Source organism: Ciconia boyciana, chromosome 18, assembly GCF_034638445.1.
Source record: "Ciconia boyciana chromosome 18, ASM3463844v1, whole genome shotgun sequence".
NCBI classification, from domain to species: domain Eukaryota; kingdom Metazoa; phylum Chordata; class Aves; order Ciconiiformes; family Ciconiidae; genus Ciconia; species Ciconia boyciana.
Window position 1 is genome coordinate 5,963,656 of NC_132951.1, and position 133,603 is coordinate 6,097,258.

Genomic DNA, 133,603 nt, shown 5'->3' on the forward strand with positions numbered 1-133,603 from the left:
GCTCCAGGCACAATCCAGCCTCGGCTCGTGGTCTAGCACTGCTTTGGGACCTGCTGCTGCTGATGACTTGGACCGAAGGCCGTCTGGAAAAGCTCAGCTCCTCTCCCATGCATGGGCACAGAACAGCAGTTCCCTCCAGTCAGGTTTCCTTGGGTCATCTCTGAGGGCAAACTGGGGAGGTGGGAGACCCACCTCTGCACATACCCCCCCCCCCCAGTCCTGGTGACAGGGAACCACCCTGCTGTGGCTCACAGGAGGAAGATGGTCAGCCAAGGGTCTTGGTCTAACCCTGTCCCCCATGAGTGTCCACCAAGGGCGAGGGAAAAAAACATCACATCTAACTTCAGTTTGCAGGAGAAGGGGCAGGAGTAGCCCCAAATAATCCCCTTTTCCTGAGAACAAGATGCTAGACACATCTCTCCTGCACCATGATGCCTACCAGGTTTGGACAGTGGCTTCTCACAGTGAGACCTTCACACACAGATGCATCACTTTGCCATGGGTGAGCTTCACCCTTGGACGGGATGAAGAGCTAACGCTGGTTATGTCTTGTCTTCCAGGGACATGCACATGCTTGAAGAAGGGTGTCCATAAGAGCGATCAGAGCTGGGATTTGCCTCCAGCCCCACTGATACAGCAGGGCCCAACCTCAGCTGAAGTCCTCTGTACCTGGAGAGACTTCACCCAGTGCCCCAGGACTTTGGTCCGAGCGTGGTGAAGACATGGTGACCAAGGCTTTGGTGTCCATGTGCTTCCCCAACCTGCTGTCACAGCCCAGGAGCCTTCTCCTGCCCCGGCACAGACCTGGCACCCCGCAAGGGTTAAAAGCTGTGGAGGCGGTGAGGAGAAAACGTTCTTCTGATTTGCTTAATGAACGTTAATTAAGAAGACAGAAGATAGCAGATTCCTTCAGGGTAGAGATGAAAGGCCCGTTAATTAAATCTGGAGAGAGAGCGCAGGGCCGACTGATCCTCCTTCTGATCAGACCTGACAAGGCAGGCATGGGGCAGGAGCGAGGTGTGCCAGAACCCACAGCCCCCGTCTCCCGCAGCACAGCCGGGTTTCGACAGGGTGCTTGGGCCACCACCACCCACTTACCTGGCTCCACCGCCCACGGGGCTGGGGTGGGAGCTGGGTCTGTGCCCCTGGCTCTGGCTGCACCCTGGGCTGGCACTGTGAGACAAGCACATGCTTGGTTTCCAGCGGATCTCTCCCCAGAAGGGATGAGCTGCCCTTGCTGTAGCGCCGGGTGAGATGAGGTCTCCCTTGGCCAGCTCCTTCCTGAGGAAGAGGAGGAGGAGGAGGTTTGGTCACCCAGCTCAGCGGTTTGCCCCAGGTCTCACCACCAAAGCCTGGACACGGGTTGAACGGCAGCGGGTCAGAGAGGCACTGGGTACCACTTTGTGCCAGGGCGTCTCCGTGCCAGGAGGGGCAGGTCTCCGGGGCCAGCTGCGCCCCGCCGGGATGGACCTCTCCTCCCCGCTCCCTGTCCCTGGGTTTCAGCACGCAGGCTGCCTCGCCCTCCCGGAGCAGGCAGCTCCTGCCACCAGTGATTTGCCAAAAGGGGCTTTTCTGCCTGTAGCCAAGACCCTGGGAGGCTGTCGCACGCTAACAGGATTCTGCTAGCAGCCTGCTGCCTCCGCACCCGCACTCCCCACCAGCTTTTAACCCAGGTTTATTTTTAAAAGCACAGCAGCTGAGCATCCCAAATTACCCCCCACAACCGCCCCACCTTTCTGCCCTGCCTGGCCCCTCCAAGGCAGTGGCCGTACCCACTCCCTCTCCCCGCTCCTACCCATCCCTCGCCCCGGGACTGGAGCAGGGATTAGAGGCAGGTTCAGCCTCACGACACCACGAGCATTTCAATCGGCACAGCCACAGCGCTCTGCCGCTCTCCCGGCACACAGAGGCGTGCGAGGAGCAGGGATCTCCAGCACTGAGGGCTTTGTGGCTGGGTAATGGGGGGTGGTCCTCATCAAAAGCAGTGGCCCCTTGGGCAAAGAGGACCAGCCCAGGAGAGGGCAGCTGCAGCCCCCCCCTCAGTTCTGCTCACCATGGGGTGAAGACCCTATCGAGTGGGAAATGGCATGTGCAGTGTAAATAATGTCTGGAGCATCTCTTCTGTGCGCTGGCTTATTTTGTAAACCTGAACTTTGCAAAATGTCATGAAACAGAGAAATGGGAGGCCTGGGATGAGTAAATCTCTATTAGAAATTCCCCAGGATGGTGGCAGTCATGTTCTCGCTCAGTGATGGCACATTACAGCCCAACCCCGGCTCAGGGAGCGAGGTCATGTGCGGCACTGATTGCAGAAAGTATTTAATTAACACTGCCGTAAATACAGCGCTAGCGATGCCAACCAGACCACGACGGGGCAGGATGCTGCCGAGCTGTGTGAAGTTTTGCCAAGGCAGACAGGAGAAGATGAGCGAGGGCAGGGAAAATCCGGCAGATTTTGCTCCCTGCCTTGCCCCAGCCCTTGGGGGCCTCAGGGGTGCAAGAGGAGGATGGGACAGGGACATTGCCCCTCAAGAGGATGTCCCCTGAGCAAGAAGGCTTCACCATCAGCACCCGGACAAGTGGGGAAATCCCATAACTGGGAAAGATGCTCCCTGGGGGCACGATGCTCCCAAAGCAATTGCCAGGACAGGCATCACCATCCTCTCCCCTGAAGAGCCTGGAAGCCTCCTCTTCAGAGCTAATCATCCCCAGATTTTCTCAATACCTGGCAGGCAGTGAAAATAGGGACATGCCAGCATCACCCATGCACGACCACAAGCTCATCATCTCACAGATGAGCTGAAGGACACCAGATCCGACCCAGCCCAAGGGCACAGGGCAACAGATGAGCTGTCATTGTCCCCAGGACACACACTTCACCCATCTCATCAGGGCTCGGGAGATCGGGGACCACAATAGGAGGAAGAGCCAGGTCAGCACAGGACCAGCCGGTTTCAGGCACAGCCAAAAAGGCCCCTTCCCTGCCTGAGCTCATCAGTAGCTTAATGATACCTGCTAAAAAGCTTCAGAGTCCCTAATCACTCATCATATTACTGCTGCTCACAAGTGAGGCCAACCAGTACAAACCTCCTCGAAGCCTTTCTAATTAACGAGCAGGAGCTTAGGCTCTCCCAGCCCAAAAGCAGCATCTCAGATAAAACCAGCAGCCTTCCTGCCAGCCCTCGGCCTCCCTTGATAAACCCCTCTAATGGGCTTGTTAGCATCACCTGAGGCCACCTCATTGGCTAACGAGGCACATCTGTCTGTCTGTCCTCCCCTGCCTCCCTGCTGTGGGTGGGGAGAAGTCCATCCGTCCATCCATCTGTCCCCCCCACAGCAAGAGCCACGGAATGTGCCTGGCATGGCTGCCCTTAACCCTGTGCTGGCTCCCTGGGCATGTCCCTTGGCTACCCCATCCACGAGGTGCCCTGAGCATCCCCTTCACCAGGAGGGTGGCTGACAGCTGAGCAGCAGCAGATGCCACCAGATGGTCACCCCAAGCGGAGACCCAGCTCAACTGATAATCGGGAGGGTGCTGAAGCCCCCTCATTTGCTAAGTGACTCCCTGTACCGGTCCTGCAGAGAGATGGGAGCGAGCTCAGGATGGTGGCACTGAGCTCCTGCCTGCAAAGCCCCCGGAACCTTTGCAACGCCGGGGCACCGGCATCGGTGTTGCCACAACAGTCTGCGGTTGCAATCACTCTCTGGGCTCTTTCCTGAGAGGAGCTGAGCACTCGCAGCTCATCACAGCGATGGGCTCTCAGGGGGCTTTGGAAAAGCAGGCTCAGAAAGTGCTTAAGCTTAAAGACTTTCCGAGCCTGCTTTTCCAAAGCCCCCTGAGAGCCCATCGCTGTGATGAGCTGCGAGTGCTCAGCTCCTCTGCTGGGGGCTGCCCCGCCGCAGCGACAGCCTCCCCGCTTCCTCTCCCTCCCACCTATAAGAGATGGCCCAATAGACTCTGTGACAAATAAGAAGTTGTTGTGATACCTTTGACTGTGAAGCAGGAGAAATAACCCCCCCCCATGTGATCTACCGTGTCTTTATATTCCCAAGCGTGTCGCCCGGGATTGGGGCTGGGACTCAGATTTAATATTCTCATGGAAACCAGTGCCCTCATCCAATTACCATGGGGATTTCGGTGCAGTCAGTAGCTGAGCTGCCGGCAGCCCCCAGCACGGGAGTGAGCCCCATGGGCGACCAGACCCACGCTGCTCTGGCCAGGGCCACCCTAAAAGTGCTGGGGGGTCCTGAGTTAATTTGCCACCCCCAGATAGGAGCTGTGCCATGGGCTGGGTTGGGCTGGGAAGCACTGGTGGGAACTGGGAGAGCAGCAAAGGCAAAGCATTGCTCCAGGCGGCGGCAGAGGGCTCTGTGGGTAACGTCCCTGGAGATTTCCACTTCCAGCGGGACTAAAATCCCTCTGTTTCGTACTCAAATGCCTGCTGCTCCGAATCCCCCTCCAGCCACGGAGGCTGGATGCTCGCTAGTAATCCTGCATCATTTATTTTCATTGGCTGACAGAAAAAAGTGCCGTCAGAAAACCAGTGTTAGCTATGCTGGCTGGCATATAAAATGTTGCTTTAATTGTATTTTATTTGGCAATAAGAAAATAGAAGCAGCAACGAACCCTCCAGATATTCCCCCCCATTTAAAATTTCGATTTGGTAATTTTATGACTACGTTTCAGATAAAGCCCAGCAAAGCACATTAAATTAAGGGAAGTGATTTATCCTTTTCAGTGGCACATGATCTTTGGACATATTTTCCAGCCTATAAATATTAAGACAGTTTTTTAAAAAAAAAAGACTGGGATTTTTTTTCATGTCAACTGTTATTTTTCAACCAACAAAGCACTATTTTTTCCAACCCTTGTTTCCAGCCTTCTGATCTCTAAAGGCAAACCAGGGAAGTATCGGGCATCCAAACCGAAATAACAACAATCATGGAGCAGCTTCACGCCCTCCAGCCCGGGCCCAGGCATCACACCGTGTCCTGCTGCAATTTTACACTTTCAAGGACACTTTCATTTGCAGGCAGGCTAGGAGCAAAGCGACTTCAGCACTCTTCATCCACTTCCCAAATAAAGGGTATAATTGATTTACTATTGAAATTGGAGGACGAGGCTGGGAGACTCGTGCTCTGCCGGTGCTGGGCGGGAGCTGACGCCGGTGCTGGGCGGGAGCTGCGCGGGCTGGCCATGATTTGGGGTTTCCCTGACCTTTTTGAGCGTCTCCGCAAGTCGGGAGGATGAAACCTTCCAGACTACCGCGACATTTAGAAACCAAAGCTCTGCCATCGATACATAAACCTGAGGATTTCTCTGTGCCACCCGGAACAAAAAACTCTGAGTCTTGACTAACCAGCCCAGCTCGGCTCACCTGTCCAGCCGAGCATCACGAGCATCCTTCAGGTATCACTGCAGATTTATTTGCTGCATAAAACCCTGCTCCCGCCCAGCATGGCAGCGACGCCTTCGAAGCACCGGGTGCTTGCACGCGGCGTGGGGGGCTCCGGGGAAGGGGTTAACGGGTGGGCAGAGGCAGCGCTGGGGAGTTGCTAGGAGACTTGGGGCTTTCGGATGCTGGATGTGATGCTCAGCCAATGGAGGAGTCCTCTGAGGAGTAAATCTGCTAATTTGGGTTTCATTGATTGCTTGGGGGTTAGGGGTGGATGTGGGTATGGCCTGAGCAGGGCTGACCCTCCTCCTTCCAGCCCGAACTTTCCCATCCTGCTCCTGCAGTTTCAATTAAACCACTGAATTAATCTCTTGCAGTAAGCTCGGCCGCTATTGCAGTTTGCGTTGGGATTCATAATCACTTTTCCTGAAAATATAACAATTAAACAGAGAGGTCTTGGTAGCTCAGGAGGGAAAGCCGGGGCTCCCCCAGGCTGCCGGCTGGGACTGGGGTGCCCGGCCCCCCACCAGGGTCAGTTTTTACCATCAAAACCCCTTTTGGGGGGCTGCTGATAGTGAGGGAGCTGGGGGAGGCACCGCCGCCTCCTGCTCACCTGCATATGCTCCTCCAGATGGCCCAGGCTGCTGCTCTTCATGCAGGAAAAGGTTTTAAATTAAAATCTTGCCTGTGTTTTTTGGAGGCATTTTGGCTGTTTTTTCCCCCCCTCCCTTTCCGGAGCTCCGGCCCATTTGCCCTCATTAAGTATAGATGGAGCGGCAGCGCGGTGGAGTGGGGTGGGGGGGTGTAGGGGGGGCTGCAGGCGCAGAGCGGGGCTCGGTGGGGGTCTCCGGCCGGGGCCCTGCCCCACAGAGGCAGCCATGCACCCCACAACAAGCCCTTTTCAGGCCGGGGTCAGCCCCAGCTCTCCACAGCCCTCCTTGGTCGCTGGGAAGCTGAATCGCTCCTCTCTGCAGAGCCCCCCACTGAGCCCCGCAGCCAGCCCCTCTCATCAGCGCCGATGTCCCCCTGTGCCACCGTCCCCTGCCTCGCTGGAGGGGCAGGAGGTCTTCCTCGGATGCCCGGTGCTCTGGACATCCATCCCAGCAGGATCTGATCTGGCTCTGCTCCAAACCAGAGCCTTTTCCCACCTAGCAGCTGCTCGCACCGTGCCCCCACCAAGCATTTAGCACCAGGCTTTGCAGTGGTGGGATGGGATGGGATGGGATGGGATGGGATGGGATGGGATGGGATGGGATGGGAGGGGATGGGAGGGATGCAACCTTCCAGCTGCGCCCCGAGCCTGGCAGCGGAGCAAGACCCACGTGGGGGCAGGATCTGGCCCCTCCAGGGACTCTGGGATGCCAACTTTTCACAGAAACAGCGGATTACAGTGCATCAGCTCCAATCGATACTCTGCCGTGCCAGAAAGCAAAGGGAAAAGAGGAACAAAAAGAGGTTTCTCAGTTGTGGAGGATTTGGGGGTTTTGTTGTGTTTGGAGGGAGAAAAAAAAGCCTGAGAAAGGGCTGGGCAGGAAGGGCGGGGGGGGCACAGCAGGCTCCCCCCACACTGGGACACTGCTGCAGGGTGGGACCCACCAAAACACGCCAGGGAGAGCACACGGGCACGGGGTGGGTGCAGAGTGGGCACGGGGTGGGTGCAGAGGAGTGGGCATGGGGTGCTCCACTTCCTCCCAGCACAGGGGGTTTGACTCCTTCCTCCCCGGATCGGGGCATCTGCAGCAAAACCCTCCCAGCTCTGGCCACCCGAGCGGGGCGAAAGGTGGAGGAGGGGGTTTGGCAGCGAGAAGAGAGGTGAAGAGATGCTCAGCCCCTGGTCTGGTCCTGCTGAGACCCTCGCAAAGAGCGACCAGGCTCAGGGATGCTCTGGACAAAAGGGGGGGTGTCAAAGACGGCTTTTTGGAAACCCAAAGGTCCTGCACAGGGATGAGCAGAAGAGATGCCCTGAGAGCTGCTGCCAGGGACCCACTTCTGGCTGCAGCCCAAGACCTCTTTGCAGGTAGTTTGTCTCATTGTCTGAGATATCGATTCCTCCCATGGAAAGAAAAGGCCCTGGCACAGCGAGCAGTGTCGCTAAATGATGGACAGAGCGCTCTGGCCTTGCGAGACAGGCTCTTTTCCTGGCAGCCAAAAAGGCCTTTTCCCATGGAATGGGGGGGACAGGGCAGCCTGCACAGGGCAGCGATGGGGACAGGAGCTGGGGGGCACCGTGGACTGCCCCGCTGCCGTGCAGAGACCCCCCAGCAACAAACTCACAGCAGGGAGAGAACCCAGGGGGGACCTGGCACATTTTTTGTCACCCAGATCAGTGGCCCGGCAGAGGACCGTCCGGGCATCGCAGCGCTCTCCCTGCGGCTGCTTGGGATGAGGCTCACGCAGCTCCTCTGCATTCTGCGCTCTCGCCGGCGCAGGGGCGAAGAGCTTTGAAGGAGCTGCCCTTTCATTATTGATATGATGATGATGTCTGACGCCGTGTGTGCGCAGCGATGGCTCTCTGCCTCCGGTGGCACCCTGCCAAGAAAAGCGCAGGCTGCTCCTCAGGGAGGGGTCAGTCGTCCCCCCCCCGTCAGCCTTTCCCCAGCACCACTCCGCATCTCAGATGGTAAATCACAGAGTGGTTCTGCCCTGCACAGCCCCTCGCTGGATTGGACCCATGGGACATCAGTCCCCTCACCGGCTCTGGCCCTGTGATATCCTGGGGACATAGAAAAAATGCTGTCTGAACACAGCGAGGGGGGCAAAGTGCCACCGAGCCCTGTCTTGTGGTGTCCTGCTCCCCAGAGGGTCCCATCCCCGCAGGGGGCATGGAGCCAACCCGAGCCTAGCCTCTGCCCGCCACCACGGCTGCAACTCTGCTCAGGGACTTGGACCACAAAATAGAAGATAGTGCCTGAAATTTTTTAAAAAAGACTCCTTTTTAGTGCATGGGTCTGATCCCACTTTGCTTCAGTGGTTTGCTGCCCCCAGGCCAAGCTGGGACCCCCGGGCAGCGTGGGCAGAGCCGGCTTGGGCAGAGGAAACACGGCCAGGAGCCACAGCTCCCGGCAGGACCTGCCGCCGCAGCGGCCTGCCGGCATCCTCACATCAAACCTCTCTCCCGTTTTTGCCCTCGGGCCACAGCCTGAGACATGAATCATCCTCTCTGCCTATCGATCTGGGCTGGGCTGCTGGCAGAAACCCCCTCCCCAGCCAGGCAAGCCGCTGGCAGCCCCTGGGGGGTCCCGTGCCCAACGGAGCCCGGCTGCAGTGGGTGCCCAAGTCCTTGGGTGCACAGTTGCGCCTTGAGCACCCGATTCCTCCCAGCACAGCCCCTGGGGCCTGATCCGGGGCCGTTGGGCCACTGGTGTTGGCAGGGCTGGAGCCATGGGGCTCGGCTGGCTGGGGATGCCCCTTCCTGGGTCCCCAGCACCACAGCTCCAGCGAGACCCCATGACGGATAACGCGAGGTGACACGGCTCAACGTGAGTCAGTGATGAGCCAGGCCAGCATCCCCGCCGGCCCCTGGCCCGTCTGAGCAGCGTGCATGGGCAGGGCTCACCCCGAGCATCACTCGGGCTCCCAGAAACACGTCCCCGTCCGCCAGGCAGTCACCCTCTGTCCCGCTCACCACCGCATTGCCATGGTTCGGAGACCCACGCACCAGCCTGGCCACCGGGAACAGCACTGGGACCCGCCGAGGCGGACCTTGCACCCACACCCTTGCAGGCACCCCAGTGTCAGGGTGCAGCAGGGGCATCCCAGCCCCACTTGCACACCCCTGCCCCACGGGCTCCCAAGCATCCCGTCCCACGCCAGCCTCCACGATTCGGTGCGGGTTATGTCAAGGTATGTTGGATTGCAAATTAGACGTCAGCCCGCTGCACGGTCCCGGCTCCATCTGCAGCAAATGAGTTGCTGGACTTGGAGAGTGTCCAGTTGTGCAGCTCGGCGTGCCTAACACCCAGGGCTGACAAGCCATTGAATCACTCCTCCCTGCGCTGCCAGGCCACATGAAGCCAAGATACATTTCTTTTTAATGATAAGTTTTTATTGTTTGGAGTTCAGCTAAAACAGCCCCCCGGGCGCCTGCAGCCTCCTGCTTCCAGAACAGCCAAGTGGTGCGGGGGCTGAGCCTGGCCGGCACGGGCACACCAAACACCCCACCGGTGGAACGAGTTGGATGGTCTCAGCTGTAAAGGGAAGTCCTTGAAAACTGTCCGTGGGGAAGGAGCTGGGCTGACGGCCATCAGCGTCGCCCGGTAAATCCACACAACATCGCCGAAGCCAAAGGCAGGATTTGCACCTGGCTGGGAGACAACACACACACACGCACACACGGGTACCGACTGCTCGAGCCGATGGCCGTGCTTCCCTCCCCACCCCAGAGAGCCCTTCGGCACTGTTTGCCGGCCCGGCGCACACCCATCTCTTCCCAAAACGGTCTGTGTGTCCTGGAGAGGAGCTGCTTGGACCCCTGGCCCTCCGTGCACAGAGCCTTCCGCCCCTGCCCCTCTGCTGCTGCTGCAGGGCGGCAGCCCCCCACCCCAGGGAAGCTGCATGGGAGCTGCTGGGGGGGTCCCAGCTGGGGCTGAGCCCCAGGGACAGAGACCCAGGGGGGTTCAGAGCAACCCCCAGCCCCGTTGCGCTGCCTGCCCGGGGGACAGCCCTGCGCCGCAGGAGGGGGAGTGTGCAGGGGGGCTGCAGGGCCCCCCAGGATGTTTCCCAGGGGCTTCTCAGCATCGAGAGAGAAACCAGCCTCCCTCCAAATGGATTAATGCAGGGCTGAGCCATCGCTGCTCTCACGATGCTCCTCTGAACCTCTTAGCAACGCTCCTGCCCGCAGGTCAGACAACTGGCAAATAAAAGATTTAAGGGAGGTGCCGCAAAGGTACGGTAAAGAAAACCACATCCATGCCCGGAGAGGTGGCGGTAAATCAGGCCAGGGAGGGATTCCTGAGTGGGAGCTGGCAGCACACAGGGCCAGCACCGCTGCTTTGGGCTGGAAATGCTGGGGTTTGGGCAAGACACCCCACTGGCTGCCAGTGATGCTCCTGTGGGCATCGGTGTGACCCTGTGTGCCGGGGGGTCTGGCTGCTGCCTCCCCACCGCCAGCACCAGCTTTCCACCATGCACTGGGTTTTGCTAAGAGGCCCCCAACACTTTGGCTACCCTTGGGCACACAGGTTTGGGGGGGCCGATGCCAGTGCCCCCCCCTCTGCCCAGCACCCTACCCATCCCTGCCCACTGGTGGGACTGAGCCCCTGCGGGGGGGGGTGGGGGGGGGGGGCTGCACTGGGGGCCGTGGCTTTGGAAAGGAGGTGAGCGGATCCCCGGAGCACCCGCCCCCCACCTGCCCCCGGCCTCCTGAAACACCCCTGGACCCGCTGGCACCAGCCCCTGCCTTACCTGCTGCCGCTCCTCCAGCTGTGCTGCCACATCTGGGCAGCTGCAGGGCTGCGGAGCCCCGGGGCAGGAGGGGGGGAGGGGGGCTCGGATCCGGAGTGACTCCGGAGCCGCTGGGGCAGCCGGGGGCGCAGGGCAGTGCTGGGGGGCCGGGGAGAGTCCCCGGGGCATCGCCGGGCGGTGTCCCCGGAGCGGGGCCGGGGGAGCCCCGGGGGGGGGGAGCGGGGCGGGCGGGGAGGGAAGATCCACCCCCGTGTCCGTGCCCGTGTCCTCCCTCCCTCCTCTTCCTCCCTCCCTCCTCCTCCTCCTCCTCCGCCGCCGCCGCCGCCGCCGCCCGTTCTCCCGCCGCGGCCAGCCGGGCAGCGCGGGCGGGCCGGGGCTGCGCCGCCGGGGCGGGGGTCTGGGGGGCTCTGGGCACTCGGGCTGGAAGTTGGCGGCGCGATGGGGAACGAGCGCTGGAAAACCATGGGAGGAGCCTCGCAACTTGAGGACGGGCAGCAGGAGAAATCGCAGGTACGGGGCGGGGGGCGGCGGGGCAGGGGTCCCACCGAAGCCTCCCCCGCGTTCTCCCAGCGAGCTTTTCTCCCGGTCCCCCGGTCCCCCGCCCTGCGGAGCCCCCGGGCTGCCTCCCCTCACCCACAACCCCCCAAATTACTGAGTTTATCTATTTGCAGCCAGTGTCCCCTCAGCCTCCAGCGCCGGGGCTGCCCCTCGGCCGGGCAGCGGGCGATGCTCCGGGGCTGCCCCACACGCCTCCGATGCACCGCCGCACGATTTAAACTGCTTAAATAACCCTTTAAAAGGGATTTGGCATCTCGGCTCCCTGCAGCAGCCCGTCATCGCTCTTGGTTCAGGGACTCCCGGCCGCCCGGTCCTCTCTTAACCTCCAGGAGCCCTCTTGGTTTTTGGGGGAGAGGCCGGTGTTGCGGTGGGGTGCGGTGAAGCGGTGGCAGAGCCTGTGGTGACGCGTGGGGGATCCGGCACGTGCCGGAGCCTGTTTGCACAACCCGCCGCACGTGTGCCAGCTCCTCCAGCCCAGCGTGCAGGTCGTGGCCAGCTGCCCAGCCTCCAGTTGCCCGGCCTCCAGTTGCCCGGCCTCCAGCTGCCAAGCGTGCCGGAGCAGGTAGGGAAGTGCAGGTATGGCTGCATGGCCGGGTCACACGGCTGCCCTGCCTGCACTCTGGGCGCAGGCAGGGCAGGAAGGGAAGGGGTGCGAGGTATGGGCAAGGGTGCCTAGGAAGAGCTGGGGGAAAACGAGTCTCTGATGGAGCCTGGGAGTCGAGGGAAGGAACCAAGAGCCAGCAGCGCCTGCCCTCCCTCTGCACCCCGGTGTTGGGCAAGGATGGCGGGGATCAGCCGGCCCCAGCTGTGAGACCCGCTCGCCCCCAGGTCTGCTGCTTCCCTGTCCCCCTTCCACCTGCAGCGATGCAGGAAAGGGACTTCTGCCTGACTTCTCCCTTTTGCACACCCTTCTCCGAGCCCTCTTCTCCCCAGTCAGCCCATCCATGCCGAACGGCTCCCTAGCCCTGGGGTAGAGGGGCTGCCCACCCTGAGAGGTGCGGGAGGCCCCAGACCCCCCCCGCGCCCGAGAGAGAAACCTCGCTCTGCTCTCCCCTTCCCGGCAGAGCTGCCTCCCTGGTGTGCAGCCCTTCCACGCGGGGGTCCGAGCGGTGCCATCCGGCTGGAGCTGCTGTCCCCCGGCTTTGTGCCCTGCCATGGCCCCAAGGATGAGCTGGGCAGGATGGATCCAGCCCCACCACCCGTACAGGGCTGGGCAACACAGCCCGGAGCCGGTGGTTCATGCAGGGGGTTGTAAGGGAGGCATGGCATGGAGTTTGCTCTGCAGCCGGTGCTGGGATCCCAGCTCCCGTAAGCTCCAGTGGAAATCGTCCCAGCCCATCTGCGTGCTCACCCACAGAGCTGGCTCCAGCGCGCTCACCAGCCCTCTCCTCTCCTCTCCTCTCCTCTCCTCTCCTCTCCTCTCCTCTCCTCTCCTCTCCTCTCCTCTCCTCTCCTCTCCTCTCCTCTCCTCTCCTCTCCTCTCCTCTCCTCTCCTCTCCTCTCCTCTCCTCTCCTCTCCTCTCCTCTCCTCTCCTCTCCTCTCCTCTCCTCTCCTCTCCTCTCCTCTCCTCTCCTCTCCTCTCCTCTCCTCTCCTCTCCTCCTCTCCCAGAGCCGCAAAGCGTGCCGTGCTGTAGGAGCGGTAGCAGGCAGGCTTTGGATGATGGAGAAGAGCAGGTAACGGGAGCGGGATTGAGTTCATCTGCCTCCATGCCTGCGGGGAGCGAGCCAAGTGCGGTGTTAGGCTCCGGGAACACACAGGGAGCAGCAGGGTGCGGGGGGGGGGCGGCTGGGGTACAGCCCCTGCCCCAGGGCGAGCAGGGACGGGGGTTGAAGCCCTGTGCAAAGCGGAGCAGCAGCAGAGCTGGACAGGCAGGGAGGGTGGAGAGGGACAGGGGCAGCGGAGCAGTGCAGGGCGAGCGGCTGGGATGCAAAATGAGCTGCTTGAGCTGCTCTGGAGCGAGCAATGGCTTGGGGGGGCAGGGGACTGGCCCTTGCTGCCCTGGGGCTCCTTTAGGGCTGGGTGGACCCTTGCAGTAAGGTGGGGGGCAGCTGGGCTAAAGTTTGTCTCAGCAGCTGAGCCTGAGCAATGCAAACCAGCGTCTACCTGCCTCAGAAGCACAACCGGGGTCCTGGGTTGTACCTGGCTGGGGACACAGCTCAGGGGGAGAGCGCCCAGGGCTGCCCACGATCGCTGCCCACCGTCCCACAGCGCAGAGGTTGCCTGGCGAGCCGGCAGGAGCAAAGGGCACCTCCTCCTCAAAGAGCATCTCCCACAGCAGGGCTCAGCCTCTCCTGCCACCACTCTCCGTCCGTGCTCCCTGGGGACCAGCCCACCTCCGGCTCTGCTCTGGCTGCCCCGGGGACAAGCCGGCTCGCATCCTTCCCTTCCCGCAGGCTGCGTGTGCTGGACCTGCTGTCTTCCACGCCCAGCACAGCCGCTTGCCTGTCCGGCTGGCTGAGGAGGCTGGGGGACGCTTGGGGGGTGGGATGATGGGCACAGGGGCTGCAGGGACCCACAGCCCCAGGGTGCAAGGCAGCTCATGGGCTGCTCATATGGCGTGGCTTGGCCGCCCGTGGGGCGTGGTGGCCAAGCATATATATACTGCCTGAGCCAACACAGGGCATGGAGAGCTCGGCTCAGCTTTGCACCGGGGAGGCAACAGTGCCTCGGTTCCTGCCTGAGGCTCCCTCCCAAGCTCCAGCCCCAGCTCCAGAGCAGGTTTGCAAGTGAAGCTCTGCTTGTCCTGAGCACGTCCCAGCCTTGCAGCTTCTGCTCTCCTTAGGAAGGAGTGATTTGGAGACATCGGGACCTCCAGCCCGATGGAGGTCCCCAGGGGGACATCAAGAACTGAGGCAGGGGGATGTCTTGCAGCTGGCTGAAAGCCTTGGCAAGAAGATCCAGGAGCCCGAGCCCATGCAATGGACAGGAGGAACCCCACAACCTTGAGGGCCGTGGCCATGGTGGGGCAGAGGCATGCAGCAGAGGTGTCTGTAGGGCCCTGTGCCAGGAGCTGGGCATGCAGCTAAAGGACTGCTGTGCTGCGGGGACTTGGGGGGACCCACACCCCAGTTTGGAGCGTTGCTGGTGCCGCTGGCTGAGCTTTTCCCTCCTCTCCCCACTGCAGGTTGCCAGGTAACACAACCTGCCAGCAAAATGCCGTGGGACTCGTAAAGCTGCCACCGCTCGGGATCTCGTGGTCACAAGCAGAGGTGGTTGAGTGCAAAGGGGATTGGTTCCTGCCCCAGTTCCTGGTGCCAGTGGGAGGGCAGTGATGCTGGGGCTCGAAGGCTGGAGAACAGCGGGATGCAGCCCCTAGGCAGAGCTGTGGGATTTTGGTGTGTTAAAGCCTGGTTGGGATTTGTGTGGCCATGCAGGGCTCTGCTCCTGAAGCCCTTAACATGGGTCCCTTGGCTATCGCAGGCCATCCACGTGTCCCGGTGGACGCGTTTTGGGCTGGGGATGTCAGCAAGGTGGGAAGCAGCAATGTGCAGGATGGGAGGGTGCAGAGCCGGGGAGCTGAAGGTGCTGCGACAGCCGGGACAGTGCAGGGACACGGTCCCTGCTCACCCCTTGGATCTCAAACCACCCCACGTTGGCCTCTGGTCAGCAGCCATCCTTCCTGTCACTTCTGTGCTCCCAGGGTGCCAAGAGGCTGGGTTGAGCCTAGGTCCTGAGTGTCCATGTGAGGGTGTCAGGGACGGGCATCTCCCACCGTCCTGCTGCTCCTGGGTGCCCCTCGTGCCCCCAAGCCAGGGCTCCGTGTCTACAAACACAGGGCAAACTCCTCGACCCTCTGCTTGCCGAAAGCTCCCCTTATTGCCTTTGACATCTCCTTTTAATGCACACTGAGGGGCTGAGCCTGGGGCTGCTGCAGTAAGGAGGTCCCCGCAGGGTGGCTTCCCATTCAGCCCAGCGCCGTTTGCATCTCCAGCCTCGCTCCATGTGCTGAGGAAGAAACCCGGAGCATCCCCCGGGGCTGGTGGGGCACCTGCGGCCCCCCAGACCCTGCCCGGCCAGCCCTGCTGCAGCCGGGGTCACCTTAATGCAAATGGTTGCGGGAACGTGAATGAAATGAAGGGTGCTTGAAGGAAGGTGTCACTCCAGATAGATGTGCACAGGAGGGGACAGGGCCTGGGAAATCTTTGCAGATGCAGCAATTTTCCCCTCGTTTCTGGGGAAAGTAGTCTTTGTCTCTACAAATCTGCAGCTTTCTGGCAGCCCTGCAATTCCTTGTGACAGCCATGGCCGGGGTCAGGGGAAAATCACAGCCTCTGCCCTGCAGGTGTAATGAGAAGGGGAGGCAGTGGGGGGGACGGGGGCTGATGCGGCCGGGTGGCAGCTCGCTCCATCCACGCTGACGGCGTTGGCACTTCACGCTTTGCAAGGAGAAAAGGCTCTCAGTGCGTGTGGAGCAGCTCCGGCGGGCTGAGCTGATGGGTCCCTGCAGCAGCGGAGCTGCCAGAGCGGATCGGTGGGGGGGTCAGAGACCTTTCCCACAGCGACTCCCCCTCGCTGGGAGGCCCCAGGACTGGTCCGAGGGCTTTGGGAGCAGCTCTGCTCCCCTCCGGCAGGCAGCGAGGGCACAAGGGGGACAGGGACACGTGGCCCCCCACAGCTGGGAGACGCCCCACGCAGAGCGGTCCCCACGATGCTGAGGGCGCTGTGGTCCCAACATCGACCCGCAGCCTCCCCTTGCTGCTGGGGAGAGCCCCTGCCTTCCCTCACCTCCTCACTTTCCCCACGGTCCCAGGGACACCAGGGGCCTTTTCCCTTTTTCTCCCCATATTTGTGCCCAGGGCAGCAGGGAGCCCCGCACGGACCTCCCGGGGAGCTGGGGCTGCTCCGGCTGAGTATCACCACCTTAAATAAAACATGCCAGCGGGAGCAGGCGGCTGCCACGGGTTCGCTCTCTTTATTATTTCATACCTCTGGCTCCCAGGTGGGTTTAGCTGCTTTGCTCGCTGAGCGCTCGCCTGTGGCCTCTGCCTCCCTGGCAGAACCGCAGGGCTCCCCAGGGTGCCGCGTCCCCTCCCCTGCCACCACCCCCGTGTCCAACATCGCCTCCCCCCATTGCTGGACCCCCCAGAGCCTATGAGGGTTTGAACCCACCTCTCGGATGAAAGGGAGCGGGACGAGTCATCCCCATGGGTCCTGATGGCATCCGTCTCTCTGTCCACAGAGGATGAGCTGTGGGTACATCCTGTGCACCGTCCTGCTCTCGGTGGCCGTCCTCCTGGCGGTGACGGTCACAGGGGCCATCCTCTTCATGAACCACTACCACACGCCTGTCACCGAGTCGCCCCCCGTCATCAGCACCAACCCCGAGGAAGCCAACGCGCTGGTCACCATCGAGAAAGCCGACAGCTCCCGCATCAACATCTTCATCGACCCCAACTGCCCCGACGCAGCAGGCACCTTCGGGCGCCTGGAGGGGCTGCAGACCTCCCTGCTGCGTGCCGTCACTGACCACGACGCCGAGGCCAAGGCCACCAAGAGCCAGCAGAAGGCCCTGCTGGTCACGGTGGCAGACGAGGTGGCCAAGCTGCTGACACACGCCGTGCAGCTGCGCGCCGACTGCGATGGCCTCAAGAAGGGACACAGTGCCATGGGGCAGGAGCTCAGCGCCCTGCAGGGCGAGCAGGGCAGGCTCATCCAGGTGATCCAGGGCTGGGGGTGCTGCACGGTGCTCCTTGGGGACAGATGCCCCCCCATCCCCATGTCCCCAGGGCATGGCTGCTTGCAGCCCTGGCCCACGGTGTCCAGGGGAGACCTCCGGCAGAAGAAGCTGAGGTTTAAGGCAGGCACTTGGGAACTGCAAGTTTGGAAGCACAACTTCAGCTCCAGCTCATCAGCCGCCTGCATCTTGCTGCCAAACCGCCCTGGTGCCGGCGAGCCAGATGTGCAGCCTCCCATGTGTGGGTCTCCCGGCTCTGGGTCCAGTTTGGGGGCTCCAAGCAGAGCCAGGCACAGCCCAGGACCACCCCAAGGGCAGTTCATGCAGCAATCAGCCTCCCCTTATTTACAGTCTCAAAAATTTCCCAGCCGATGAGCTGTGTTGAAATGCTTACCTGGGTATGCCAGGGGTCTGCTGGGCGTCGTAGCAAGACCCGGGGCACGGCTGGATGCTCGGCTCCATGCCCGTCCCTCCTGGTGCTCATCGCCCTCCGGCCAGAGCTGCTCAATCCCCGCTGCTTCGATTTGCTCCCGGTCCTGCTGCTCTGCCACAGCCACCCCACGTCACTCACCCGGCCCGGGTCACCTCGGGGTACGGTGGAGAGCCGGCAGCTGTCTCAGGACACGGCTATTCCTGCCACCTCCGCGATCCCGTCCCCTTGCCCAGAGATGATCTTTATCCCGGAGGGTGGCGGCACCGACGCACCCAGGTTTGGGGATTTCTCAGCCCCGGCAGCAATAGGCGCTGTCTGGACCCTGACCCTGGGCCTAAAAGCACCGGCGATTCTGTATGGGATCTGCTGTGGCTTTTATGTCCCCACCTGGTCCCCAGCAGCCTGTACCCTGGCAGGGAGCGTTGCTGCCTGCAGGCATTTGGGGAGCTGTGGGAGCAGGCAGAGCATCCTCACGGTAGAGCGGTGGTGGGGCTGGGGCGGTGCAAAGGGTTTAACCACATTTCACCGTGTCCCCCACCCGCAGCTGCTCTCGGAGAGCCAGACCAACATGGCTCGGCTGGTGAGCTCCGTCAGCGACGTCCTGGACATGCTGCAGAAGGAGCGTGGCGGTGCCCGGTCCCGGCTCAAGGCCGACCTGCAGCGAGCACCGGCAAGGGGAGCGCGGCCCCGGGGCTGCTCCAACGGTGAGACGGCATTCCCGTCGGTCCCCGGGGAGAGGGATGCGCCTGGGGCTGATCTTGGCAGGTCTCTGCCTAAGAAGTGGGGAGGGAGACAACCATCCTAGCGAAGGGATTTAATACAGTGCGGGGCTGGCAAGGAGATGGGGCAGGAGGGAGATGGAAAGTTGTGTCCTAGAAGGGGTGTTTCTCACCGTGCGGCCCCCAGTTGTCCACAAACCAGCCTGCAAAGCCAGCACAAAAGCCACTTCGCACCCCCGCAGACCCACCCGTTCCCCACACAGATGTAGCTGGGGCAAAAGCAGAGCAAGAAGCGACCATTCACGCGCAGATGGCAGCGCTGCATGGGACTCAGAATAAACAGTCACATTCATCATCATTTGGTTAAGAAGAAGCTGAGTAAGACTGTCCCGGGGCTGCGAGCACGTGCCCAAACTCTGCCTGCAGCTGCCTCCGGGCATCGGCTGCCTCCTCCCCAGCTGGGTCCCAGCCTGCCCTTGCTGTCACACAGGGCCATGGCGTTGGTCCCTGCCAGCTGCCGGGGGGGTCCCCGTGGTGGCTGCATCCGCCCGGGCACCGCTCGCCCAGAGCATCGGAGGAGAAAGGAGGGAAAGAGCAAGGCAGCACCGAGCCGCCAACCGGAGCTGGCAGCAAGGTTGAGAGCCTGAAAGAAAGAGCAAGACATTAAATTAGATCATTAATTAACCAGCTTTCCTCTCATCCCACCCCATCCCAATGCCACGCTGCAGGCTCCCGGCCCCGAGACTGCTTTGACATCTATGCGAGTGGACAGCAAGAGGATGGGATTTACTCCATCTTCCCCACGCACTACCCCTCCGGCTTCCAGGTCTACTGTGACATGACGACCGATGGGGGCGGCTGGACGGTGAGCTGCTGCCGTGCCGGGGCGTGCCGGGCGATGCCACCGCCGGCTGCGGGCTGTCGCCAGGCTGGGATGCCGGGGGTGGGAGACGTTACTCTTGGTGCTTGGATGTGTCATTGGGATGGGGGATAAATGCTAATGGGTTCTGGCTGTGCACAGGGTGCCCGATCCCATGGGGAAACAAGCAAACAGGCTCGTCCACGTTACCCGTGCCGGTGGCATCAGCAGAGCTGCTGGGCTGAGCCCTGTGCCAGAGCCCAGCGGCCCTGCCCCGGGCTTGGGGAGCTTGGCTGGAGCTGGAGGGTGGTTTCAGGCAGGGAGCTGGATGCCGCGGCTTGAGTTCATCTTTCTCGGCGGGGCTGGTGCCCGGCTGGGGCACGGTGTAGCTGCGGTTGTGCCGTGGGGTGAGCGGCTGTGCTTTGCCCCGTCCTGGTGAGCTGGTGCTGAGGCTCGGGACGGATCCCAAACCCAGCACGTTTTGCTTCATCCAACGCAGGGGTGCCCGGGGCACCTCTGGTGCCACGCTGATTCACTCGCTCCCCGGCTGCCCTGTCCGATTCGTTTTGCCATGGCGGCTGCAACGGCCCCGTAATCACAGTAATGGGGGCAGGGAGCAGGGGGGATGTGGGGAAGCGGCGCTGGCAGCCCCGAGCCTGGAGTCCCCCCTCGCCCCGGGGGCCCCTTGGGTGCGAGCAGCCCCTAGCCAGGGCATTGCTCGGGGTGCCGGCAGGGCAGCGAGGGGGAACCAGGGAGGTGGCGGAGGGCTCACCGGGAGGGGTGGGCAGGCAGCCTGTCCCCCGAGGACATGCTGGGTGAGCTGAGCCGGCCAGCGCCCCTCCAGCTGGGTGCTCTGGGAAACAAATCCCCACGATCTGATTCCCCTAAGCAGCTTTCAGCAGTGCCAGGAGGGAGCTCAGCCCCCCGAGGGCAGGGGGGCTAATGAGCCTTCGGCCTCGGTCTGCCCAGAGCCCACCCCAGGTGGGAGCGACTTGTTGTGCACAGGTTGGTACCAGCAGCTCTGGTGGGGAAACTGAGGCACGGCACAGCACAGCCCTGGGGGCCGCAGCTCCTGGGGGGTCACACAGAGAAAAGGGGGGATCCCACTGGCTCCCCAGGGTGGGGAGGGTCCTTGCAAACCCCATGCACAGTCTGCACAGCCTCTGCCAGCCCCAGCCACGCTTGAGCACTGCCTGAAGAGCAGCCCAAGGTGATTAGCGAGACACTCAGAGGCTTATTTAAAGCTGCTGCAGCTGGGAGGGCTCCAGCTGGGCTGGGGAGGGGGCGAAGCAAATGATTTTACACCCAGCAGCATCGTGGGCTCTGGCAGCAGGGCTGGCATGGTGCTGCCTGCAGCCCCGCAGCTCTGCCCTGCCTCAACCGGGGCAAGGAGCCAAACCAGGTGCCAAATCCCGGCGTGCCAGAGACGGGTGCATCCAGAGCAGGGCCGAGGGTGCTCACCCCAGGCTCACGTTTCTTGGGGCTGGTCTGCAGTGCAGGCTCCTAAACATACCTCCAGCCCCCAGGGTGGTGGTGGGGTATCTCAGCCATCTCCCATGGGGCTGGGGACACAGAGGGGGTCCCTGGGGCACTGACTCACCTGGGCTCCAGGTAAGCCATGGCACGGCTGAGCACCGTGGTGCAGAGCCTGGGAAATTTCCCTCCCTTCCTCCTCCTCTGGAGCGATTACTCCTGACATTTGGGCTTATTTGCATGTGGGTGGGTGGGTGGAAGCGATGGCAGCAGCTGAATCAATTTTGACTTGGGAGCTCGGGAGCTGCTGAGCTAAGCCTTAGCCTGCACGGACGGCTTAGAGACCACGGGGAGCGGGGCAGGGGGAAGAGCCGCCCCGATGCCCTGTCAGGGAGAAACCTGGCCGGGGTCACTCACCGGCTGCTGCTCAGCACGTCCCCGTCCCCATGGAGTGATCTGCAGTGTCACCCTGTCCCTTTGCCAGAAGCAGGGTCCCCGGTGGTTCCCCATCCCCTTCATCGGGAAGGCTGAGCAAGGCACAGCCCTCGCCGGACCAACGCCTCTCCTGCCCGCGCTGGCCGCATCCAGCCCAGGGCAGCCGAAGTCCGCTGCACCGTGCGAGCAATTGCAGCTCTGGGGCTGTTTGCTGCCTATTTTGCACGGTCAAAAAGCAGAAATCTGGCAGAGAGGGCAGCCAGCATCCGTGTCCGTGCAGGGCAGGGTGTCACGAAGGCGAAGCAATGTGGGAGGGAGGAGCCGGGGAGCCTGCGGCACAGCCCCCAGGCCATTTTGTGCCCCCCTTGGTTCCTGCCTGCCAGCAGCAGGGCCACGTTTGCAGCCAGCTGGGGTGTGAGTCCGGGTCGGTGCCCGCCGGTGCCAACGGGAGCATCCGCGTCCTGCGCTCAGCGCCGACTTTAATTGCAGCATCACCCCTGGGCTGACCCGAGCCTCGCGGCAGCGCCGGGCTGCAGCCGTGTAATTGCCCAGCCTGACCCTGACTCCCCCCTTTGACACTCACCTCTGGCACTTTAATACAGTAATAACGGGATGACGGAGGGCGGGGGAGGCTCAGCATCCTGGGAGGCCTGAAGAAGTTGCCTCTTCACATGCTGTTGTCTCGGGAAATCTTTGCAAATGCTCCGTGCTCCTCCCGGTGCCCCTGAGCCTCCATCGCTGCCCAGCCGGGGCAAAGCCCCCCGGGATCAGCATATCAGCCCTGTAAGCGACAGTGCCGTGATGGCTCCAGCCGCCTCGGCATCATTTCCCATGTACAGCGCGTATCGGGGAGTGGTGGGAAAGCCGAAGGATGCAGAAGAAAAGGCTGTGCTGGCAGGACGAGGGCCATGGTGATGTTAAGTGGCAGCTTCCAGCTTCACGGGCACCTGCTGTGCTGGGGACGCTCGCGGGGACAGCTTCGCCCAGGCTGCTCGTCACCCGCTGGCGGGGTCCCGGCACAGGCTGGGGGGTTTGAACAGACACTGATGCATTTACACATGGGCTGGGATAAGCCGAAGGCAGCGGGTGAGATGAGCCCAGGGAAATGCATGCTGTTTCTAAAAGATGTGATTTATGTGTTGCCACGAATGGGGATGAGACGCTTCTGCTGGCAGGGACAGGCAGGAGCAGCGGGGTCCCCAGGACGGGCAGCACTGCCAGCTGCGGTGGCCGCAGGTGATCACACGGGATTGGCACTTCCCGGAGACCGGCTCCTGCGATGCTCCGAGTTTGTCTTCTCCATGGCTGAACCTGAAGATGGTCTCCCCGCTGTGATGGGGGCTCAGAGGAACGCTGCGGGGCCGGGGCCGTGGGGGCCGTGCCGTGGCTGCCGAAAACCTGACCGGGAGCTCGAGTGCTGTGGTGGCAGAAAAGTGATGGCCGAGCGTCTCCCCAGGCTGTGGCTGTGGTGGGGTTTTGAGCCCGCGGGGGGTTTGGTGGGGGCTGGCATCAGGGGCCTGCGGGGAGAGGGAGCAGGGCCCTCCCTCCCCGCCAACACCACGGCAGGCACAGGCTGGCGCTCCCACTTTTCTCTGGTTTTAACCCATTTTTCTGGGTTGGTGCCTTTGCAGGAGCCTGTCCCTGCCCCGCGAGCTCAGCGTGACCAGGGGAGGCAGAGAGCGGGGGAGATAAATATTTCAGCCTTGCCTTTAAAGAAGGGAAGGAAATCCTTTTTGCTTAAGAGGGGGTGATGCATATTTGATGAGGAGGAAAAGAGCAGCAAGGCAGGGCTGGGAGCGTGGCAGCGAGCCTATGGGTCACCAGTGCACGCAGCATCCCAGTGCCTGCAGCATCCCAGTGCACGCAGCATCCCAGTGCACGCAGCATCCCAGCGCCTGCAGCATCCCAGTGCACGCAGCATCCCGGTGCACGCAGCATCCTGGTGCACGCAGCATCCTGGTGCCTGCAGCATCCGGTGCCTGCAGCATCCAGTGCCTGCAGCGTCCCAGTGCACGCAGCATCCTGGCACAGGGGCAAGGAGGAGGCTCCCACGTCCCCACCTGCACACGGGAGAGGTGGGTGCACAAGTGGAGCATGAGGAGGGACCATGCATGAGAGATGATGAGGATGGAGCAGGAGACCCAGGAGGACACAGGACCTCCAGCACTCACCAGCCCTTCCGACCTGGTTTTGAGCCCCTTGGGGCCGAGCCCGGTGGGCAGCGGGGCACCGAGGGCTCCTCCGGCGCCCGGAGTAATCGCTGAGCCGTGCTGAGGCTCAGCCAACGGAGACATGCCCCACACGCTTCCCTGGGCACCGCTCAGGCAATTGGCCTACTTACAACCACGGGTCAAAGCTGATTAAGAGGGAGCATCGGTGCTGCCTCTGCCGCCTTTCCCATGCGGCAGCGCCGGAGCCGACGTTGGCCGGGGAAAATCAGCTTCGGGCCCTCGTCCAGCCACGCCATCCCCCCTCTCCCGGCAAGCCTGAAGAAAGCCCCTTTAGACGGGCTTAACCGCAGCTTCTCAAGTGCTCAACGCAGGGATAAAAATTAAGGCTCTAATTCTAGAAGGTAAGTACAGCAGGATCAGAGCCGTGCCATGCCAAGGAGCGTGCCAGAGCCTGCACCGGGCACCCGTGGCCCCAAAAATGCTCATTTGGTGAAAGGCAAAACAGCATGAAGTTCAAGAGCTGGGTCTCCTCCGCATGCTGGGATGAAACCCTGCACATGCAGGAGGGCGGGAGCAGCCGGGGGGAGGCTGCGAAGGGGCGTCCCTGCAGCGGAGCAAAGCACGGCGGCTTCCTGGCTGATGTGGGAGCTCGGCGGCGTTGCCCGAGCCTGGGATGCTGGAAGTGGGGTGAACGGGCTCAGTGGCATTGCCTGAGCCTGGGGTGCTGGAAGCGGGGTGAACGGGCTCGGCGGCACAGCCCAGCCCCGACACAGGGTGCTCTGGCCCCTTGGCTGCCGGCACACGGGCGGCTGTTCCTAAATTGAGTGCCCCATCCCCTGCACCGTGGCCATGGGAGCGCAGTGCTTGGTGGCAGTCGGGCAGGCTTGCTCAGCCAAGTTTAATGCAATTAATCCTGGGCTGGAGGCTTAATTAAGTTCAAATGGTCGGACATGGAGTACCGTTTTCTGGATTATTGTCAATAAATCAAACCCAAAACTACGGATAAAAGGGGATGAAACACACAGGGCACGACATGCCGATGAGCAGATGGGAGAGGAAAAGGGAAAGGCTCCAAGGAGAAAAGCCACGCTGAGCCCCAGGGATCTGGCTGGGATCTGGGGGCTCTGCAGGAGTTGGGGTGGTCGGTGCCCCACAGTTAATTTCTCTGGGATGACTAACGAGGCCATTGCAGGAACGAGGCCTGATAACAAGGCAGCTGCCCAGGAGAGAGCGGGGACCCGGGAGTTTTACATGGGACTGAGCATCCCGCCATTTGCAGGATGGCTTGGACTGGCCTGGGCAGCACGTGCTGCAGGGACAGACCTCAAGTCATGCCCTCCGTCCATCCATCCGCCCATACCTCTGCCTCTGTGTGCAACGGCAGAGCCCAGGCTGCTTCCCGCACGCAGCCGGGTGCAGGGTGCCCACCCCTCCCAGGGGCACCGGCCACCTTCCCGGAGGAACCCACCGCGGGTTTCCCAAGCTCTGCTCCCATTTCCAGGCGGAGGATCCGCTGAAGTGTTTTATCTGAACCGACTCGCCCATCCCCGGGAGCCTGATCTGGCATTTCCCTGGGGACCTGCTCACCAGCATCCCTGTGTAATTACTCAGTTGAAAGGGTTTAATTTGTGCCTGTGCCTAATAAGACGGCGGCAGGGAGGGGTGGGCAGCACAGTGGGGATCGGGGGGGCTGCTCGGGGTGCGCAGGCTCGGAGCAGCCCCACGACTGACGCCCCATGTGTCTCCCTCCCCAGGTGTTTCAGCGGCGGGAGGACGGCTCCGTGAACTTTTTCCGCGGCTGGGAAGCCTACCGGGACGGCTTCGGGAAGCTGACGGGAGAGCACTGGTTAGGTGCGTGCGGCTGGCAGTGCCCGCTCCCGGGCAGGCTGGCAAAGCCTGGGGCCCCCCAGCCCCCCCGGGGGATCTGGGGTTTCCTTTGCAAAGGAAAGGACACCGAGACCCCCTTGGCCAGCACTCACGTCCTAGGAGTGACGGCCCGGGCAGGCGGGGAGGGGACCGGGTGGCTGCGCAGGGGCAGGGAAGCGATGGGGCTGTTTGTCCATGAGCTGAGCACGTGCCCTTGGCTGTGCAGCAATAACGGTGAGGGCTGGAGGCTGGGAACCGCTCCCCTTCCCACCCCGCACCCCCCCCCAGGCCACCTCGTCCCTGCCGGGGTCCCCGCACTCACCCCCTCCCTCCGCCGCAGGGCTGAAGCGGATCCACGTGCTGACGGTGCAGGGCAGCTACGAGCTCCGCATCGACCTGGAAGACTTCGACAACGGCACCGCCTTCGCTCACTACGGCAGCTTTGGCGTGGGGCTCTTCTCCGTCGACCCCGAGGAGGACGGGTACCCCGTCTCCATTGCCGACTACTCGGGGACGGCAGGTAGGGTGGTGGGGAGGGGGGGATGCGCGTGGTCCTTCGGGGCAGGGGGAGCCCACGGCCACCAGACCCCCTCGCTGGGCCAGCAGCTGTCTCCTCCAGCACTGGCAGCGGTGCCGGCCGCATCCCCGCAGCCACGGGGAGCTGGAGGCAGGAGACAGGCTGCGGCTCGGTGTTTGCAGGGTGGGTGACCCCGAGTGCCCTGTACATCACCGAAGGAGCCCCGCTGGGGTGCCCAGGGGAGCCCCCCCCAGGGCAGGAGACAGCCCGAGGGCAGGGTGAGGGGCAGGAAGGGCCCATCACGGCTCCTTTCCTCCCCGACGGCAGGAGACTCCTTCCTGAAGCACAACGGGATGAAGTTCACCACCAAGGACCTGGACAACGACCACTCGGAGAACAACTGTGCGGCTTTCTACCACGGCGCCTGGTGGTACCGCAACTGCCACACCTCCAACCTCAACGGGCAGTACCTCAAGGGCCACCACAGCTCCTACGCCGACGGCATCGAGTGGTCCTCCTGGACCGGCTGGCAGTACTCCCTCAAGTTCACCGAGATGAAGATCCGGCCCGTCCGGGAGGAGAATTAGCTGGATGGCATGAGCCCCCTGACCCCAACCCCGTGCCCAGCCCCCTGCCCTTCCCCACTGCCCCGCAGCCCTGTCCCCCCCAGTTGCCATCCTCCCCGAGGGCTGGCCCATCTTCGAGGGGCCCCTGGGGAGTGCCTGCCCCCGGGGAGGGCGGCTTTTGCTCCCGGGTGCCTGTGGACATCACCGGACCTTTGCTCCCAGCTGCTGTGGCTCCCCTGCAGCCGAAACGGGTCTCCTGGCCAGAGCGTGACCCACGGCCGGTGCTTATGGCTGCGGCAGAGAGGGCAGCGGGATGCGGGGATTTGGGGAGCGATGCCCAGCAGTGTCTGGCGAGGAGGGGAAGGGGCTGCCTGGAGGGATGGAGGAGGGAATGCGGCAGCCCGGGCAGGCTGGGCACCTCGGCTCATCCCCACTTTGGGCACAGACACCCAGCAGTAGCCTGGCCGAGCTGGCAAGGGACTGGGGGACGCTCACCGTGGGGAGCCCTGAGCCCTGCAGAGCCCCCGGGACTGGGACGAGGCTCCTGCTCCACAGCTCCGGCTCACCCCATGGTGCTACTGGGGATGGGGAGGGCTCGGCTGGGTTGCAGCCCGTGCAGACGCCTGACCGTGCCAGCGATTCCTTCTCTGGTCTGCAGAACGCTTGCCTCTCCCTCTGCAACAGCAATGCAGCTGGAAAGGGACAACCACAAACTCCTTTGTCCCCATTGTCCCTGTCCTGGCTCCTGGAGCCTCCCGGGAGGTCGGGACACCCCAAAGCAAGCTGGCATGGTGCTGCAAGGACACACACCCAGAACGGAGCATGGCACAGAGCTGTTTTGGTGGTACTGGGGAAATGGGGAGCACGGCGAGGAGGAGGAGGCGAGGAAGGCTCGGTTGCCGGCATGGCTCTGCCTGCATTTCACAGCTCCTCCCTCCCAACCAGACCCGGACTCACATTGGACTTTTGCCATCCAAAAGCTGTGACCTTTCCCGAAACCCTTGACTTCGGACAGCATGCCCATGTGCCCCCGTGCGAGCCCCCTCCGCTCGCTCCCGGCCCAGGGACCCGCATTCATTTTCACCCAGGATGAGCCACATTCTGGCTCGGCACCTGCGGATAATCAAAGCCTTTCATTTCTTCAAATCCCATTAAGGTTTTTTGCAAAAAGAAGCCCAGAGTGGGGCTTAGCATCTGCAGGGCCCTGATAACCGGGCAGCAGGTGATGCCTCGCACCGGCCGACCCGAGGAGGAGCTGCCATGGGGTGTGGGCCTGACTTCTCCCTCTGGCTCCCTGGAAGGACTCAATTGAGGGATTTTTTTGTCCAAAAAAAAAAACCAAAACAACCCAAGCCTAAGCGGGCTGTGTAGGAACCGGGAGGGGAGGGGGACAGCTGGGACCCTGCTACCCTTTACATGATTTTTTCAGCCTGTGCTACAGCAGCAATGGGGAGCAGAGCCCCCGCACTGGGCTCTGGCCGCAAAACCACTGTTGGATGGACAGACTGCCCGAGGAGGGGAGGAAAGCTCCTGCCATCCCCGTTTCCAGGGGGGCTTAAGGCATGGGGAGATCAAAGGCTCATCTTCCCGGCTGTGGCAGATTTGTACTTCCCTGCGTGCTTCTTTTTTTAAGCCTTCCCCACCTCGGACCCTGTGCTGGATGAGCCCTTTCACCTGCCAGGCAAGTCCCTGTCTGTCTGTCCTGCTGGGGAAGCAGGGATGAACAATGCACTGGGGATCACCGCAGCTTTCCTCTCCGCCAGAGACATTCCTCGGAGGCTTCGGGTGAGGACAAGCTCCAAGCGCAGGCACCAGCTCTACCCGCTCCGTCCCTGCCTGGAGCAGCCGGCCAGGCTGGGTTTCTCAAGCGATGGGATGTGGGGGAGCTCAGTGGTGGCACTTCCCAGCCAGCACAAGAGCAGGAGCCCCCAGCAGCTCCCGAGGGGCTTCCTGCGCCCCACCGGACCCCTCCGGGAAGGGTCCTGCGCAGGCGGGGAGCACAGTGCCCGTCTTTACTTTTTGTTTATTTATTTCAGTAGATTAGCTGTAGCTGGGTTTTCTAGCACTCGCCTTCAGGACAAGAAGGCACAAGGAGCCACGTGCCCCAGGCGGGAAGGCTCGTCCCCTCCCTGGACCCCTCCACCGGTGTTTTTCCGTGCCGGGAGGGGACATTGTACGTGCAGTTTGTTGGTAGCGTACCCTTGTGTAACTGCCCGTGTCACCCTGGACTCCCTAATGACTTTGGTTTGAATTGCACGAGAGGTATTTAATCCACACCGAGACACAGGATTTCCCAGGATTATTCCCAAGAGCGCACGCGTCGCTCCGTGGGCCCAGATTAGGCTAAACCCGCCCGCGGTGACGCCTCCCCAGAGAGGGGTGGGCAGGGGTGGCCAGGGGGTCTGGGACCCGGCCACGTACCTTCCCGGCGAAGCCCTGGGCCAGGTCGTGGTGTGTAGCAGTGCCGTGAAGTCTAGGTCATGTGTGAGTGGTGTCCAACGCTGTACATGTGGACTTTCTAAATTCCTTAATAAAAGGAACTCATCGTTAGCTGGTGCATCGGCGGCTGTGCCCACGGTGCGGTGTGGGGACATTACCGGAGGAACCTGCCGTGGTGACGGCAAAGGGAGCGACACCGGATTACTGCAGCTCGCACCGTGCTGCGGATGGCAGCTCCTTCCCCGCACTGGGCTCGCGGCACGGCATCCCCAGGAACCAGCCCATCGCGGGCTTGGCCCACCCAAACCGCTCTGCAAAACTGCCGGGGAGGGCTGGGGAGAGCTGGTGGGGCAGGGACGGGGCAGCGGAGGCTTCCCAGGGCTCCAGCCCAAACCCAGGCACTGCAGAACCTCGGGGTGGCCCTGGGTGGCAGGTCTCGGTGCCGAGGGGACCCACTCCCCCCTGCCTGCGCTGATGGGCAGAGCACCCAGCCCCTTCCCGCTGAGCAGCAGGGTGCTGCCCACCCCACGCCCCGCTCTGCCCCAGGCCAGGAGGGACCCGGGAGGGGACAGCAGAGCGCCAGGCGTTGGAGACCACGCTTTAGCACCAGTAGCTGCGTGCGCTGGCCAAGGATCGGGGAAGCACTCAGGCTTGGGCATGCAGGGCCAGTCCCTGAGCGGGTTTGGGAGTGCGGGGGTCTCTGCTGGTGTCTGCGCACCCACCACGCTTGCACACACATCTGGGACCCCCAACAGCCGCACACGAGCATGCACCAGCCAAGGGGTGCCTCCAGACGAGACCCTCCCTCCGGCCAGCATCCCTGCCAGCTGCCGGTGACACAAGGCCAGCTCCAGCACGGCGCGCACCCAGCCTCTCCTCCAAACGAGGCAGCAAACGAAGGAGGTGCGTTAATCAGCGGTGGAGCAGCGCTCCCATTGTGGTGGCTCGGCCAGCCCCCGTTCCCCCCCATCCCCCTCTTCAGCCCCCTCCCTGCCAGGATCCCAGCCTCTGCTCTGAGCAGCCACAGCCCTGCGAGCCGGCCACGTGCTTGAGGGGTGACACGGCAATTAGCGCCAGCGGGTATTTAATGGCAGGCAAGGCGGGCTGGCCAGCTCAGTCTGGGCACCGGGTGGCACAGAGCAGGATCAGGGCAGGCGACGCTGGGGCATCGCCCGAGGCGGAGAGGTGAGTCGCTGGCAGCCGTCTGTCTGCTTCTGCGTGCCTGCTTTGCACCCTGCCTCGATGGGCAGCACAGCCAGCGAGGAGGCAAAGGCTGGTGGAGGCAGCTGGGGGCAGCAGGCAGGGCTGGGCAGGGCTGGGCAGGGCTGGGCAGGGCTGGGCAGGGCACCCACCCGCACCCCCAGGAACGGGACTCAGCAGCACAGGTTGCTGGTGCTGGGAAGGTGCTCCCCGCTCTGGCTGCACCCAGCAATTTGGCTCCACAATGGGCAACCGGGTGCCAAAGGGGAGAGCACAGAACAGCGGGAAGGTGCGAATGAGGCAGGGAGCACCCCAAAGCAAAGCCCACGGGCAGGAGGGGTGCTGGGGAGGGCAGGCAGGGGCTTGGGCTCAGCTGGGTCTGGCACAGGAGCGAGGAGCACCCACAGCAGCCCCGCACCCTGCAAGCACAGGGCGGACACCCTGGCCCCCGTCACCAGCAGTGACTTTTAAGGCAACATCTGCAGCAAAAAAAAATAATAATAATAATAAAAAAATCCATTTCCCCTTTCTGAGCCTTTGTGGGAGGAGGAAAGGGAGGCAGAACAGCCCTGCCTGCACTCAAGGTCACCCCGGCTGCCTGCGGCATTGCCACACGCGGCCCAGGACCACGCTCCCTCCCGCTCTGCTCAGCAGACCCTGCTGGGCACCTCTGAGCCCCATAAAGCAGAGGGATGTCGAGCACCTTCCTCCGCACTGGCATTAGCCACGCACTGCAGGTAGGACCTGCGCGATGGAAAGATGAGGCCGGCTCAGGTGAATGCACTTAAGTCCTCCCCACAGTGCCTCTAAGAGGAACAGGCAGCTCCGGAGCCCATCAGCCTGCCTGGCTAATAGCCCACTCAGCCACCCCCGTCCAAGCAGAGCCCGGCTCTTGGCTGTGAACCAGGGGAGTAGCTGCAAGGCTGTAATTTGTGAGCACAGAGTGGCTAAAGATGAAGGGGAGCAGGTCTGAAGGAGGCAGGGGGAGAGGGAGAGCGAGCTCAGACCCCCCCAGCTGCAGCCGGGTGCTGGGGCGGAGGCTGCAGGAGGAGTGGTGGGTGCTGGAGGGGGTTTCTTGCAGGCTGTAGGGGTGGCAGGGCTGGTTCGTGGGTGCTGCAGCAGGGACGGGGAACGCGAGCTAGCCGAGGACAGCCCTTCTGCAGCCACACGTCTTTGCTGCTGCTTTAGCCGCTGCCCGAGGATGCTCTGCGGTTCACCGACGTGCCTTTCCCTTCCTCTGCTTCCCCCAGATGAGAGCACCCTACTCGCTGTCCTGCCTCTTCCTCCTGAGCCTGGGAGCCTGCCTCCCTCCCAGTGAGCGGCAGGAGCCAGGAGACCCCGGGGAAGGGACCCTGCTGAAGCCCAGCTGGCAAGGAGCAGCTGAGGACTCGGGTGCCTGCTGGAGGGCAGGAGCGAAGCGGAGACGCAGCGAGGAGCTGAGCGCGCTGCTGGGCATCGCCCAGGAGCTGCGGGGCTACGGCAAGGAGGGCAGCAGGCAGCGGCTGGGCAGGCAGGGGGGCTCCGAGCTGCTGCCGCTGGGAGGGGAGAAGCGCAGCGGCACGCTGGGGAACCTGGCCGAGGAGCTCAACGGCTACAACAGGAAAAAAGGGGGCTTCACCTTCCGCTTCGGGAGATGAGGGCCTGGACTCGACCCCTTACCTCCTGCAGGTCGCCCCGTCCCATCCTTCCTTTCCATCTCACCTAGGTTTGCTTGGACAAAAGGGTATTGGGGGGTTTTGCTGCTGGGATTGCCTTGAGGAGGGGGTACATTGTGTTTGCTCCACTTGCAGCCCTGCCACAGATCTCGCATCCCCGTTCCCAGCTGGTGCAATGGAAGAAGAGGAGGGTGCCTTAAAAAGAAGCCACCGCGTCCTTTCCCCAGTCACACGCGGCCTTTGCTGGGGCCCTGTGCCGGGTCTCCAACACTGTGGTGCAGGCAGAGAGCAGGGATTGTCTTTAGATTGGATATTAGGAAAAATTTCTTTACTGAAAGGGGGGTCAAGCATGGAACAGGCTGCCCAGAGAGGTGGTGGAGTCACCGTCCCCGGAGGAGTTAAAAAAACGTGTAGACGTGGCACTTCGGGACATGGTTTAGTAGGCATGGAGGTGTTGGCTTGACGGTTGGACTAGGTGATCTTAGAGGTCTTTTCCAACCTTAAAGATTCTATGATTCTCCGATGCCACCCCAGGACAGGCAGAGCTGGCAGGGCCAGGCATCAAGGCTGGAGGTAGGTGGGCTGCAGGGTTACAGGGGGATAGTCCTGGTGGTGACAGTCCCCTGGGGACTGCCTGTAGCTGCCGTCCAGGGCAGGGCTGTCAGGGAGGAGCAGGTCCCTCAGAGCTCTCCACGGAGCCACAGAGTTGCTGCTCTCCTGCCTATTACGGAAAAGTCCCTCCGGCAGCAAATTCTGCTTAGTGTCAAGATGCCGCTTACAAGAGCCGGCTCCTGCGTGAAAACCAGGCCAGAGCAGCGGGGTTCGAGAAAAACTTGTCCTTAGAAATCCCTGGCATGAGCACGGAAACCTGCCCTGGCATCACCAGTCCTGCTGCGGTCCCACCGCCCTGCTCGCGCCCCGACCCCGAGACCCGTCCTCAGGTGCCACCAGAGTCCTTGCGAGGGTGAGATGGTGATGACCGACCTTCTGTGTCCTAGTCACATCACCCCAGCACTTGCCTGAAAGCCTGGCCCTTCCTAACCCCCTCTGGCCTCATCGCCACCTATTCCCAGCTGTAGCCACTGCAGAAACTTGGGTGCAGAGGGGCTGAAACACGGACCCCTGTGCCTACCCGGGGCCAGCAACGGGCGCTCAGTGTCCTGCTCTCCAGTCCCCTCTGCTGCCAACGGTGCAGCTTGGGGAATCACTAGCCCCAAAAGCCAGCACAGCCGTGGCTGTGAAGGACAAGCCCCGCTCTTCAGCGACTGCCTTCTCCTCCTTTGGGCAGATTTAGCTCTGCCAATGCCAACGACGACGTTTGCTTTTGTGCCTGCCACTGCAGGCAGAGATATTAGTAATCAGAGGTCTAACTACCTGGCTTGCAGGCACTAACGGCAAGTTAGACACCTAACGACTGCTAATATTTCATTGCAGGCACAAAAATGAAGCAGGACAATTATTTGCAAGTGCTAAATTGCACCCTCAAAATCAAAGACCGTGGCAGGACTTGGTTGGGGGGTGGGGGGAGGAAGAAAAAAAAATCAAGCTCCAAGAGGTGCATTGTAATATCCATCAAGCAGACAGACCACTTAGTACAGTGCTGCCGGGACTGGCGCGAGCTGTTCTCGCAGCAGGAGCAGCGTGTAAGCGAGGGTTGAATGGAGGCGAGCTGGGACCGGCAGGCAAACACCAGCCGTGGGGCAGCCGGGTCTAGGGAGGAGCGATGGAGGTGCAAGAGCAGGCTCCTCCAGGGAGCTACGCGTGGGTCACAGCCCCATGGGTGCAGAACGGGAGGGACTCCGGATCTGCAGGGATACAGATGATGCCAGGATTTGGCCCTCGCACGAGGACGGTGCCAGCTACAAGGGCGAAGGAGAGGAAGGGCATTTTCCTTCCCCTGCGTCTCTCCTGCGGTAACCATCTCGCACCGCGGGGACCACAGCAGCGACCTACAAACCTGGTGGCACTCAGGGTGGCTGAGCCCACGCAGTCCCCCCACCCTGGGCACCCCAAACCCACCTCCGATCCCTCTCGATTCCCACCCCACCAAAGGCCGCCGGTTCGGGGGACACAGGCGCAGCGCTTGCATCACGCAGCGGAGACGGGAGCTTTATCGATGTTTCTATGGCAACGTCTCTTTTTTTTTTTTCCCCTTTCTTTTGAGTGTTCAAACCATCAATAAATATGCACTGATCAATTTTACCCTGCGCTGGAGTCAGGGGGAGGGATGGGAGGGAGGAAGGAAGGGGAAAGAGTTTTGGAGCAATGCTGGACTAGTGAGGGCTGGTAAATCTCTGGCTTTGCCGTGATGGATTGGTGCAGGGAAAAGTGGCACTGTCTGCTGCGGGAAGGGAAAGGAAACCTGCTGAGCAGTGCCGGGGTTGGGGGGGACGCCTGGGCTCCCACTCTCAGGTCCAGGAGAGGAACAGGGTCAGAGCAGCATGATAAAACCCCAAGTATAACGAGGCTTTGATTGAAGCGCAATAACCCTTCGTATAACTAATTTACAAGTACAAGCCAACGCTTCCCGCAGTGCTTACCTGGCGGGTGGGACAGAGCTGGGCTCAGCCCCTGTGCCTGGGGGCTCCTTGATGGGCGGCTCCGTGGCACAGGGGCGACGGGGGCTCTGGAGGAAAGGGGCTCCTGGCAGGCTGCGAAGGGGAGCGGCACCCCCAGAGCACCCCTTGGCATGCATTAGGATGGCTGATGAGCTTGGGAAAAAGGCAGCGCTTCAGGCTCTTCGTTATTGCTGGGTGGTGATTGAGGCTGGGGGGGGAGGAGGAGGTAAAAGTGAATGGAAAATAACTGTCTGGAGTCTGGGGGTGTTGGCTGGGAGGAAGGAGGGGGGAACACACCAGGAGCGACCCCCATGAGGCTGGAAAGCCCATCCCGGCATGCTGGACATGGTGTCTCCTGTCCAGCTCCCATGGGAACCTACACCCCCTCCCAATTCCCCCCCACCCGGGTCCCTTTGTGGGGCAGCTCTCAGGGGGACACCCAGACCCCCAACACCTTTGAGAGCCGGAGAGCTCGGAACCCACCCACACACCGAACTGCGAGGAACTGCTCATCGCGGCATGGCCACGCAGGTGGCAGAGCCGAGCGTAGACAAGGCAGGACAACTTGCCTGGAGCAGCGGCACCACTGCCTGCCGTGCAAGCCAGCCTGCAAAGGGACGGCATCAAACAGGCATTGGATTCTTCTACACGTGGCCAGTGGACCCAGCCAGCAAGGAGCGATGCAGACACTTGCTGCCAACATCACCGCTGCTGGGACCCTCTATAAAATGCCCCGTTATCCTTCCCTGACCAGGGAAGGACACAACCAGGTACAACCCTCATCCTTGCCCCGGCCCCATCTCTGCTCATCTGCTCCATTCCCGTAGGCTGCTTCTCATCTTTCCTCCGTCCCGAGCAGACCTGCAGCACTACACACGCACACAAGGGGAGCAGCAAATCTCAGAAACGCAAGTGGATCCTCTGTAGAGAAAGAGCCCGATTTAATCACGTCCAAGGGACTCATGAAGGGACTAATGCATCATAACTGGGTCATTCAGCACTGCGGCTTCGGGAGCACAGGTAGGACCTTAATCAGCAGAGTGGATGTTAGGACAAACACATAACCTTCAACAGGGGGGAGATTGCTGGGAAAACAGTTCAGCGTAGCCTGGTTGGCAGGTAAACTTTCTGCTGAGCTGGATCTACCATTGAAAAAACACCGAGCAGCACTCCGCTCCCAGGGAGGAGAGTTTTGAGCCTAGCCTAAAGAGTCCAGTGACTTGCAGGGCTGTCCCTAACCCACACTTTTAGGGGCACCAATGGCACTGCCAAGGCATCAGGACTGACTGGAAAAGCAGGCTGATCCAGGAGCATGTTCCCACCAACCCGCCCAGGCCAGGGCTCACCCTCGGACCAGGAGCCTGTCCCGCTCTGCTGCCAGCCGCTTTTAGATGCACGCGTGATGCCGGGAACGCTCTCTTCAGAGATGACACAGTGCTTAGGTATATTTTCCTCTCTTTTCAATCGTGAAAGGATTAATGTCAAACAAGGAAGAGGCTGTCAGGGGGCCCCGATCATCCCCGGGGGCAGGCAGCACACCTGAGAGTGCCACCGGTCCAGCAGCATCGCGACAAGACAGGCTGCCACACCAGCCTAATCTTTAATATATTTTTTTTTTTTTTTGAGAAAAGGAGTGAGTGCAAAACACTGACCACATTTTACATTTTGTGACAAGCAACTTCTCAACAAAAGGCAGGATGACATTAAAGGAAAACTTAAAAGAGTGAACATTGTAATTTCAAAGACACGAAAACCAAAACAAAAACACAAACACAGCTATTTTTCCCCCAGAGCACTCTCGCTTTCAAGCTCAATAGCCTTGAAAATTGGAGCAATCAAACTGTTAAATGCATCGATCTGTTAAATCAACTCCTACTGTACACAGCTAAATTTAGCCTTTAATGCCCTCTCTTTCACTCCCCACACTGCTGATCCCGGGGCTTTCCCCAGCTGGGTCAACCGGCCGCTGCCTTCCCACGACACCACGGACTGGTCCCTAAGCAAGCAGAGATGGAGATGACCAGCAGTGATTGTATTTAGGGGCAGGTTAAGCTTCCATTTATTTGCCTGCTGGGCAGGGGTGCGCACCCGCCCAGGCCATTGCTTGCTGGGCACGGGCACGCGCCGCCCGCCCACCACTATTCACCCTCTTCAAGTCTTTTTGCCAGAGATATACGTAAAGAGCAGTGTGGACATTGATCTTTGCCAGGGTCTTCGTCACAAACCAACCAGAAACCCCTTGGAGCTCTGCGTGTACATTCACCGGACACCACTACTTTGCTGAAAAGTATCCTGAGCCTTGCCAACGGCATTTATACTTGCCAACAGCATCCTCCTGCTCGTCTTTTCATCTTCAGGCTCATTTAGAAGTGGCCCAATGCAATCGCTGTCTCAGCGAGACAAGGCTTCCGATGAGCCTTGTTCCCATGGCCCACGAGCGAGCGGTTCCCGGCACCAGGACCGACAGATTTCACCAGGGACTTGTCGAGGGGATAAGAAATGGGGCGAGCTGGGTTATAACCCCAAAACGCCACTGAGCAACTGCGGGACCTCGGGCACACCGTTCACTGTCATCTGCCTTTGTTTCTTTCTCATCTTTTTTTAGTCTTTAGCATCTTCATTAATCAAGGCAGTATCTCATTTTAGAGGCTGCTTAGTACCTGGATACGTCCCTCCCTCAAGATTTGCTGGAAAGGCTGAAGGTAGTCTGAAAACAGAAAATAAGGATGGACAAGCAGAAATGAGGGAGGGAGCAGCCAGAACCGTCTGAGGAGAGAAATTCACAGGTCATTTCATAGCAAAGGAGGAGGAAAAAACCCAGCAGCTGAATTACAGAATACAAACAATTAACAGGAAGAAAAGCTTAAAGTCAAATCTCTGATTTACATCTCATTGAAGACAACAGCAAAGTCTTTGCTTCAAGAGAGGTGATGACAGAGTCTTTATTCTGTGCATCTTTTTTCTCTCCTGACTTCCCAGAGCCAGATCAAAAGGATGTGGAAGGTGCTGCTGCCTGGCTCTGACCAGCCCGCTGTGCTGAAGGGCCCCGGTAAACCACCCAAACAGGGAACCCCTCTTTTAGTACGCAGAGTCTAAAGGGGTAGATGAGTTTGAAAAGCCTTGCTAACAGACAAACACGGGTTTTCCTCAACATTGATTTATTTTTAAATATACTACACAAGAGAGACTGGAATAAAAAATAAATCAAAAAAATGAAAAATAGAGAAAGAGAAGAGGAAGAATTGAAAGTCGTGTACAGAAACAATCTGTACTGGACCAAATTAAAGGGGAAACAACCCCCTTAAGTATCACAGAGATGAAGGACAGAGCTATTTACACACTGTAAAAAAGACAAGTCTACAAAAGTGTGTAATAACGAGATACAAATGTATAATATAGTGGCACAATATGTTATCAAAGTAAAAACAGTACCTCCAGGAAAGAGACAGTCCAAGGGTTGGGGTGGTTTTTTTTTTTTTTCCTTACATTTTTAAAGGCAGCCTGTGGCAGAAGTGTGTATTTTCTTTTGAACATTTGTCATGTGTTAAGTCATGGCTGCTTGTGAGGGCGAGAAGTGGCGTGAACACACACGAGTGAACTACTAGAAATCATATACAAAACAAACAGTTCCAAAGAAAACAGCATAAAATACAAATGAAGGCAATTAGTGTTTAAGATACACAAGAGGGGTCACAAGAGTCACAGGGGAACAGGACATGGAAAATGCTTTTTTCTCATGTTTGGAACTGTTAAGAGGAGTTAAATTGCACTGTTAATAGCCCTAAACCTTGTTCTTTCACTACTGTCACAAGTCACAGTTAGTTCCCAGTTGTGTTGCATTAGTTGGGAAGGTCACAGGACCTTGGAAAGGAAGCCCAGGAGTCCTGCTGTCAGCGTTTGGTGGCACTCTCCTTGGGAGATGCACCCAAGAGAAGTGTCTGCAGTCTTCACAGATCCTTGTTTGATGCTGGATGAAACCACACTGGCATGAAGGTAGTGACAGTTTTAACCCCAAAGTACTGGCATTTGAGCTCTTCACAGGGAGTTAGCACTGGCACGGAAAAGGAGGCACCACAGCCCCTCAAAGCACAGGTCTCTAACGGAGCGCAGAAGCCAGGTCCCATCTCCGCTCACAGAACAAGAGAGTCTGGGAACTCAGCTAGAGAAATAGCAGTTCTCACCCATCTGCAATGTGCAAGCTCAGCTGAAACAACTGCTGGAGGCACAGTGGTATCTCTGAACCCATCCTAAGCTGCATCTCCCCCTGCTGCAACCCTGCTGTCTTTCAGGGAGCGATGCCTTGCTCAGCACCAGCACCTACTGCTCCCAGACCTGCTCGGCAACCCTCCACCCCAAACGTCAGCCCGATTAATGTTAGATATCACGAGAGTGCGACAGCAACGTCCTTCTTCAGACCTTCTCCAGTCCTTTTTCGCTACCAAGGGAGATCCGCAAACAGGCTCCTGTGCCACTACATTAGCGGGGGCTGTCTGCAACATTTTGAACCCAAGCAATTCATTTGGGCTCAACAACATGAAGAAATTGCTGAAAACACAGAAACAAAGGGCAGCAGGTGGAATCATAGGAAAAAATTGGGTAAACATCACTTGTAGCATTCTGTCATTAAAAAAAACTTACATGAACAATTTTCCCCCCTTCCCTCCCAAGCGCCAAATCTGTTGCATTAATGTCAGGTAAATGTCAGACTCGGGACAGGGATACGTGCTGCAACTCTCCCAAGAAAGGCAGTGGGTATATTGCTATTCAAACACTCATCCTTGTGTACAGTGGGGCAGACGGAGGGGACAAAAATGCAGTAGAAAGTCCTCCTGAGGAGGATGGCATCTCAGTGTCCATCAGTCTGGCTTCAGTCTTAATGGTCTGTCCAGAACAATAAAATATTAATAAAAAGGCATGGTGTGACATCAGCATTTAGACTTGTAGTCCACAAGGCAAGAACTCCACAGATAAGACGATTACGAGTATATGAAACACAGGGAATCTGAGTTAAGAGGGTGGAAAGTGCCTCTTGAACACAGCCCTGCCCTTTGGAGCTGGGGAATCCATTCACAGTCTGTGTCTTTTGCACAGCCCTAACCTGAACACCCCGGTCCTTTGTCAGTCCACACACGTTACTCTCTCCACAGTTGGCTTTGGCCCATTGTGATTTGTTTTATTTTTAAACCTGGCTTCTGCTACCTCTGAACAATGTCGCTGATTTCTTTCACCGAACTGAGAAGTTTGCTAAAGTCCTGGGTGGCTGCAGGACCACTGCCAGCTGTTGCTGGGCAGATCTGAAGCTCCCGTAGGTTATTCTCCAGCTTATTGATGGCCTCCCGAAAGGCAAATTTGTTCCTCATCTGCTGAATGGAGTCTACGTAGCTCACGCAGAAGGTGTAGAGGTTCTTGCCGGCTTCCAAGACAGCGCTGTGGCTTGCCATTTGTTCAGAGTTCTTGCTGATGGCGATCCGTAGAGCCTCAGTGCTTTCTAACACCACCCCTTTAGTGATGGTGCCACTGGCAATCCTCTCCGGGGGCTGCCGCGTCTTCCGCAGCGAGACCCTGGTGGATATGAGAGGGATGAAGGCCGTAGATGATGGCTGGTCCCCGCCTGGGGCAGAGGGTACAGATGAGGAAGAGGCAGCTGGGGTTGCTGTGCTCATCAGCAGCTTTGTAGAGGACTGTGGCTTTGGTACAGAGGGGATCCCCAGCTTTTTCACACCTTCCCCTGACTGGTTTGGCTTGACAGCATCGCTGCTCACAGCATCTGCAACCTGAGTCAACTGTTTGGATTTAGGCCCAGACACCACATCTGCTGCTGCTTCATGGCTGGGGCTGTGAGAAACCTTCCCAGGCTTGCCAATGGAGGATGAAGACAGCGGAAGCGGAGGGGCCGGTTTCAGCTTCGATAACTTCCCTTTGTCCTTCCCTGCCGACTCCGAGGTCTGCTTGAGCCTCCTCAGTCGTGGCTCCTCAGAGGAAGCCTTGCCGGCACCCACGAACCCAGCAGGGTTGAGTTTGGCAGCAGAACCTTGGTCCATCGTCACAGTGGTACCTAAGGCACTGGATTTGACTCCATCGTCCTTGTGGAGCACGCTGGAGGAAGGAGGGGCAGCAGGTTGCCTACGGCCAAGTTTTGGCGTCAGAGTGGGAGGGCTGGAGCCAGGGCTCGATTCTGCATCTTTGAATACATCATCAGTGGTCTCTTCATTTTTCTTAAGCAGCCGTGGAGGAGGGGTCACTGTTCCCCTGACAGCAATGTCAGTCTTGGCCTCGTTTGCCCGCTTCCGAGGCAGTGCTGGCTTTTCACTTTTGTGTCCCCCAAAAGTGGAGGAATCAAACTGGCGCCCCGTGGACTGCAAATCCCGAGGCAGAGTCACAGATTTCCACTCTGTGTCCTTTGCTCCATGGGGCACACAGGAGGCTGAGCAGGACCTTAAGAAACGCTTGCTGGAGTTGGAACTACTCTCCTCTTCACCAGCCACCCCTCGACTGCTGCTCATCGTGCTGGACTTCTTCCGTAAGTGGGGAGATAAGAATCCAGAGTTCCCAGCGACAACCCCGTTGGTGACACCAGCCCCGTTGCTTGGACTCTGAAACTTGGAGGGGTCAGCTGCATCTGCAGGGGATGCAATGAAAGCTCCATTGCCAGCATCCCTGCACTCCTCCTCCCCACCCGCCCTGCGGTCCGAGTGGCCATCCATCTCTCTGAAGGAACTGCTCCGTTTTGGAGGGGTAGGAGCAGTCTTCTTCTTCTTCTTGATAAGGGCGCTGAAGAGGTTATGCTTTTTGTCTTTCGGAAGCAGCCTCTCATCTTCATTCAAACTGCTCTCCAGGGCCACCCTCTCCTTCCGTGGGAGCAAAGGAGAAATAGCAGGTTCATGATCCAGAGGGTCTGCAAGGGAAAGAAGAGAGTCTACTGAGCACTGCTTCAACAGCCAGAATAATCTGTTTTCTCCCAGGATCAAACCACTGCAGCACCGCGAAAAGGTGCAGGTTCTGTAAAGAGAGCCAATGTCAGACCAGGAGTAAAGCAAGTACAGCCGCACTGAAGCCTGGACTGAACATGGTCCCTAATCCTGCATACATTCATTTCTGAGGTGCTTTCTACAGGACTCGGCTGCCAAACTACTTTCCCTGTAGGCTTCCAATTTAAACAGTGACATACAAACACAAAATGTTTATGTTCAGATTCCCACCCTCACATCTGGAGACTTGTCTAAACTTCACACTGTGAAGAAGATAAATATTAAGAGGCCTTTGCTTTAGTCCCTGTGCTGTTGCTGTCTTTTGAATAGCCGACCCTCTGAATTAATAAGACATCTCTGTAACCCACCTCCATCCCTAGTCTCCTTGTTCATTTAGATTCTGATACTCCTAACCTCCTTCCTGATGTCATCCTTTGTGGGGAATGGAAATAACTTTTTCACAAGCAGAAATCAAGATGCCCTTCGACAGCTGAACACTTCAGGTTGTACCACCGTGAAGATGGCCAGCTTCGTACAATAATAGAGGAAAGCGGTAGTAACAGTCTCCAGCAGCATCGCTCCAGAAGGAAATGATGGGGTGACCCTTTCTCCACTTACAAGAGATATTTAAAAATGAGTAGTGGTTTATAATAAATTTATACAGAGTCCTGAAGGTCTCTGTATTTGACTGACGAGGTCTCATTCCCAGGCCAGGCACTCAGATGGCATTCTAATTCAAAAGAGGAATGCCTTCAGGGCAGCATATACATTTACAGCTCAAGTAGGCAGTAACCAGGGAGATGAAGCAGAGTCATAGGGGAAAAGGAGGATGCTTCTTAGTCACGTATTGGTGACCATTATGCTATGGGTAGGATTTTGGTCGAGGAAGGGATTTTGGTTGAGGAGGGAGAATTTGCAGAAAAATAGTTGTGTACTTTGAGAAGACAGCATGCTTCCAGAGGACGACGTGCAGTTAAACCATTCCCACACAACAACTTATGGGGACCCAGACAACCAGAAGAGCTCTCACAGCACTTCGGGAGGCCATGGCCTTTACTGTGTCTAGACACAGTGGAGCTGCAGAGATCCAGAGAAAACTAGCAGCTTGCACTGAGGATCGGCTTCCAGCTGCTGGACTTGCTATGGAAACACTGACAATTGAAAGGGAAACTGCGATAAAACTTTAATGCGAAATATTTTCTTTCACAATAAAGAGTGAAATGATTCCCAGCATAATGTTAAAATCATATTATTCCTGCTGCACTTAAATCTCTCAAAGCCCTTAAGTATTTAAATGAAGTTATTTTACTTCAAAGCTTGTAATACTAGGCAATTATATTTCCTATATATGGTAAATAACCTTCCTTCCTAAGTCACTGATACTTTCTTTTTCCAACATTTTACATCCCCTCTTTTTCCTCCCCTTTTTGTCTAGATGTACGTACATCTGCTACTGAAACATGTACCACTAAGGGAATTTGACATTACACAAGAAAGGTCAGTCACATGAATGGTTAGAGAAGGCACCCTCAACAGGAGCTGGAAAGAAACACTGTATTTTGTTTTAACGTGTTATTTTTCAAATGAACTAGATACAAATCCACTGTATACATTCAGCATTTTGCCACTGCTTTTACTACCTCAGAATGCAAGGTAAGTTGTTGAAGACACTGAATGAAAGAGAGTTTAATTTCATGGAAGATTCTGTAAATACCTCTTTGTCCCTTGCTGAAATTATATTTGGTACCTGCCAAGAGTAATACTCTTCAGTGCTGCAAGCACAAACCTGGTAGGATGGAACAGTGAAGAAACCTCCCTTATGGGGCTTGCTAAACCTGAGCAATCGTCCTGCTTTAAATTATGCAGTGTGGTAGTGTAAAGTGGCTTCAACACAGCAGAGTGGGAGATCCCACTGATAGCTCCTACCAGGGAATGGGAAGAGGATATGATCAGAGAGCTCCATGCTCAGGCTCTGGTCTACAGGGAGCTGCAGCCAACAGCCATTAAGTTAAAAGAACTCCTAGGGCTTCTCTAAGCAACGGCAGGTATAGCGCCAATCCCTCAGCCAGTTAAGGATCCACACTCCCAGCTGCTCTGTGTGTATCTGGTCCCAAGATTAACCACCTACCTTTGCAAAAAATAATAAAAGGAGTTCTGAACCCAGGAAAGCAAACTCAGCAGCCTGTCACCCAGAAACACAATACTGGTACAGAATCTTTCTGTACCAGTACTGGTACAGTAATCTTTCTGGCACCTGTTATTAGATCCAGCTTTTCCTAGGTGAAGACCTGGAGCTGGACATGTATTTTGTTTTCCTCTGTATTTCCTGAAGGAATAATGACTTTAATTAAAACCTACCACATTCTCCCTGGCCTCGAGCATGTGTAGTCTCCAAGCCCTCGGTGGCATCTTTGCTTTCAGCAGCTCTCCTTGATGTTCGTGTTTTGGTTGGTAACTCTGGGGCCTGGAGGAAATTGCTGACTACACTCCTCATGCCCTTCTTTCCCAATTCCTTCTCCACCTCTGCAATGCACAGAAGAAAATCACTACAATCAACAGAAGATAAAAACTATTATGCCGTTCAGAGTTAACAGCGCAAAAGAAAAGCAAACAACACAAAGTAGAAGTTCCTTGAGGTTGTTCAGCCATTTGGCCCTTTAAAATCAGACGCATGCCCATACATAGAAAAAGCCCACACGTAAACACATCTCTGCTTTCTACGCCGTTTACACCAGGCTGTATAACCTAGGACTGAGTTTCACTACAAAACAGCCTATGAAAGACGTGCAGGGTTAAGGATGCAGTTGGCCCTTTCCCCATCCCTGGAACTGCCGCTCCAAGAGGGACGCAGACCTACCATCTGATATGCTGGATTCCTGAAACATCGTTTCAAAGGCCTGATGGATCTCAGCAAAGGAGGGTCTATCGGAAGGGCTCCACTGCCAGCCTGAAAAAACAACATCACTCAAAACTTCCCGACAGCATTAGACATTCAGTACGCTGCGCCAGGATGAGCTAGCTATCACAGTTCCTTTTTTACAAAATGAGTGAGATAATGACATGGAAACCTCATTTGAAGGGTACTGGTATCTGCAACCACCACTGAGCCAAAGTAATGCTCGAAAAAAACATATCACACCAAGTCACGTACCAAAAGGCCACAGTGGAAGAGTAACAGTCAGTCCCTTAAGAAGCCTATTGAAGCTCCTGCTTCATCCTTAGAGCACAAGCTTTTCTTTAAATTGTCAGGGAAAAGCAGACAAATAAAACATTGAGCTGAACAACAAATCTCTCCCCCAGGCCTATGGGCTCCCAGTAGAGAAGAACGGCTGGTTTCATAGCGTGTTCATCCTCTGGGGAAAGCAGTTTGAACCAAGCACTTCTACACAGCATTGCACCTTCGCTGGAACTGGCGGGGGCTTTCTTGTGCCTTGCTGTATGTGGCCAGATCCTGGCACTTTTACTGCACCTCTGCAGAGCTAAAAAGCAGCATTTGCAGGGCTGAGGAACACTTACATGCTCTCATGAGCTCATAAACTTTCTCAGGACAGCCTTCAGGGCGCTCCATACGGTAGTCTTTCTCCAACAGCTCATAAACTTGAGACAGGTCAATCCCAGGGTAAGGGGACATGCCGTAGGTTGCAATTTCCCACAGTAGAACACCAAAGGCTGCAGTGGAGAGGGGACACACACACACACACACACACACAAAAAATCAATAAGCTTTGTTTTCATCTTAAATTTGAGAGGATGCTTAGTGGGAGTGGTCACTAAACAGTGCTGCACACTTAAACCAGCTCTGGGTGGCTCAGATCCCATGCTCAAGCAGCAGCTTAAAGTTAAAGAAGCATAACAAGCCTCTTCGTCAGCACAGACAAGTCTCCTGCGATATGACAGGGTAGAATTAGACTAATTTTCAATGTATCAGTTGTCTCAAACCTGAGCGCCTTGAGATCCTTCAAGTCCTATTAAAGGCACAATTAAGAGACTTCACAGTGGATTAGCTGAAACCATTTCACTGCTGCACTGCAGTCTCTCCCTCAATTTGACAGCTCCTCTCATCTGCAACCTCTCCCTAGAGGACTCGCACATTTTAATAGCTCAGTGTTTTTGGGGTGCCCTTGTTTAGCTGCAGCATGGTCTAGAGGGGAAACCTGGGAGGCAGCGGTGAGAGGAAAGTTTCAGCAGTTGCTACCAACAAGACAGGGTGAGGGCAAGACATTTTGATTGCAGGGAAAGCTGAAGAGGAAAAGGGAGTGCACAAAAAAGGTCTTGAAACAGGCGAGGCATTCAAGTCCCAGAAGTCGGTGGTGATGCAGGTCAGCACCAGGGTCAGGCAGCTAACCCAGGAGTCGGGCATGCAGAATAGACTCAACACCAGTTCAACAACCTGCATGTAATTAGTTCAGTCACCCTATTCTGTTCTTAACCTGAAGAGAAAGCGATTACAATTCTGCATAAGTAAGGAAATCACATCACATTACATGGTAACACCACCGAGGGCAATTTACATTAGACATTTCTGTGCACAATTTTCTTTGATTGCTGTCTTGAGGCAGTGAGGTGAAAGTGTCTAAACTCTGGCGTGCCCAGCAGCAGCCGTGGCCTCCAGGGATGGCCGGCTTGCTCTAATCAGATCCCAAAGTCCACTGCCCTGACTCTCACTACACAACGTTATGCTGACCCTAATTAAAGATACCCAATACTCCTTTTGGATCGTTCCTCCCCAAGTACTCTACTCTTTAAAGGCAACAGGGATCCTGCAGTCACCACAGCAATACAGAAGCATCCTTGAGACTGTGGCAGATAGCCGGCAGCAGCCAACACCACCATGTGCAAGTCCAAAGCAGAAGAAACACCTCGGTCAGCAATCACATACTCCTTGGGAAGCTGTTTTGGGTTTTCCTCCCTGTCTATAAAACATTTTACATCTACCTAAAAGTTTCTTCAAAATAAAGCCTTTTGCTGCACAGTTTCCCCCAAAACTCCAGAAAACTTCGTCGCTGCTTCACTACTATCTGTTGTTTTATATATAGAAGATGCTCAGGATAACATTTTCCAAGGGCCTTCGGGACCACGTCCCACAAACTTCTATCTCATGTCACTGGGCACTTTTGAGAATTTGACCAACAGCTATGGCAGAGATATAAAAACCAAAGAAAGGCTGATAAAAAGTACAATGAGATTTTCTGCGGTCAGATTTGATAGAATGTAGCTCCATTTAGCTAAGCCTGCGCTTATCACCAGCACCTCAGGGCTCTTCAATAACCATTTGTCATCAAATTTTCCCTCTGTTTCTCCTCATCTCATTCCAAAGATTATTCTTTTAAAATGCAGAAAGACGAGCTTGGAGCTATCACTAGACAGATACGCACATAATTTTTTTTTTTTTTACATAAAATGAACCAGATTCTCACTTTCCTCCTCGAAGTAGTCAGAAAGTTCCTGGCTATATAACAATATATCACTTCTTAGTCCTGTGCCAGAACTCTATCAAGGCAGCAGTATCGGTGCCTTCCAGCCCCATTTCATACATTTCTAGAAACGCTACAGTATCCTTTATTTTCATACTTGCCAATGATTCAAACATGTAAAGTCAGGTCGGCATCCTCAGTGCTCCACTCAAAGACTGACTTAGCAGAGATTAGTTCCTGCGCTCTGACAAGCCCATAGAACAATATGGCTCAAACCAGGGAATGCGCTCCCTCCTGAAACGTTTCACAATGTCCTCATTTCACAGCCCTGGAAAAGAAGACTATAATCTGCATTAATTCATACATGCAAATTCTTACCCCAGACGTCAGATTTAATGGAGAACTTGTTGTAGGCCAGGCTTTCTGGTGCAGTCCACTTGATGGGGAATTTTGCTCCGGCGTGGGCAGTGTATGTGTCGCCTGTCATTAGCCTGCTCAGGCCAAAGTCTGCCACCTTCACCAAGTGGTTCTCCCCTACAAGGCAGTTCCTGGCAGCAAGGTCCCTAAAAACAAGAACAAAAATAGACAATGACAGGTCTTTACCATCTCACTTTTAGCGATAGCAAGGAAACCTGCTGTTCCCGAAGAAACCTGGGCCTGTGTGTGATTATTTTGATCAGAGTATTACACAGAAATTATGTAGTTATATGCATACATGTAAGAGGGAAAGTTATTTTCCATTCCGGCTTTGTAAGACTGTCTTCCAAACTTTTTTTTTTTTTTTAATTTGAAGTGAAAGCTTCAAGAAGCCCCCTCACTTTCAATAAAAGCTGCCACCCTCAGGATAAAAATAATTTAAAGAAATGTCAGTGCTCAAGTTATCAATAGCTGAGGATGAGCACTGAATAAATGAAGTCTCAATGCCTCGCTTCTTGCCCACCTCTCTAGCACTTCGGTCACCCCAGCCAACACCAGTCGCTCTCCAGAACTCCTTTTCCAGTCCTTGCTCAAGCACCAGGTTTAGCTCCCAGCTATGCTCTTCTTCCTCCCAAGTGTCCCACATTTTACAACACAACTTTTTCTTACCATGTTTTGGCCTTTTCAAACCTGTTGTAGCCTCTGCTATCAGTACTTACATTTTTAAAGGACTGGGCAATAAGCAAATTAAGCTTTTCCTCCACATTTTTTTACCTGCCTCCAACCCTGGCAGGTGAGAGATGTGCATGTTGCATTTGCCACTTCCCTGGCTCGTACATGCTGTTAGCACCCTCGGAAATGCTTCATGAGTATAAAAATGTAAAGCACAGAAGTACATTTCTCCTAATACTAGGTTTCATTAAAAACACTTTTCCAGATTATGTCATGTTGAACTAAAAATTGATTCTACCAGAAAGCTCCAGTGAGATCTTTAGATATGGGGCAGACACTGCTGTTTCTTTTGCTCGTTCTGCTCAATCAGAATAAATTTTTTTAAAAAGTACGTCTTACTAGATGCCCATTAAATTTTCACAGTGTTTTTGAATATACCTTCTTATCAATGCTGATTACTACAATGTGTGTCTAAATAAAAGCTCCTCTTCATAATCAAATTCCTCCTCCTTCCTGATTCATTAAATGAGGTCACAGCCCAGCATTTGAATCCACGGATGTGAATTGTGACAACACTCTTAAAATAATTGGGTAGGTGGGTATGGGGGTGGCTGATAAGGAAAAACGCTACTATTTATTTTAGATAAATGGGTCATCAGAAATAAGAGGAAATGAAATGAACAGGAGAGCAGACAAATGGGATTCACACAAAGCAGTTTTTAAAGTTCACTTCCTACAAGCTGAAGGGATGAAATACTTTCAACAGAGCAAATCAAAGGCTGGAAATTTTAATTTGCAGCATCACCGTTCACTTTATTGACTGACAGAAGCATTTAAACAGGCCTTTCAGGCAGCAAAGGCAATGCATGACTTAGAGGAGCACCTAGAACTTTACACACGATCTTCATATTTGTCTCTACGAAAAAACATGTGCTAATTTCATATTCCAGTTAATTGGGCAGGAAAGGTCACACTACGGCACAGAGAGCACCCTGTATAAAGCTCAGTGACTCTCAAACCTTCGCGCAGGATGTGTCATTATATTGCTAGGAGGCCATTTCTACAGATGAAGAATGCAAAGCTCTAGCCATAATTGCAGCACACTTAAAGGTCAGAGTCTCTGAGACTTTTAAGACTGCAGAGATGCTTATTAAAGTGAGTACGCAATCTGGACAATAGTGGGAAACAATCCCTACAGAGGACGGGGGAAAAAAAGTGAAACAAACAAGAAAGAACATGGGACAAGAAGGCACTAAAAGGGTGGCTGTGCTGTGAGCACCTGCACGCATCCAGCAACATCAACTGCAGCAGTTTTTAATGGCGGTTAGAATCAAGGAAGAGCAGTAGCTTATCTGGTCCATTAAAAGCCCATTACTTTGGGAAGCATTTACATTTAAGGCCCTTGTCCAAAATATAAAAGTACCAACACGTCTTTCACCTGCATCTACTTCAAAGATAAGAGAAAAACACTGAAAGAAAAACAATTAGAAGACCATCCTATAGACAGGTTAATGTACTGTATCAGAATACAATGCACTACTGTGTTAAATATAGGACACCAACTGCAGCTGAGTCAATGCTGTGATAATCTGAAAGGCAGGAAAACAAAACAAGGGGTGTTTTGTGCTTGAGATTCAGGGGTGCTCACTGTTCTTCCTACCTGTGAATGAAGTTTTTCTTCTCCAGGTACTCCATGGCTGAGGAGATCTGAGTTGCCATGTACAGTAGCACCACAGCATTCACCTCCTGCCGGTTACACTCGCGCAGATAATCCAACAGATTCCCATATGTCATGAACTCCGTAATGATGTAGAAAGGAGGTTCCCGTGTGCACACCCCTAGGGACCAACATAAAGTTTACAATGAATGTTTGAGAACATCAGTGAATCTTCAGGTTTTGTCCTCTAGGGCAATTTATACCTCTAGAAGGTAGAAATACGGGGCTCACAGAAAGAATGAGTTCTGCTTGGAATTGGTTAATAGAGAGTTTTAATTTCCTGCTTCAGGCTCTGGCAACTTAAACATTAGGGAGATGAGATCATTAAAAATCATGTATTAGTGGTACAAATTGTGAATTTTGCCAGACAATAAATGTCTGTATTTAAAGCCTTGGTATGGTAAGCAGCTTATCTGCTCCTTAACATCCATATCACTGCACAAGGGTTTAGTTCAAATCCCTCTGCCTGGTATTTATCACTTACCTAATAATTGCACCAAGTTCGGATGCTTGATCTCCTTCATTACTGCGGCTTCTTTCAAGAACTCTTCCACCTCCATGGTATCCTCCTGCAGAACAATGGCAAAGCTTTGGCAAGGACAGCATGCACAAAGGAGGAACAGATTTTTGTATGAGGACACAAAAAGAACTGCAAACTGACAACATAAGCCACAGTTCTTTCAAGGTAATTTTTCCCTGTAGCCACATCACAATGCCAGGGAGTTAGGAACGTTGTTTTTTTTGTAGGATTTAAAAAAAAATATATTTTTATAATTCTTATTCTAACGGAGCTTTTTGGGGCAAGAAAATCCATATCCCTTTTGTGAAGGGCCTCTCACAGGACCACTCAGGCGCTGAAAAGGAAAAATGTGCTTGTTCCTAACAGAAAAAAAAGATAACATGAAATAAAAAGTACAGAAAAGAAAAAAGAATGAACATAAAAGGAAGGATACGCCACAATCAAATGCTTGAGAAGCTGCTGAAATGCGGGCCCCCAGTTTCACTGGGTAGGAGCAACAAATCCCCCCTTTCAGACGGGGAGGCATGACCGATGGCAGCCACTCCGTAATTGCAAGCCTGAGGTTTCACAGATTTCATTTCTGGCATTTAGATCCTGACCCATGACGTAACCATTCTGGGCAGACGTGTCACTACCTATTCGTTGAACGCCATAAAGTTGCTTGGCACAACACAAAACTGAGGAAGATACAATCTTGCTCAAAAGACATATTTTCTGAAGCAAATACGCCCCAAATGGCCAGAAGGTCATTTCAAAGTGGTGCAAAAATACAGATCTATTCCTAAAGCAACGTTTCTTTCTATATCCATATTTTTTTTTCATTGGTGGATTAATGTTGACAGGCTACATGGGTGAAGTGTTTTAAGGAAGGATTGGAAAGGATTTACTGCTGCTGGTGAGAATGATAACAGTGGGCTGCTGCTGTAAGATCCAGCCAGCTCTCTGCTTTGCAGTTAGCAATGAGAACCTTTTTCAAACAGTTCCATTCAATCATTTACTATTCGTTGCCAATTAGCTTGATTGGCAGCTGTGATTTGCTGAACACACTCTGTCAAAACTAGTAGCCCAAAGGTCCTTGTGAGCAGAACCTTAAACTGTTTTCTTTGGCAAAGGAAACTGGGTTAATAATCCAGGTTGCAAAATTACCCTAAATACGCATTTATCTTATGCATGCTTACAAACTCTGAAAGGTTGCTCCTCTGCATAGCTGTTCCACTGTTTTAAATCTCTTACCTCACAGTGACCAAATTAATAGGAAGGACACACACAGAGAACTACTGTAACAATGATCTCTCTGAAAACCTGATCTCATGCAAAGAACCAAGCTTAACCAGCTTCCATCTTCCACTGTACAAAACCACGGAAGAAATAAAACAGTTCTGGCTATACTATATTTTCCTAGCAGAGCACGGAACCATGCCATGGCATTAAGGGACACCAGGGCTGCACATTGCCTAATTTAAAACACAGGCTTCTCTGCTGGGGAAAAAATAAAAAAAAAAAAAAAAGGGGGGGGGGGGAGAGGTAGTCCTAATGGCTGCAGACTCGAGGTGCGCAGTAAGAAACGTGCTGAGATGACCAGCTCACAACAGTTCAGCCATTAAATGGCCCCCACGGGGAACAAGCTCTGGCCACAGTCACAGCAGGCTGCATTTGGTCCAACGCTATGCAGGTCACAAAGCTCCACTCCCAGTTACCGCAGCCACTGCCTACCTCATGCCCCTTTCCATCAACATCAGGTGTAAAAACACAAATTCAGAGTGTGTCGTGTTAGGATAACAGACCCTCATAAATACTGATGTGTCCAGTGCAACTCACTGAGCTTCCAATGATATATTTTAATGGGAAACATCTAAGCACCAAAACATTGTCTAGCACTTCCCAGTTAAATGCAACGGCGGAACAGTGTGTGCTGCTTTGCCTTCTTGCGTGATTCTAGTGTTTTGCGCCAGCTATGAGCTACGTTTAGGCACTTGATAGAAAACTGAACAACAAATGGGTGTTTAAAAAGACGTCAGAATGATTTTAGGTTTGTTTTTTTTTTTTAGATCTCTCTTAGTTTTCCTTCCCCTTTATCTTTCTTATAGAGGTATCTGGAGTAGATGGGGAAGAAACAAGAAAAGCCATATAAAGTTTTGAAAAATATTCTCAGAGGAAAATAAAGTGAGTCATTTGAACGTTTGTGCAGAAGCTCCGGAGGGCTTGTTTTCCCCAGTAGAACTGGGATATAAATGTGATTTAAAAATGTTTCCCAAAACTTTGAAGAAAGCTATAATCCCACCTGTCAGGCAGTAGACTGATGGATTTAAGGAAGGTGGATTATAAATTTGCTTTTAAGGATGGTTTTAGTGTGCATAATTGCAGGTTGAAGTGTTTCTCAACTCTCTTCTTGGTTATTCTTACATTCCCCAGTGGAACAGGCTGCTCCATACCACATTATGAACCACTTTTAGTCATGTTTCATTAAATATTTATTTGATATATTTGAAACATCCACGGTCTGTTTTAAGGTTTCTCCTTATGCACAAACAGATTTTATGGGATAACACTCAGTTTGCCTTTGTTGATGGGTTTTCGAGAGAAGAGAATAAAAGCAACAACTACAGTTTGGAGCAAAACGAGAAATCTGAAGACGTTGGGTATCCTCACACTGCAACCAGAAGCAGGAAAGGAGATGTTACAGCAAACAATGCTGCAGGAAAGAACTGGTCTCTCTTTTTCACTATAAACAGGCATTTTGTTCAACCTGGTCACATCCCAGCCCCACCTGCATTGCAATGCTCCCGAGAAAGCCCTGCGGTCCCCAGCGCGTCGGATCCGAGCAGGGACAACACTAGGTGTCACTCGCTCCCTGCGCAAGCAGGCACTTGGACTCTCCTCCGCTGGGAAGCAGCAACAGGAATCTCCAGAGCACAAAAAAGGCCAAAATGAAAATACTTTCTGCAGCCATAGCAACCCAGAAATACTGAGGTAGCCGCTGCTCAGAGCGTAAGGAAGAAATATTTTCCCCAAATCAAGGAAACGTTCCTCCCCTGACACTAAGGCATCTACACAGTCCTCTCCACTTCAAAATTTCCATTGCAAAAAACAGAAAGAAACAAACAAAAACCCCTGTTCTGTTTGTTTCTGCAAGACCAAACCACACCCCCCATTCGAGGAGAGAGAACATGGTGTCAAGTTAGCATAAACTCTTATTAAGCAATCAAATGCAATGTGTGTGGATGCTGCCAGATCTCAAGACGTTTTTATAAACATAAATGAATTAAGCAATGACCTTATGAACTCACAGAGCAGTATTTGCATTTCAAGAGACAAGGAAACCAAGACAAAGAAATCAGGGAGCAGAGCCAGAAACAGAACTGATTATCGAGTTCCTCATTAAAGCCACTTACGAATTTTAATATATTTTAGCTTGGATACACTTTTTCCCCCTCTTGTATCTTTTGATAAGAAGCAGCTGTGAACAATTGCTTAAGACTTCCAGGTACACAGGGAGCTTGTATTTTGGGAAAGATGCCACATAAGACAGAAAATCAAAACATGTAAAGCCTCCCTGAAGCACAGCCTTCGAATTTTATGTTGCCTGACTCACAATCCACAATTTTCCTTAATACACCAGCTTGTGTTAAGTGTGTTCATCCACAAACAGTTCACCTTTGCCACACCCTGAATGCAAGACATCACAGCACTATTTACTTGTCTAAGGTTTCATCCGTTCTAAAGTAAAAATTACACTGTTACTGTCCTCCTTTGTTTAGTTACAAGCACTTCAGGTATCACATAAAACCATAACAGGATTAAGCTCTTTCAAAAACACTCTATTCCAAGCCTACAGCACAGAAAGGAAGGGCCATCACCAACTCAAACTGTCTTAAGTATAGCTGAGAGCAGGCAGCCTGAACTCGGTTCCTGCTGAAAAAGAGATGAATGGGAATGCTCAGAGACTTGAGTCCTACCTTTAGAGTCTTCACAGCCACTGTAAGGTTGTACTTCTTCCAGACTCCTTCATACACCTCTCCATACTGCCCTCCACCAAGCTTGTGCTTCATCGTGATGTCAGTTCGCTCTATCTCCCATTTGTCGTAGTTCGGAGACACGCCATAGATCGTGGGCTTATTGCGTTTGGGCGCCGGGTAGTGCAAAGTGGTGATGAGCCCATCTGCGACAGTTGAATGATGATGGACCAACTCTGCTAAGGTGTTGAAGCGGCTCTCTGAAGAGACATACAGCTAGGAAACAAAGAGAAAGAGAAAGCTCATTCACATAACACACATCGGAGCATTCATACGTAGAAACTACATTATAAAATTGTGAAAGCAAAGTGTTGCATTGCTTCTACTCCAGCTGCAGTACTATGAGCTCCACAAGCTCTGTAACTAGCTCTCAGAGCTGAAAACAATCAACGCTTACATGGGAAACGCATGGATTCAGGAGCAAATACATGCACTTCGCTGAAACAACACGGTAGGAATGACTGCAAATAGCATTACATTGGCATGCTGTTGCTTGAAATGTCTTTTTTCAAAAGGCTGGTCAGTAAAGATTGTGGGACATTTCCTGGGGGTTGTCAACCTCGGTGTCTTGATTCCATTATTACCATTTGGGTTATGACATTTTCTGCCTAAATTCCTGCCTAAATTCTCCTTGAAGTGTCACTAGCAAACCGGTGGCTTCCCTGCTTTTGGCCTAAGCTTCTGCATAGTATTTTGCATGAAGTTAGGCAGCTGGTCTGCTCCATTCTTGTGATGGGCACCAATCAATAACGCAGAAGTAAAATCATTACCACTGAATGAAAACCTGCTGTGAGGCATGATAACCCATATTTGTTACCTTTTTAACATTTTAAGAAGATCCATTTTAAGCTTAAAAGCCTACTAAAGATAAGGGACAAGTGACTCCCTACCACCAGAGCTTTGTATTTCCAGTTTCCATACTCAAGCCCAGTCTTCTGCTAGGCAAGGTGACAAAAGCTAGAAATTTAATTTTTAAAAAAGTGATGCTGATAACACCTGAAGGATAGGGAGAAATCTTTGCATCAAAGTGCAACAGCCTATGCTGGACGCAGCACACAGAAGATGGAAGAGCTCCATTTCTCACAAAGGACCAAGGTCTGGCAAGGGACAACCTTGCAGGAAGAGCAGCACCGTGTTAGCCACCTAGATTTCTGTCCAGTCCACGCACTGTGAAATGAGTGCCATGCACTGGTCCTACTGTGCACATTACGTGCCAATAGCTACGATCAAACTTCCCAAATGCTTCTGACTCGCTGGACATTCTCTCAACAGTTTGTGCATGTGTAGTGGCCATCTGTCTGGGATTTCGGGAGGCTGGGAAGTTGATGAGGCTGCCAGGCACCTAAAAATCCCAGACTTAGGGTTAAATTCTGCTTCTTCCACCTAGACAGAATTTTTGGATGGAAAAAGAAAATGCATCTGTGAACTCCAGTAATAAGTGAATACGTCTAACAGAAAAGGGAGATGCATTTGCAAGGGCGGGGGGGAGGGAAGTTTGCAGGGAGGGACAAAACCACCCTCAAACTTGAGTAAAGCCTTTGGACTGGAGGCTGGCAATTCCTGTATGGATGCTCCTCCTTTGTAGGCATCTGTTTACCATACAAACCCAAAATGAGAACGAGAGGCATTGGAGAAGACCAAATATTCTGAAGCATATGAGAGCACAGGCACTACATATAAGAAAAGGTGAGTGAAAAGAGCAGTTATATCATCCAAGGAAGTCAGAGCGATAGACGAAAGTGCCTCTCCCCCTCAGCATCCTGCTTGCCCAAATCCCTACTTAAGTTTCTGAAAATGAGCCGCGTGCTTATGCATGTATGGTAACTATTATGGTCAGAATTGGCAAAACCTGCCAATCTATGTATGTCATGGACTTCTTTGAAAGAGCTGCAGAAAGGTAAAATGCTCAGCTCAGGCACACAGCGTAACCTAAAAAGGGGAAAGCAAACACAGACGTGAATGACCCCACAGATCAGTCACAGACAGGTTAGACTACTACAGGGTGTCGGGTGGCCGTTGGCTTTCAAGCTATGGCCTTTGTAACAGAATGATGCCCCCTGTAAGGTTTCTGGGAAGTGAATATTATATAGCATTTGGCATCCAAAAAAGGCAACTATGCTGTAGAAACCTACCTTGGCAGTGTTGGGAAATCATAGCCCCTGGTTAAAACGGCATTTCCTCTGCAATAGCACCTGGGCTTGGGGGAGTGGGAGAAGATGCACAGTGACCAACCTGTCTGTAAACCACTTGAGCAAAACCCACGCCACTAACTACTCTGGTGACAACACATACACTTTTGGATGTGCATGGGCGTTCAGAGTGGAGGGTTTTACACACTGGGCTGGAGAAATCTACTTTCCCTTCACTCTTCTTTTCTTTTGCTACAGTTGCTGATGATAAAACTCCTATGGAAACTTTATCTCCAGAAAATAAAGGCATCCTCCTCTCAATGCTCTACCAAAATGAGCCAGATATTCTTTTGATAAAGTAACTGGATCAAATCTCATTTCAACATTATGATAAAAAAAAAAACCAAACCGCACTTTTCATGGTCAAAGAGGTGCAATCACCTTAAAAACAGATGTTCCGAGAACAGAAAAGTGATAACATAAGAGAGACTTTTATAGCTGCCTGGCTTGGACCACCAAGCATTAGGCAGTGCAACCACAATTTAAAAAAAGCCATACCTGTTTGGGAATGACTTGTAGTACTAGCAGTGGTACCAGCAGTTCACACATTACACTGAGGACTAAAATATAAAAGTATGGATGTAGAAAATTATGCTGAACTCCAGGATCACTTGGAAGTATGAGAGAAGTACAGTGAAGGAAGCTGCCCATGCTTTTATGATGGCTTATACATCATGATCTCAAAATCTCATGGGAATTAGAGATATCTGTATTTTTTGTGACAGATCACATGATCTTGTTACAGATAGAGAAAGAAGCTAAATAAATGGCCAAAGGTTTCACAGCAAACCCGAAGCAGGATGGGGAACAGAACTCAGGATCACCCTGCCCAGGCTACAGGACAACACTCCATGCCTTAACACGCATGAAGTTTTCCATTTACATTAAAAAAAAAAAAAAACAAACCACATCCACCCACTAAATGTGCTCATTCTGTATTTTTCTAACCTCTCAGTGATTACATCTCACCACTGACTCCTGAAGGCCTTACTTCCCATCAGCACTACTGGAAATCAGAGTTATGCTGTGTTTAAATCTTCATCTGGAATTTGAAGCATGTATCACAAGAAGATAAAGCAAGGAGCAGCTATGAACGGCATGCTGCCGATGCAGCCCAGCAAGTCGCGTACACACTCTGACTATTCACTGCAACCTCCCTTCTCCGCTGACCCTGATTACCAAGCCTTAGCTCAAGCTGCTTGCTGGATAATTTCCCCCAAGAAAACCGCCTGGTGCTGCTAACTGTACTCATACAGAGGTAACAAACTCAGCGTTTCTGCACCGCATGAGGTTTCGTAGGGACTCACACAGTTTGCTTCCTGGCTATGTTGTTGACACATTATTTGGGCAATTTTTGTATATCGTCAGTCAAACTGTAACACCGGTCCTGTTCCAAGGGGCTCTGCTTGTAGAAGTCAGCTGCTCATCTGCGACTTCTGTCACCAGACCACATCTCTTTTTCCTGGCTAGTATATTTTATAAGGGTGGTTAAACTGGCCCATACTAACCTCCAACGCATCCTTAACCTGATGGGATTCCCGCTCCCCAGTCAGCAGACAAAATTGAACATCCACACAAAAAATGCATCAAGATCCATGATAAAGGAGCAAGTCTGCATCCAGTTCAGCCCCTGGAGGCTCCAAGAGACTCAAGCAGGACACCCGTCCTGTGTCCTTAATGCTGAGGATAGCAGGATGTGAAGAACTGGCTGGACAACGCTGTTTATTCAGTTGGGTTACTCAATAGGAGGTTTTGCCTCAAGTACTATCAAGTCAGGAAAACTGAGTCCTCTGTACCACGGAAGTGGTTTACCAGATGACTAGCTGCACCGTGCCAGCCAAATCAAGAAAGGTCACTTTTAATGCCTTCCGTAAAAAAAAAAAGCAAATACCCCCACAGCCCCCCCTCCCCCCCAAAAAAACCCAAAACCCAACAAAACATTAAAAGGTGGTCCAGAAGAATATGATCCATTAAACTGTAAAATAAAGAATAAATTCCCTGAGGAATTTTTTTCTTTTTTTTAAGTTGTTGGAACCCCAATGCATTCAGTATGAACAGTGCTAAAATTAAAACCTCTGATCTTCTTCCTAGACCCTTCAATTTTCCCCAGAAAAAAGCCTGGGTAGGGCTGTGCAATGCACGGCACACCTCCGTGCTGAGCAGTTGTTCCGCACGTTCCTCTAATACCTCTTTCTCCCGATAGCGTGTTCTCTCGGTCACAGGATATGATCCCACCAAAGCCATTCATCCTTACTGCAGCACTTGCAGATATTAAATTCCCCAGACAGGCTGACTAATGATACAGCAGGCTGGGAAGGCCCCAGGTGCTCAGGGAGTTGAAGGTAAGAGCTTTCCTTCAACAGAGCCATGCTCTGCTGCGAAGCGGGTAATGGAGTGCGACACGAGCAGCTCAGAGCAGGGGACCGGCTCCAGCAGTCTCCATTTTGCAGAGGGAAAAGCAGGGATATTAGCTGTTTCTCTTCCTAGCTCCTCAGCTTTGACAGCCAGGGACAGGGTGCTGGAAGAGCATGACGTCCCCCAGCCCAGCAGCAGAAGCAGCAGAGCGGGCAACACGTCTGCCGCTAAGCTGTCGCAATTCACTGCCCAGCTCATTAACACAAATTGAAACCGATGTGGTTTAACACGCCAGGCTGCAAACTGCAGCGCCTGATGCATGGACATGGCAAGCGGCCCCTTCTGCAGGGATGCTGGCAATGGGGAGGACTGTGGCTACCTCTTCGCTTGCCCCTGCACAAACAGCCAAAGCCAGGGAGCTACAGCTCTCGGTCACTGCCGCTTCTCGATTTTGTATTTCCAACCACCATCAGCTGCGGATCTGCTTTAGTGAATTGTGCTGACCTGCACCTTTTCTTAAAAACACCAATTCAAGCAACTTTGTGGAAAATGAACAGTAAACCTGGCTAATACAGACCTCAATGGATTATTGTAGCTCTGCAGAACTGTTTTTTGGGATAAAAACAGCTCTGCTGGGGTGAAAGCCTTCATATGCCAAACCCTTTTACAGCTAAAATGCAGAACATGTGCTATCGCATCATGGACACATGCTTATTTACACCAACTGAAGGAGGCCCGGGTTCAAAATGTTCACATGTGAACATTGCTCATCTGCCAGCATCAATGTGAATAGAAAGAATATCAACTACAGAGACAGGAGGAGGAATAATATTTCCGATTGCCATGTAGTCCTTCAAGTATGCTGCATGTCAGCATTTCACAGTGCCCATTTTGACCACAGAGTGTGTCTACATGGGAGGAAAAAGGAAGAATCAAAGCGCCATAACTTGGAATATGTTGCCTTAAATAACATGGCCAGAATTGTCTCAATTACAATCTGTTTGCTAAAGCAGACAAAAAGTATTTCATTACCAAATAAAAGCTGTTTATGTTATTAAAGGTTTTAGAGTGATGAGTCTGATAAATAGGAAACACTATGTACTGGTTCCCTATGTTTTCATACTAAAGATTTTGCTGTCAACATTGCTGTAAGAAGAATAAAGCTCTCGCAGAACAAAGGAAAATTGGCCGCTACTATACTTGATTTTTTTAATTTTTTTCTTTTGAAGTACTTTAATGGCACAGAATCTGTCATCTACTAGATGCTGGCAAGAAGAGCCTCAGCAGCCATGCTCCAGACCCACACTTCAACTTCTGCACAGGATCTAAAGAGACACTGCTTAAATTAGATTCATTAAAAACCAAGATTTTCCGAAATCCAATGCCAGTAGAAATGTTTCCATGAAATTCAAACAAAAATCTGTGGAAAACTACACTTTTATGCTAACATTTCTCTGCAGCATCCACAAAGCACAGCATTGCAACACTGCTACAGCACACAACGATCTAGAAAAAAGAAAACATAAATGAAGAAACTAGAGATTGGGCCCATATAAAAGCGAAAGTGCCTACCCGTCTCCAATGATCATGCTGAAATACTGTAGAGAAATCAAAACAGTAGTTAAAAATACTGCAGAATAGCTCAAAAAGCATTCTGTCCCTAATATTTACAGGATTATTAGCAACAGGCGCTGACTTTTCTGATTTGGCAGTTGAAGAGATTATCTTTTGAACATATGGGACAAGAATTCATCCTCAGAATCTCTTACCAATGACATCTATTACATTCAGCTCTGATGTAACTCTAGTATCTCCCACCTTAAAGTGTTTCGCTACTGAGCTGTATTATACCTCACCAGAAGTCTGCTAAAGGAATAAAACTGTTTTGTGACAGCCATATCAGCATCTCACAGTTTATTGTAACTACAGATTGTGATCAGGGTTCAGAATTGCTCAGTTCCATCGCTACTACTTGACCTTATGCAGTCAGTGGACAAAGTACACTGGCAAGGTTTTCTTTCATGGTTTGGATAGCCTGCAGCCTACCTTTCCGTCAGATGCAGTGTTTATTCTGTAGTGGTACACCCTTCCTTCATATCGCAGTGAAATAGATCTCTGTCCTGGACTGCTCTCACTCTCTCGCACAAGAAAGCTGCCGTTGATACCGCTACTCAGAAGGTACTCAGCAGCATTACGTGACACTGGTCCGTGATACCAGGAATGCTTCTCCAAACTATTCACTGGGGTGATGTAGTTGCTGGGCACCCAGCCTTGTCCATTCTTCGTTTGGGCCTCGCACCATTCCCCATTGTGATTGTAGCCCAGGACACGGAGCTTTTCACCTTAGCGCAAGAAGAAAATATATTTAGATGTGGCAAACCTGGGAGCTGAGGACAAAGATAGGTTCTTGCTGGCTAACAGATCATTAAATAATCTCCTATGAGAATAGGTATCTGACTGAGCAGGGAGCATGTGTGTTTCTTTATTTGGCTTTGAGGGGTCCACTCAAGCTTAAAGTCACATGCATGCTTCAGGAGTTTGTCAGGCTCTCATGCAGTTCTGCACCAGCTCTGATACTGCTTGAGCTTACAAAATGAATCCAGCAAGTTTTATCTGAACTGAGTTGGCCTGATGGGGCTAAGAGAGAACAGGAGCGAATAAGCAATTAAAAAAAAATTTCAATTAGCAAGGTAAGCAGACGTGACTTGGAGTACACATAAGGAACAGAAGGACTGAGTAAGAAAACACTGTATCTGTACAGTCATTTTTCATACAGGAACTGTGTTTTGGAGAACTATGAAAATGATACAGGCCAGCCTCTAAAATCATCTTAGATTAATTCCTCAGTTCAAATTTGTGCTCCTAATGCAGACCTTAGTTTTGGCAAACAGTTTCTTGCCCAATGCAAAAACTTCAGACAGTTTTAACCTTTAAAAAGGTTATGACTTTGTGAAGTATTTGTATTTGTTTAAGAAGAATTCCCACAGTAAAAAAAATTCCATAGGGTTTAGCGTATAACTCAGTTATTCCACAGTGACTTTTCTTTCTATACCCTCTCACACACTCCCAGTACCGTTCTGCCCAGCTGCCTTACCTTTAGTTATGCTGAGAGTGTTGTCCCCACTCGCCACAAAATCATACAGTGCAACAAAGAGATGGGGGTCATTTTCACTAGGACAGGACAGAAGGTTTTCCTTGGAGTTCCAGCGAGCTGCTTCGCTCAGACCCTGGGGCTCAAAGTCTGACACTACCGGTCTCTGAAGGGCTTCTGGAGGAGGAAGAGAGAGAAAGAAAGAAAGAAGCAGGTTCATTTTTGCTGATAAAAGCCATCTGGTTAACCCACGCACTCTGATTTTCTGATTTGCATTGTTTCTTGACATGTGGGCTCCTCATGTGTCAGTGGACAGATATGGACAGTTCTTAAATACAGATCTCCTGCCACATAGGCAGGACACCCTCGCTCCAGAGCTGTCCCCCAGCCTGTCCCGTGCCCCCAGCTCCTGCCTCCCACGGCAGGCAGGAGAGGGAAAGCCCCTCTCCCTCCCTCCAGTAAATGCTGCTCACGTAGGCTGTTTGCTGCTTGTAAATCCTTTGGCTCATGCCTAACTGCTGGAATGGTTAGATTTTAAAACAAACCCAAGACCTTTAAAAGGTAAATCCCTGAATTATCCTCTAAATGAAATCGCCAGAATATGCAGCACAGAGAGCCAGGCAGGGCAAGATTTATAAGACACAGTATTTAAGAATGAGATACGTACTTCAATTCTTCACAGTATTTTTAATCATTTCTCTTCTTCTTTGACTACAAGGCTGTGCCTTTTTTGTTGCCCTGACTCCTGCCTGCCGCTCTCGAAACCAGAGCGCAGCGGCGAACTTACTTCGCACAATGAGCTTTCTACATTTTTAGGAACCCCGAGACACCTCCAGAAAAAGAGATTCCTAAAAACTGAGCTTCACAGGCAAGTAAAGACCAACGGCCAAAGTGTTCTGTGCACTGCAGCACATAAGGTGTGTAATATTCAGTAAGTATCAGGCAAGTCTCAGTACATGAGGGAAGTTTATTGCAGTTGCTCTGGCAAACCCTCCCCTCTGGACCACGATTCCAGAGTTTGGGGCAGGGATGCTCCAGGTGCCTGTGCCCCCTCACTCCAATGTGCCATCCCCAGCTGTGCTGGCAGCCCTGCGGGTGACTGTGCTGGCACGAACCCAGGACAATAAGCTGTGAAAATCTTGCTTTTTGAAGGGTTATTTTCCATCTGGATGAGTTCGTTGAGCAAGGTCACAGCACCGCACACAAACCATCACGTCAGTGCAGCTACGGGGACAGGAAACACGGCACTAGCACACCCAGCCCCTTGTGCCACGAAATTGCTCTTCATTAGTCAGCATCACCCCCGCCTGCTCCCCCCACTCACTGAATCCCTCTTCTGCCCAGGCGGACCAAAGCAGCAGGGCTTTGGAGGGAGAAATCCCAGGCCAAGTGTTTTCTACATTATCAGGTCACCTGGGAGCCCAGTTCTCTCTTTATACTTGTAATACTCACTAGCAAGGGGCTGCTATGTAGATGCAATCACACCAAAATACGCTTTTAACACTATTGCTTGTTTGCTCCGAAATCCAGTATAAGCTGCACCAGTAAACCAGTGAAGAACTGATAGGATCAACACCAGAAAATGTATGGAAGTCAAGTGTGGATTGGGACAGGTCCAAAATACATTTCCCAAAGGGAAAATGCTAAAAAAAAAAACAACCCCAAAACCCCAACCCTACAAACAATAACAAATCCCATTATTTTCTAAGCTTTGGCAGTGAAAGTGCTGCTGTTCACCCACAGACAATCTGGCGTCCTCAATGTGTTGGTCAGATCACCACTGGTAAAGGCTCTATGGGTGATTATTTATGCACACAAGTACTACTGTATTCTTTGGAAAAGGTAATGTAATATATATGTGGGCGGAGAGCAAAATAGCAAATATACACACTGTTGGACCTGTTTTCCTAGCCAAATCATATCTGCAGGGAGATATATTTTTATAGTGAATCAGAGAAGTAAAATAATTCTGCTTTCTAAACGATTCCGCAGTCAGAAAAGGTGGTGGTGTGTTGGGTGGTTTTTTAAAGCACCTTGACATCCTTGCTTCCCCCCCTTCCTGTTTCCTGCAGGAGAATACATTTTAATAGCCTGGGTTTGCTTCAAGAGGGTCAATGAAAAAAGAAACAGAAAATCCACTTTCAGAAAATTAAGCTATAATCATTTTACCATGAAAACGCTTTGATCCTGTCAAGCCCATTAAGCTCCCTTATCAAACACAGGGCGCTGCAGTGACTGGAGATACTCCGAGGAGTTACACCATCAGTAAACACCTGGAACAGACAGACAGCAGAGAGCTGCAAGTAGCAGATACACAACCTCAGCAAGAAGCGATGCCGTGATGCTCTCCCCCAAATATGGTACAAACCAGTACATGCTGCACGGTGGGATGGACTGTAACCTCCGTTAGGAAGGAAAATGCCTCCCCCACGGGGACTGATTCGACAGGAAGGCAGGAAATCCAAGGCAGGCTCCCCTCCAACTCCAGCACGATCGCAGCCCAGCGAAGGACGGCTCATGCAGGGCCACGGAAGGGGATGCGGGAGGAAAGCCAAGCGTTCCACAAGAATCCCTCCCTCATGCCCAGGCCACAGCGACGCTGGGACTGACTCATTGCACACGGATGCCAAGGTATGCGCTTCGATTCAGACCATGAGACAACACTATGTCAAACACCAAAAACACCCACAAGCTGCAGTGCGAAAGTCAAGGAAGGCTGGTTTTGCACGATGACATTCCTACAAACACTGACTCAGTGATAACTGTCTGCAAACCCAAGGACCGCCAAGAGCAAGGGCTGTTAAATAAATGTATGAGAATTTGCTAAGCTGGAAAACCACACAAGTTCCCCAGTGAATACATAGGATGCTGCACACAGGCAGGCTTGTATCCTCTGTACCCTCCAAGTCGACTCGCCCCTGCTCAGCCGCTGGCTCCCTGACGGAGATGCACGCTGCGTGTGAACGCTGCCGTGCAGGAGAGCACAACGGGGAGATGCAAGACCCAACTCTTGGGTTAGTTAGGGCTGGCATTTCCAGAAGGTCGGAAACCCGAGTTAAGAACTGGGGTGGGGAAGGCGGTGACTGAATGAAGCTTGAAGGGCAGCAAGAAAGGGAGGACGAGGCCCCGAGTCAACACGGAGAAGAGCGTAAAGGAAAGAGCAGAGTTGTGGTGACCCGAGTGTAGCAGAAGGTTGATAGACCGTGACAAAACACACTTTTAAAGGTCTGGGCCCCAAGAGGAGGCTGTCAGCAGACTCAGGACACAAAACCATGAAGCGAGAGAAGCAGACAGGACATGTTCATCTGGGAGCCATGTACAGCCAGCTGTCAGCAGTATTCATCCCTCTGAGTTATTCCCTGGTAAGTCTGCCCAGGCATTACAGTCCTTCAGAGCAGGAATTAGACATTGCTGTTCATACATACAGAGGGTCTTCTTCAACACACTACACCTTCTTCACCTCCTACTGCTGGTTTTAACTACAATTTTACAGCACTGCTGAGCTCTTCAACAGGCCAGATTCCTCCTAATAAATCAGCCCGGCTGCTATACCTACAGGAGGGTATCCTGGCACGGCGATGGGGCAGGAAGTGAGCGTAATTCAATCTGTTATCTCTGTGCTGTGATTCCTTCCACGCATCCACTTTGTCTTCTGCTGCGTCCCAGCAAGACTGTAATTTATTACTTTGATCACAGCGTGCTCTGGATGACACCTGGATTCCTGGGAGGAGTCCCGAGGCAATGCTGTAATTCAGCTCTCCACTAACACCAACTAAATGATGACTCTTAATTAAAGCGGAGCAGACTTCGAAATAAGACAACAGCAGCTTTTATTTTGAGGCATTAGTGATAAGAATGTCGTCATTTTCCCCTTAAAGTAATTTTTTACTAGGAGATATTTATGTTTGCACACTAAAAGGTTTCATAAGCGTAACTATCTCCTGCTAATTACTGTTTATACGAAGTAATGAATCATTGTTAGGGACTGTGTAAGAAGTTCTCCGATATGAACAATTCTGGTCTAGACCAACGCAAGCAAATTTCCTTGGTAATTTAAGGGAAGGGCTGGAAACCAGGCAGAAGCACAGAATTACACTCGGCTCCTCCACAGCTGACTGCAGGGCAGTCCCGAGGGAAGGAAGAGACCTCCTGTCTCCCTACAAAACAAACATCCTGTGGTCTTACAAACTGTGCTGGCAATTTTTCCACGAGGTTTCTAGAGCGAGGGAGCGTAGAACACATCTAGTAATCGCTTTGGAGGTACAGCACATGCTGTCTAAAGCTTCTCCTTTCCCTACATTCGCCCTACTCTCCTTCTCCCCTGGAAGAAATGACAATAAATGGCAGACTAGCTGTGCAGATTTAATACATCCGAATGTTCCCAACTCTGAGCACATACGATGGAGCAGCTGCCTCTCTGTCCAGTATTTCTTTAGTGGCCCTCACAGATGCCCTACGCCTGATGGAATATGGATTTTTTAAAAACAAAAATCTGTAAACCAAATCTTTCCAAAAAGAAGGAAGGTTTCATGTTTTATTTCAGACTCACCCCTTTAGTGAGATCATGCTCGGCCTCTCCTGTCACCCACTCCACAGCACAGGCCATATAACCTTCTGCAACAAAGGCTATCGCTGTCGCTTCTGGTCTTGGCTGATATTTGGAAAGTCCACATTCTTACAGCCAGCATGAGGACAAATGATCACTTTTTAAATATTGTGTATTTCTATACAGAGATGAAGAAGTGCAAAAATAGATCCAGCCTCTCTCAACCAGACCCACTCCCCCTGTGCTGGGCCAGTCTCCCCAGCTGTGCTACCCTATCTCCACCCCCAGCGAGGTGCCTTCGTCCCGCAGGCAGGCTGCACCCCTTCTTGCACGGCCACCAGCAACCTCTGGCACTCTAAATACTGAAAAGCAAGTCTGCTGAATGCAAACACAAGAGAACGAGGCCACCCGTGGCTCCTGCTTCATTGCCCATGCACAAACAGGCCCTCGCACCCAACTGCAGTGTTGTATCTTGTCTAACACTAAGCACCCCTGATGATGTGGCTTCTCCCACTCCTCCAAGAGATGATTCTGTCATCTTGGGGGTTTTGCTTTGTTCATTTGTGGTTTTGGTTGGGGTTTTTTTGGTTTGTTGGGTTTTTGGTTTTGGTTTCTTTTGGTTTTTTTTTGGGGGGGGGGGGTTGAAAGTTCCCTCTTATATTAGCCTGCAGGTTCCATTTGAGTTAATTCACTGAGTTTATTCCATTTATAACCCACTAGTGACATGGTAAATACCATCTTTCTCCAGCAGCTAATCACAGTTGTAGATGTATGGACTAGAATAGTGGGTATGGCAGAAATTTGGATTTTATTCCCAAATCTGCTACTAAACTGCTGCCTGACCCTAGATTATAACACCTCCGGGAGAGGAAGGGGAAAGTAACTAGATCCAAGTGAATTTCAATCACACTTGCATCTTTCTGAAAACTTTTACCTTTACAGTTTCTGGTTTGGTTTCCTTACTAAGGGAGCAGCAGGTTTGCCTGTTTCTGAGCCCTGGGGAGGGGAACCAAGCAAGAATCATGGAGATTTACTGTTATATTTCCCTATTTTACTAAGCATCCCCAGACTGCGCAGAGAAGGACGAACATGTCTGTGGATGATCAGTTTTAGGTCTGAAGATAGTTACAGCTCTTCCTATGAAATGATAATCCTTTCCTCACCGCAACCCATGGGAAATGGTAGCAAGCACCATGAGCCAGATTTTTTAATAAGGATGGGACAGGCGAGAACCACTGGAGCAAGCACATAACTAGCAAGCCATTACAAAGCCAGAAATGTATTTAAAGGCAAGAACTCTCCTGAGTGATGGTAGATGAGAGGCCAAGAGGTGAGAAGCAGAAAATAGCCAAGGAAGAGAGGAAACAAACAGAAGGCTCTTCCCTGGGAGGCAGCAACGCTGCCTTAATGCACTCGCTCTTCCCAACAGATTGACTGAAGACCTGCCTGCTGATCCCAGCAACACCGGGCAGGATGAGTTGCTGTCACTGCAGATTTGGGTCTGGCTCAACACATGCCCAAATGCATAAAAAAGAAATTCTCCAGGAACAGGGCAATAGCTACAGGCTGCTGCTCCTCCCCAGACTCCTCTACTCTAGCTGTAACAAAACACACTTTAAAAAAAAAAAAAAGAGAGAGAATCTGACAGCTGGCAGGACAGAAATCATTTCAGTTAGAAAACAGAGGACTTTACTAGAGTCCCCAAAACAGTTTTTAAACTTTACAGACAACACTGACAGGTTTTAAACAAGGCTTCTGCCTTTCAGTGGTAGAGCAAGCCCAAAAAGGCAGCAAGACTATTTCAGCCCCTATTTGGGACATGGACACGTTCTGTTTTCCAGATCAGATTGGCAGCAGTACTTGCTGTGCCTCTTCCCTTCTACTCTTTACCCTTTCTTGGTGTGAAGTGGGTGAGGAATTATTCAGTTTGGCAAAGGCAGAAAGGAGAAAGCAGATGACAGAAATTCAGATCTCTCACATTTTACAATAATATTTACTAGTGGGAATAGAAACAGGGGCAAAAAACAGCCAGCTCAAACATCAACATGAAATCTCAGTAATCGTTAGAACCAGTTTAAACTTATTTTTGATTAAGTTAAGAAAAGGTCTCAACTTTTTCAGCGAGCAGGCAAGCCTGCCTGCACACAGCAAAGCAGGCAGCAACGGGATGTAGCACCTGCCATCTCTCCACACCACGACAGAGGACCCTACAAACAATCCTCGTTCCTGCAAACTAACGGAGCATAAAAGCCTTTCAGAAGAGGACCACCATGAAAAAAAAACATTTCTGATTACTTGGTCAAAAGACATGAGCACCTACACATGTGCCTGACTAAATCAGCCTTATATCAAACCCAACCTCAATACAATATTTTCAAGAAGTGTGTTTAAAAATACAACAAACAGATTTGATTTTGTTACAGTCCCATGCCACTCATCAACCAAACACTGTCGTGTTTTTGTTCACACATGAAAACCAAAATGAGAAATTGAATTAGGTAAAATTTAACCTATCCTCCTGGCTGCAACTGGTTTTCCATGCAACTAATGGACCTTTCATCGTTTAAGTGGTTATGTTTGAGGTTTCATAGTCTATTACAGTAAAGAAACTTTCAGCTTTCCCCTCATGTTCTCAACAGCTTCCCATACAACTAAGATAACAAGAGCAGGGTTAAATCCTCCAGTGATATCACCATCATCTCCTTAATCCTTTCAGAAGCTCCAGCGAGGCCGTAGGACATGCATGGGAATGGACTGGCCATCACACGCTGCTCAGGGGGATCCAGGAGCAATGATCCCTAGTTTCTGACCCTTGACGCAAACCTCCTCATGGACTGCCAAGCTTAAGTGGTTTCTATCAAAATTAACAAATCCACATGTAAAAACTTGTTATCTTCTTAAGGGTAATGCAAGCACATGGTTTTCACTTGTGCCCTTGGAGTACAGAGGTTTGGGGCAAGCCACTACTCCTCTTTTGAAGAGTCCTCAACAGCACTTTCAACCTCACAGTCATTTTAATAAGAACGCTGACTAGGAATACCACGTGGGGACCTCAACTTTAGAAAGAAAGAACAGAAAATCCTACTTTTTCTGAACTTTTTTTTTCTCTCCAGATGAGTATAGATTCTCGCTTCTCGCCCTGCTCTCCAAGACATCCACAGTCAATTACGGTAGGTCCTGGGCTGCCTATGTCCTAACCGACTGTCACAGCATTAGAGATGCAGTTGCCACATTTGTTCACCTTTAACATGCGACTTGGATGCTGGCTTTGGTTTTGCCCCATGCTGAGCTGAGAAATGAGACTGAGCTACTTTGATAGAAGATCGTTTAAAAGTTGTTTCAATGCTCATTTCCCATCCCATCGTAAAAAATAAATATGCAACCACAGCCTCAGGGAAGCAGAAGGTGGAAATACTGCAATATTTATTGTGTCAATGATCATGTTCTTAACTCGATACTGCCTATATGGCGCAAGTCAAACTATGCTCTAATCCTATTATGCAACTGCATTGCAAATTGGGGGGGGGGGGGGGGGGAGTGGTTGTAACACACACAAAAGAGAAAACTTGCAAAAACAGTCAGGGTAACACCCTTGTAACATCATCCTTCAGCATTCATTCCTGTAGGGAAGAGAGGCCCCAGATGCTCTGCCTATTCTCCCAGGGCTGTGTTGAAAGATCCAACGGCACAGAAAGGAGGCCCAGCACGGCTCTGAGCTCCTCCTCAACAGGCAGCCTGGCCTTGCCTGAGCGATACCAGAGGCAGGGGACACAAATAGAAGTTTTATAGACCTAAAAGATCACAGAAGAATTCAGTCGCATAGGAAAGATCAAAATTATTTATATGCATCCGCCCACCATTAGGTTTCTAAAACTTTAAATAAATAAAAAGTCCCATGGAAACTGTTCTTTGATTGTGCATCTGATGAATACAGACTCTTGATCCGAAATTTCTTCAAATGGGTTTGCCACGACAAGCCATTTGTAGATTTTGAGATTCCTAACCTATGAACTTCCGAGGACCATTTCTCCACTGAATATTCGAGAGTTGAGCAACAGCGACTTGCGATAGGCCCCGGGAAATCAGCTGCTGCCTTTCGTGCCTCTGATCTGATGAGTTAGCACAGTCCTCTTGGCATGCGGATTATTTTTACTGAAGCAACATCCAGCAACACAAAAGAAGTTGAAGAAGCCTGGAGTGCCCCGGCGGGATGGACACAGCCCCGCTAGCACCGTGAAGGGGCCGGGGCTGCACGGGGACACCCGTAACGCTGCTCCGCGGCGGGGTGCGAAGCCACGCCGGGGTGAAGAACTTGCTCGAGGTCACTCCAAGCAAGACCTCAGCCCAAAGTCCCCCAGCCCAGCACAGTGCCTCTGTCACCAAGGCTTTCAGTCTGAACTAGTCGGGTCCATATGTTTATCGTCTCAGTGTCTACAAATAACCATGGGTGTGACTCAAAAATCACCTTTTAAAAGCAAACACTCAAGAAAATTCAGTTAAATGAATGCCTGTGGAAAGCAAACTCACAAGGGGATAACCAAAATGAACTAAGAGATTACGTATTAACGCATGCTGAAAATATTTTACTGATGGACTCATCTAAATTTTCTTCCTGAGCCTGGAGTTAGTTTTACCATCCTCCTCTCACGTCCAAAATAAGGGAGATCCTTCCCTGGGCAAAAAAAAAAAATAAAGCTGAGGCCCGAAGATACGGCTTTGTTTATGGGCTCGGCAATAAGATCACTTGACATTTTACAACCATAAATGGTAGAGCCGCGCTCCCTTTGTATACTGCAGTTAATGAAAGTCACCTGGGGTCTGGATGCCGCGTACCCCGCTCGGTTCCCTCGCCCCCGCATGCGAAAGCCCAGCCTAAAGCTGGCCAGGACCAAACATCTCCCCAAGCCTGGCCCCAACTTGCAAGCGAGGGCTAAAACTCCTGTCCGGGATGGCAGCACGTCCCGACCCCGGCCCCCTTGGGTACTCACCTTCCAGGTAGCAGCTGGAGGAGGAGGAAAGCCCTTTCTTTGATTTGCAACCCACCAATTTCAAGCAAATCTCCAACATTTTCATTTGTTAGAGTTTGGCTTCGGCTGTCTGGTTTCCCTTCCCCCCCTTTCAGCTTCTTCTCGCGCTGTCGGATTATCCGGTAAAAGTCTAAAAAAAGTCTAAAAAAATCCGGTGAGAGTCTAAAAAAATCCAGGAAAAGTCTAAAACAAAATATCCAGGAAAAGTCTAAGAAATCCAGCGCTCTGAAAACCATTACAAGGGCGAGCCCGAGAGGCGGAAAATCCTGGGGCCCCGCATCTCCTCTCCCGGGGAGTTAACTCCAGCCATCTTCCCTCCTTCCCAACTCTTTTGGCGGGAGAGGGGCGGGGAGGGGAAGGGGAAGGAAAGTAAAAAAGAAGAAAAGCCAACCAAGTTGGGCAGAGTCACTTCTGCCCGCAGTTTGCGGCAGCTGCCCGCATGCCGCCGGGCGCTGGGTGCAGGCAGGGCTGCTGGGGCTCCGCTGCCAACAAAGGGCCCCCTTCAGCCGCTGCCTGCCTCCATGACATCAGGCAGGCAAGCAACGCCCTCGCTCCTTAACCCTCCTCCTGCCTGCACCCTGCCTGCCTCCTCTCCCAACACGAGAGAGGCGAGGGTGAAAATCAACAAGTTTCCCCTGCCTGGGAGAGCTCTCCTTGGTTTGGGAAGGAGGGAAAGGCAGGATTAAGGAATAAGGCTGCTGCTTTGGTGCTTGTGGTGCTTTCTGCGTGGCTCTGGTAAACCAAGTGGATTGTAGGCAATAGTCAAAGTCTTAAAAGCATGTCATTTCACAGCGTTGTTAAGGGGACTGTGTTTGAATACTGCGCCTTGTAACAGGGAGAAGCAAACTGCAAGCTATGCCCATTTGTAAATCAGCACAATAACCGCAGGGGAGCTGAGGTCCTTCTCCAAAAGGTGCTGTCTTAGCATCTCTGTGATAATTACAGGCAAACAGATTCAAATCTCAGCTGATGCAATTACACTCGCAGGGTACTGCTCCTCTTGCACAAGGGGCCAAAAGTTTTCACTCTCCCACCACCTACTATCCTTTTCCCCTACAAACTGTGCCTTTCCCTTGCAGGTTTCTCAAGGCTCCTTCTTAATTACTGCTCTCCAGTTTTGCATTTTTTATACATTACTTTCTAGCGTTATTGCGTGTCTCCTTTTTAAAACAACCATCACTTTTGTTATATATATGTACATTCTATATCTGTGTATATATATTTTTATATATATATATATATATACACATAGACAAAGGAGATAGCAAATTGGGTGTGTGTACAATTGCATTTTTTTGCCACTCAAAAATTCCCTTTCATTTCCCAAACCTTGGGGTGCTTTTGCTGCTCGGAGCAAAAGGTGCTCAAGGGTGCAGAGTTCATCAGGGTGCAAAACAGAGAGGCCGGGGAAAACGGCCTGGGAAGCCGAGCCTATCGCAAACTCCACCGCAACATGTGGAGCACTTGGTGTGTCACACACAGGATCAGCAACGCAGCAAATCTTCATTTTTGTCCCTGAAAACTTCCCTCCACATCTGACAGTTTATTTTGGCAAGGTTACTGACTAGCTAGTGCTCTTTTGCCCTCCAACGTTTTCAAACATTTAATACTTTAGGGGAAACTCTGCATGCTTCCAGCATCTGAGGACCATGCTTCCGAAACAGCAAACATTGCTCAGACTCTTTAAACATTATTTTACAGCATTACTTTGCCTCAGTCTTCTGATCCATAGGGTGTATGCGTGAAAGACAGCTTGGAAAGAAATCCTCGGTCTCTCAACCCATACTGAACTGCAATAATAGCATTTGCATTTTTTTAAATACCACAAGTCACATAATTTCTAACAGAGAAATAATCACGGTAAGGACAGTGTGATGTTCAAAGTGCTTTCAGGCTTTGTCTCAGAAAAGATGAGCATGGATATCCCCATTTAATAGGTGAGGAAACAGTGAGAGAACTTAAACATTTCCTCAACTTACACAGTCCAGCAAAGAGATGAGGCTACAGATCCAATCCCCCACCCCTGGCAGCCTGCACGTGCATTAGAACAGCGATGCAGTTCTCCCCACGCTCTCCCTTCCTCCCTCCACTTCTGCAGGAGGATTTCTATTGTATGGAAGCACAAGAGTTTCAAGAGGAACCAACACCTATCTACTTGTTCCCTGCCCGCCTAACTTCAGATGAGACTGCAACAGAGAACTTGTGCAGAACTGCACTGAAGGAAAAAAAAAAAAAAAAAAAAGAGTTAAAAGCAGATTTGGAGGAGAAAGGTTATATAAATCACAGGAGGAGCTCAGTCATCACGTGTTTAGGCCCAGTGTCATGTTTAGGGAACTTGGATGAAGTAACATTGTAAGAGCCGAGCAGGCATCTTGCACGCAACTTCTTTTCCATGAGGAGCATCCCTCTCCCGCTTCTCCTTCAGCTGCAGCTGTAGGAATGCCGAGTCCCCATAGCATTCCCCGGCAGTACAAAGGCTGCCCCCCATGAACACCACCCAGCCACTACAATTAAGGTTAATACAATGAGCGCCGGCAGAATTAATGCGGATTACATTCCTGATGAACTCCTGGGGTTCTTATTCCAGAAGAAGAATGCCTCATCTAAAATTAAATTAACCCGCTTGCAGAAGAACCTCACTGTAGGAGAAAGGCATCCACTCGGGGAGTTAAACACAAAGAGCTATCCTGGGATAACTTCCTCTGTAGATAAACAAATTAATTCCCTTTATGTTTCCATACAGACAAGCTTGTGTGGTCCCTCTGCTACAAACTTTATCCTTCAATGTTTCCTCTTTTGTGTCAGGGCAAACTAGGCTGCAAATACTTTGAGCAAATACCCTCTGCCTTTCCTGCATGCCATGAAATTCACTGGTGATACAGAAATAAAAGCCATATTGGTAGTGTCACACAAACTCCACTACTCCTACGGCTGACATCTATTAATCCCTTTCATGTTTGTTTGTCATATACACATCTTAGAATAAAATCAGTCATGAAAAGCGTGCAGACTTTTGGACTACAGTGACTGATGCAACCTTCAACTTAGGCTTTCTGTTGCAGAATGGCAAAACAATTTTGGTTGGGAGCAGACTCGGAAGGTCTCTGTTTCAACCTCCTGCTCAGAGGGCAGCTATCTATCTAGATCAGGTTGTTCCAGGCTTTTTGCAGCTAAACTTTAACCGAGTCTGCTGGGCAGCGTGAAACACTTTTTATCCTCTTACATCTATCCAGCTTTGCCTTGCTGCAAGTTGTAAGTGTTGCTTCTCCTCCTTCTGCTGTGCACCTCGGAGAAAAGTCTCTCTGGTCACCAGTTGGGTGGCTACGAGCACGCTGGGACCGCTTCAGCCCCCTCTTCCCCAACCGGGCGAAGGCAGCTCCCTCGGCCCCGGGGGGCACCGCCTGCTCCAGCCTTGCCAGACTCCCTCCAGCCTGTCAGCCTCTGCTACGGGGAAGGAGGGAGCTGGATGCAGTACTCCAGATGTGGCTTCACAAGCGCCAAAAAGAGGGAAATAATCACTTCCTTCGACCTGCTGGCTCTGCTCTTGCTAATGCAATCCAGTATCCATTAGCCTTTATTGTTCATGCTCATACAAGAGCATCAACCTATTTAGCCAACTGCCTTCATGTTTGAGCTTCTTCTAGCAGGCAGCTATCTATTCTTTACTTTCTTAAAGGTACCCAAAATTTGAGGACAGATTTTTCCAAGAGAATGATCACACACACACACGCACGACAGTGGCAGCAAAAGGACTGGACTCCATGAGCAGAAAGTGAGTTTTGGCATGATCCCATGACGTTAGCAGCTGGAGTGAATTTTGTTGCAATACTATTAAAAACAGCTTGAGTGCTCGTCACCCATTTAAAAGCAGAGCTTAATTTTATTTTAAAATCCTCTTCTGAAACATGGAAAGATAACAGAGTTTGAAGCCCCAAACACTGGGCATTTTTTGATAGCTGTTCAGCTGTTTTGGGATGGAAAAAGTCATTTGAAACAGAAGCAGCACAAACTAGCGGTAAAGCAAACGAGTAAGAAAAAGAGCAAATTCTTGCTTACAGTTGAGTTACCTGTGCCTTATCTTGCTCTTCTTTAAATGCAGCTGAGAATATCCCCACAGGTGTTAAAGACTAACTCAATGCTGGTTGTAAAGCACTTTGCTGTCTCTGGATGTATGGAGCAACGAAATGTAGAATTACATAATTTGTAAGATGCATTTTTCTTAGTAAGTGATAAGGTTACACGTGATTTTGGGCATTCACAGGTCACTGTCTTTATGATTAAAAATAGGTCCATGCCACAGAGCACTGCCATACTACATAGCTCGCTTCCGATGACATCTTTCACATAGTGAAATAACACATTCTAACACCATTACCTGATTAAAAATATATGTGTATATGAAAATGATCAAAGAAGCCTGTCTTGAAATCCATGAATGACCACAGCATGTGCTACAGACACAGCTGTAACAAAGCTGGGCTTTGATCCGACAGCAAATACAGTGTTGCCCATTTTCCTGGGGGCTGGTCTGGCTTTGTCTGACAGATTCCAATTTTCCTTTGGGTTTTCAGCTCCTCCACCATTAAACACCTCCATCCACTCTTACACACAACGTGCCAAACTTTTGGGAAGATACTGGTGTGTATTAGATTGAGAGGACTAGCAGCTTTAAAATCCTGGCTACTAAACTCTACCTTCTTGGCACGTGCAGCACAAAACACTCTCTGGTGGAGTCCTGTAAAACTGTTTGCAATGAATACAACTTTAGTGGGTTGTGCACATTAAGTCATGAGAGCTTTACCATGGTATGGCAAAGAAAGCACGGCAGAATTTGAGTCCAAGATCGGCAGGGTTAGAGCTGAGTGCACATCCCACACCCAGCCCGTTAAAAGCCACCTCAGATTTAAACAACTGTCTCTTGAGTCAATCACCTCTGAGTCTCAACAATTGTTCATTGACACCTTGTAACTACTCCAGAAGACAAATGAAAACAAGTCTTCCAGGATACTCCCAAGTTCTCCGCTTACTTGGCAATGACAGCACTACACAAAAAGGCAATTACGTTTGTGATTTATTTGCAATACCTGTCACGTAACAGGTAGAGGGTGAGAAAAGCCCTTGTTGGTGTTTGCACACAGAATGACTACATTAGCCCCTTAAAACCTTCCAAGTTTGTTCATGCACCTAAGAAGAAAGCCCAAGCGACCAAGATACTGAAGGATCTCTGCATACCGCTTGTTTCAGTGATCACTAGGAATCAGTAAGATAAAGTATACCCGGACAGGACTCAGGTGCTTTTACCGCTCTGCCCAGACACCTTGCTCAGATGAACCTTCGTGCCTTCAGCGATGTGTGATGCCATCCCGAGTTTCTCCAGCACTGCCGTGCCTCAGAACCACACCATCGTTGCCTGCCTTCTTCCAGCTTTTTATGTGGGCATCTCTGCCTTTCCTTTTCCAGTTCATGTACAAAACATTTTTAGAGAGACCAGCATTCTACCTTTCCATTGAAGCTCTTCTCAAAATTCAGCTGACATGTTTACAATAGCTAGTTAAAATAGCATGTTAAAAACAAAAGCCTCTTGCTACTATTCTGACCACTCTACAATAGGCATTATTGTAAATAAAAAAAAAACCTCATACATGAATTTGAACAAAGGCTAGTTAACACCTGAGGGCAAAGAGTGTTTTCCTTCCTTCAGAAACCATCTAGCACAGCGTGAATGGCCCTGCAAGAGCACAGAGAGATATCTGCACATACCATGAAATATTAACACTTCTGGCACTTGGACTTTGCAAGTCCAACTCTCACAGGAAGAAATTTAAAAAAAAAAAAAAAGCCAGGTTACAAAAAGTCCACTGGACACATCAACAGAAAACCAAAAGATTTTGCAATAAAGCATGTGCATTTGTTGTTTTTTCTCCTTGATTTAAACACATGTTTGTTATTTGCAATTTTCATGAGTGAAGGAGGCGGCTAAGAAGTGGTGGGATTTCAGAGATGGGATGTTCAACTATTTGAAATTCCTTTCAAGCAACAGAGCAGAATCCTTCTTTTTAAGGTAGTAACAAGGCAGAGGGTACTACTAAATTCCTGCAGTGGTGGTCTGTCTTCACCATACTCATGTAAAAAAGCAAGATGGCTTGTGAGCTCCACAGAGAATTGCCTGGGGTATTAGCATTTGAAGCCTGCAAGGTTAAATTCAAGTCCAAAGGGGCTCTTCACAAATCACTGAAAAAGTTTTGGGCCTCTTCCATTAAATGCTTTTTGAAACATCTGCAGGCAAAGAAAAAGAAAGAAGCATCTTGCACTTTTCAGATCTGAAAAAAAAAGCAGCTTACCTTAAAGACACAAAAATCACACAAACTCCTACTTACTACAATTACTTAACTTTCATCGTCTGGTTGGTTTATCCAGGTTGCGAAAGAGGGAACAGGGACTGAGAGTTTCTGTGCGATAGGTAGAGTCACATCAGTTTAGGGATCCTACTGAAGTTCGGTATTTTCTGCCAGGCCAGAGCAGAGAGGGCTTACGACAGCCAGGACACAATCAGAAAAGATACATACTTGGAAAGTATCAGAAAATACATTTTATAGAAGTTTCTTTGCCAAATACTGACTCAGATCTTGAGTGGGAGCATTTCCGTATTTCTTTTAAATGAAAAGGCAAGAAATGCAGATTAAAAAGTAAAGTTAAAACAAGAGGTTAAAAGGGGGAGCTCAAAGCTGATAACTGCATGGGCTATCTTGTGTAATTCTGAGCACGTCCGCAGGCAGAGCCGGGAGGACCAGTAAAACGTCTTTTAGTCCTGACAGTAACTAAGTGGTTAATTTCTTCCATTCGAGAGCTGAAAAATCTGCCAAAGCAGAAGACCAGGCCTAAGAGATCAAGTTACACATGAGGAGGGGGTGGAAGGGGAGAAGAAGAAAAGAAAACAAGTATTACTGAACCACTGCTGCATTAGACCCAGCAGGGATTAGGAGGAACATGGAGGAGGCGAGGTTTACCCAGCACTGTCTCCACCGCAGCTGAAGTGCCTGTGAGCACACACGCTTGGTTGTTACCCACACCTTGTCATTCACATTTTGGGAACATCGACCTGTACTGAATGCCTTAACTCTGGCCAATATGAAAAACCTTTTGTGCATCAGCTATTGAATTAATATTTCTGGAAGAGGTGAAACTTCTTTCTTCCACTTGCTCTCTCCACCCAACCTATGCAGTTGCGCTGCGTTTTCTCTCCCAAGTGGAGAGTTTAACTTGGGGCACAGCTCTGTGAACGTGTCCAGCACACTTGCTGCTGCCACAGGGATAGGAATCACCAAAGTACTTGAAAAGCAAAGAAAAAAAAAAATCATGCATAGCAGACACAAATAATCCATCAATAAACCAATAATCCATCAAACCTAGTAGCACTTCAACTCCTTTGCCTTGAAGCTGATCACGCAAAGGAGGTCTCACAGCAGCATTAACATTTTCAAAGCTCTTTCAGGGCAAGCGAGGGCTCCCTACTCAGGCGTACCCTGCTCCTCTAGCCCTCGCTCACCTAAGCTGTTTCAGCATTTAATTCAGCAAAGATTTCTGAAATGCAGAATATTTCTAGTAACACACACAGCAACAGGAGACTAGGATAAATTCAATTGCAAGGATCACTTTTCTCTAGGGATCTAATCCTAAACAGAGTTATGCTTCTGAGTAGTATCAGTATGGATGGTCAGAAACCTTTACAGGATCACAGCATACACCTTTCCTGACACTGTCATGAGCATACTTTAAAAACAAACAAACAAACCGAAAAACCCCACCAAACAAAACCCCCCAAAACCAAACAGAACCTTCCAATCAGGAATTCAAGACTCCGCTAATTCATCCACAGGGGACTACATATTTTTTGAGAAACTAGAAGCCCTTTGTAACTATACAAATATAAAAGCATGTCTGTAAAAGATGCTATCTAAAAGAATCTACAATCACTTGATTTCAATTGCACTGTTTATCCACCCTCAGATTTGCAGGGGAAGTGCCTGGTGCTCCATAGCACTAATTGCTTATTATTCCCAGTATAAGAAATTAAATATATACTCCCAGAAAGGAAAAACTTCCAGTTAATTAGAACTGCCTGCAGCAATGGTTCCCTCCAAACAGTTCAGCATTTTATTTTGTTGTCAGGACACAATATAAGAAGTTTTAAGAGTCCTGCTGGGACTATGACGTAAAGGCAGGACCAGTATTTTCTCTTGTGAAGACTGGGGCCAAGAGGCAGAAACTTCAGACAGAAATAAGCTATTTCACTGTGAAGAAAGGCAAACGTAAAAACGTATATATACACCTCCATCCTGGTCCAACTGGAGCAAGGATGCAGAAAGAGGTATCCATTTTACTCATGCACTGCTGAGCGTAGCCGGACGCGGTTCAAGTGCTAGACCTAGTGCTAGACTTTCACAAGGGTTTAAAACACTGTTTTTCAATTCCTAAACATAAAAACACATTGAAAGAAGCATTTTAATTTGAACTTTTTTGGAAAAGCTAGGAAACATTCCCTCTAAGTTGCACCATTAAGACAAAGCAAAAGTCTGATGCTGAATTCATCGGGGGCAAAAGTTCTTAAATTAAACCCTTTCAGGATGACTTTCCTTGGTATGCTTAGAGTATAATGCTTGTTGTATCTGCATTTAGATTTAGAAAACGGCATGAGACTGTGGAATACCTCCACATTTTCTGCCTTTCCAGGCAAAAGAGGTAAAATAAAGAAGGAAGGTGTAAAAAAAGAAATCAGTGCTACTGATCTCCAGTAACCCCAAACTCTGCCTCTCCATTTATTTTGAGAAATCCAAAGTTCCTTTCTATTCATTCCCTCTTTACCCTACCTGCCCATCAGTAATCAGAGCCATTCACAGAGCAGATATATTACATGTGGTCTGAGGTTTACAGCTGTTGGCGTGAATAAAGATTGTAGATTCTGTCTGCCTACATACCAGACAGAAAATAAAGAAAAGTGCGGAAGTATAAATGAATAGCAACAGTCGGCACTCTATAAGCTATCCAACCCCGCTCCACACTGGCCCTATAGCTGCCACATCTTGCATTTCAGGCTCAGCTGAGTCACTTCACTGTTCACAGGGAGAGAAGTAGATTTTGAAGACTGACAATGCACAAATGATTAAACAAACAAAAAAAATAAGTAAAATACCTGCCACTGCTCTGAAAATTTGCACAATGGAGCACAAGGGCAGGAAGCAGAAAAGTGCTACAGGCAAACATTGAGATTAGTTGGGAAGAGATCATGCTTACACGGAGTGAGGGTCCTCGGCCAGTTAACCCCATCTCAATCCAGAGTGCCCCAGTCGCACCTTTCCCATTTTGTCGCTTTTGTTGGCACCAGTGCTCACACAACCCTGTGGCGACCCAGTTCAAGAATGTGAAGTCTCTCCTCATTACACGTTCATACAAACAACAGTGCCGGCATTATGACGGGGCCAGGAGAGCTGTTTCTTAATTCAAAATACTGAGAAAATCATCTGTACTTGCAAGTACCGAGTTGTATGGACAGATTAATCTTACCGACCTTTCCCACTAAAAGATCTACAAACAAATCCAAAAGAAATAAATGTGAATGTAGGAGTGGACCAGATAGAGATGCATTTCATTAATCATTCAGAGACCATCAAATGGACCACAGAGTCATTCAGCCCTAGGAGACCTGCTTGCACCTGAAATGGAAGTACTTCAGCCAGCCTCGAGTAACTGGCCGTGCTCCAGTCTGGGTCTAGGGAAGGCAATGCCTCAGATTCCTAGAGAGCTGACAGATACCCAGATACGCAACGCTGCTGCAACAGAGACAACGCTCTCTGAAAATACAGCTTTGTGAGAAACCCTTGCTTGGGTAGGAAGTTCCTCTGTAGCTCCCCTGTCAGCCTCTCCTGATTCTGGGGGTGTTCCATGAAGTTCCAGGTAGAAGATACCACCCTGTAATTAAATTCGCAGCTTTTCCTATTTCTGATCGAACTCCAATCCGTATTGAAGTCTCATGTCACTGATATATGGATCAGCTAAACTCCATGTTATTTCTACAGATTGCGAGCCTCTGGAAGAATCTCTTATTGTATTTTCTTGTTCTTACTTTCTCTATGAAGGAAAAGTCATGCAACACTCTCAGTAAAAATAAACAATACCCAACACTTTCTGAAGTTGCATCTCTCTCCCAATATCTTGCAAGAGGAATGGAAAATACCACATATTGCCCAGGTAAGATATGATGGACAGTCCTTCGTTTGACTTTACCAGATGGTATCCGATATAAAAATTTGGGTTTACCTGGGTGATACCTGAAACGTAGTGCAGAAAGCCCATACTTAACTTCACTAGTCCATGGTGTATTCAAGACTCCCTGTGCAATTTCCCCTGCCTGCCCAGCCAAGTTAGATACGTTATATCAAGTTATTACAAGAATAGAGACCAAAGCCTACAAAGTAAGTGAACTAACAAAAGCAGCCTAGAACATGTACCACTAAAGGGGAAGGAAGGCTCTGGCCTGAACCAACAAGAGGTGGGAAAACCCAGAGCGAAAGCCAACTGGTTTTTGTTAGGCCACACATCCCAATTTCCTCCTTTCTCTTGGTTCAGCTCAGTCTTTGCAAGTCTTGCGCCTGGAACATGGCCAGAGGATTTTCACAGGGTGAAAGAGCTGCTGTGTTCCCCTAATCCCTCCCTCCAACACGCACTGCAGTTAGGGTGCCAGGAGAATCTATTTTAAAATTAATCTCAAAGCAGAGGAAGGTTTGGAGAAAGAAACAGGACTAGAAATCTCCAGCAGCTCTGGAGTCAAGGGGGGATGAAGCCAATGCATCACTTCGTATTGCACGGGTAGCAGAAGATATTGGAGAGGTAACAGAAAAGGATTTTAAGCCACGTAACATACCATTTATAAGATCAAGAAAAAGCACAGAGGAAAAACCCCACAGACTATGTGATCTCTCATTTTTTAATTGTACCTAAAGTGTTATATAAAGGATGTCACAACGTCATCGGGAGGATTAGCAGGTTATTGTTTTGGAAAGAGCTGATAATAACTTGGTTCACTTTTGCTTACGCTGTCAACCCCTCAAACAGGGTCTGGATTTTAGAATGAAAATAATTTTAGGAAAAAAATAAATACATTAAGGGAAAATTAACCATTCAGCTTAATCATATGCTCTAGGAACAGACATGCCACGGTTTTATTTCTAACTCTTCTTTAGGTTTCTCCTGTAATTGTAGATAAACCAATTACTCAACTTATGCCTCCATTTTTTCCAAACGTAAAAGATTTTCATGCCACCTGGCTTCTGGACAAGCTAACTACAAATCAGGTCCCAGCCTTGAGCTCCACTATAGGTACTATACAAATGTGAAACCACTATATATATATAGTGTATAGTACTGTATAGTAACACTATAGGTACTATACAAGGTACTATACGAATGTGAAACATTCAGTAACACACCGATACACCACCTTCCAGTTTATAAAACACATTTCTCATGCACTCGCATTCTTTCCATCAAGCGGAGCTGCCTCGCAGCAGAAGGCTATGGCAGAGGGCAGGATATCAAGACTCCTGACGTTGAACTTGATGCAGGCTTTTCACAGCTCGCCCGGGGCGTGTTCAATATCAACAACACATCCTGCTCAATCTGCGAAAAGCCTGCACATGCAGAAATTATAACAGACATGAAAAGGAGCTAGATCCAAGGATAACAGACAAATTTTTTTTCCCCTCGCACAGAAACGCTTCGTTTGTATCCAAGAGAAAGCGAAGATTTTTGTGTGTCGGAGCACCAAGAAGCCTATCCCATGGGGGGGAAACCAGGGGAAAGCAGATATCTCAGATGACAAGCTCTTCCACATAAATGTGCTGGGACTCCCCGAGGTCTCTAACACAGACGGAGGAATAAGAGAAATGTAGTGAGCTCTACAGCCTAACGACAATAGTGCTCCAAACCACTTCAGTCTTGAAAGCTGTGAGGAGTCAACAAAGTTGCAATCCCTTAATTGGAAAATACAAAGGCTTCCACAAATGCTTGTTAACACTGATTACTGCCCTTTTCTGAATCCACTCTCTTCAAGCTTCTTGTAATATCATAAGAAAAAGCAAACATGAACAGCAATGAGGAACAGCCTACTCTGAAACCACTTCCAGGAACAGGGATTGTTTAAACAAAATACATTAAGTGAAACCATCTGTATTAAGGGTCAAACGCCATCTGAGGCTGAATGTGCAAAAATAACCATTTTACAAAATTTGGGCAATTATCCCTTTGTTGTTTTTGTTTTTAATATGAATAATCAGTGGCATGGAGGTGTTACCAAGGGTTTAAGCTTGAGCAAGGAATTTAACTCTGCAGCTCCGGAGCCTACGGTGCCAAGAAAACATTACTATTCATCTTGGTGCTACCCTCTCCGGCGTGCTCAGAGGAAGGTTTTGTCAATCCCACTCACCGAGCATCCTACTACTGAGCAACGTGCGGCCCGGCACAGGGGGTTAGGCAATCGTCCCTGGCTTGCTCCCCGCAGGAGTGGTCCTCCCTAGCACTGCGTCAGTCCCCGGTGCCAGACAGTCAGTTGATCTGAATCACAGGGGATGCTGCTTTCACAAGACTTGCTGGCAAAAGATAGGTGACAGAAGAGGTTCAGGGAAGCAAAAAAGGCAATTTAAAGTTACAGAGCGATCAAAGATGCGTTTTAACCCATTTCAGCAGGGGAAGCTAGTGCTGGAATTCAATAGGATTCAAAGATGGGGGGCCATTGCTACGGATAATAAATATTAAGCTAATATATTCAACATTTACATGAAGCCTGCAAACAGGCACCTTGTAAGAGACTGACACGTTGTACTGTTTCAAATATATGTTGACCCTTTACTGTTTCAAATATATGTTGATCCTTTCCCACCCCAAACAATTCATACAAGTCTCCAACTTATCTGAAACCTAACTTTAATCGGAGCAGCATGGAAACCACAGTGCCTCAAAGCAAAGTGAATGGCAGCAGATCTTGGACACTAAGCTCCTCAAGTATTTACTTAGACAATGTAAATTGTGAACCGGTATCACTATACAAAGGGGGAAAGTGCCACAGAGGGGAACCTGCCCTCAGAGATCCTGCTCACTGCAATGGAGAGAGAACCACTACATCTGAGTATGGTCTTAGTCACCTGCTGTGGATTTGATAACGTCCAATTAACGGCAGAAATATTTCCGTATGTATCACTAGTGAAGTCGGACTGCAATCAAATATTGCAGCTGCAAAGGCAAAAAAAATAATTAATCATTTTTTCCAGAAACCAAGCTGAGGGTGACGATGGAAGGGAAAACTACGATTCATTTGTTTTCAACAAAACTGCCAGCAAGAAGGCCAAAAGAATACCAATTTTTAATTTTTTTTTTTTAATTAACATTTGCTAACATGTAAATACCTGGCAGCTTTTTAAGCAGACAAATATTTAATGGATCCAACATAAATGCAAATGTCAGCTATCAAAAGTCAAATTGCACAGCTATGATGTAATGAAATAGCTTTCCTTTATGAGAATGAGGTCACAGGTTTGAAATATGGCCTTAGGTGTAAAAAAAAAAAAATCTTTCACAGAAGTTGCAAAACTGTAATGCAATTACTTGCCTAAATCTAAAATTTTATAGATATTTAAATTCAACTCTAAAGATATAAATGAGTCATCAATTTGCATAAGCATTACTGGGGACCATATCACTCTTCAATCAAAATGAACTAATGAAGCTTTCATGGTCTGAATATAATAGCTACAGCAAGAGACTTAAAGCTAAACTGTAACATTGAAGTGCATGCACATTACAGTCACAAAACATTTTTATATTCCTGATAATAAAGTGTCAGAATAGCCTATCCACACAGAAGAATACGTAGGTCAGTATACAACCCAACGGAAGCAAGCTCAAGGAATGGGTATATTCAGAGCAAATTAGCAAATACAGGGGAACTGAAGGCCCAGCAAGGAATCCCCTTGCATTTGTTCAAACGATCTGCAGTTTGAAATAAGCTAACCATAGAGAGACAGCAGCAAACCCTGGGAGACAGAAGAGTTTTTATTTAGCTTTGCAGAGCAGGACGAGGCCAGGCTGATGGGACAGATCGTTTCAAACAGTCATTCAAAACGCTTCAGCACCCTGTTAAGTAATGCAGCTATCGAGCCACCCGGGCAGGACTCCTGAGGGAGCCCAGAGACTGAGCTGCCCCGCTCAAAAAAAACCCGAACAAACCGGAAAAGCCAGGTTTTCTCATTTTTCCTTCACCCTTGGCTCTCCAGAAACTGGTTCTTTCATTTCCGGAAAAGTGGCTCTGGAGGATCACCTTAGCTGTAAGGGACACCTAGCTTTGATGCATCTTACTCTGTCCTGCTCAGATAAAAATCAACAAAGTTCAGCACGTGAAGTTGCGTTACAAGTGCTCTGTTCCAGGAGTGAAAAAGCCTACCCAGAGGGGAGATTCGTCAGGGTTTTTTTGCTATGTTCTACTACCTCTGCTGGGAGGAACAGCCTCAGTCTGTTGGCCTTGTAAATGAGGAAAACGGGCTCTCAATTCTGAAAGGGATTCAATAGGGAATATAGGAAGCACAAGACATCATCTTTCACTTCACTGTTATGCCACTGTATGGATACATTTTCCCTCCAGAAATATATCATAAAGATTAATTAATCTGTGGTTTTGAGGTGCACAAATACTACAGTGGTTAGCATCACAGAAAGTTTTCAAATAAAACAACCAATGCAGCAAGAGTATCACAACAGACCTTGGCTATTTCGCCTGTGATAGGAACCAAAAGAAGAGCGCACCTAATCCCTGAAATGACCTCCTGTGAATCAACATTTGGTTTGAAGGAAGGAGGTATCCCATATCTATTTTGTCCCGCTGTGGGCGGACATGAAGAGAAAGAGCAGCGTCCATTAACAGCAAACCTCCCCATGGTGGTGGCACCAGCAAGTGCTTCTAACACCTGCGATCGAGCCGAGATCTGGGCATGGGTTTACAAACCACACGGTGGGTCCTTAACAGGGCCTTGTCTTCCCAGGGCAGATGAAATGGCCCAAGAGCAATTCCAACACAGCTGCACTGCAGCAATAGCATAGCTTGTAATGCTGTAGAAACCATCCCAAATCTGAAGGCGGTTGAAAACGTTGAGGAAAAAGATGAGCAGGGGCCAAACCAAGAGGCTGCCTCCCCCCCGCCTTCCTTCCTGTCCCTCCCAATAAGTTATTCATTAACATACCAAAACACACATATCAATGAAGAATTCATGGAGATTCCCTGAATACCAAAATACTGAGTATAATGGCAAGCAGAACTAGCTTAACACCCTCTTCCAGTTCCACACCCTGCCCCGGGTGGATCACTCTTATAAAGCTCCACTTGTATTTACAGCAGCAAAGTCCTTACTGAACCCCTTCATCACCAATGCCTTCGACGAATGCAGACCACCTCTAAACAGAGCAGCGGCCACAAATGCTGTATCTTTAAATCCATCCCCATTTCATTTTCCAAGTTTCTGTTTGAGCCGTTACAGCTCCCTCAGGACTCCACTGACTCACTGCATTTTCTGGATGACGCAAGCACGCTCCTCTGCACAGCTTCAAAACAGGCTTCAAACATTTCCAGTCAGAAACTGGCCACCAAAGAACCAGATAAATCAGGTGTTCTTCCTGAGCAGGCATCACCCCCGTGAAGCAGGGAGCAAACTTCAGTTCCTATCCTTATTGGAAATGTATTAATCACTGGCACTTCTGCTCCTTGGGAATACTTCTAGGAAAGCTGAAGCTTCCACTCTGAAATCCTGTGGAAGGTAGTTTGCTTCTGACTGACCACCTACGAGAGCTGGCCCACCCAGCTCAGCCCCTTCTCCCTGTCGGTTTGTGGTTCCAGTTCTGTCATTGAGTGTTCATGCAAACCTCTGCTCTCAAGCTGCACCCTTTCAAAGCACCCTGCAAATTTAAAATCCCTCCCAAGTTCTCCACACTGGTTCCCACTTTCTCAATTCTACCTGCCAGCAAGAGCAGGCAGGTAAAGAAAGAGAAAGTCTGTTCCGGGAGGGAACATTTAGGGAATACTCAAACAGGCCAAGCGCTTGTGCCAGTGGGTGGACTCTACGAAGATACCTGAAGCCACCACAGGGACAGATGCATGCAAAAACACTGGACCGGGGAAAGCATCTTCCATGGCTCAAGACTGAACTCTGTATCTCTTCCTTCTGAATCCCTTCACTCAGCTCTTCATGCTCCCCCAATCACTGCAAGTCAGCAAACAGACCTTTTATGTACATTTTTTCATACAGAAATTGTAACAAAAGCAAAATAAACACTGTGCTGCTGACTTGTGTTTGCTGCTTGATAGCAAAGGCAGCTGAAAAATTTTGGTTTCTGCTTGTAGCTTTCAGCTTTTATCCACTCTGAAAGATTTCACTGTGATAAGAGAACTGGAAGTGACATGAAAATGTAAAACTGAATAATGAAGTGGAGAAAAAATTCAGAGAGAAAGATGAGAGTGTCTTGTTTTATCATCTACACTAACATCGATAACACACATCTTAGGAGAAAAAGGCATCCTTGCTCGAGAGCCTGCTTATTCCCTTCAAGCCAGGTTAAGAAAGATAAATGTCTCAGACAAACCTGTTCACACTTCACTCTCTACAGCATGCAACACACAGGAAAAATCTTTTGCTAGCAGAGGGTTCCTGACTATTGGCTTGCAGGCTCAACACAGGCAAGTCACAGTGAAGGCAGCATCACCAGACCTGCACCTAGGCAGGCAAGGGATGTACAGGCAGCACCTAACATTCATTTTCTCACATTGCAGAATAACACAACCGGTGTTGTCACAGATGTTGCAAGACCCGTGACCAAGAACATAGAGCAGACAGGTAGCTTGGAGCCACCAGGAGAAGAGCAGGCAGCAAGCAGGCAGGGGGGCTGGAGCATGTACATGCTAAGAAATAATCCGCGGGCTGGAGCACCTCTCCTACGAGGACAGGCTGAGAGAGCTGGGGTTGTTCAGCCTGGAGAAGAGAAGGCTGCGGGAAGACCTTATAGCAGCCTGCCAGTACTTAAAGGGGGCCTATAGGAAAGATGGGGACAGACTTTTCAGCAAGGCCTGTTGTGACAGGACAAGGAGCAATGGTTTTAAACTAAGGGAGGGCAGATTTAGACTGGATTTAAGAAAGAAATTTTTTACAGTGAGGGTGGTGAGGCACTGGCCCAGGTTGCCCAGAGAGGTGGTAGATGCCCCATCCCTGGGAACATCCAAGGCCAGGTTGGACGGGGCTCTGAGCAACCTGATCCAGTTGAAGATGTCCCTGCTCTTGCAGGGGGGCTGGACTAGGTGACCTGTAAAGGTCCCTTCCGACCCAAAGCATGCTATGATTCTACGATTCTAAATGCAGGATGGCTTCACATGCTTAGTTAACCGAGAGTTCGGCAACCAGTGCCCTGGCTCCATTCCTACTGCAAAATGATGACTTAGAGGATATTTGCAAAATTAGCTTTAATCCTTATTTTCCATCATTCAAAGAAGCACACACGGCTTAGCATTCTCTGTACAGACTTTGGGAGTTTTATATTGAACCACATGTGAAAAGGGTACCTGGAGTGTAAGTATACTCAAACAACTTTATTTAGATTTAGATTTTTTTAATTGGTATTTGCAATATCTTGGAACGACAGAGAACTGAGTATCCTGCCAATTCCTGACAAAAAGAGCAGATTTTCTAAACAGATAAATACACTCAGTTTTAAACTGTGAACTGAAAATTGTATACATGGCATGCTTTTTCTCACAATCAAATTACTGGATATTTATCACATTTCTACAGCTAACTAAATTTCTTTTTCTAAATTTGTGTGTCTCCTAGTTCACTCTTAAAGCAACAGAGAAAAGAAACAAGCCACAAAGATATAACTCTGATGCAGGATTAATGTAGTGGTGTAGGAAATTGGCCAGCTTTTTAAACTGCTTGAAACCTCGTTTCTTCCAATCAGACTCGATTTGCAGCCTGTGAAGCAAGGACGCACTAAGGACAGCGATTAGAAAAGTGTCAGGAATTATGATTCAGAGAGGTGAATCACCACAAGCTCCCCTGAGGGGTGGGATTTGGGATAAGCATACCCAACTGTAGCCCTACGCAAGATTACACAACCCCGGGCAGCAAGCACAGACATCAGGATCGTTACTTGGAGACAGCTCAGGTCCTCGTTCCCAATCCCCTCTCCACGGCACAGCATAAGGCGTCTGCTGCTCTTGCTGGGTTGTTTCCACTTCCAGCTTGAGATTTCAGTTGCCCAGAAGCCCACACACCAGCACAGCCCCGCTGCCAAGCACGTGATAGAGCCCTGGCATGGAAGTCGTACATGATCTTCTCAAGAGCTGTTTGTTATTCAACAGCCACAGATTAGCCAACTTTAACTTCACACGGGAAGAGCAGCGGTGGTGTGCTTTACTCCAGCCTTTCCATTTCAGACATTACCTTTATACAGCACAGACTTTATGCTTGCCCAATGGTTTTATCTCTAGCAAAAGCACATCCCGAGCTTAGACATCACACTTAGCCAAATAATCTGTAACGCTTTCAGAAAGTGTATTTCGATCCACAGGAAACTCAAATAAGATGCATTTTTATTAGGGTCCTTTGAATCACGGATGTGCAAACAGAGAGAAATTCTGCAGCCCATTTTCGAAGACAGCCGATGGCTTTTTGCTCCAGTAGAAACTGTGGAATTTGGCCCGCGGTGCTTTACCCAAGAAGCCATCTGATCTCATGACTAAGTGCATGCGAAGCGATGGGGGTGGTGAGGAGGAAGAGACACGCAGGAAGATGGAGCTCTTATAGTAAACATCTGAGCTGTCTGGAATAAAGGCTGTGCTATTAAAATGAAGCCGCTGCTGGTTTTCCAGTATCTTTTCCTCTGTTTATCTGAGTTGCCATGGATCTCACTTGAATCATCTGAACAAATTACATACACATGTCCCAGGCCACATTATTTCCACTCACTCCACAACTCCAGATCGACTTTCACTCACCTGGCAGCCGCTCGTGCCAAACAACGTCATCACGGCTAGCGACGGAGCGCTGCTTCATGGATACCACTGATTAGAAACCGATGTCAATTACTTCAAAACGGCTTATTAATATTTCAGGAAATGCAGAAAAGAGGAAAAACACAGAAAAAATTGCATGGTGTTATCCTTCACGACCTGGGTTCCAAGTGGGTTGAGTCTCCAGTGTTGACACGACCGAGTGCTCTTTCAGGTCAGCTGGAGCAGACCAGCTTTGAGCTGCAGAAGCTGCTCCTCTGCTCCTCCAGTATACTGGCTCCAGCAAGATTGAAAGGAATGGAATCAAAATTCAGCTCTCTGGCACATCAAGCCATCTAAATAATCCAATATATCATCCTCTGACTGTGGTCATACGCCAAGTGTCCCAAACTAATTACTTACACAACCCAAAGTTAGATACCAGCCTACTGAAAGAGGGCCAGACTGTGCCCTTGGTGCTGCTAATCCACCGCTCTCAGAAATACACTTTATTGTGTTGGAAATGCTGAGCTCACTATGATAACCCTAAAGCACCCTACACCTTCAGTAATAAAGATCTGTTTTCTGAGTATTAATCTCTGCATCAGAGGATTTACAGTAGGGAACCGTGCCCTACCTTAAACACAGGGCATGAAAACCAACCTATATCACTGGTGCCATGTCAAAATCAGGAATATGGAGGATTTCTGCCCCTCCTCCCCCTTCTGTCCTCTCCAAACCATTAAGAATCAGAAGCCAAGAGCTGACGCTGTCTGAAAGCAGCAGCTGAAGCAGCACTGCAGACAGTATCCTTTGCCCAGACAGAGGATATACTGCTGCTAGAGACATAAAGACGGCTTAGAGAGACTGCTGTCCTCCAATGTCACAGACCAGCAGACGTGCACACCAAAAGGAGAGACTGGTGCATCTCAGGTTGCAAAAGACCAAGGATCCCTCAGAGTTTGTGCTGGGAATGACCTTTTGTCTGGAACTGAGCAAGATGGAAACATAAGGGGATTGCTCTCATGGTTTGCAGAAGCCTGGATTTATCCTGCTCACCTGCAGCCCAGCTCTCAGCTAAGTGAGAAATCTTGCTCAACTGGCCAGCAGTGTGTGGGCATCTGCACTCCCTGGTCACACAGTTCAGAAAGGGAGGTCTCACGATGCTGAAAATGGAAAATAATTTTCTATAACACCAATGTTCCCGCCCTGTGAATTTAAGAAACAAGCAAAATTAAACAAGGAAACTGCCACTGCAATGTTTACATTTTAATTGAAGGCTTGCAATAGGTGAGAAGCAGACCCTACATCAGAATCTCTCTGTTGCCTTCAGCAACCCCATTAACCTGTTTTTTTTCTAGAGGAAACTCTAGTCTTTACTCGGTATTCTTTCTGTCTGTCTTATAATCCTGGGATATAGCTGCAAATTAAAAACAAAACAAAATACTAAAAGCACTAGTGCTTTGACTTTACTGTGTGGCTGCACAGTTCTGCGCTGAATTGAATACAACACAAATTATCTCTTTGTAGCACACCAGATTTCAGAAGCCCCGTAAATTGATCCCGAATTCTTGAGATTACCAATTTGCTCCAGGACTATATCTGCTAGAAAGGTTCTCCTGGCACCAGCAGCACAAAATCCACTAAAATAGCTCAATACTAGATGGGTTCATGAATATTTCAACAGCCAAAGTGTTGCTGTACAGAAGCACAAAAAAGAGCAAACTGCTAATTTTTTAATTTTCTTTTTCTGCTCTGACATTCTGGGAGAATTTTACCAGAGTTGAATGGAAAGAAAAGATAAAATACAGTGGAATGAAAGAGTTAAACACGCAACAAACAGAAGGAAGGTGGAAAATAAATATGTGCAATTTTGGTGGCCAAAATAAATCCCAGCACAAACATGATGGTGGTCATTTTCTTCTCAAAATGCAAGCCCCCCAAAGCGAAGGACACATTGCAAGACAGCTTTTGTGAGCTTACAGCGATTCATTCAAACATGTGCACCAGCTTTTCTTGATCAGAGAAGATAAATGGAAAAAAGACCTACAAAGTGGGAGCTCAGCACTTCCACAACTCAGACAGCAACTGGTCTCTGTCACAGTAATTGTACCTACTGTCCTTTATTAGGAACTGTATTTGAAACCTAGATAATGGCCAAATATGATTTTCAAAGAAAAAAAAAAAAATCATCTTTTTTTATTCTTTAACCTTAGGTAGAGTGTACAGAGAATATAACTGCTGAGCACAACCAGGAAATTCAAACCAGGCTGTGAAAAGAAGATTTCAAAATTTAAGGATCTGTGTGCCTGGCCCACTGGAAGAGGGAAGAAAGGGAGATGCAGGGTGGGAAGGGGAATTGGAAGATGGAAAGCTTGCAGAAAGCCTGGCCAGGAGGGCAAGCACTGCCCAAGTCCTGCCCTGCAGAGACATATCTGTACCCCCCCCAAAGAAAAAGCTCCAGCTCTGTCTGCCACATGGAAGCAGCAGCTGTCTGGGGCTGTGCAACATGCTGTACAAAAGACATGAGAAATTGGAGAGCTACTGCTTTCAGTCTCTCCTTGCATCTATCCCTCAGCAACCAGGCAGGCTCTTCTCTCAACAGCACAAGACATAGAGCTTCCCCCAACACCTATGACTTTTTGGCCTTCCACTTCAGGGAGCTATGCTGTGGTTAATCCAGCACAGCATATATGCTGGACTGACTAGCTCTTATTGGGCAGGAAGGTTGACAGCTGAATTTTCCCTGCCTCTCCCAGTGTTTCTGGGTTAAATTTGGCTGCAAGTTATTAGGTATGGACCAGCTACCACACGGACAGAAAGACACCACCCAGGAAACCTGCCTAAAACATATTTTCTTCACTTGAAAAAAGGCCAGCTAACAGATTCACTGCCTAGAACAAATTAGCAAAAACCTCACTGGCACCTGTATTGTGCCTTTGTATGCATCTGTGGAGAGATGGAGCAAGGTGGCCTGATCAGCCTTTAAAGAGGCTGCTCACAAGGTGTGGACATGTGGGATGTGTCACCCCTGGTGACAACCCCTCTGAGCAATGCTCCAGTGATGGAGACCTGTCATTTACTGCGTTTGATTACTCCACAAAAAAGCCCTACCAGCACATGATGTTCCAGGGAGTGATTTAATGGGAACTGATAATGTGGCATTTAGAGCAAACTGGCATCGGAGAGCTAGGTACCTACACCTTTACTTCACATACAAATAAATTCTTGTACACCAGTACTTATTTATACTGAGATTTGCTGCTGAGAAGCACACACTAGTCAGTTAAGTTCAAACCTTCATTTCACTGGTGATGGTTTTATTTTGAAAGACTGTCACCAAGTGGCAGAGCTACGAACCGCTGCGCTGGGGTCAGCAGACCACACCATGGGCTTTGGAAAAGCAGAGCCACAAATACACCATCAGCTGAAGTGCCACGATCACAAAAATCCACCATCCCAAGATGCCCTGTGCATCTAAGCACACTGATTGAAATGTCGGGGTAGATCATGCAACAAAACCAAAATAAGCCATGAAAAGAATTATCTAAGGAGGAGACTTCAAATACTGTGAGGTTTGTTCTTTCAGTATAAAAACTGATAAATTCAATTTCTGATCCTTTCCTTTGAAGCACAAAAATCATTGACAACAAAGCCTAACGATACTGTTTCATATGAAACAGCCACCTTGGGGGCTGAGTAGAGGCACACAGGAGAGGCCAATAAAGGATGAGGCTTGTTTAAAACAAAAAGAAGGAAAGACACAGCCTCCCACTTTAATCTACAACTTAAGTCAAAATGCAATGTTTTACACCTGACATGAAGTGATATAAGTTATTTTTAACTATTATACTTAGTGTTTTCCCAAAGCACTACAAAAGGCAATTTTTAAGAATACATATATCTATGCAAAACAGGCATTTGAGGATTCATCTATTAATCAAGCCGGGGCCTGGCTGGCTAAGCTGTTAGCAAACGGCACTAACATTGTGCCCATGGGGACGGAGGCTCCTCAGCTGCATCAGGCACATCACGATCCAGGTAGGAAGTACAGGATCTGTTCGTTCCATCTGATACCTGTAAATCGCCATCTGCAATACAGCAGTAGCCAGGCTGTGCTCTTTGTTATTCCTCCAAGCAAAAAGCCAGAGTTTCTTTCTTAAATTGCTTATAGTCTTAATTCTTTTGAAGTTGGTGACTTCTCTACACATAACTGAAGGTAAGGACAGGCAAGGGCATTTCCAGGAACCACTAAGATTTACATCAGCAACAACCAATCTTTGCGGGTCGTCGCTGGATATAGACTAGCGGAGCACACTGATGGAGCACGCGATACCCAAGTGGTCTCTGGACAGCTAGCTGTCAATGCTTTTGAAAGGGCTTTGATATATCATCGTTAAAGCTAAATCAGCTCTCTGGGTCTAAACTTTCAGCAAATGAAGCTTGTGGAGATAATTTAGGCTACCTGTGCCTGCTTTCCTGTTATATATTTGCCTTCTAATTTGTTTGGGGAGTAAACCAAGTCAGTTTACATGGAGCTTTCTTTGCGCTGTCTACTCATTACCCAGAAATCCATAACAGTGTTAAAGATCTGGGAAGATTTTTCAAGAGTAAATTGGACATAGTGACTTTCTTGCAAGCCTTCCAGTACATAGATGATGTTTATTTAGGCCTGCTATAGGGTTTTCTCTTCAATCAGCAAAGTTTCTAGTCTCCGAGAAGTTACAGAAATTTGACAGATTTCAATCTTCTGTTGCAGGCTGGAAGACCCAGCTGCAATCGGTCTGGATGGCTGAGGATGAGTGTTCACCGGCTGCCTGGAGGAGAGGGGACCCAGGCAGCCCACAAAGGATTTGCGCTGAACAATACAAAGAGAAGACAGTGCCACATTTCTTCTGCAGCTGACAGTCTAGTTAGAAATGGCGTCACTTGAGAGAGAGGAAAACATCAAATATGTAAACCAGAGCCTCTACACTTCTGCTGTAGCTGCACAACACAATTTGAAAAACACAATCTGCTACGCTGAAGCATGTTACCTATTACAGCACCAGCCTACCTTCATCCCAGCCCAGCAGGGCCGAAGGCAGGCTGACTGAGCTCCCACCACATACTGCCCCTTGGCCACTTCCAGCACCCGAGCTAGCCGGCGTGTCCGTAGGGTACGCACTGTCCTGGCTGTGCACGTACACACCGAACCCACGCTCAGGGGCACCGACCGGGATGGGGACATCTGCGGTCTCAGGAGGTTGTGTGCACCGAGAAACTTCATTCATTCCACACAACCCATGAAACGATGAGATGGCAATGATTTCACTTACTAATTGCTCTACTCTGGATTACAATAATGATGCAAAAGAAACAGCTGCCAGCCACTCCCTGAAATAACCAATCATTTCTGCCATCCTACTTGTCTGTCAAAAAAAAAAAAAAATCCCTTTGCCATAGCAAACCGATCTGGAAGCTTTACAGCTCCTGGAGGAAATCTTGCATCACGCCTAGAGACCTTTAGAAAAGCACTGGCAGCAAAATAAATTATTTACAGCACTATTTCTGACAATACAATCTCCATAAATGATACAAGATTGAAGGGTTTAAAAATGAGTGCTTGTGGCATGGGGCCCAAGCATGTGTCTAATAGAAATATTGATTAACTCGATTTCTACGGACTCTGTAAACAGTCTGATGAAACATGAAATTGCAAGTATAATTTTTTTTCCTTTGCTGTAAAGTAGGACAGAGCAATCACTTCACCCATTCAAACTAAGCCCAATTAAAACAGTTTTGGATATTTACAGAATTATTTTCTCTTTAAAACAATCCAATCTACATGTTGTTTACCTGATTCTAATTCATTACTTATTTCATTTCCCCATTTCTCCAGAATAACTCAGTCAGTCAAGGCTTCTGGCTTCCAGCAAGGTTCCTGCTGTTTACTTAGGTTTTCCAGCTGGGTTGAATGATATGCAAAGAAGTCTGAGGACTTGCTGGAGGTCATACAGAGAGGAAAGTCAGTTGGCTCCGCTAGCATAATAGCCCTGCACTTTTACAGCTCCCAGGACTTTGCTCTAAGCACCAGGCTAACATTCTCATCAAAAGACACTAAATCTGTTCTCAACATTTCAAACATTCTCAGATTCTGAGGAAAAGGCACTTCCCTCCATAAAGAGTTTGAAGCAACTCTTGCTAAAGGGCGTGATGAAAATCTGAAGGCACTGAATGCACATGCTCACAATTAGAAAATTCAATGGAAACTGCTAACATGCAGTTTTCCACTTTCAACAGCAGAATTTTCAAACGTATTTCGGCACGCAATTTAAAAGAAAGGAAACTCCAGGGGATGTTTAAATAGAGTCTGCCTAAATATTTTGTTTAAGGGAACTATTTTCATTTTGGCTAGAATTTATAGGGCAAAACATCCTAGGCAATCTGCAACAGCCATCAGTCTTCAATTCCTCCCAATCTGGACTGCCCACACAGCCAAGGACAAGCCATTGCACTTCTCAATGCCTCAGTTTCTGCAAAGCTGTAAGGAAGATAAGGAGCGTTCACTCAGCTCTTCCCACCCCTACAGCTCCACCAGCACAAACTGGCCTGCTAAGCAGGGCTCGGTATTTTTTGGATCAGTTGCGGGGTTTTTGATTTGTGAGGTTTTGTTTTCCCAGAGCAGCACCAGGAACACATACCACTTGAAGAGCAATTTACCTCCCTTGTGCCACTGCAAATATGATCGACATAAACAAAACCCCTTGAAACTCTGACATGACAAAAGCAAGGGCTGTAAACTTCTATTTAAACACAGCACTGACACTAAGAGAGATTAACAGTGATATTTTGGAGAAAAGGCATTTTTGCTAGTAATTCAACACCCACTCCCATTCATCGGGGCATGAGCATTACCATACGTCCTCCAAGAACTGCAGGGCCCTCCAGCAAACTACTTTCCCACTTGTCACTTCACCCCAGCAGGCCTCCTGCCCTTCTCCATTTATACTTCTGTCATCGAAAAAACACTCCTTTTCACTTCCAAGCTCTTCAAATTCATGCCCTGATGTTCCTCAGCTCCTCTTCTCTTCCATCCCAGAATAATTCAGGCAATTGTACTTCTGAGATCTGATCCGCCAGCTCAGCTCTTCTAATGCCCTTTGGCTCCAGCATGGCTCCTCAGCCCTTCTTTTGCTCCTCCGTTGCACCAATATTGCATCAGCTTCCATTTCTCTGTTTATTCTTCTTTAAACTTTCTTCTTCTTTTAAACCTTCACAGTTTATTCTCTTGATTTTGTCCCAGTGTTACTTACTCTATCCTCCTAATGGACATCTCCAATTAAACCTTAATTATGGCTCATACCAACAGCTGTTCTCAGGCTGATGAGCACACCCTAGAAGAAAACCCAAGGCAAAAGGTCTTGCCTATTAAGCATTTTGCTATAATCCAAAGGTCACACATAAAGACGCATAACCCATTATCTGACACTTACTCCAGCATTACGTATTTCTTTTTCTGCTTAAATTACTTTGGAAGAGGTCACCCTACCCTTAACAAGGATAAACACCTTCACATGGTGGGGTTGCACAGGTCTAAAGCTTGGTAAGCCAACAAAGGTACAGTAACCTATTTTCTTCCACATAAGTAAAATTTAATGTCAGTCATTGCTTCAGCCAGGCAGTTTTCAGGTCTTCTCCACCTCTCCTGCTACATGAGCTCTACATTGCTGGGACAGCAATGCTGGCTGTCAGGTTTAGCACACCTGGTACACACCAGTCACAGGACGAGAGCCTTTTCTACGTGCCAGCCCCTCCTGTCACAGCATTTCTGTTGTGCCATGGTGGGCTCAGACCCGGAGCCGATCTCTAGGCTTCAAGCAGTTAAGCGTGTCTCAGGTTTGGCTCTACCAGGAAGCAGTCATGCTGCTGGGGTTACCACGGTTCTCCAGCCTGACCATGAACCAGCCAGGACAGGGGGTGGGGATGGAGAGGCCAAGTTATGCCAGGAATGAGCCTGGGGAATGCAGCAGAGGTCACATTGCAGAGCGGGTACCAACACATGCCGCTCGTTCCAGCCCGTGGCTTGCTGAAACTCCTGGATGGAGGGCTCTCCCAAAGCCTGGGAAACACGCAGTGGGCGATGACCTGCACCCACTGTATCTTCGTCCTGCTTAGCATATGCCAAATACAATAAGACGCATTAAGTCAAGTCTTTGCTCTACCCAATGCATGATGTGATTGGCAGAACTTTTTTTTTCCTCCTCTAATTCTGCTGATAGTATGTAATTCTGTTCATCCCTTTAGCCTTAGCCAAATATTTATGTCAAGCTGGGAAAAAAATGCCAGGCACAGAGCAGGGGGCGGAGGGAAGGCAATCTAGAAAAGGCTTATAAACCAATTTCAGCACACAAAGCACTTCTTGCTTCTGCCCAGTCATACTCAGATTAACAATAAGGTCGCTATGTTGGCCATTCCTGTTTTTAATTAACCTTCAACAGGTTAAACAGCTGAAGACCACGCTATTAGATAATCAATAAACCTAGGCACTAATTCCATACCCACAACACAAGTGTTTTATTGGGTTAGGATAAAACCTCAGCTGCTTGTTACATGCAGCAACTACCTGCTAGCGGGGGGCAGACAGACCCTAAAGTACTAATGATGTCACGTACTCGCAAGTACTCGTGCACATCAGCCAGCGTGCCTGAACTGCGTTCGATTTTTCAGTCACATTGCTGCTCCCAGGCAGGGATCTAGCACGTACATCACTTCTACCACTTACCCAGTTCTGGTTGAACGGGAAAATTCATTATTCATTTGATTTTAAGTAACAGCCAAAGGGCCCAATCAGCAGCAGAGTGCCCCAGTGCTGTGCTAACGCAGATGAGGAACAGCTGCTCTCTGATGCAGAGGTCTCCATGCCATAGTTCTTGGGTTAAGAATATGCCATCATTTTCTTAAGGGATTCGAAAGCAGAAACAAAGCCATAAATTATTTTCTAATTGCTTAGCAGTGAACAAAGGCAGAAAACAACCTGCTGCGTCCCAACTCTTCCAAAGGCACACGTGAATAAACAGGACTGCTGGAAGTCTAACAAACTGACAACCCATCCCAGAGAACACAAAGAGGAATGTTTGCCTAAACACTGCCTTTCAGCAATACTGTAATCAAAGAAAAAAAACATGTATGATAAGAAAGATTCCTGGTGGTTCTGGCACAGTGATTATTTTCTACGTAATCGGGAAAGTTTGGAAACATTTGAATATGCCGTTTTGCTGGCATCCTTTCAAAAAAAGAAAAAACCCAAATGGCTGTAGTTCAAACAGCAAACAAGGCCCCAAACCGGTTACTAAAACAAAGCATTATAGATCCACAGGAAAAAGAAGCACATTTCTTCACATTTTCTGCACTGTGAAGGAAGAGATAATGGAAGCCTGTACAGGTATCTGGTATTAGCCTGTCCACAGGACAGGGGTATAACTATTACAAGTTAAAATAATCAACTTGCTTTTACCAAGGAGTCAAACAAAAGAGCAGAGAGGAGAGCTCCAGCTGCATATCTCAGCAGGGACTGGACTGGGCAACGTGACACCGTCAGGTATTACGTCCTGAACATCAGCCCTCCTGTGACGAGCGCTCAGTAGGTCCAGATTCGATGACTTTGAAACTGATCCATGAGCCATACTGGGTTTGCAGGAAATCATGCCGGCTTGCATTTTATGAAGTGACTGGAGATTAAACAAAGAGGCAGAAAGATCGTGACAATAGGAAAAATAGGAATGGCAAGAATACCGGTCAAAACAAGTGCGTAACAGCAAGAGAAGAAGATAAACTGGCCTTCTTTCTAGAGAAGCATGAAGATCTTGCTTAGAAGCTTCTTACAACTATGGGAGTTATTTCAAAATCCTACCAAAAGACAGCATGTGCTGAGCAAACGATGCTCTCCTCACAAGAAGATGAGTCCAATAAATACTGCTTCTGAAAACCCACCGAGCACAGGGTGCTCCTATATTGTACGTCAGCTCTCCCTAGAGGCAACTGCCTGCACAGAAAGGACTTAATCTTGGTACAATTTATCTGTGCAAGGGAAAGGCAGCACAGTCTACGCATACAGGGTTTGGGTTTTAATACAAGTTAATACTGTTTATCTGAACTAGGCCAACAGAGGTAGCTGTGGAATATAACGAGATTGTGATGGAAAGAAACGCAGAGCCTGAACTTTTAAGCCACAAAACAGCGCTGACTAAGCCAACAATTCATTAGTTATTTTTTCTAAAACTGGGAGGGGGAGAAGAAGATACATCTACTGAAATACAAGCTAAATCACACAGCAGGTATTTCTCAGATGCATGGGAATAAAACTTACTGCAAGGCATTATTGATGTTTATCATGTACGTCTGTTACAACACAGTTTATCACCAGCTACTAACAACCTCAAAACCCATGTCTAAATTAACCTGGAGTTTTCCAGAAAACAAAAAACGCGGGTGCACAGCCCGAAGGGGATCTCACTGGGCTAAGCTGTGCCATTACTCCAGCAATCGAAGTCTGCAGGCTGGCACGCTGCTGATTTACACCCACAAAGCCCCCAAAATGCCTCCACGTGCAAGAGCGTAGCAGTGAAAGGAGCCGTAACGCATAACCCCTTTCATTAGTCATGTTGACAAATCAGAAATAACTCAAGATATCTTAATTACAAAGCCCGAAATTCACTTTCACAGCTCACTGGGAGTAGTGGGAAGGGAATCAGTCCTTCAAGGGAAAGGAATGAGCTCATTAAAGTTGTTAGGGATGGTAAAGGGGCTGCAAATGCTGTTTTTAAGATGATAAAAACATTTTAATGACTCATTCCTAAGATTAAGGGGTTTTTCTACATTGTTATTTTATTTTCAAGATGCTTGTTAACCTGTAACAACTGAAATAAAAAGATCATCCTGAATTTCCCCATTAGCACCCACAAGTCCTAGAATAGGCATCCCAAACCCATATAATCTGAGTTACTAAACCAACAGTCACAATCCATTTAGGAGCTCCTTGCATAATAGCTCTATTGAAGGCAATTCTGGAGGGGGACTCTGTGTGTTGACCCCAGGCAGACGTGGCTACATTCACCTGAAATGTAGAGGTCTGGTATAAAAAGGTGTTTTGTCCAGGAGGCAGAGGAACAACCCCCCCAACACACACCTCCCCATGAGAAACCCTGCATCAGTCACTATGTAACATCAGTGCTTTAAGGCATTCGCAAAGTGAAACAGGTAGGAAAGCCTGCTCAAGCCTCCCCAGAGCAAGCAGGGATTCCACCAGCCACCCAGAAAAGACGTAACATAAGCTGTAAAACTATTTTCGGCTTCAAAGAGGGAGGCTGCTCCTCTATGTATCTCTCTCTAATTGAGCAGGATAGCAAGCCATCAGGGACAGCAGAGGAAATCTGCTCTTTTCCTCTCCCGGAGAAATGTAATGACATGATGGCAAAGTGTTTTTTATCAGTTCCCCAGACTGCGAGAGCCGACTCTGCACCATTCATCAGGAGGAGAATGGACCAGGAGAACAATCAGAAATCCATTAGCAAGCTGCCGCTCGCCTCTGCGGCTGCCTGAACTCCCGATCAAATGTCAGAGCGCTGAATGGCTTATATTACTTGAGAGGAGGAAAGGATAGGGGAATTGTTTCAAACTGATAAAGATATTATTACGATTTTTAGCTTTTATCAGCATGAGGGCAACCATTTGCAATTTACATTGTCCCTTTAACTAAGTTTCTCAAATCCGGGACAAAAGCTTCCAGCATAATTAAAATGGAGAAAGATCTGTTCCAGTACCACCAACTCACACCACAAGGAAAGCAGTGTGGGAGAAGGAAAAACTGGAGACAGAGGTAGCCTGCTCGTTGGTTGTGTTTAATGCTTCTACTGCCTGCATTCAGAAGCCAGGGCTCAGCTGTGAAATACTGGAAATGCAGGGAAAGAGCAAGAATTACCAACGCTGATATTTACTAGTAGGGGAGTGACCCCGTAAGAATACATTAGCTCATCATCAGTATTTCATCCTGCTCTTCTGCTAAGCTGCAGGATCATTTCTGCTGTAAGTAACGCTTTGCTGTCCATGTATCACAGCACGAGATAGATCCAAAACCAATCTGCTCCATCAAAATCTTCCCCTCTCCCAGTTACTTCTTCCCTTAGGTGAAAGGTGATTAGGCCATTTAAAAGGCAATGCAAATAACCAGGTTCATATATACATTTGTACATTAAAAACAAATGTCCGTACCATCTCTCTCCAATGTTATTTACAGCGCGTCTGAAAGCTATTATCTGAGCTATTATCTGGCACAGAGACTAGAATAAGATATTCTGAGCATATTAGCAGCATATCACATATTGAAACGATTTGTGCAGATTCGCTCCATTCATATACTGTTGATGCTTAAAATATAATGAAGAATTTAAAACAGGAAACTTGCATATGTACTAGGAAGTAGGCAGAAAAAAAAAAAATAGGAATTCTCCAGTGCAAATATTTCCAACTGCAAACTGGTTCTCATTATCTTTCATCTGCCAAAAAAAAAAAATTAAAATATCAATCAAATGTAGTGATCCAGGTAAAAGTCTTAAACTGCATCTTTGGTTCAATAACAGCAATTATTGTGTCATTGTTCTCAACTCGTTGAGCCCCTCAAATAAGATCAAAAATGACTACAGCAAAAAAACCCCCACAAAATCTCAACAAAAATCTGTCATCCACAATACCTGAATGACATTTGAATCACGATATTTTTACCTCTAAAACAGGTAACAGTGAAATGAAATGAAGGTTGTCAGCATTTCCGTTATGAAACACTAGCCATAAAAACTACTACTGTACAGTCTTTGCATTTTTTATTTACTAGAATTTTTCTATTTTTCAAGTAAAAGTCTGAAGCTTTGAAGTGTGCTAAAACAACGTGGCAGTATTAGATACTCAAGCGCTAAAGGCTACTGAGCAAGGCTGATACATGCTTACTACGACACTGGAAGTCCAACGTGTGTACAGTGTTTGTTTTAAGCCGGCGTGCCCAGCTATCGCAATTTACACACAGGAGTAGAGCGGTGAAACAGTAGCTGGTGTCATCTTAAAACTGTTTATTTTCCACCAAAAGAGGAAGCGCATATCCAGCTAAGCACCCTCGCAAACTATTAAAAGAGCACTTTAATCCACACAAGTCCCAGCAACTTTTCTTCGTCTGCGCAGATCGGACTATGCACATGGACATTAAAATACCATGAATAGTGGAAAGGACTAGAGCTAGCGGCAAAACTCTTCAGCCACTCCACATGCTGTAACACGCGGCTCCAGGTCTATCAGTAGTCACGGTGCTTTACAAGTTGAGACCTCCTAAGCAAGTTGCTTGCAATGGTACCTGCGAAATTATCTTTATTTCAGAAAAGCCGTTTAGGGGTATTTAGACTCCCTCATATGCCAACTGTCAGCTGCGAGTGAATCTTCTTTAAAACAGAAGTTAAGAACCAATGGAGGAGGGGGTAAATTTGCTTACTGGTAACAGGTCTCAGTTTTTCACGTAACCCAGCCTGGCAGGGATCAGCCATCACTAGCACCCAGAGACCGCTGTGTGGCTGATACCAGATGAGATGAGCTATTAGTTATGGCCCACTTCCTACAAGACAGATGTCCTCACCGCAATCCATAAGCGCAGCCATCAGCCTTGCTGACAGCGTCGGCAGCTGGGGAAGTGGGCAGGACATACCCAAATGCCTTTTTTCTCCCTAAAAAGCCCACAACCCCTCCACCAGGCACCACAGCGAAGTGCTCACTGTCACTGCCTGCGGATCTTCTGAACTGGGGACTCTTCTGCCAGGGGTCTCAAACTAGCACCTTTTAAATTGCTACATTCATGTAAATAAGTCATTTTTTAAGGAACAAATTAGTTGAGCATATTCTATGAAGTTATTTCATTTGTTTTTGCTCCTGTTCATTTATTCCAATCTGCTGCACCTTCCCTTGGAGAGGTTATTAAATGCTCTGCTAATGGCCGCCAGCACTCATTTAATTCTTCTTAATGAATGTATGAGTGAGTAGCGGAAGCTATTATGTAGGGCTTAATAAAGGGCGGGAAGGAATTTCCTAAAATTTATTGCCACAGGCTGCTGCTTGAAGATAAAATAAATGTAATTGCTCGGAACAGGAAAGAGGAGGATGATAAAATGTCCCTAGACATGAGGTTAAAAAAAAAAAAAAATACCAAGTGCTATGAACCAAAATCTCAAAGCCTGAAGGATCGCAAAAGCAAGATGGCCTCCTCCTGGCGTTTAGCTTTTTGTAATCCTTAAGACGTTTTCTTTGAACATGGATGCTGAATGATGAACTTGGTCTCAGCTGGAAGGATTATTTTATGACTTCATATATAAAAAAATAAATTGCATTAATTCAGACAGCATCTTATGAAAATATTCTTTGCAGGAAAGGGACAACATGGAAAAAATGGAAGGACAATGCTTCTGATGTATTGAGTCCAGCAATACAATCTTTCCTAAAGTACAGGGTTTACGGTATGAAGGAGACACATAACATTTTGCTACAATTATGTTTCTTCTTTCCCATTGTTGTTTTGGTCAGGGCTGATGGAAGAAGGGAAATTGCCGAGAGGTGGACCTGTGCATTGTTTCTTCAATTTCTGCCACTGTTTGTTAAAATAAATAAAAACTGGAAGTCATGAGTGTCTGTCCTGCACCAAAGTGCTGCAATCACACCACCAGCCTCCCAGTAAGCTCCAGGTCAGACCTCAACAACTGGCGAGAACAAAGTAGAAATCAAAGACCCATCCCATGTAATCGCAATCTAAGAGAAAAATACAGGTTTTCAAAACAAAGCTTTTTATTATAACGCACAACAGTCTTCTGTCCACCACTCAGTATGATGTAGTCATACAGATGAGTTTGGGTAAAAACTTTGAACAATCTCATCAAGAAAGCTGAAAAGCAAGTTTGCCAAGAACGGGTCTGATTTTTTGTTTCCACTAAGCAGTTGGAAGTAATATTTTGCACATTAGAGACTGCCAAAGTATTGACTAAAATCAGACTATTCACAAGTTACACAAACTTGTATGTTTAATTAAAGCAGCAGCAATCTGAGATTGCAACACTCTTGTGATTAGAGCAATAGCTCAAGAGTTCCAGGCTGCGGTGGGAGAGGAGAGCAGGGATGTCTACACGTCAACGTAGCCGAGTGCCGCCAGCATTTCAAGTACAGCTACCGCAAGAAAGACATCGTCAGTCTCTAAGCACCACCTTCCCAAAATGCAGCAGGAAGGAACAACTACGCAGAACTACAGACGGAAGATGTCAAAATAGCAAATTGAGTGGGCAAGGCATCTATTTCTCATTACATAAAGGGGCAGAAAGAAAGAAATACTATTTTCAATAGCAAGTTAATATATCCAAGAGCTTAGAAGTTGACCCAAGAAGAAAAACAAGATTAGGTTTGCTCTTTTTTGCTGCTTAGGGCAGACAAAGCCCCTCTCAGAAAACCACCATTTTCCATGCCAGCTTTGACCATCTTAAAACCAGGAAAAGAAAGAGGATGAAATCCAATTTTTCTTTTTTAAATCCTTGGCAGGTCACCTGCAAGTGCAGGCCAACAGCTTTTCTAGTAGACAGTAAGAAATTATGATTTTCTTTTCTAAACAAGGATTTCAGTTCCTTCAGCTCAACAGCAGGATTTTCATAGTCCGACAATAAAAAAGCAATCAGCCAACCTGCAAGAGCATCCAATTTGAAGATGGACAGTGGCTTCTCCAAGGGAAAAAGCAATAATTTGATAGAGACAAAACACAAAAACCAAACAATCAAAACAAGACCCAAAAAAATCAGCTTTAGCACACTAAAAGACAAAACGTGAGCAGCTACAAGATGAGTGTGAAATGTCAGGGGATATACCACACAAATTTGCAAAGGACAGGTGGCTATCAGATGGGCATCTACCGGAGAGCATTATACAAGAAGAGTTTAATCTTCCCCCACCCCAATGAAAAATCAAAACAAAATGAACGTGCATCGCATTCTGTGTATTGGCACTATTATCTTTACAAAAGACAATGCTTCTAATTTAAACCAGCAAACACAAATTATCCCATCCCCGAGTACCTTCAGGCACTTCCTCCCTTTTCTTAACCCTCTAAAACTCCTAGGAAGAAGTCTTATTACCTATTTACATGGGCTGATAAAGCAAGAAGTTGCAGCTTTATGATGATAAAAAACATGAAGACAAAGGATCTGTTTTTTGACTTATGAACAAACCAAGCAGGTACTTGTTAACTACCCGTGATGTGCACTGCTGTTCCTTGCTACAAGGAAGAATGCAGCATGTCATTTGCCTCGGCACTGGCGCATCCCTGGAATCACTACCTACACAAACCTCAATTACCCAGCCTGAAAATATACATTCTTCTTATCCAAGGACAATCCCCACACTGAGGGGAAATGATTGGGAAAAAAAAAAATCTCAATTATTCTGTCAAACATAACACTAGCTGATGCCAGGCAGAAAGAAAAAGCTACATGTGATGGGCTTTTTTTCAGTTTTATTTGGTTTGGTAGCAAGAGTTTTCATTTCTACTGTGTGCAAGAGCCAGATGTGGGAGGAAAAGCGTAGGTGGCACAAGGGAAAGTAGGAACGAAGGTCCTTGTCGCGGTTTATCTATGGTACACTACGTTTCAAAATAACAGGAGCTCTGTCATCCAGGCTGGCTCATAACCGCCCCCGCAGCAGGAAGCGGCAGAAGAGCCCCGGAGAAGCCGTGCACATTTCCGTCGTCCTCCTCCCCCCGTCCGCCTTATCTGCTTTTACGTGTGCGTCTCATACAACGCCCGCAGGCCAACCCCTGGCGAGGCCAGGTCCTCTAACCAAACCTTTCATAAAACAGGTCCAGGTATGATCCCAGGCTAAAAGCAATTCTCTCTCCACAGTGGCAAACCCAGGATGCTCAGATTGATGTGTTAGCCTCCAAAATCAAGAGTCAGGATGGGTGATTTGTACTCAGGAGGAGTCGGAGGTGCTGCGTCATCCAAGGGCATGAATACAGGCAGCTGCCGGCACCAAAGTCCCTGGCTCTGGTGAGGCTTCGTTCGGGCAGAACCTGCATTCGCACAACTTCGCAAAACAGCTGGGCCCGCAGGGATAGTGTCAGGATTTAGGTGCACTGACAGAACTTCTTAGCAAAAGCTTGCCCATGGACCTCCTTCCACCCCACCCTTTTTTTGATAGCACTTTGCCGAAAGTATTACACTCAGATGTTGGGGTTTTTTTTAAACACTTTTTTTGATGGGGAGAGAAGAACAAGGGAAAGTGCCCAACCTACTCTCTTCCAATTTGCTGTAGTCTAAAGAAATCTATTTGTTCAGCTTTGTATTCAGCATCATTGTGATAATAATTTTTAATTGTACTGCATATTTGTATCTATTTTAAATAAATCTGAATTTCTTTACAAGTCAGGAATGGACCCTACAATTATCTTTTCAATGCATCTCCCCTTAAGTAAGGCCTTTCTCTCCAAAAGAGGCTGCAAAGCTCTCATGGACTCATCCCTTGTGCATGCCCTAGAAAAGCGTACCTCCATGGTGGCTGGCTACGGATACAACCACAGTACACACCAAAGCAAGGACAGAGAGAACTCAAATCCAAGCGTGATTGTTTAAGACTGTAGTAAAGAGGTCCCTGAGGTAGAAGAGAGCACCTTTACTTGCATGGGGTTAGTTTTACTTCTAAAATTTTTAGTAGTAGTACATTTTTAAAATTCAGCTGCAAGCAATTCCAATTTGAGAATCATAAAAAGTACTATATTAATAATTGAAATGTAAAATGCCCGTCTGATTCACTCCAGTCCTCAGTCCCCCTCCCCAAAGGGCTTGATTTGCCTTAGGGGAGCATTTCACAAGCAGCACATCAACTTTCTGAAATGCAACTTCAGCAGATGAAAGCCTCATAACCACAGAAGAGCTACCGTCCTTCTAATTCTGGAATTTAAAAACGGTGACATCCACGGAGCTATTTAAACTACTTTAAAGGTAGAATGGCCAAAATATTTCAGCCCAACCAAGCACTTCAGATGCCACACGGTATAGTTATTTCAGATGCGGCTCATCGGCAATCTCCCTATTTCAGCCACAACATCCACTCTTTATCAACCAGCAGACAGCGTTCTGCCATCGCTGCTGTGACTCACCGAGACTGGGGTGACGAGGCACCCTCAACACCGGGTGATTCAAGCCTATCTGGTGGCCATGAAACATGTCTCATACCAGGGGCTCCAGATCATCAGGTTCTGAAGTCCAGCTGAAGCCCACCACTTCCTAATTTGGGAACGTTGCAGATGAGGGAGATGTCTGAGCTGGAAAGCATCTGCTCTGTTGGTGTCTGCGTCTTTCACCTTGATGTTTTTAATGTAGTTATGCAGGACTAAATGATGCGAGCATGGCCAATACACCGTAACATTCACTTTTCTGGGGAAAAGTAACCTAAGTTATCAAATTTGAACAAAAATACCTCACTGGATTTGTGCTACTTATTCCAATGAGTGGAATGCAAATATTTCATGTTAACATTTCATGGTTCTTTGAATCCTTACCTGATACTAAATGCAGCACTGATCACTATTTTCATTTAATGTTCTTCAAATCCTGTGTTTTTACCCATGATTACAAAGCCACGGTACTGCTCAGTGAAGTTTGCAGTTATTTTCAGGAGAGGTCCCCTTTCAACACTGCGGCACTGCAACATTGCAATGAAATGTCACGCATACCTTTGTTTTGCAAAGGCAAAACTGCAGTAACCGAAATTATTATATTAGCATTTAAAGCTAGTATTTGCCTCCAAAAATCCAACCTTATTATTCTAATTCATCCTTTTGCTTGGCTCAAAATATTACCTACTTATTTAAGAGGTGTTATTAGCACTGTGCCTTTTGCTAACCAGTAACAGCCTTTAGGATTTGGCCCTCTCCAGACCCATCGCTGCAGCAGTTCCAGAATGAACTCCTAGAACATGTCAGCAAGTTGTACTTAGCGAGCAATACAAAACACACAACGCATCTGGTGGTGTACTTGTCGTCATACAAAGCCTCACTGTATACCCACTCTCTAGCAAGAGCAAGGTAAAAAGCACCAGTAATTCTTGCAGTGAGGTCTAATTAGACTGAAATTTCCCCAGCAGATTTTTTTCCTAATGACATGGAATGTGAAGGGTTGAGCAACACTTACACTGTCTTATGTGATCACCTCATAACAATAATTACTACTTAATACCTGAAACATCCTTGACATCCAAACCTGTGTGGGAGGCACTATCTAGACATAACAGACAATCCACAGAACCCAAAGAAATTGCAGCTTCTATATGAACATCAACGGTGTCAAATGATGGGAATAGCTTCCCTCCAGTTAATTTCCAGTAAAGGATATCTATTTTGTGTTAAATAGCTGCACATTTGGAAAAAAATGTATACAGCAAACACATTTAGTGCAATCCATCAATAGTCTTAAAAGAAGTAAAGGTTTGATTGCAGAGAATTTTAAATGCATCTTCTTATCCATCAAGTTAAATACATTTAAGAAGAAGTAACAGCTTGGCATTAATTCAAAATTTTTCATTTGAGCTTTCTGAAGTTATTTGCAAACATTAGGTGTAGCCAGACAACAATAGCTCTAATAGCTGTTCCAGTAATTCTGGCTAAACTGGAATGTACCTTTTAAACGAACGTTATGTGTTGTCAGATTTACAGAGGATATGAAGAGAGCTTAGAGCTAATAAAAATAATAAAAACCCATTCAAGCATACATATTTATAGCTTAAACTATTTTGCTAGATGCACTAAATCTTCTTCACTATTATAAAATTCTCCCACCCAAAAGAGATTTGAGTAAAATAGAGTATTACTAGATTACAGCTTCGCTTTTGTTAGCATTGTTATGACTTCATAAAAGTTTAACGCCACAATTAGCTTTGTGATAGCAATTCTGACATTCAGACAACACCAACAGTGTAAATAGCTGTAACAGGCTGAATATTGTTTTCAGTTATTCTCTGAGCATCCTCGCCAGGAAAAGCTCACATGTTTAGAAATGCCGGACACAATGCTACAAGAGGATTTACAGAATCAATTTCTATACTGAGACGATCACATAATTTAATATTTTTTTAAAAGTACATAATTTTAAGAAGTCAGTGTGGCCTGAAAGCGGTAAAGAGGTAGGGGAACGAGATCAAATGCAGAAGACGGCAATAAGTGAAAAGGAATACAGCACTGAAAACTATTTCCGTTGTTTTAAAAAATGAAGAATGGCCTGAAATGGAGCTTGAGGAGGTGGGAGAGCAAGATTTTCCCATTAACAGCAAAAGCAAACATCACCTACCAACCTCTTTTTCATCAGCAAGCAAGCTGAGAAAGATTATAGGCTCCAAAAGTAACTAAAAAGACTTGACAGCCAGTATTCCTGAAATTCACAGTTGTCACTTCTGACCCTGGTTCTTGCCATTAGCTTTTGCTCATTTCCAAGACACTTCTTACTGCAGGGGGTTTGTTTTAACCAGAGCAAGTTATTAAAAAGATTCAAAGAAGACACCTGGTGGCCAGTGCATCAAATGACAGTTTAATTTTCTCAAGGTTTATTATAAAGGTATCGCAAAAATCCCAATCAAAACAGTTGAGTTTACAGCATAACAGCCCTGTTATGCAGGAGCAGCCCTTCACCAGTTACATTAAATGAGACAGGACCTAAAAAGCAGCCTTTGAAATTGGGCAACTGGAACACAAATGAAATAGCAAACATTTCCCGAAAGTCCAAACAATTTCCTATTTAAAGTTTCCATGTCCTTATCCCACTACCATTCACACATTCAGCCTCTGGAAAAACAACATTGTTTATTCTGGGAACACACACCAAAATAAAGGCCATGAAAAGCCATCAGTTACACCAGGTGTGGATTGGCGGCCGATCAGCTCATTGGGGCCACTGCAAAAACCTGACAAAGTTGATGTGTGTTGGTAGATTCTGGAAGCGTAGAGTAAGTGAAATTTCCTCCTGTACAGTGTCAGTGTCACGGGAAACACAGGGAACATGCCCAGGTCACTCTGTACTTCCACCGGCGATGGACGTTGGACAGGGAACAAACAGCAGGTCAGCAAAGGGGGGAATCCTGTACTTCAGCAAGCTTCGCCATCCCAAAACCCGTGCATTTAACAGGCAGCAGAATACGTGATTCAATACAGTCTTCATCACACATTATTCCCAGCTTCTGAGGCCATCATTCCCTCTTTGATGCAAGTGTGGAGTGCAAATCACAGCAGAATAAGGTTCACCGTTTTACTATTTTCTGAGCTCTAAGGAGAGACTGGACCAAACAGGACTTGCTACTGATCAGACAAAGGATGAGCCTACAGAAAGGCAGACTGGACACAACTCAGGCCCTGGAAAGGTGTACGAGAAGTACTGAGTTGATATGGCAGGAATAAGGTAGGAACTGAAATCAGTCTAAAAGATGAATGCACCAAAATGCCTTAGAAAAGCGGCACTAATGTATAAGAAGCTTCTCAGGGCAGGCAACATCTAGCAATATTGATTCTTTAAGACACACAATGAAACCAAAGTCTTAATGATTAATAATCCGTTGTGAAATTCTATTCATTAGGTAAAAACAGTGCACAGAGATGACACAACATAAATCAGGCAGTCTCCTCAATCATGAAAGAATGATGATCTTGCTTGCGTCCCTGTAAATTAGCAGCAATCACTCTGCGGAAAAGCAAGCTCATGCTTTTCACAACCTAACCGATAACAGCAAGGGAGAAATGCTGGGAAAGAACAAAAAAACCTAAATCTAATTTCAACACTAACTTCAGAAAGCACTTTAGGCAAAAACTAAAGCAAGCTGGTATTCAGGCATGCTTGTCCCATCATTACAATGAGACGTGTGGAAAGGGACTCCTCCCAGAGCATAACACACCATTTTAGCAGATTCGCATCAAATTTTGCCATCAGGGCGGTGCAACTCCCAGCCATTTCACAAAAAGTTATGCTTAATAACTAAGTGCAGAACTGGCATTAAACATGCAAGTTTAAAGAAAGAACAAAGTTAAGAACTAAGGAGAGTTCTAACTAATAACTAATTTATTTAAGAACTAAGGAAAGACATTGCCTTAGGCAGCTTTACTTACTAAAACCGTCTGGATGTTCATTACCTTTTTTGTCCAAGATTCCTCTTTATACTGATAAAATGGATACTCTGGTAAGCAGATTAATAACCTCTACAGGTTGTTTAAATTGATCTTCAATCAGCATACAGCAGGATAAGAGCTGACTGATAAGACCGTCCACAAAAGCAAAGCAACAAGAGTCCCTCTTCCTTCTGCTGAAACTGCTCTTCACACTCCTATAGTAATGGACTTCTGCGATTCACAACAGACCTTTTTATAAGGAGACTTTCTACTTCTCACAAGAATGGCACAGTACATCTGAAATGACAGAAGACTGCTGGGTGAAGACACTAGGCCTCTTTCTACAGCTATCGACAGACATTGCAGATAGAAGGCAGCCCCCTTCCCCTGCCAAAAAAAAAAAAAAAAGGAAAGCAAAGTCCATCTGCAACAATGACTCCAGAAGGACAGTAGTATTTTAAACGCTTCCTTCAGTCTGCGTGAATGTGAATCAATCCGAGCATTTTATATAGCTGAAAGAGATGACACCTATAACACACGGAACATCCACTCCCACACAGTACCACGGCAATCAATGTTTTAAACCTTACGGTGTGGATCGAGTACACCAATGGAGCTGCAGTGATGTCCCAGGAAATCTGGGGATGCTAAAATACTCCAAACAGGGACCGAGGCTTAAGGCAGCACACTATGAACCTTTACCGAACACACCACTGGTAGCGGCTGGATGTTAAGAGCTGGACTAACTACTGCAGCCATGCGTTCAGACTGCCTGGTATCAGTTAACAGCATTCCTTATCTGACACCTTGCCAAGACACTGGTTAGTCCACGTGAGTAAACACAGCACAACTGCCGAGGACTGACAATACTCACCCATTTATTTTTTGTCTGTTTTTATCGGAGTTCCTATAAGTGCAGCTGGAAACACAACCCTATTGTTCCAAGACACAACACAACAGCATCCCCACCCTAAACCAACCATCAACAGGACAAGGCTTTCCAAGGCCATTTTCACTTTTCTGCGCCCTCATGATTTGCCACGTGCCACAGAGCCCAACGCAGAGAGCACCAGGGATGAAACTCAGGATTCCCAACTCTCAGCAATAGGACTGTGTCAATGCCTCACTTTCAAGCTTAAGATTTAAACTCTTCAATTTAAAATGCTGTGAGTTTGTTGGTAAATGTTGAAGTGTGCTGAATGAGATGACCACTTACAAGCAATGATTTCTGTTCTAATACCCTGCAGCTTTCTCTTGCCTCCCTGTCCTGATCTTCTCACATAGCCTTCCTATTAAAATTTGTAAATAAGAATGCAGAACCAGCACAATCTATTAATGAAAGTCTGGCATACCTATTCGTCATGAACAAGATGAACTGCTTAAACATGGCAAGTTATCAAAGATTAGTCAGTGCACAAAACACAACTGCTTTTGCCCAGGAAAAGGATTAGCCTTTCCCCATCATCATCATCTTCCACTTCAGCGTGTCGAAAAGCAGTTTAGCAGGTCTTAGGTCTCTTTCCTAACATATTCCAAACCTAGATCAAGTTTTGTGGAGGAGATTCTTAGCAAACCCTACTGGTATTTGATAATTGGAGCAGGAAAAAATATAGCAAGAGCTTTGTATGATGAAAAGGGATATAGTCAGCGGCAGTAAACAAATCTGCATTTGGTGTGCAGCAGACATCAGCATTAACCAGGTTAATACCAAAGCACATCGAAGTTGGATACATATGCAATGACCTCAAAAGCTGGGGATAAGTCTCTCCTAATAGAGATGGAAATTAAAGTTTGGGAGCTGCCAAATCTCCAACCTAACAATGAAGAAAGTTTTGTCAGTTTAGAACGCAGACCTGAGACACTGAAGTCAGGCTCTAAATAATGGACTCCTATTAGGCTGATGTTAACGATACAATTTCAGGTGAAAGGCCTAAAGCGGAATCAGGAGCAGTAAAGCAGTTTCTTTCAAGTCTCAGGTTTTGCAGTTGGTGAAGCAGAAACGGAGTATAAAAATGCCCTAAGGAACAATGGAAGGAGATAAATGCAGGGTTTCTAACTACATGGGTTTAAAGAAACAGTGTTCTAGTATGGAAAGAATCTCATTTAAATCATTTCCATGTATGGGCAATTGACTATCTAATAAATGTATATTGCATATAAAGAAGATATATTGACCTCACCTGTACGATAAAGGATAACAAGTACAAAGTCATATATTATTGCTTGATCACAACCTGCTCTGGACCACCCAGCTGATAAAAGTATATTCCAAAGCCGAAGAGTTCTTAATAACATTTTACTCAGGGGGAAAAAAAAAAAAACCACCAACCAACTTCTTGGAATTATGCATTTTCCTACACGGTATGAAAATGATCGGCATTTCATAAAAATAATAAACACCAATGTAATTATAACAGTATATATGGTAGTATATACTCGTGTATGCTGGTCAATCACTAAGTCCTGAGGAAGGAACCAATTATTAAGTAATGTACTCATTTTCACAATCCAAACAGTTGAAACATGAAATTTAACAGCGTAAAACAAGATAGATTATTAAACCTAAAGACTCTTAAAAATCAATTTTAAATCAGTAATATAGAAAAAGATAGTTTTAATTGTTTTTTTTCTAATAGTGAATTTCATAGGGCATCTCTCCAACTGGCAGCTGTGGCAAGCTTACGCTATGGATCTATTTTGCACAATTACTTCCTAGTTAAAGCACTAAAACTTTCAGCACCCTTGTAAGGAGAAAAGTTCAGATCCAATATGAAAGAGACGCTAGTAGGCTGACTTCAGCTGTATTCAGCACTAAAGGGATAAGAAAAATGGATCCAGTTCCTGGAGTTCGTCTCTCTTTACAGGAAGGTAAACAGCTCGTTTGAGCTTTCCTATCACTTATCTGCTGGAAGAGAAACTATCAGAAAGACCCCATTTTGTCACTATGAGAAAATAAGAAAAGAACATTCTTGTGCGAGTGCTTTATCAACTATACTCTAAAGATACTTAAAGCTCAAAACTGAACAACTATCACTCCCTGGTAGTGTAAAGGTGTAACAGATTCAAAAGAAAAGTTCCTTTTCTTTCTACCAACTTTACAGTTAGCCATATTTGTATTACTTTGCAGAATGTCTCAAACATAAAACAATTAAAAAGTTGTAAGACCAGGTTGATATCTATCGGTGATCCATTATATGTAACGAGAACCAGCATATAAGAATGTCTCATACCCAAAACCTCTTCAGAAGGTTTCTTCTTCCTCCCAAAACAATTATTTCTCTGACTGCCACAGCAAAACTGGCACCAATGAGAGCAAATACGTACATCAAAGCTGTAGCAACATTTGAAAGACCTATATTTCAAGATATTATTTACCATAATTTCCCATTGTTAAATCCAGAAATCACACTCAAGTTCTCACCAACATGCCCACGGAAAGATGGTCCCCATTCCCAGTCACCATCACATCTATGCATTAAAGAATACATATAAAACCCAACCTTTCAGGCTTGCACAAGCAGAGATGCTGCTCAGGATTTCACCTCTCAGAACACTGTTCTGCTGCTGACCAAGCAGCATCACCACAGTCAATTGCACAATAACTGGAATTCAAAGCTGTGGACCAAACCTACCACCTTGCTAAGCAGTTATCCTAGCATCTCTTCTTCACCTCAGCATCACAGGTCTAATGATCAGAATTCATTTTTTAAGCCTTCAGGTGCTGCTTTTGCTTGGAGATACTGTTCTACCAAGATGCTTCAGGGGATCTGCTCATCATTCAGCACAGCAACACCTACCCAAGACAGTCAGAGAAGGTGTGGTGTTTGCCGATCGCTCCAGTTAACTACTGCCAACGCCAGGATCAGAGTTGAGTCCTGTGGGAATACACCTCAATTATTTGTTTTTCTTTTCAGAAGTCTGAGTTTTGCCCAGATTAATATTCCAGAAAGGCACAAGATACACCAGTGTGCAAACTTCAATCTGCATTTACAAAGTCTTTCCCATTAACTGTCTACCGACCACAGCTTTTTTCTCAGTTGGACGTTCACAAAAAGCAGTGACTATAGACTCGTTTCTCAGCCAAGAAAAGCTCAGGGGAAGAAGCAAACATTGCCTTTATACTTTCTCACAATTTCAAGCTTGCAAGCAATCTAAGAGATGGACTAATCTGTGTCAAGATGAAATTATAAAATCCCGTCAAGCACTACTCTGCTGCCCAGGGTAACTACACCAGAGTGAGCTCCAGCTTGCAAAACACCCTTAGTGCAGAAAGCAGCAAGACAAAGAAAGAAGTCTAAAACTTGCCCATAGATTATTTTTTCCCCCTTAATGGACTCCTCAATTGTCAACTCATGACAAAATTTAGAGCCTTTCTGCATTATTCTCACAGAACATTTGACCACCAGCAGAGCTGATTTCTGGCCAGTTGCCTCCTTGCTTTTCAGAAGCCTCTTGATGCACTGCTTTGAGCACTATGGAGAGCACGACGACTGAGAAATGAAATTACTTCCCTGAAAAGTTATTTTGCCTTACACTGTTAGTATCTGATAATATTTACTAACCCTTTCAGCTAAGATTCAATACCACTGAAGCAATTAAGATCTTCGGTGCTCTGAAAACCACTGCTAAGCGTCTGCTGAATCAGCCTCAGTAAAACTTAGCAGGTGGTGGTCCCACTGAAACGGGGTTATGAAACAGCTTTACCAAAACACAACCATAACAGGAGAGCCATGCTATTACCAGCTCCACATTTTTTTGTTTTATCATGGTTTTTAATGTACAAGAACTTCAAACCTTTAAGAGTTCGACTGTCTCAAGAGGTTTGCTTTAAGCAGGTCATCCTGGAATTTCTCCTCAAACATTTCTTAGTTATGAAAAGCAAGAAACACGATTTTCCAGGGACAAGCTAGTTCCCACAGTGTGGCAAAGAACCCAGATACAGTGTTCGGCATTTAGAAGAAACTGTGTAATCAAAGTGCTGAAAGACAAACATGCAGAAATTTAAGCCCTGAAAAAATGCCAATATTTTTATGAACTACAGCCTATGGAACCATTTCTGAATAGGACTGAAAACATTAAATACTATTCTGTCCATTAATTATGAAGTATGTCAGACTATATATATTTCAAAGACAAGTTAGCAAATAAAAAAATTGAGGGAGATGAAGAACTTTCTAAAATGACCTTTGTTTCCTCTGTATTTTTCCAGATATTTTAAGATAGCATTTTTCAGGATAGGAGCAGCTCAAACTCAAAACAGAGCTGAGCAACAAACAACAGTGGTAGAGCCTTCGACTGCCTGTACTTCGAAGAACCATTTAATACACTCAAAGGAAGAAACTTTTCCTCATGTGGATAAGCGAGGCTGATCTTTTGCAGTTCTCTCAACAGATGTACTGGCCTTGATGTCCCCTTTCAAGTTTATTCTTTTCTAAATCAAGACACTGAGGTCTCTTGTGGACATATGGTATAAGGACATTATAGATGCTATTTTTCTTTGCAAAGTGCTAGGATCTTCTGACCTCAGGTCATACTGGCAAGAAGTTACCATCTGCCTGTTCCTGTTAGGTGATCAAAAAGGAGCATTTCTGGCTCTTCTACTACATCAAAACACCGAAGGTAGTTAGAATATTGTACTGCTTGCAGTTGGCGCTCTCGCTGTATCTCATCTGACCTTGAAACTCTGTCCGAAGTAGTAAAAGCAGCAACCAAACTGGGGGTGGAGGAGCGGTAATATCACAGGACTGAAAGCATGGCTTGGAAAAATCCAGCAACGGGTTTATCATCAGAGGGACAAGCTAGCCCTTATGTTCTCCAAACTCCCCTTAATTACCTTCAATTCCCAAATAACCTCAGTGCACAAACATTGTGGGGAAAATCAGAAAAAATAACATTGACGTAACTCAAAACAATATTTCAACACAGTAGTACATACACAGTGTCTCTGTCTGTGTCTTTGCTGAACACTGCACAGGATTTCTTGGTCCCTTCTAGAAACAAAGGATGAGAGAAAGTTTGAAAGCAAAGGCCAGCTAAACCAAAACTGAATCAAAACTTTTCTACTAACTGCTAGGCTGTGCTCTCAGACACAGCAAATATTTCGATTTTTAATTCTATGAAGATTATAGATGCAATTTTGTTTTGCTCACAGATAAATTTCCTCAAGAGGACAAAACTGTTGAAGAAGCTTTGTGAAAATCCCATTCTCCAGCAGAAGATAGCAACCAGTAGCATGTCTTCTCAAAGAAGATTAGAATTGAAAAACCATTATGCAAACGCAGGGATTACTCCAAAAAGTTTCAGTGGAACAATGCATTTCTGCATCTCACTTTTGTAGAGATGCCTTCAGTTTATAATTTCTTTAGTTTGTTTTTTTTTTAATAGAAGAAAAAAAAAACCAGAACATCTGAAACAGTTACTAAACCTACCTCTGACTCCTACTGAGCTTTTCATTTGGCTTCTCTCCTGAGATTCTCAGGCATATCTTAATTTGTGGAAGACCAGCAAGTGACAGGGTTGCTCTACCCCTAACTTGGCCACTTTTAGCATCTAGCACTTAAATCCGTCACAGCATGAGATGAAGAATTAACAGGCTATGAGAAGCCATGAACCAAAACTGCTGTAAACGCACTACGCAAATTAACAAGCAATTGTTTTATTCCAACCAGTTGTCACAACAGCAGTATCCGCAAACCTTCCAAAAGAAGTCTTCCCCCTACCCCCCAAGTAGCAGAGTCCCTTTCAATAAATTAAAGCACACTTGTCACTGACCATAGCATCACCATCAGGTGTGCTTAGTCTATACGTACGAAACAGACTTTAAACTGAACGTATCTAAGGCAGAAATTAGAAGCTTGTACAATGTTAAAAAGTTACTTCCTTGTATTTTGCATTTAGCTGTATAATAACCTCTGCCCAGGTTTCAAGCAATCTGACCCAAGTTAAGTACTTTCTTAATAAACAATCACAGAAGATCTGCCTTAAGAAGCAAGGGAGAGAAAACAAAAGACTTCCATAAAGTACAGTACCTCTGTATCTGCACCATGCCCTTGAATAAATCCATATTGCATCTAGCTTGGCAAATCAAAATTAAACCACAAGAAATACCAACAGAAACCTCTTACCATGTTCAACGAAGACATTACAGTGCGGGCCCCCATGCCTCGATGACTCCTTCTTCCCTGCTCCTTTGATAAAGTGCAGGGCAGGCAGACTTGGCCTCCTTTGGTCCCCAAGAACTTTTCCAGGCTGCTGCCCCATAAAGTAACTATGGGCAGCCTTTCCCAGGACGAGAAGTTTTTGAAGAAGTCTGTGATCCCTGATCTTCCAGGTTGAGAAGGAGTTTTGAAGGAGAATGTATTTTAGGTGGGCACGTTGGTTGCACTCGCGGCGTGATAAAGTCACTTGAGGTGAAGAATTAAGACAAGCGCAGATTCCTCCAATGCTTCTGAAGATGGCAACAAGGCTCCTTAGGTGACTTTAGGCAAAAAAAAAAATTAGTACAAGTTCCGACTGCTTAGTAATGACCAAGCGTTACCAAAGTTTCAGGTTGCCATATGTAGTGTGTCTTCCACCGGGTAAAGGAGAATTAGTTCATCTCACAATAAAGAAACCACATGTAGGCTCACCCAGGGCAGGAAACAGCCATTCCCACTGCAACCAGTGTCAAGGTTTCTTTTTTTTTCCTCCTTTTCTTTTGCATAGCATTGAGTTAGCAAAGGCCAAAGAGCCACGTATTTGGCTTCAAGTATCGTTGAAGTCTAGCAGGATCAAGTACGCTGAAACCATGTCAGCTCGCAAGGCGAAGCAGAGGCGGCTCTGGGCCTGGCAGGCTCCACACGCTCCTTGGGGCGAGGGAACGGGACGGGGGGCTCCGGCCTCACAACGCCTCGCCTTCTCCCATCGCAAGCCACGGGTGCCCGCACCGCCGCTACCTCTCCCGCACACCGGCGGAGGCGAAGCGGGCCAGCGGGGCCCGGGGGGCCATGGTGGCGTCGAAGCAACGCTGGGGCCGCCGGGCCCGCGCAGGTGGCCGCCCTCCCGGCCTGCTGCCCGCCTCAGACGGAGCCGGGTGCCGGGGACGGGGTGCGAGGCCGGGGACGCGCTCCGGGAGGCCGGTTCCTGCACAGCAGCCAGAAGAGGTCAAGCGCGGGTGACCGGGCCGGCTGCATCCCCGCGGGGGAGGCCGGCGGCGGGCAAGGCCCGGGCGGGCAGCGGCAGCGGGGCCGAGCCCGGCCCGGCCGCGGCGGGACGCGCGGAGGGGGCCGGGCGGGGGGCGGCGGGGCCGGGCGGCCGCACGCCCGGGGGGGCCCCCGCCAGGCCTGGCAGGAGGAGACGGACGAGGGGCCGCAGGGCGGGGGGTACCCCAGGGGCTGCCGCCGGGGGCACCCGCGGTGCGCAGCGAGACTGGCGGGGGGCGGCTGCAGGCGGCGAGGGAGATCCCGGAACCCCCGGCGCGGCGCAGCCCCGTCCCCGGCCGGCGGGGCGGGCGGTCACATCCCCTTCCGGCCCCTCCTCCTCCGCCGCCCCCGCCTCCCGCCCGGCCCGGCCCGGCCGTTGTCCGCTCCCGCTGCCGGCCCCGGCCGGGCGCCGCGCCCGCCGCCATGACGGGGACCTGCCGGGCGGGGAGGGAGCGCCCCGGGGGAAATGGGGAGGTGTGGGGCGGTGAGGGGAGGCGGGGCGATGGGGTCCGTGAGGGGGTTCCGAGGGGGAAGCCCCTGAGGAGATTGGGGGGAACCTCTGAGGGGGATGAGGGGCCGCGCATGGGCTGGGGGGACCGTGAGGAGACGAGGGGGTGAAGGAGAGGGTGAGGGGAGCCATGAGGAGGCATCGAGGGGGGAGCCGTGAGGGGAGTGGGGGGAGGATGAGGGAACAGGGGGCTGGGGGACACAAAGGTGTCTCCAGGGTGAAGCCATGAGGGAAGTGGGGCTGCCATGAAGGGGTCTGAGGGGAAGATGAGGTTGGATGGAGAGGGCATGAAGGGGAAGATGAGGGAAATTGAAGGGGAGCTGTGAGGGGAGTGGGATGAAGTGGAAGATGGTGGAAATGACAGGTGGAAAAGGGATTTGCTAGTATAACTTCACTAGCAAATGCTAGCCAAGGGCCCAGAAAGCTCATGTCAAATCCCTTACCCCTTTGCAAGGACTACCCAAGTTGTTTTCCCCTCGATCTGACAGCGAGAGCTCGTTGGCCCTCAGGCCAGCTGGAGACGTCCTCCTGCACACGGGTCTGGAGCCCCCGGCCAGCTGTGGACCCCGGATTTCTTGCAGAGATGAACAGGAAAGAAGAGATCCTTACTGGGTCAGCTGTGTGCACAACCATCAGCTTTTCCGCAACCAGGGATCGGTCACCCTGCTTGCACAAAGGACTTCACTTCCTTGTTAATGCTGTCAGAGCATATGCAGAACTTGATACCAAAAACAGCCATAGAGGCCAATGAATGTGACAAAACAAACATTTTATTGATCTACTTTCATGCACCATTTGGTACAAAGATGAAGCTAAACCCCTAAATTCTTCAGCCTGCACCGTGGTGCCCTTAGGTGTGCAGCACGAGCGTTCCCTAAGCTAAAGAGCACAGACGGTGACGCTGAAGATACTTAGTTTCTCATACGTTCTCCAGTTCACCTTGGGAATAGAAGAGGGTTGAGGCAGCAGCTTGAGGTCAGGGTGTTTTGGTCAAAGGTCTGTGGTTGCTCCCACTCAGCAACGGGAGAACACACAAATGCAATTTTGTGCAGTAGCCTCCTGCTCAGGGTAACCATCTGGACACAGAGTGGCTTGTTTATACTGACTCCTCCCTTGTGACAAATCCAAACATACTCCATGTCTCCTACGCCATATTCAAGGTCCCTGGCAGACGTGTATTTTTCATCTTCCAACAATAGCATCTGAAATGCAGCACTTCATACGGCCCTACGGGATCCTCCACCTCTGCTGCGCCAGCCTGCTCCTACATCACTAAATCTTAGCCAGGAGACTGATCCCAAACCATTTCTATTGCATTTCTCCATCAGTGACTCAAATTGCAGGTACTGAGGCTGGCTTTGCTACACACAGGCAGGAGAGAGAAATTCTGGTACATTATGCTGAGACAAACCCAGGGTCACATCTCTTGAACTCAGCAGAATTTCTCCAGGTTTATCTCCGTAATGGAGATCAGCTTCTCACTGCGGTGATCCAACCCTCTGCTCAGCTCCCACGGATTGAAGGAAACTGAGGAAACAGAGCTGTCTGTCAACACAGGCTGAGCAGCCTGAGAGAAATTCCTTACAAAAAACAATACCAACCATCCTTTACTGAAAAAGTTATTCCCTTCTGGGTCTGACTGGAGCATCCTGGATAATCTCTCCTACCATGGCAGGGCTGAAGGAGAGTGAACTCCAGAAGACTACCACAGGTCCGTGATACTCAGATCTCGACCAAAATACACAAAGGTCATTGCAAATAAGCAGGACTTGTGTTCTGGACAATACAGGCTGTATATACGCTTCTCCCTGCCTCACCTGAGATCTATGCAGATGAATGTATTTACTTTTTGTTTAACAGACAGGTGAATTATCATTCAGGTCAACAGTCAGGTATTCCTTCTGATGCTTTGCAATCGTAAGCAGCGAAGCGGGGCAGGTTCTTTGCCAGCAGTCCCCAACCTCTTTCCACTCAGCAGTTGCTCCAAAAGCATTTCCATTTCCCAAAGCAGTGCTGTAGTTAATCTGGGGCTATAGACAGGCAGATGGGCCAGCTGGTCACTCCCAAATATCATAGCAAGATATCTGCCCTCTTTTCCTTCCTGAAGAGTATTATATTTTCTGTCCCCTACCCTGCTGTCAATTTTTGTGAACATCATTGTTGCATGTTAACAAACTTGAAGTTGCCCAGTGGGTGCAAGAAGTTATTGGAGAAGACAGAGACAGAAAGATTGTGTGAATGCAGAATAAATAAAAAAAAAAATCTACAGACTGTTTCTTTCAATCAAGCCTGGCATGTGGCCTGTGTACATCCCATATATTTCATAAAAGAAATTTCAATACTTTTTCTGTTTACCTTCAATTAAGTGTGGGTTGTTACACCCAAGAGCTGCAGTGATGTTTCTTCCCTTTCCTCCATAACAGTATCTTAAAGCTTCAACCTCTTTACCAAATAATAAACCTTAGCATATGAATTAGTAGTCCTCAGGAACCTGAGAAAACCATTTCAAGACTGCCTATAATTTCAGTGGGGTTTCAGCATCTTCTAGGGTCTGCTCAAAGCTTTGTATTTATGCCATTCGCCTCAACTGAACAGCAAAACTGCATGCAGATAATACAGTAATAAGCAGCAGTAATTGGATTAATAACCCATTAGCACAAATTTAAAATCCCAATGGTTATTACTGGGAGTAAAGGGAGAGGTTGCCATTCTTCATATTAGTACATGAATCAAACACTGCCACCAAGAAACAGGAAAATTATTTCTACAGATGAGTAATTTTCTGTTCTCGTTTCTGCAGGCAGCACTCACCAGCAAGGGAACTATTTACTAGCTCTACTTTCAAGCACGTCTGTGCCATGCATTAACCCTGGAGTAAGCAGCACAGGCAGGTGCTACAGGTGGTTTACAAACAGGCTCCATGCCATCAGACACTGGTGACCAAAGAAATAGGATTGGTCTAAGCTGTTTTAATGCGTGCATGGGCATTTTAGTTCCCCATATAAAAATGAACACTTACTAGGTTTTTCCCACCCTATGTTCAACTATTATTTTGTTCTTAAACCAGAGAAGCCATAGTTTCTTCCTTTTCACCCTTCCTGCTTAGAAGTTGCCTAGCAAAATCCCACAGACTATTTCAAGAATTCAAGAGGACACTGCTGTTGCTGGAGCCCTCCTTTACATCTCAAACACTTCCCATTTCAAAAGCATTTTTTATATAGCCTGCCCATACTCCTGTGCAGACCTGCCTACAGAAAAAGGGGCCCCGGCTCCCCCACCTACCCGAGATGCCTGAGCCTCCCCCAGACCCCGTCTGACTCCTCACTCATCTCTGCCGGGCACTGAGGAAAAGTCATTTGCCATATTGTGGGTCATGACTGAAACAGTGATACTTGAAGCCTCTCCATATGGGAACTGTGAGCCCCAGCAGCGCATCCAGTTGTTTTCAAGATGGATGAGCACTGGTGGCCCTCGACATTCATCAGGGGAGCGAAAAGTCACAGGGATTCAGCCAAATCAACAGTAAACGGCAGCTGGCCTGGTACCTTTCTTGGCCACCTTTCAAACTGCTCAGGAAGTTTCTCCTGCCCCACACAAGTTTGTCACACTCATCTCTTGTTACCTGCTGGCTTTGCAAAGCTGTGCTTGATGGGGTTGCAGGAACTGCCAGCGATGCCCTCGCTGAAGCCTTGTTGCAGAATTTAAGTCTAGGCTTGGCAAAGCACTGTCTGAATTTGCAAAGAACAGCAATGACCCCTCGTGGCCAGGGAGGAAAATACCGGGACCTTCAGTTGTCCCCACACATCAAAAAAGATCCATAACCAAACCTTACCAGCTGGTGCTCTTGTTCTCAAGCTTAAAAACAAAAGCGCCAGGAATTCGGGAGCACGGGAACTGGATGAGTCACATACTCTCCCCCATTAATACAAGTCCAAGGCCAAAATATCAGGAATGCTGCAGCGAGCAGGAGGAATCAGAAATCTCAGAGCTGAAGCAGTCCAGATCTTGAGCTCATTGTTTTTCAGGTTGTATACTCATTTATTGAGCATAAGTAACCAAAGGTTCACAATGGGGAGAGAGGGCTAGCATAAGAAGCCTGGAAATAGACCCACAGTTTTAAAGACTGCTATGTAGAGGGAAAAAAAAGAAGAAGGGAAAAAAAAAAAGAAGGGGGGGGGAATCACAATTCAGCTGTGCGGCCCACACAGCCTGCTTGCAGAGACACCAGCACCCTTTTCCTAAGATCTGTGTTATGAGAACCTGGCACGTCTCACCTTGCAGGTCTGACAGCTCATGCTTGGTACCCATGAGCATGATCCAACTCTAAATTAACCACCTCCAGAGCACATTTCTGCAGCACGTTTCCACCACATTACTGACAGCACTTTCAAGAGCCTCATAACCCCCCCAACCCCTTTCTGACCTATTAGATGCCTGCAGAGAGGTTGCTTGAGGATGGAGAAGCATTTTGCATTCGTGTACCAGTTCAGCAGAACCATTTCCAGGTATCAAATCTCTCGGGGGGGGGGGGGGGGGGGGGGGGAGTGAAGTACAGTCTCTTCACCCCTTTGCCCTTTAGCTGACAGAGAGTTGTTTAAATTTAAGTGGCAGAGATGCAAAGAGATCTACTGGATTAAATACAGACCTCTCCATCAGCCTTCAAAAATGCTTTAAAAAAAAGGGAACATCAGATACTTTATCTCATGGCTTGTATATCCCCAATCTGCTTATACCTAGAAGCCTCACAGCAGAAATCCCTGAATCTCCCTATATGGTAATAAGATAAACAGCTTCTAAACTACAGCAATTGGGTAGGGAAAAAAGAGGTACTTTTCTAATTGAAAGATGCAGAGGCTGCTAAAGCTTTTAGCCTTTTTGCACTGTTCCTGTCCACGCAGATGTGGATAACGCTGCTACCAACCTCATGCACAGACCTGAAAGCATCACCATCAAGCTTTAGTTTTCAAATTTCCCGAGTCATCTTGAGGATGTGATTGTTGCAACACTAACTAGGGAATCCTCATAAAACTCAAAAATCATGATTCCTGGTTCTTGTGCAGAGCATTCCACCAACATCCCCAAGAAGTTTAGTACTATTTTAGAGAGGGAGCACGGGCAGAAGTTTGAGTTGTGCAGCAGCAGAATGGATTAACCATGTCCTTGCTTGTCCTTAGCCAATGAGCTCCATAATGCTCTAGTATTAGGTAGCAGCGCTGGTGGCAGACATCCAGCCTTTGCTATTTGGCAGGGCAATGAGGCAGAGCGGCTGGGGAAGATAAATACTACAAACACGATCCGAAGCTGCCACCTAGTGCTTAGTCTAGGCTGCAGGCAGAGCAGTCTGAACTAGATGAGAAGCGATGAATGGTATTTCTAGTTCCCAGGAAAAGATTGAGCAAATAATTTTTCCTTTTGCCTGGGGCAAGCAGGAGAGTTTGCAACGTTAGAATTAGATTCAGGGACAATTAGGGCAGATGTTTTGCTTTTTCATCCTTTTTAAGAATTACAGTGCTGTGGTGGAAGCAGCTCTAATACAATACAAATACAATGTATATACACAATACACATGTAATACAAACGGCTCTAATATAGCACCAGAGATCTGAGAGGGTGTTCTAAGGAAAGCATCACATCCATTTTGTACAGAGAAGGCAAGTGACTGACTGCCAACATCTGGCTCAGCATGCCCACCTCTAACCACTGGCCTGAGGATCTTCACCAGTGTCATACTGGGCTCCCTGTCATCCCCCAGACACAGCTGCTGCATGACTCACCTCTCCATGGGGTCCCGCAGAGAAGCAATGCGAGAGGACCACTGTGAACAATGCCTGGCAATCTACTTACAGAGGAACTCTGCACAGAAGATACGCTGAAGAGGAAGGTCAAGACCTGCTTTAATGGGATGAGGAGCAACAGTTGAAGAGGAGGTAACAGGACATTGCAACCTTTCTGAGTGTCCTGGCACAAGGACACTCGAGCCAACTGTAACGCTCAAGCTAGAGCCAATTCATTCTGGAGAAAGACAAGCTAATGCACACACTCCTGAATGACTGATGTGTTTCAAAAAATTTATTGAAATATAAAATATTTAATAGAAAACAATACCGGAGCCTCCTCAGAGGAGGAGCTTACCACATCAGGCATAAAAAAGGGAACAGCAGGATGCACACAGACTGAGAAGACACTGCTTGCCCATGGCTCCTGGCTTGTGTGGACAGCCACATCATATCTCATACCCTTGAGACATACAAGCCATGAACAGCCAAATCCAAAATGTGGTTAGCAAGGGTGTGGACACTCCTGGCCTCTAAAGACTTGTACCTGTGATCTGGAGTCTTAAAGAGAAAAACGAGCTCTCAGTCAGAGGACAGACTGGCAGATCTATATCACAGTAAAGGAAAATCAAAACCACTTAGAAAGCCTTTGGGGAGAGAGAAACATCACAAAACGCATCCCTTCCTCTCTATCATTCTGCACAAAGTTCAGGGGCACTCGACACAGCAACAAGTGCTATGAGATATGTCGAGTTCCACCTGCATCTTCATAAACGTCAGATATCAATTTTTCAGGCTGCTGCACTAAAAGGCTATTGTACTTAAGTACTATTTAGTACTACTGTACTACAAGGGCTCAGGAGGTATCCTAGGAGTTAAAATGAGGAATTTTGGTGGTTTCTGAAGTATGGAATGAATGTTGGGGACTAGAACACTGAAAAAAAAAAAAAATACTGAGAATCAAAAGCTGCCATGCTGGGACTTCGAATGAATGCTTCTGGCCACGTGTCCTATCCCTCCAGATCCAGCAACCTCTGTCGGGTTTCCAGAACTATCTCCTCCATCACCTCCGGTTTGAGAATGTCCTTGATCTGGAGTGGAAAGCAGAGTAACATTGGCACCAAAAAGCAACTACTACTATTGCACACTCTGTGGGGTCAAGGGTCCCTGGCACGCAGCAATGAGCAGCAATTGAGTTTAGAGGGTTGTGGTCAAACAAGATTATCATGGCAGAGGGTCCAAGGCAAAGTCAACTTTGCCAGAGTTGGCAGTTCTTACAGAGACCATAAGAAATCAAAGGAGATGCTACTGACAACTCCTAATCTTTCCTGAAGGACACACGCCAGTATTTGGGAAGGGGAGAGATTACTTAAACAGAAGTATAGTTCAAAAGAACATCCCATCTAGCTGAGTAGGCTGCCACTGTGAATGAAAGCAGAAGAAAATTCAGATCTTATCCATTTATGAGAAGAGAATTGCCAGTGATCGTGCTGGCAGAAATCACAGAGAAAAGCTGTACAGCAAGTGGTCAAATTGAGGGAGCCTTCCAGCAGTGCAGAATGTGGATAAAAACAGAAGACCGGTCTCTGCACAATATATGACACTTGCTTTTTCATTTGTTCTTAAAGTGCACCTTACCCTCATACGATCCCAAATTCAACACTGTTTTCACAGGGATCACAGAGGGTCCATAATCCCAGCAAGCGACACACATCTATCAAAAAAGGGAACTATTTCTCTACAGGAATAGTTGGACTTTGCAAGAGGCAGAACCCTTCAAACTATCCCTGAAAATGTGCAAGGAAATTTAAGTTACGCAGAGGGGGGAAGTTCATCCTGTCACTTACTACAGGATGCTTTGGAAAGCCAAAAGGAAGCCCTACCACCTAACTTACCGACTTCAGCAGCTACTGATGCGGCCTTTCCATTCCCTCCCCACAGTGTGGAATAAACAACGCTGGTTTCTGTACCTGATGAGGAAGGGATGCTTCATAGCAATACAGGATGCTGGTGTCAAAGAGCATCAACTTCTGAGTAACCAGAGCCACAATGCAGTTTCGGAGCCGTGAGATCACCTCCCGGTCAGACAAGGGAACCGGCTGAGGAAGGACAGAGGAAAAAGAGATGAATACACAGGGAAATAGTGCAAGCCTACTGTAGAAAAGCTTTGCCATTAATCTAATACCAAATCTTGAAAGTCTCAGGTTATTCGTGTGCCTCTGACTATGTTAGACTAACAAAATATCGTTGGTAGGAAAAGGTTCATCTTCCCTGAACCCTCACCTCCAAGTTGGTTGTGAAGCCCCCTCCCTCTTCATCTTTCTGCTCTGGAGTTGGGTAGATCCAGATGAAACCGTTGTTGCCGAGGATCACAGATGCACCACAGGGCAAGTCGTGGAAGTGAGTCTTCTGGCGTTTCACAAGGGAGGGTGAGACCTGAACGAGCACACCCTGGCCAAGCTGAGGAGGAGACCACGAGACTCAGCATGAGAGACATGAGCCACTGTAGATAACATCAAGTCACCGACATGCACTCCATTCCTGGTCTAAGAACCAGTCCATTTTAACACCTTTTCCTGTGAAACAGTGAATATAAAACCTGCCTGCCTCTGGGAGTGCTGGGAGGATTAGCTAATGCCCGCGCAGTCCTTTGAAGATGAAGAATACTCTAAGTGCTTAGCACAAATGTTAATAATATCTTGATCATAACTACACATCAACCATCCCCGCAGAAAAATGAGAAGCAAGAGGCCCAATTTAGCAGAACACTTTCCCTCTTAATCCAGTCGTTGTCCTTCACCCTTTGTGCAATAAGCAGACTTCGCTTTCATCTTTTAAGTGCTAATACCCTTGGTCTGGTAATCCCAAACTGCAGCGTACGCTCCGATGGCCCCTTGGCTTATTTCAATGCACAAAACCAGAGATAAATGCCAACTGCGTAAAGGCTAAAATAGAGCCCTGGAGAGAGAAACAAGTCACAGGGCAATGGCCTGCAGAAAAGTAGTAATGAAGTTTGAGTCAGAAGATTTTTCTCCCCAGGGTTTAATTCCTCAGTGGCTAGTGGGGGACACAGGACTCACAGGCTGTAACCGTGGACAGGGAGAGCAGCAGCTCCAAGGGCAACTCAAGGGCGCTCCCGCTTTGGGGAAACTCCGCTCGGTGCTCCCACGTAGGAGCTAAGATTCTTCCTAAGCTGTAGGAATGGGTTATAACAACATCCTGCTCTACTCCAGAGCTTTTTTCTTAAAAATCCCTCCAAAAGGCCTTATACAAGCTAACTGGAGCAGAATTCAGCCAAGACCAAGTGCTTTTGAACAACTCACCTTCCCGTATTTCAGACTCCGGGTGTGCAGTGATACAGCCCCATCAGAAAATACAGACTGGACTTCTGCCTGTCAGTGCCACTTAAGGAAACAAGGTCCCTAACGCTGCCCAGTGCCAACAGCTGCCGGCTGCCCCGGCAGAGAGCTCCCACTACCACCCAGGCTAGCCGAGGTCTGGCTGTTCTCCCCATGCCCCTTGGCTCTTCTGTCTGAGTGCAAGCAGTGGAAGGATACACTGATGAGGTCCCCTTCCTGCAGATAGTCCCTCATTGCAAGCTCATCTTCTGCTGATCTCCTTCTCTGAAACGCACAATGCAAGAAAAGTTACGTGTAGCTCAGACTGAGAAAACATCAGTTAATACCTACGTTGCGGGGGGACCTTAGGATGCCATGCAAAACACAATCTGGTCACCAAAGGAAAATCAGGCAGACTAGCACACCTTCAGATCACTGAAGTGTTTATATCAAATAATACTGAGAGTCAGAGATATCGGAGCACTACAGACCCACCCACAAAACCCAGCACTACCCTTGTGTGAACTGTGGGAAGGGCTCCAGAGCTTCCCAGCGCCTCAGCTTGTGCCATGGAAGCAGAAGACGACAGGGCTCTGGCACTGCTCTGCGTGAGCTACACTCACCAGTTCCCCACCAGGTAAATTCATAGATGACAGCAATAGGACTGAATCTAGCCTGGAATTCGTTTCCACTTTCCATCGCTTCTGCTGAACCTGGAGTAGAAAAATAATCTGTTGATGTACACTCAAAAATTGAATAGAAGCTCTTCAGCGGAGCGGGAGGTCCTGCAGCCAGCCGAGCCTGCGAGAGGAGACAGCTCTGCTGACTGCTTCCAGCCTCAGCTAGTTTAAAACCCAGGCGCTCACAGTGCCTCTGTGCAGGGACACTAACGTGCTTTTAGGAACGTCGGAAGCGCTCCGGATCGGACCGAGACAACGCCAGGCTAGCAGCCGGCCAGCGGGCCACCCTCCTCCTCCACGGTGTGTCAGGAAATCCCGAGTTTTACCTCCGTGATCCTCCCGACCACGATATCGCCGACTTCACCGTTGTACCTGGGAGCGGGACAGAGACAGCAGCCCGTCAGGCGCCTCACCCTCCCCAGAGAACGGCCCAGCCAGCGGCCGAGCGCCGGCCGCCGTGCAACGCAGGCGGCGCGATCCTCTCCCTGCGTGGAGGAGGCGGCCACGCTCACCTGGTCTTCAGCGCTTTGACGCACACCAGCTTGTTCACCCTCTCCACGGCGCCGGCCACCGAGGCGATGAGCTTCTCCTCCTCCACGTAGGTGCCGTGGCCCCTGCGGAGAGAGCGGCCGCCTGAGGAGAGCCCGAGACCGGCCGGCCCGCGCCCCCCCGCCTCGCCTCCGCCGCCGCCCCCACCTCATGTAGCCCGTGTCCGTGGTGATCGTGTCCCCCGGCGCCACCAGGTGCTTCTCGCCGCCCCGGGGCGCGCTCGGCCCCACCGCCTTGCGGGCCACCGGCAGCCGCATGGTGATCGCAGCCATCTTGAGTGCGGGCGGCGGCAGCGCCGACGACCCCGTCCGTACGCGCCTTCCGCCCGCCATGTTGGCTGCTGGCGAGAACGCGCCTGAGGCGCGGGCGCCGCCATCTTGAGTGAGGGCAGCGGTGATGGGAAGGCGGTGAGGCTGCTGGGTGGCCATTTTGGTTCCTGGCAGGAAAGGGAGTTCTGGGCTTCACTGCATTGGGATCCAAAGGGAGAGAGGGGCCATGTTTAGTGCGGGCAAGGTGCCTCAGCCCACCGCGGGTGGGCTGTGGGGCCGAGCGGGGAAGGCAGCCCCACAGCCGGGGCCACCTCCCTGGCAGCCACCCAGCCCACGGGCCTCTCCCTGCGCCCCAGCCTGGGGCTCGCAGGGCCCCAGCACCCCACTTTGGGAGGCCACCCCCAGCCGAAGGGCAGCACCGCGGGCAAAGGGTGCGTTTGCCCTGGAGGGAAGCAGTACCTCCAGTTGCTGGGGTGCCCACGCACCTGTGTGCACGCACAAGTTGTTCCCCCCTGTTCTGAAAATAATCCCCTAACCCTCTGCCGAGGTGGAAGGCAGGCTCCTGGAGCTGGGCCTGCAGCCCCGCCAGGGAAGCTGGGGGCGGCCGGCGGGAGCTGGGCGGGATGGGGCAGCAGGCCGGCGTGGGGCAGCAGGCCGGCATGGGGCAGCAGGCCGGCATGGGGCAGCAGGCCCGCCGGCCTGTCCTCCCGCTTTAGGCGGGCCAGGGGCTGACACCCGGTGATGGCTGCAGCGAGCCCACAGCTGGGGACTGCAGGAAGGCGTACGCCAGGACAGCGCTCAGGCTTGGCTTAAACATCTCCAAGGGAGGAGGAATTTACCCCTTCTCTTGACAAAGCTGTTCCAATAATATGTTTGTGTGGAAATTTTATGCATTTAATTCAAACACCAGTTAGACTCTCAGAGCCGCTGAGAAAATAGCAAGGAAAAAGAAGCCAGCGATGACCTTCAGCGAATGCTTTTCTTCCTCAGGGCCAAAATCAAACGTTATTCTTTCAAGTAAGACTTGCACCTGTAGCCCATCGCAGCTGAAATATGACCATTAATTTATGGAAGATATCAAGGAATGTCAACAGCTGTTGCTTCCAATAGAGACTGTACGTGTGGAGACAGGGAGGTACCGGACCAAATGCTACCACCGGCTGCATAGTCAGCCAGCACTCGCCCCTTCTCTTTCAGACCTGCAAAAGGGCTTCTGTGGCCCCAAGCTGATCTTTCCTCTCCCCAACTGCACTGTTTGGTCCAACGGACGATGCTACATCTCCTTATTCACCTTGTGCCAGTCTAAACATTCACTCGTCCCAACTGCTACATCCTTCCCCGGGCACAGAGCAAAATAAAGCTCTCCAAACTATCCATCTTCTAAATGATAAATGTTCCAAGTAATTTTTATTTAGAATACAAGAGAGAGGTACAAATGTATTTACACTGTGTACATATACAATCAAATAATATATAATATCAAAGTTTTGTAAATAATGTTTACATAAATATTTACAAAGTTAAAGTGACAGTTGTTTGTTTTGTTTTGTTTTTCCTGGAAGTAAAACACAGTTTGTGAGAACTTTATACATCTTAGACTTATAATTAATATTAGAATACCTTCTTTTAAGCTTTATGATACACAGCCCTCCTCTCGCGTGTGGCAGGACTCCAGAGGGCGCTTAGGGTTGTCCTTGGGGACAGAGCTGGCCCAGGGACAGGTTTTCTCTGTCCCCAGAGGGCAGCAGAAGTAACAGCCGAAATGTCCCCTCATGGCTGCGGGGAGCCATGGGGAGCCATGGGGAGCCATGGGGAGCGATGCTCCCAGGGCTGGAGCAGGCACAGCCCGGCAAAGCACAGGGTCCCCCACAAAACCTGCCTGTGGGTGGGCATTTCCAGCTGGCACGTCGTGCTGGGGGTGTCCCCGTGGCACGTGGCCTGTCCCCTCCGCCCACGGCATCGCTCGGAGGTGTCGGGCAAACCCCAACGCATGGCTCGGGCTGGAGGAGGGCAGGCAAGGGGATTCGGGGGGGGAAAACGCGACCGTTTGCTAAATCAGGGCTCCCGAGGAGGGAAATGTGTCCCTTGGAAAGAGCCACCAGGGCCAAAGCTGTCCCTGGGGTAAACAGGCATGAACGGGGTGGCCGCAACAGGGCTGTGCCAGCCTTTCAACGGGGCGCGTGTCTCTGCTGGACAC

The 133,603-nt window shown here is 49.2% G+C and overlaps 4 protein-coding genes across 7 annotated transcripts; 2 read left to right on the top strand and 2 right to left on the bottom strand.

Moving 5' to 3' along the window:
• The first annotated feature begins 11,237 nt into the window (after positions 1-11,237).
• Positions 11,238-28,578, top strand: FIBCD1 (fibrinogen C domain containing 1). Its single transcript, XM_072883067.1, has 7 exons — positions 11,238-11,309; positions 16,539-17,015; positions 18,011-18,170; positions 18,914-19,050; positions 24,878-24,974; positions 25,330-25,509; positions 25,834-28,578. Exons 1-7 carry the CDS (start codon positions 11,238-11,240, stop codon positions 26,091-26,093), a joined length of 1,383 nt encoding a protein of 460 aa, XP_072739168.1. The 3' UTR covers positions 26,094-28,578.
• A 2,383-nt stretch (positions 28,579-30,961) lies between these two features.
• Positions 30,962-31,348, top strand: QRFP (pyroglutamylated RFamide peptide). The gene has a single exon (XM_072883482.1). It carries the CDS (start codon positions 30,962-30,964, stop codon positions 31,346-31,348), a length of 387 nt encoding a protein of 128 aa, XP_072739583.1.
• A 5,717-nt stretch (positions 31,349-37,065) lies between these two features.
• On the bottom strand, positions 37,066-120,588 carry ABL1 (ABL proto-oncogene 1, non-receptor tyrosine kinase). Of its 3 annotated transcripts, none has more exons than XM_072883072.1 (12): positions 70,815-71,377; positions 63,450-63,553; positions 61,284-61,457; positions 60,236-60,531; positions 53,589-53,861; positions 49,597-49,681; positions 49,056-49,233; positions 46,685-46,869; positions 44,409-44,561; positions 43,750-43,839; positions 43,251-43,415; positions 37,066-40,819 (listed from the first exon to the last, which is right to left on the bottom strand). In XM_072883072.1, the coding sequence occupies exons 2-12, from the start codon at positions 63,478-63,480 to the stop codon at positions 39,120-39,122; spliced, it is 3,330 nt and encodes a 1,109-aa protein (XP_072739173.1). In that variant the 5' UTR covers positions 63,481-63,553; positions 70,815-71,377; the 3' UTR covers positions 37,066-39,119. The 3 variants fall into 3 exon arrangements, with proteins under 3 accessions (XP_072739173.1, XP_072739172.1, XP_072739171.1); XM_072883071.1 differs by lacking the exon at positions 63,450-63,553 and having other exon boundaries at positions 70,815-70,994; positions 71,245-71,367; XM_072883070.1 differs by lacking the exons at positions 63,450-63,553; positions 70,815-71,377 and adding an exon at positions 119,233-120,588.
• Positions 120,589-126,844: 6,256 nt separating this feature from the next.
• On the bottom strand, positions 126,845-131,473 carry EXOSC2 (exosome component 2). 2 transcript variants are annotated; one of them, XM_072883278.1, is made up of 9 exons: positions 131,285-131,471; positions 131,101-131,202; positions 130,915-130,960; positions 130,532-130,621; positions 130,128-130,193; positions 129,894-129,962; positions 128,854-129,030; positions 128,541-128,669; positions 126,848-127,661 (listed from the first exon to the last, which is right to left on the bottom strand). In XM_072883278.1, exons 1-9 carry the CDS (start codon positions 131,467-131,469, stop codon positions 127,581-127,583), a joined length of 945 nt encoding a protein of 314 aa, XP_072739379.1. In that variant the 5' UTR covers positions 131,470-131,471; the 3' UTR covers positions 126,848-127,580. The 2 variants fall into 2 exon arrangements, with proteins under 2 accessions (XP_072739380.1, XP_072739379.1); XM_072883279.1 differs by lacking the exon at positions 128,854-129,030 and having other exon boundaries at positions 126,845-127,661; positions 131,285-131,473.
• Positions 131,474-133,603: the final 2,130 nt, after the last annotated feature.

Excerpts from the sequence above, each read along its gene's own strand:
- QRFP (XM_072883482.1), top strand. The coding sequence starts at position 30,962 with ATGAGAGCACCCTACTCGCTGTCCTGCCTCTTCCTCCTGAGCCTGGGA.
- FIBCD1 (XM_072883067.1), top strand. The coding sequence starts at position 11,238 with ATGGGGAACGAGCGCTGGAAAACCATGGGAGGAGCCTCGCAACTTGAG. Across the intron at positions 17,016-18,010 it reads AGCAGGGCAGGCTCATCCAG|CTGCTCTCGGAGAGCCAGAC; the intron begins GTGATCCAGGGC and ends CCCCACCCGCAG. Across the intron at positions 25,510-25,833 it reads CGACTACTCGGGGACGGCAG|GAGACTCCTTCCTGAAGCAC; the intron begins GTAGGGTGGTGG and ends CCCCGACGGCAG.
- ABL1 (XM_072883070.1), bottom strand. The coding sequence starts at position 119,368 with ATGGGGCAGCAGCCTGGAAAAGTTCTTGGGGACCAAAGGAGGCCAAGT. Across the intron at positions 53,862-60,235 it reads ACACTGCATCTGACGGAAAG|CTGTATGTCTCTTCAGAGAG; the intron begins GTAGGCTGCAGG and ends TTTGTTTCCTAG. Across the intron at positions 46,870-49,055 it reads AAGAAAAACTTCATTCACAG|GGACCTTGCTGCCAGGAACT; the intron begins GTAGGAAGAACA and ends TCTTGTTTTTAG.
- EXOSC2 (XM_072883278.1), bottom strand. The coding sequence starts at position 131,469 with ATGGCGGGCGGAAGGCGCGTACGGACGGGGTCGTCGGCGCTGCCGCCG. Across the intron at positions 130,194-130,531 it reads ATTTACCTGGTGGGGAACTG|AGAAGGAGATCAGCAGAAGA; the intron begins GTGAGTGTAGCT and ends TGTGCGTTTCAG. Across the intron at positions 127,662-128,540 it reads AAGCATCCCTTCCTCATCAG|ATCAAGGACATTCTCAAACC; the intron begins GTACAGAAACCA and ends TTTCCACTCCAG.